Source organism: Cupressus sempervirens, chromosome 11, assembly GCF_028749045.1.
Source record: "Cupressus sempervirens isolate cs-2001-9-10 chromosome 11, ASM2874904v1, whole genome shotgun sequence".
Classification (NCBI taxonomy): domain Eukaryota; kingdom Viridiplantae; phylum Streptophyta; class Pinopsida; order Cupressales; family Cupressaceae; genus Cupressus; species Cupressus sempervirens.
The window spans coordinates 307988032-308132210 of NC_143128.1; positions in this window are offsets into that span (position 1 = coordinate 307988032).

Below are 144179 nucleotides of genomic sequence, written 5' to 3' on the forward strand. Positions count from 1 at the left end.
AAAAAAAAATTGGATGCCAACTGAGAATAAAAGTTGGAAAAGTATATAAATGGATTAATTTTACTATATGCAAAGTATTGATATGATATGAGAACCTTATGTAATATTCCATAACATTGCTATGATGTTGTATGAGATGGAAGATTTGATTAATGGTCAAAATTAGATGTGACCTATACAAATGACTAATCAGATATTGTGATATCAATACAATCATCTTGGTATTATATCTATTACATATTTTAATAACTTTAAGTCATTATTGAGTAGTGAGTTTTCAATGTAAAACAACCCCTAATAGAGTTGAGACCTCTAATAAGGTCTAGTCCTCTAACAAGAAGTGATGTATTAAATGTATGTAATGAATCCTAATAGGTGTACACCAAAAAGAGGGTAGACTTCTATAAACCATTATACTTTAAGTTACCATGGATGATTAAGATCATCCTAAGAGGTGGCTTATAGCTTCCTATCTTTGACATGCAAGAGCTATGAGATGGTGGCTCTCAAATGAATCTAGCTATGCAACCCTTGCAAGGTGCACCATAGAATGGAAGATTCAAAGAGTAGAGGAAATAATGCCAATATCCAAGAATTAATGGTGGATGCAATGCAAATGAAATTTATTCTAAATTTAATGCAATAGCTAACAAAGAGAGTTACAAGATCCTTGTAGTTAAACTATGTGATCTAAGCTAGAGCATAAACAAAATCTAAGCTAAAGAGTATGATATGATGCAAGAAATATGAAGACTAAGCTATGTATGCTCGAAGTGCTCCAAAATAAGCAAGAAAATATACAAAATAACATTGACATAAACTAGAATTATTATGAGAGAGTGAGGAGAGAGTCTCAATTTAAATAAAAAATGGATGGTAGAGATTAAGAGAAAAATCAAGGGTGGAAAATGAGCCTTGAGTGATCCTTGTGCAAAAGAATCTCACCTAAGCAAGATCAACAATGGTGTTTAGGAGAAAAATATGTGTGGAAGAGATTAAATAGTCCACCCACCTTGTAAAGTGTTCACCTCATGTGAGACAAAAATTCATTTTCTTTTATTTTAAAATAGGAATAATGTTTTTCATGTGAAAACCTAGGATAAGGTGGCATTTGAAGATTTTATTTAGTTAAAAGGGGATATGTTATCTCAATTAAATAAAAGACTTAGGATAAAGTGGTAAAACCATAGGTTATAATCAAATAAATAGAAATGCGATGATTTGATCAAGAATAAGCGATGAATAAATTAAGCAAATGCTAGAAAGGGGGGTCATAGACTAGATGACCATTTTTTAGTGATTATGGTTGCCTCTCTCTAAATATTGAGTGAATAATATGAGAACATATTAAGTTAAATAATGAAGAAGCCAAGCTAATAGAGAAATATGATTTCAAAGAATGAAGTATAGAGAGATAGTTGATCTGAAATGCATAATTGATAAGAAATAGAAAATGAATGTTAGGAGAGAGAGAACTAGAGAAAATAGAAAGGTCAAGAATATGACCTAAAGAGATAGACATATAAAGAGAAAATAGAAAGGTCAAACATATGCTCTTGAGAGAATAGATTGTCATAATATAATTAATATGCAACAAAGCAAAGAAATGATAGCATATTCCTGCTCCCTTGGGATCAAAAATTAAATGAGATAAAGGAGATGAAAAAATAAGATAGATGAATATTAAATTGAGATTAAGTAAGGTCCATAATGATAGATAAATGATTAAGACCAAAGAGTGGCAACCAAGCAATAAAGGTATTATGCCCTAATTTGATTAAATTTGACCAAAAGACAAAGCATTAGAATTAGGTCAAAACAAGAAGAAAGGTGAAATGAAATAAAATAAGATGAAAAAATAAGAGAGAAACAGAGTGGACATGATAAAGAAATGAAGAATTGATTATTTCGTCAAAAATATTAAAAAATTAAGCCCCAAAATGGTTAGTCGACTACATAAAAGAAGTCAAAATTTTAAAATATGATTTTGACTAGTAAGATGAACCCATATTTTTATTTTGAACCTAAAAATAGATCCAAGACATCAAAATAAAGTAAGCATGCAATGTTTGGGAAAATCTAAGGAATTCAAAAATGAGGTCAAAATAGGGTCAAAAAGTCATATAGGGAGGCCAATGGGTCATTTTAAAATCATTTTTCTTAATAAATTTTTTGAATCTATGGAGATGGAGAGAGAGAGAGAGAGAGAGAGAGAGAGAGAGAAAGAGAGAGAGAGAGAGAGCATGATGACCCAGAGGAGAGTTCTAGTTGAGAGGTAGTGATCTGAGCACAACTAGCCTCTTCAATATGGTTTTCATGAGTTTAAGGAAGTAAAACAAAAAATATTGTATGATACTTCTAAAATATCATACCACTATTCAAAAAAAATATCATACAATAATTCTGATAGTCTAAAAGTTATTGGAAACTACAATTGGGACAATTGTTGATTTATCATTGATGTCAAATCTATTGATAAGACATGTTGCTATCTGATCTAAATGTCATATCTATTTGATGAAGAGGATTTGAGAGATTTATCATAACAATAACACCTAATAGGAAAGGTTGAGTTATGAAAAGGAAGCTATAATGGACATTTGATTAGTTAGACTTTGATTAGACAAAGTGATTGCTTATATCATTAATGTAAAGCTCAACCAAGTAACAGAATATTATTGAGTGATGCTATTGTCAAATGAGCTATGGTAAGTATCAAGAAAATTTAGTTTTGAATAATATTACTATATTTGGGCCCAAATTGTGATGGTAGGCCATTGCAATTATGACAGCCACCCATTGCCCAAGCAATAGTACCATGAATTTTCTCCCACTGGATGGGTATCAAAATTTTGTTGTCACAAATTTTGACGGCAAGGGCATCCATCGTAATTGTGATGGATAAAGTTGTCATAACTTAGAAGAAGGAAAGAGAAATAGTTCATCTTCACACTGTCGCAATTGCAATAGTCAATCATCACAAATATGATGGCATAGGCTTTCAGTCTATCATCCCAATTATGATGGTTGTGTGATAATGATGTTGTAGGAATGATGGCTATCTATCTGAATTGTCCATCACAATTGTGATGAGCATGTGTAAAAATAGTGTAGGAGTGACAAATATCTATTAGAAAAAGTTGTCACAATTGTGACAACATGCTAAATTATTATAATAATAAAATTACTAGAAAATATTGAATAATTATTCCTAGATTTCCCACAAGGACACCACAAATAGGCTCAAAGTCAGCTATGATGCTCTTGGGAAGAAAGAGAAGGAGATGTTCTTGGATGCAACATGTTTCTTCATTGGAGAAAGAAGAAGTGTGACCATTTCAGTATGGATGGATTTCTTTGTTTCTATGATTGTTTATCTAATAGTAAGGTCCTCTCTATATGTCAAATCCCTAAAATATGAGATGAGTATCTGGTAAACTGCATATTTTACTGTCTCTAGCTCTACTCTTCCCCTCTAAATTATAAAGACTCTAAATATTTATAGATACAATAAAGACAACTATTTGTGAGAGTTTGCAAGATAGCTGAGCTTTTTTCCATTCTCTCAACAATATAAACATAATCTTTTATTTTTTTTCAAATTAATTTTTTCCCTCACTCAATGGATTGATGACCATTCACTACCAATGAGGAAATTTTTTTCATCCTATATAAAGGTGATTAGATTTTCATTAATTTAAAACCATAAATTTCATTTCCCCCAATACAAGGAAACTGATAGACCTATGGGACACTGAGTTTTATGGAACACTTGGTTGGGGAACTCTTTTCAATAGATGTCTTGTTGGGGAGGATAAATATGGTTAGATAAGAATGTATTATCACTTGAGGGACATGGGGAGGGACATTGTAAATGGAAAACCACTATAATGCCTTTGGTCTCCAAAGTAGGTTATCGAGGTGAAGTCAATACCTTCTTGTATGGATTTATTAGTCATGGAATGGTTTTGCCTTCAATCTTGATAAATTCCTCCTCAACAAGTGAAGTTAGTGCCTTCCTTATATGGCTTTAATAATCATGGATAGGGCACCTAGCTTCTCTAGTTATAATGAACTCTAAAATATTTCTTATGTTTACTTTTGATAATTTAGGAAGCAACGAAATAACAATTGATTCACACAATTAGTTATCATGCAATCATAGGTTAATATTGAGCTTCACTTGATTTTGAGAATAGTTTCATATTCTCTACTAATTAGGGCCAACTATGTGAAGGTGGAAGCTCATTTGTGCCCTCCCCCCCAACATCTAAATTCCTCATTAACATCTCAAATTCAAATTCATTCATTCATTAATATAATTTATCCATTCCATTAACAAATTTCCCATTCACATCATACCATTGATTTGATAAACTTGTGAATGAGACTCTAAATTGAGAATGCACATGTAGTTACATTCTATATGCATGGACAATAGGAAGAGCTGAAAAAACTCATCATGTTTACATTTATTTAATAGGTCTATGGAAACCTCTAACAAAGATACAAACTTGCTGAGTTTTTTTTGCTCCACCTAATGTTGTATGAATATAAATTGAGATTGCATATTGAACTATGGCATCCTTATACATTGCCTAAAATCAAGATATTCACATAGTTAGTTGTCATTCAATTGTAGGTTAATATTGAGATTCACTTGGTTTCAAAAATATTTTAATATTCTCTACTAATCAGGGCCAGCCATGTGAAGGTGAAAGCTCATTTGGCCCCACCTGCCCCCTAACATCTAAATTTCTTTTTAATATCTAAAATTCATTCATTCCATTAATAAATTCCCCGTTAGCATTATACCATTGATTTGATAAACTTTTGAATGTCACTTTGAATCGAGAATACATGTGCAACTATGTTCTATATGTATGGACAATAGGCATAACTAAAAAGACCCACCATGTTTTACATATATTTAATAGGTCTATGCAAACCTCTAACAAAAATTCAAACTTGTTGGGTTTTTTTAGAACCACCTGATGTGGTATGCATACGAATTGAGATTGCATATTGAACTATGGCATCCTTCTATATTTCCTAAAAATAAGAGATTCACATAGTTAGTTTTCATGCAATCGTAGTTTAATGTTGAGCTTCACTTGGTTTCAAGAATAGTTTAATATTCTCTACTAATCTGTGGTGTAGGGGCACCTTAGGGGAAAGGAAAACCCTAATAGTTATTTTTGGCTAGTAAATGGTTTATCCAACCATTGACCAAACAAGGACAAGGTATGTAGTCCTAAGATGTGTTGGAGTGTGAGCAATTTGGTTGAGAACTAGTTTGGGTCATGTTCTAAGTGTTAAAAGCTACTTATTGTCACAAGACCTTGATAGGGTCAACTTTGGTCAAAGTTTTTAAATCCCTCAAAAAAAATTAATTGTGGTTATAAAGTGGTTCATATGTGTTCTTGGACCAATTTTTGTGGTTATAAGTCCAATTAGATAGGTTTGAGGGGTTGCAAGGCCATTTTTGTATAAAATGCAAAAGTTACTCATGAAAAATTTTCCTAAACTTTAGGAATATGCACTAAAGTAGTTTAGGACTCAACCTAAAATGAGTTATATAAGGATGATTCAACCAAATTTCTAGAGGTTGGAAGTTGGATTGTACAAACTACTCATGTGAAGTGGGAAGACAAAACACAAAAAAACCATGTTTTTGGCTTGAAGATTTATTGTTTTGGATTGATTCTCCCACTATTTTCCATGGATTAGTTTCTTCATACCATGTGACTAATATTTGTGTTCTTGTTGGAGAATTTTTAATTCATTTTACTTGGTTTTGCAAATTATCTTATTTTGTGTTTCCTGCTAGTTTGTAAATAACAGTCTTGAATAAAATGGCTATAACTTGAATGCCCATCGTTAAAACCTAATGGCCTTTGGGATTAAATAATGGCCTCCATATATATTGTAAATATGGTTTTTGGAAATTGGGAGAGAAATTTTTCTAATTTTCCAAGTGATCCCTAGGCAAGCCAGAGTTGTTTGGCTAGGAAACAAGAATGCTTGCAAGAGGGAATTGATGTGATTGCTTGATTGGAATTGACAAAAATTGATTGGAGAAATGAAGTAGGAGGAATTAAGGGTTTATAGGCCATAGGATAAGGTCTAAGGTGTAAAACCAAATACATCAAGAATGTAATGTTGGCATTACCCTAGAAACACTCAAAAGTAGGGTTTTTAGAAGAAAAAAAATTGTACGAACGCATTGGGAGTCTGAAACCTAGAAATATTTGAGTCTAGATCATTGTGAAATAAAGTCTAATAGAAATATATATAGGGATTTTTAAGTGTTTTTTGAAGTTATTTGAGTCTCCTTGTTTGTAGGAGACGTAATTGGGGCTTACAAGGCTACAAGGCCTAAAAGAGCCATTAGATGATTTTGAAAAGTTGGGTTTTGAAAGATGGTGTAGAAAGGTTGGAGAAAAACTAAGAACATAATGAGGGTGATCAAAAGATTCATTTTCCATTCTAGAGGTCCTTGGTGAATTTTTCAGCCTCTTGAGCATAGAATTTCTTAATTAGGATTAGAGAGTGAGAAGAGTAATTTGAATTGATAGGTGAGTTCCTAGGTTGGGGAGGATTAGGAAAAAATCCTCTAGTGTAGGCTATCATGAAAGAACCCTAGAAAGGCCAAGAGAAAGCCTTGGATAGATAAATGAAGCTCTAAGTGTGAGAAAATTCCCATCAAAGTGGTATTAGAGCCATTGAAAGGCTTGGGAAGTGAATAGTGGATTTCAGTAGAAGGAGAATTCATAGGTGAGAACATCATGGTGACCAATGCAGAATTGGAAAGGGATCTAAATGAGTAGAAATAAAATAATATACTTCTTGAGGAATTTGTGGAAGAGATAAAGAAAAAGTTAGAGGAAGTTGCTAAGACTTTAGATAAAGTGAGGGAGTAGTTAGAGGGTAGGAAAGACAAGGGTAAATAAAAAGTAGAAGAAGATGAGGAAGTAGAACCTACACTAGATCCTCCATTAGTAAAGGAACCTTTCCTAAAGGCAGTAAAGGCATTGAGTGGTAAAGCATTAGAAGGCATACCTATTTTCACTAGAAAAATGAATGTTGAAATAGTGATGGAATGGATTGAAGGCATGGAAAATCACTTTGAATGTGTTGATATCTCAAAGACACAAAGGGTATAGATAGGTAAATCAAGGTTGAGAGGGAAAGCATTAACTTGGTGGAATTTCTTACAGGAAGAAAGAGAGAAAGAGAACAAGAATCTTATAAGTAATTGGAAGACCATGGTAGCCAAGATAAAAGAGAATTACCTACCAAAATACGATGATATTCAACTGCATAAGAAAAGACAAAACCTAAGAAAAAAAGACTTAGATCTATCTGTAGATATAGAGGAGTTTCAAAAGCCAAGTCTTAGATCTAGAATCCAAGAAGTTGAAAGTATCAAGGTGGCTAGGTATCTAAATGGTCTGAGATGGAACATACAAGAGCAGTTGAGTCTCTTTTCCCTCACTACCTTACATAGTTGTTATCAAATGACTCTTAAGGTGGAAGAAAAATTGAAAAAGAAGCAAAAATCTAGTAACAAGGGTAGAGGAAGAGGGAAAGATTCAAGAGGTGGACATATAGGTGACTCTAGTGGAAGAGGCCATAAAAATAGAGGCCAAGGGGACACTAGATTAGGTGAGAAGTCTTAGGACTTCAATAACAGGGGAAGTTATAGTAGAGGTAGAGGGTTTTCTAGTGGAGAAAGAGGGAGATCAAAAGGGTTTGGAAGAAGCTCTCATTTTTCTTCAATTAAGTGTTATATTTTTTACCAATAGGGGCACCTTGCCTATAGATCTCTTGACAAGCCATCATCTTCACAAGGAGAGAATAAAATTAGTTATGTGCAAGAGGAGGACTGCAAACTTACAAAGGTAAGTTTGAACTCAGAGAAAAGAGAGAAATTGATGCTTAGGAGAGTGTTGATGAAGGAACTTGTCAAGGATGAACACAAGAAAAGGAGGGCTATATTTAGAGTCAAATGCAAGATATTAGGAAAGTTATGTAGAGTCATTATTGACTCAGGGTCTATTGATAATGTTATTTTAAAAGAGGTTGTTCAGAAGTTAAAACTTAACAAGGTACCTCATGTGTGTCCTTACAAGGTCACTTGGTTGAACAAAGGGTAGAACATATTGGTTAATGAGCAAGTATGGGTTAAGTTCACCATAGGAAAGTATCAAGACAAGATACTCTATGATATCCTACCAATGGATGCATGTCACCTACTATTAGGAAGACCATGGTAGTATGATAGGGAGGCAATCCACCATGCTAAAGAGAATAAGTAATCATTCAAAAGTAATAAAGTCACTTTCAAAATATAGTCTTTGTTAGAAGAGGATAATGTTGAAAAATTTGAAGCCAATGCACTATTTATGATTGGGAAAGAATTCTTAAGAGATGTGAAACAAGGGGAAGAAATTGGTTGTGCCATTTCTATCTCTAAAAGTTGTACCTTGACTAAGAACTACAATTCTAGGATTTAGTCACTTCAAGTAACATGGAAACACTCCTAGGTAGTGGGAAGTACCAAGGTTAGGAGTGAATCTTAGGGTTATAAGCTGGTTCCTTATGATATTTCACCTATTTACTTCTTCAAATAGAAAATTAAACTTGAGAGGAAAAGGGATAGAAGGATAACTTTAAAGTAAATGTTGAAAGGTAAACTAAGGTGATACACCAAAAATTAAGATGAAAGTATCATTGGTTTAACAAGATGAAATGCTCCTGAATAGCTAATATGAGCACAATGTTGGCCTCAAAAAATTCATACATAAATGTTTCACAAGAAAGATATGTTTTAGACAAGATGTTAAAGGGAATAGAACATCATGAATTGCAACCTATATGAATATTCCAAACCTCATTATACATAAAGACTAAGACACAAAACTCAGGGATTAAGATCAATAGCAAGAGTTGTATTGGATTAGTACTTTCAAGAAAAAAATAAGAAAACAAGAAGGGCTTATGAGCTATTCCTTTATTTAGGCTTCAAAGGTAGTTCCACAACATTCATCCAGACTAACTTTATAGTAAAGTTTATCTATAGAGAAAGTATGAATGATTCAAAAGGATTCTCGACAACACTATTCTACATAAAAACTTCCAAATTCCAGCCTCCTCCCTTTTCACATCTTGGAAATCCTTATATAGGGAAGGATTGCAATAAGCCTCAGATGTGTGGGCACATGTCAAGAAATTATTGGAAGAATTAGAGATATTTTAGGAAGTTACATTCTACCTTTTCACTCTACCATCTCTGCTCTCAAGTAAAACCAAGAAGATGATCATGAAGTTTTCTAGGAAATACCTGCAAGGGGACCTTTTTACCAATTTTGTCTTTTGTTATCAATTCTTCAACTACCTCCACCAGCGTAGTTTTAACATCCACAACTTCCTTCAAAAAATAATATCTTTCTTGGTGGTTGTTCCATGAAACTAATTTTATCTAATTTCCACCATACCCTTACTCTAACTAAAAATTTGATGTCTATTAAAACTATGTTGTTCGAGCCACCAACTCATTCCTCCATTTGGTGTCAACCTATGTTCTACTCTATCTTTTCTTTTATATCAATATTTATTCCACCCTAGTGTCAAAAATTAGTTGAATTCCATGTGGGATCTATGTGTCATTATTTAACAGGTTGGACTCACCACCTTTCATGTCTTTAAAGGTATATTTCATGTTGACCACAGCTTCTTTGTGATGATATGGTGTTACAATTTCATGATACATTGGAGAAGAAGCCCTGCCACCTCTACTGACCCTTTGTCCTTCCTATAGATATATGCCACATGTTGGCTTTTAATTTGTTTCCCTCTTCTCTAGCTCCACTCTCTTAGTCAACTAGGACATGTGTCATATTGTTGTTATGTCACTATAGAAAAAAATCTTGCAACTTCCATAAGTGACATAATGACAGCCATCGACCAACCTTCAATCTGATGGTGGAAACCAATAACTACATCATAACTATTTTGGGTCTAGTAGGACATATGTCTTATTGTCACTCTCTTGCTATAGATTTAAAAAAATTCCATCTTTTTATAGTGACAAGATGATGGCCACACATCTATTTTGAGATCTATGGTCCTCCATGTTCTGCTAATTATTGTGCTAACTCTCAAACAAGATGGCCCACTCTTCCACATGTCCATCTATCACTTTATCACACTATAACTATTGATCATACAACTTCCATTAACGATATAACAACTATAGATCTCCTTCTAATTTGTTGAGTTACGATTGAGTGATCCTTGTTAGTTACTTCATGTATGCGATGATTAAAAACTTGACATCTAAAACTTCATACTAACAACAACCTACGACAACCCCCTGCAAAGGATGGTGTAACTCTATCCACATATTGCATTGTCATTATGTCACTATGGATAAAAAACTTGCAACTCTGTAAAGAGACAATGACATTTGTTGATTTTGGGGAGAGTGGATAGCCAAACAAAAAACACCTTTTCTTTTCTTGTGCTCATATCTGTAGCAAATAAGTAACTAATAGCTAGAACTTTATTTATGATAGAAGAATTTTGGAAACTCCCTCCATGGCTTGGTCCTACCACCTTCTACATGTCAAGTTGTCAATATGTCACCACGAAAAAATCTTGCAACTTCCAATAGAGACATAATGATGATCATAGATCTTAATTTGATCAAAGGATAAGAGAGAACCATAGTTTACCATCCTCATCAATACCTTTGACCAATCAAGTAGAGCCACAACATTATGTTTTCTTCGAATCTTTTTTACTACGTGACTTAAGCTTCAATCTAGCCCCACTTATCCACATATATGTCTATCACTTTGTCACTATAGATAATGACCTTACTTCTTCAGTTAGTAACATAGTGATGGCCCTTTATCTAACAAAAGATCAACGACCACTATGATTTCTGACTTTTTTACATAGAGCTTAAAGGTATTAACAAAATTTTGGATGTAATTATAAGACATATGAGTTCAAAGGTTAAAAAATCCTAGGTATATTAATAAATAAGACATGGTCAACATTTTATGTATCTCCTCCATGCATGCATGGTGTTTAATGAACCAATATAATAACTTGAGATATGGCTACCACCCTAAAGAAAAGACTGGTCAATATTTCTAACAATTTTTCATAGTGATAAAAAATGGTAACACTTTTGGTGACTTCTATGACATGACTTTGTACTAGACATCAAACTAGTAGCCTCAGACAATCTATTAGGCACAGAGTCTACTCAGGTATGATAATGGGTTTCAAAACCAATTTCCTATGCTTAGATATATGCATTTTGGTCATGTATGGTGATAAAAATGGTGGCAAAAGAGTGCCCCTACACTAGATTTCATGTGACAACTTTGCTTGCCTAGACTCTTGGAACTTAGGAACTTTATTGAAATTAGTAAAAATGAGACTAAACAAACCTACACTAGAACAACACTTAGGGAAAATAAAATTAGTAAAGATATATACAAGAAAGAACTAAGAAAGTCATATCTCAAAGCAAAGCTTGAGGTGTAACTCGTTCACAAGGATTGGGAAAACTCTCTGCTAAATATTTGATAGTTGGTAGGCATTATATTCTTTGCATCCTAAAATCATGAATGGCCTAATCCACATGTGATCAAACTTGTTATGGTGGCTCAGTTTGCTTTTTAAAACATCCCAATGTAGAACCAAATATCCTTCTTTAAAAACTTTGAGCTTGGATTTCTTGTCAAACACCCTTTTGGTCTAGGTCTGCTAGTATTCCATTATCTGTAATGATTTATTCCTCTCTTCTTTTACCTATAGTAACTTAGCATTCCTCAGCTTCAATGGATCATCTTCTTCAAAGAGAATCAAATTATCAACCAACTCTAATGAAGGGAACTCTACAGAAATAGGCAGGCTGTCTTATTTTCCATACACTAGAACATAAGGTGAATTTCCAAGAATCCATTTGGGAGTGATTCTATCAAGCCATAAGGTTGATATCCTCTTGGAATTCCAATCATGTTTGTTTTATGCTAAATTCATCTTCAAAATCCTTAGTAAGTTCTTATTTATACTATTAGCTAGATCATTTCATTGAGGATAATAGTTTGATGAAGTATTGAGTTATAGTCCATTCTAAAATGCCCATTTAGTTATTCTTGTCCCCAAAAATGCCAAGGCATTATTAGATATAATGGAGTCAAGAACTTTGAATCTACAAATCAAATCATCATACAAACTCAAAACAAAAGTTTCATTGGCCTCCTTCAAAGATATTACTTCTCTCCACTGCATGAAATAGTCTATAGTAGTTAGAATCCAATTTTGGATAGCACTAAAATTTAGATTTATAAGATCCAAAAAATCAATACCCCACTTTATGAATTGCTTTTCAATTAGAATAGGATGTAGGGGTAAGGAAGCCAATCTTTCTTTTCTAGAAAATAATGCATATTGATTGCATTTTCTTGCTTAGGCATGAGCATACTGAAATAGGTTGGGCCAATAATATCCAACCCTCATGATCTTTTAAGCTATCATCTTTGGAGAAAAGTGACCTCCTTCATCATGGAATTGCTTCAAGAACTTACTGGTATGGTTATTGTCAATGCACTTGAGGACTCCATTCATATCTTTTCTAAATAAAAAGGCCATCCACTAATATGTAAGGTATAGATTTTAATCTAAAATACCTTTTCTTAGCTCTGTCAAGTAATGGAGGACATTCTCTAGTTTGTAAGAAACAAATCATATCTTGTAGCCAAATTTTCAATTGATCTTGTTGGGGAATATCTTGATTACCTAGGATAGTTTTTGTTCTATCATCTCTATCCTAAGTCTTCTCATTAGCTAATTGCTCAGATAAGCCCTTTCCTCTAACAAGCTTGGTCACCTAAATATCCACATCATATTGCATAACTCAAGTTATCCAACTAACCATTTTCACATTGAGGTCCTTGCTTAAGAAGAATTCCTTCACATTAGGACAAGCTACTATAAGATGGACCTTGCTATTAGACACCAAGTGTCTAAACTTTTTTAGGATTTTTACCATAGAAAGCACATTTTTTTCAATGAAACTCTATCTTTTCTCATATCCTTCTAAACCCTTAATGAAGAAAGCAATGGGTTGTTCTAAACACTGATCATTTTGTTGAGCTAGTACTGTAGAAATTGTATCTATACTACCATATGCATAAAATTTGAATTCCTTTGAAAACTTAAGATTCACCAAAGTAGGAACAACTAATAATGCTTATTTTATTGCTTCAATACTATATTTGGCTTCCTTGGACCAACTAAAAACAATGTTTTTCTTAAATATTGAGGTCAATGGCTTCAACAAGTTAGCAATATATGAGATGAAATGCCTAACAATGTTGATTCTCCCAATTAAACCCTACAATCCATTTTTATGATGTGGCAAAGGAAACTCTAGAATGGTTGCAACCCTTTCAAGATCAATGTGATGCATTTTTTGGATACAACATATCCCAATAGTTTTCCTTCATGGACAATAAACACATATTTCTTCAGATTAAGAGATATGCCAAACTCTCTGCATCTCTCTAAGATTTGCCTCAAATGTTCAATGTGATCTACAACATTCTTGGAGAAAACTATGATATCATCCAAATAGTTCAACACAAATTTGTATATCAAATTATTGAAAGCCATTTCCATGGCTTTTGAAAAGTTTCCCCTGCATTAGATTAGCCAAAAGGCATCCTTTTATACACCATGATACCCTACTTTGTGGTGAATGTCATTTTGAATTGGTCTTCCTCCCTAACTAAAACTTGATTATAACCAAAATATTTATCAAGGAGTGAAAACCTCTTAGAACCTAAAACATATTGGAGCATTTGTTCCATAGATGGCAAGGGATGAGAGTCCTTCAATGACACTCTATTGAGGTCTCTAAAGTCAAGACATAATCACAACTCCCCATTCTTTTTTTTGATAGGAACCACATTTGACACCCAACTAGTGTATTTGATAGGAAATATTATCCTTCTCTTAATGATCTTGAAAACCTCCTTTTGCATTAAGGGTTCCAACTTTGGGTTGACTAGCCTTTGCTTCTACCTTATGGGTTTGGAATTTCATTCTAACTCAATAGTATGTTGGTCAAGGCATGGATAAAATCCCTTAAGATTTGCATATCCCCAAGAAAAAACATCATTGAACTCTTGAAAAAGTTGGATATAAAATTTCCTTCTTCAGTGGGAATTTCTTTTCCAAAATTTAAATTCGTCCTTTCTCCAATTCCAAGATCTTCATAGCAATGTTGTTGAACTACCAAGTTGGTTTTGTTCTTCTTGACATGATCATCGATGTTAAAGATAGACATCAGAGTATCCAACCCTTTGGGTAGTTTATTAGAACTTAGTTGTATAATCAAATTACCATATTGTCCCTTCACTTTATGTTGATTGAGAGCTAAATACATATCCTCTTCAAGCATAAAATTCAAACTTTCTTCATCACCGTCAAAAAATTTCCAATTAATATCATTTTTGGGTATAGAGGGTCTGACCAAAACTTTCATACAATTTTGTACATCTTATTTACTAATATCTTCAACTATATCAAATTGTGCTCCTACAACAGCTAATCGATCAACATGTTGACTTAATCTTCTGGGGATAACAACTATGTTAAAAGCATTAGTATATAATTAGATTGCACAATATTTATCTTTATGAGGTGAGATCAGCATTGCTCCCCCACCTAAACCATTCTTTTTCCTAGAGCCATCAAAGTTTAACTCCCAAACTTCATTTTGCTACTCATCAAGATTAGTTGTATCTTTGACTAGATTTGGCATAACTAATCTAACCTCTTGGAAGACATAATTTCCTAGACCAACCTCTGTAATATCTTCAATAGAAAAATCATTGGTCTCCTTTGTTGGGATATTTTTGGTCATGTGCCATCTCACCTGGTTGACAACCAAATCACTATCTCTAGATACTTTTATGCATTTGACACCTCTCATTTTGGCCTATACCAATCGTTGAATCAACCCCTCATATTCAACTATATTACTTGTGCATACCAAACTAAAACAAAAATTTGCACAATATTTATCTTTATAATGTGAGATCAGCATTGCTCCCCCACCTAAACCATTCTTTCTCCTAAATCCATCAAAATTTAACTCCCAAACTTCATTTTGCTACTCATCAAGATTAGTTGTATCTTTGACCAAATTTGGCATAACTAGTCCAACCTCTTGGAAGACATAATTTCCTAGACCAACTTCTATAATATCTACAATGGTAAAATCATTGGTCTCCTTTTTTGGGATATTTTCTATCGCTCACTCATTTAGCAAGACATTAGGGATACTATCAACTTGGTTATTTATCTCTTGGGAAACAAGATTTTCCTTTTGGCCAAGTGGAATACAATTGGCATTGATCACATTGGGTGTATAAGGTTTAATGTGGTATTTTACAAGTAATTTAGACCTTATTTTTACTTTGGTTCCATATCTGGTCCTAAATAGCATGTGTGACCAAGTTGCAAATAAATAGCCTCCTATCTTTGTTATAAGTTCTCTTGACAAGTAAAGGGAAAAATATGGAGGCAAATCTATCACAAAGATATCTTGGTGAATAGAAAAATTAGGAAATGTTTGGAGTGTTAAAATTTCATTCTTTATGAGCCCTAATGTATTAACAAATGAACCATCTAAGTAGACTACACCTTTCTCTAAGGGCTCATACATTAAACCTAGTTGGTCTACTATCTTCTTAGGCATAACATAACTCATGACCCCACTGTCAACCATGCAATTATGAACCAAATTATTTCCAATAATAAATGAAACATAAAATGGTAGAGGTTTTACATCCTTACCTTGAATTTTATTTCCTTTCTTACTACTATCTTGAGAAACAACTCCTTTATTTGTGAATATAGCCCTGCTAGGCTCATTGGCAACTTGATTTGAAATATCTATTTCCAAGGCTTCCTTCAACAAGTTAGCTTGTCTTGGAATAGCTAGAAATCCCAAATGGACATGGTGATGCTCATTCTTTTCATGTTTTCCAAAATATTAAATGGCATAGTAGCATGCATCTTTGCTTGGACTCTAGGGATAGTAGGATGTACTGGTTGTTGTGACTGCTCTTAAGTGGTAATAGGGGGAATTTTTTGTTTCTATTTTTTTCCCTAAAGTGAGAATGACGTCTCAGTTGACACTCCTTAATTATCCCTACATCATTATCTAGGGCTCTCTTTTTTTATCTAGTACAAACACTATTTTTGGTATTATCTCTATTCACACCACAATGTTCTTTTTCTTGCTAGTTCATGAATGTAGCATCTACAAGAGGAACCTTTGGTTGTCTCTCAACATCAACATCAGAAGTAGGTTGTGAACTAGAAGCACCTTGAACATTAATTCTTGATTCATCATTCCATTGGTGTTTGCAGCCTAGTTATGTTGTTGATTACAAGGGTAACACCATTCATATTTTGCTGCTAGGTTATTTTGAGCAAGGACCATATCTTTGGTAGTATTTGGAGGGGGAGTAGTATTCAAAGGAGTAGGGTTATAAGGCTTAAAAGGTCTTTGGTTATAATTCTACCTATTAGGTGGACATTGAATTTGAAACTTTTGTTGGGTAGGTTGATTTGGGAATTGATTTTGAGATTGGGATTGCTAACTAACTTGAAAACCTCCTTTCTTAATATTTACTAACTCATTCATAAGGTTTTGCATGAGGCTTTCCATCCTTTTTTGGCCATCTCTTAGCTCCTTCAATTATGATGAAGGGCCTGCAACTGCTACTTCTTGGCATGGAATAGCTGGTAATGGATTAAAAGATGGTACAACTTGGGATACATTAGGTTGGATATCTAGATATATGTGCATTGGAGGCCTAGGGGAAATCTTACCCACTTGAATAAGACTATTCTTAGCTCTTATAGCAATTTCATAACCTCATGGTAATGAGTAACTCCCTAGATTGTATCATGATAGAGATATCACTATTTAAGCTCCTCAAATAATATAGAAAAGCATGTTCTTCTGAAGGCCTTACCTAAATTGGTATTCTGCTCTAGGTTCTTTGGAATCTATAGTTGAAGTCCATCATCTTCTCATGAGGAGCATGCTTGATGGTTGTGAGTTGTTCAACAAAAGATAGAAATTCTGATTTGTCTTCAAATTTCTTGTCAAGACATCTCCCAATGCATCTGAAGAATTGATAGAACCCACAATGAGGCTTCAAAACCATTTTAGAGCCTTTACTTTGAATGAGACTACAAGCAACTTCATAGCAACATCCTCCTCAATGACATGATGTACATTGCATAATGTTGCAACATCTTTGATATGTTCAAATGTTATTATTTGGCCTTCTCTAGTGAATTTTGGTAAACTCTTCAAAGAAGCTAGAGGAATATCATGATGTTGAGCAAAACTTAGTGGGCTCCCTTGATTGAAAGGAATGAAAGAAAACTACCTTGCAATTGGTGCTTGAAAAATTCTTCTGCTTAGAACAGTGACTTGCTTTGCAACAATGACAACAATTGTTGGTGGAGGAGTAGATCTAACACTTCTCATATGAATGAGGGTATCCTAGATTATCTCAGCTATTCTACCTCTCCTTTTAGATAGAGACAACACTTTATATTCCAAACTTGCTGAACCACTTCTTGTCTGCACTTTTCTCATAAATCATATGCACTAATCTCTCTTTCCATAGTTAGAGTCGCTAGATGTGTATTTTTTTACCTCTAAATTTGTTAATTTACTATTGTACACACCAACAATAGCAAGAAGATATGAAGAAAAGACTAGAAACACTTTTCTCAGTCCTACTGGGTGTGCTAGAATTGTTATCTCTAAAAGTTGCACCTCAACTAAAAACTACAATTCTAGGATTCAATCACTTCGAGTAACATGGACACACTTCTAGGTACTAGAAAGTATCAAGGTTAGGAGTGAATCTCTTGGTTATAGGTTAGTTCCTTATGATATTTCACCTATTTACTTCTTTGGATATAAAATTAAACCTGAAAGGGAAAGGGATAAAAGGATAACTTTCAAGTAAATGCTAAAAGGTAAACTAAGGTGATACACTGAAAATTAAGATGAAAGTATTTCTGGTCTAACACAATGAAATTTTTTTGAAAAACTAAAAATGAGCACAATATTGATCTCAAAAAATTCATACATAAATGTTTCACAAGAAGGATATGTTTTAGACAAGATGCTAAAGGGAATGATAACATTCACAATTCCACAAAACTTGAGAGAAATAAAAACATAATGAATTGAAACCTATATGAATATTCTAAACCTCATTTTAGATAAAGACTGAGACATAGAACTCAAGGATTAAGATTAATCAAGAGATTTGTATCATATCAATGGTTTAAATAACAAGATGAGACAGGGAGAAGGGCTTCTGAACTGTTTCTTTATTTAGGCTTCAAAGGTAGTTCCACAACATTCATCAAGGTTGGTTGTAAAGTAAAGTTTATCTACAGAGAAAGCATGAAGGATTTAGAAGAAATCTTGACAAAATTATTCTACATAAAAACTTCCAAATTTTAGCCCCCTTCCTTTTCACATCTTGAAAATCATTATATTGAAAAGGATTGCAATAAGCCTTAGATGTGTTGGCACATGTCAAAAAAATAGTGGAAGAATTAGAGATATTTCAAGAAGTTACATTCTACCTATTCACTCTACCATCTCTTCTCTTGACTAAAACTATAAAGATGATCATGAAGTTTTCTAGGTGGTACTTGCTATAGGAGAACCCTTTTACTAATTTTATCTTTTGTTATTAATTCTTCAACTGCCCTTGTTGGTATAGTTTTAACATTTGTAACCACCTTCAAAGAATTTATATCTTTCTTTGTGGTTGTTACATGAAACTAATTTTATGTTATTTCCACTATACCCTTACTCTAACTAAAAATCCAATCTCCATTAAAATTGTGTTGCTCGAGCCACCAATTCATTCATTTGTTTGGTGTCAACCTGCATTCTTCTTTGTCTTTTCCCTTATATCAATATTGTTTCCACCCTAGGGTCATAACTCAGCTAATTGCCAAGTAGGATTTACGTGTCATTATTTGATAGGTGGGACTCACTACCTTTCATGTCTTCAAAGTTATATTTCATATTGACCATGACTGACCTGTGATGATAAGATGTTATGATTTCATGATAGATTGGAGAAGAAGCCTCACCATCTTTGCTTACTTTTTTCCTTCCTAGAGATTTGTCACATGTTAGATTTTGATTTGTTTCCCTCTGCTCTAGCTCCACTCTCTAAGTGAACTAGGATAGGTGTCATTTTGTCATTATGTTGCTATAGCAAAAAATATTTCAACTTCTATAAGCAAGATAATGAAAGCCATCAATCATCCTTCAATTTGATGGTAGAAACCAATAACTACATTATAATTGTGCTAGGCCCAATAGGACACATGTTCTATATTATCATTCTCACTATAGGTAAAAAAACCTCTATCTTTTTATCACAACAAGATGATGGTTGCACATCTACTCTAAGATCTATGGTCCTCCATATTTTTTTGATTGTTGTGCCCAACTATCAAACAAGCTAGCCCACTCATCCATGTGTATGACTATGACTTTGTCAATATAACTATTGATCATGTAGCTTTATTGATGATATAGTGACAATCATAGATATCCTTCTAATCTAATGGCTTGTGGTTGAGCAATCCTTGTCATTTGTTTCACGTATATAGCAAATAAAAACTTGACATCTAGAACTTCATACTGATAACAACCTATGACAACCCCTTGCAAATGCTAGTGTAACTCTATCCTTGTGTCACATTGTCATTATGTAACTATAGATAAAATTCTTGCAACTCCACAAAGTAACATAATGACATTCGTTGATCTTGGGGAGAATGGATGACCGAACAAAACACCTTATATTTTCTTGTGCTCATATCTGCAATAAATAAGAAACTAACATTTGGAACCTTATTTATGAGAAAAGAATTTTGGAAACTCCCTCCATGGGCTGGTCCTACCACCTGCTAAATGCCAAGCTATCATTATTTCGCTATGGAAAAAAATCTTGCAACTTCTTATAGTGACATAAAAATGATCATAGATCTTAATATGATTGAAGGCTAAGAGAGAACCATAGTTTACCATCCCTGTTAGTACCTTTTACCAATCAAGCATTACCACATCATTAGATTTTCTTTGACTCCTTTTTTACTGTGTGGCTTAAGATTCAATTTGGCCCCACTTCATCTGTCACTGTATCACTAAAGATAATGACCTTGCTTCTTTGGTTAGTGACATAATAACAAGCTTTGATTAGAAATCTAGGTATACAAAAGACAAGACATGGTCAATATTTTATGTATCCCCTCCATGCATGCATGGTATTTAATGAACCAATGAAATAATGTGAAATATGGCTACCACCCTAAAGAAAAGACTAGTCAACATTTCTACCCATTTTGCATAGTGATAAAAAATGGTAACAACCGTCATGGTGAAGCCAAAAGAGGAGTCACCAAATCAAACACCTATACCTACAAAAGTATAATAGTTGTTGGATCAGATTGAAGACATCATATGTGATGGAACACCACCTAAATTTCTACCAAAGAGAGAGAGAGAGAGAGAGAGAGAGAGAGAGAGAGAGAGAGAGAGAGAGAGAGAGAGAGAGAGATAAGTCATTAAATAGACTTCATATCAAGTGCCTCTTTACCAAAAAAAGTTGCATACAAGATGACACATGAACAAAACAAGGAGATTGCAAGGCAAGGCCAAGAGCTACTGAATTGGGATTGATCAGAAAGAGCATATGTCCTTGTGTTGTTCCTATTTTCTTGTCTCCTAAAAAGGGAGGTAAGTGGAGAATGTGTAAAGATTGTAGAGTAATAATTAGGATAAAAATAATGTATATATTCTCTATTCCTAGGATAGAGGGCCTAATGGATTAACTTTGTGGAGCTAGATATTCTAAAAAATTGATCTTAAGAGTGGATATTACCAAATTAGGATGAAAGAGTATGATGAGTGTAAATATTCTTCTAAAACCAATGAGGGACTCTATGAGTGGTTGGTAATACCATTTGGCCTTGTCAATGCACCAAGTACCTTTATAAGGGCAATGAATGAGCCCTAAAAGACTACATATGTGTGTTTGTAGTAGTGTACTTGGATGACATCCTAGTCTTCAACAAGATGAAAGAAGAGCATCTAAAACATTTGGAGATAGTGTTGAGGAGATTTCAAGAGGAGAAGTTGTTTGTCAATCTTGAGAAGAGTGATTTCATAAAGGAGGAACTTTTTTATTTGAGCTTTGTAGTTTCACAATGAAATTTGGAGATGGACAAGAGCAAGTTGGAAGAAATTCTAAGTTGGCCTACTCCTAGGGTTGCTACTGAAGTGAGGAGTTTCCATACAATTCTATAAGAAATTCGTAAGGAGGTTTAGTTGAATTTGTGCTCCTATGAATGATACCATAAAAGGTGGTATGAAGATAAAAAAATTTTGGACCAAGGAAATCAATGAGAGTTTTGGAATACTAAAGAAAGAGGTAGCCACACAACCCATATTTGTTTTTCCAAGCTTTGAAAAGTTGTTCAATGTGGAGTGTGATCCTAGAAACATTGTAGTTGAGGTAGTGTTAAGCCAAGAGGGAAGGCATGTGGAATTTTTTAGTCAAAGGTTCAATGAGGAAAACACAAGGTACTTTGCCTATGATTTCTAACTATATGCATTAATTCAAGCTCTCAAAAAATGGAGGCACTATCTTCTACCGAAGGAATTTGTGCTCTATACTGACAACCAAGAACTAAGTTTCATAAACGCTCATGAGAATCTTAGTCTTAGACACATCAAGTGGATTGAATTCTTGAAATCTTATACCTTTACCATAAAGTAAAAGAAGGTGCTCAATAAAAATGTGTTTGACTCCTTGAGTAAAATGTTGCTGAATTTTCAAGAGGTAAAGTTGCAAAGTATAGGGATTGAAGAGTTCAAGGATTTGTAAGGTGAAGACATTGACTTTGTAGAGGTATACAAAGTATGTAACAATTTTGAAAACCATTTCCATAGTCAATTTGCTGAGTTTACCTTGCAGAATGGTTTCTTGTTCAAAGGGAAATAGTTGTGTGTGCACCAAAAGGGTCTATGAGGGAAAACCTCATTTAGGAGAAACATAATGGGAGTATGAGTGGCCATTTTGGCCTTAATAAGGCCCTAGACCTAGTAGAAAAGTTCTATTACTTTCCTAAGATGTAGAGGGACGTGAGGAGGTATGTTGAACAATGTAGCACGTGTCAAAAGGCTAAGGGTACTTCATCCAATGCATGGCTCTATCAACTACTACCTATTCCTAATAGGCCTTGGAGTGCATTAGTATAGAATTCATAGTGGGCCTACCTAGAAAAAAACAATATTGGATAATGTATTTGTTGTTGATGATAGATTTAGCAAGATGAGTCACTTTATACCCTATAAGACTATGCATGATGCTAGCCATATAGCCCACCTATTCTTTAAGGAGCTAGTTAGAATACATGACTTAAAATTGAGAATTTTTATAGAAGGAGATGTTAAGTTCATGGGAAATTTTTGGAAAACCCTTCGGAAGATATTATACACCAACTTATCTGACAATTGTTCCTATCATCCCCAAATAGAATAGCAAACAGAGGTCATCAACAGGGTTCTAGGAATTCAACTGAGATGCTTGACTAAGGAATATGGTCAAGGCTGGGAGAAAGTTATACCTTAGGTAGAGTTTTCCTACAATGATCATAAAAATAAAACAATAGGGTTGAGTCCATTCCAAATGTTTTATGGTGCACATCCAAGAGGGATAATGGAGCTTAGAGAGATGCCATGATATGATAAGGTCAGTGGGCATGCTGATAATTTTTCTCAGCCAATAAAGGAGATTCATGACCAGGTAAAGCATACATTAAAGGAAGCCAATGAGAAACTAAAAGAAAATAAAGATGAATGAAGGAGAGAGTTGTAGCTTCAAATAGGAGACTTAGTCATGGTGTTTCTTAAAATGCCTAGATTGAAGAAGGGCATACCAAGTAAACCTTAAATGAAAAGGATTGGAACATGTAAGGTATTGGACAAGTATGGTGCTAATGCCTACAAAATTGATCTACCCAAGGACACATCAATTTTACCAATCTTTAATGTTCAATACTTAAAACTCTATAAGGGACAAGATATTGATGAAGTTCAGTATCAGATAGGGCTAAATAAGGATGTAGCAAAGCTCCAAGTACCTAAAAAGATGTATCCTCAAGCTAAAGGAATAGTAGACACTAGAGTTAAGAAGACAACAAGGAATATCATCTACAAGTAACACCTCATCAAGTGGAAGCATAGCCTATTACGATTTAACCATGGACAAAAATAACGATTACATGCAAATATAACCAATATCTAAAAATAATAGATCACCCATAAGAGAACACAAGACACCAAGATTAAACATGGTTTTCCCAATCCCTGGGCTATGTCCACCAAGAACAAGTCCAATATTATTATTATCCAGTGACTGGAACCTTATAATAATTTGCACTCCCTTACATCTCAATATTGCAACAAGAATCAATTTTCACATCACATCTAATGAAAAATGCCTAACCATAAGTATTTTTACATAAGATTTTTGTCAGTTACAAAATTAGGGCTAGCATAATAGAAAAATAGTATCCAACACCTTTTACAATAGAAGGTCATCTTTGGCTTTGGGGTGCTGCCCCTGAAAACCCCCATGGGGGTGTTGCCCCTTAACCCCACACTGTACTACAATATGAAGCACACCTGGGGCCCTTCTCTAGGACCCCATCTTGAGTGAATTTCCCCCAAACTCCCATATAAATCATCTAGAGGGAAATTGTGTAGAATAAACCTCTAAATCGAATTAGGCTCCACATCACAACAACCTACCACTTGGAGACTAATCAAGCTCCACAACAATAACCTCCCACTTAGAGACTAATCATAGCACTTCTAAACTTGTAGCTCCCACTAGAATATCAAACCACCTTGGACTCTGTTGTTCTTTTATTCTATTAAATCTAGAATACCAACTAAAGTTGAAGAGGAGTTCATCTTCTCCTTCTAATACCCCAAAATTGGCTCATTTTCATGATCACCGATTCTAGTCTATTTTGATCAATTCCTAAGTCCTATGTCACTAGGAAATTTTAGATCTGATATTCACTACTTGACTTAATTATCAAATGCAAAAAACCTCAAATCTACATTAATCATACTCTTTATTTAATTCCTATAGTATTAACTCATATTAGTCAAATTAAACCTATTTATTAAGATTTAATTTAATTTAAAATATTTATACTTTAATTAAATTAAAGTATCACCTAAGGCTAATGTACTAAGGGATTAAATTTATTTAATTTAATAATTATGCTTATTTTAATTAATTGAATATGATTATTCAATTAAATAGAAAATTCATTTATGAGATCATATCTTACTTTATTAAATTAAATAATATATTCAAAATCTTCTCTTTAGTTCTAAATGGAAACTTTGAGTGAACTACTTCACAAAATGGAATAAATCTAGTTAACTCACTCTCACACTTTTGACAAGTTTAGTTAACTACTCATCACACTTAGATTTGAAACATTTCACTTCACCTACACAAGGAAGTTTCCATCTTTGACTGATTCTTTACTTCAATCCTAACCGTTCATCAAGGTTGATCCCAACCATTGATGGACTCTAAGAATTCTATTTAAGGGACTCATAATTCTTCATTATAGATGTTGAAAATTATTGCTATTGAATTCTTGTTGGATTACATACCCACTTTCATAGCTTTTATATGTGCTTTTCCTTAAACATCTTAGTATTCATTTAGATTAAACAATGCATTACATATAGCTTAATTCCTTTTATTATTTAGATAAATGTTTACATACCATTTAGAATAATTGCATTCATATAGGATTAATCATTCCAAAACCCTTCATTCTAGCATGGTCTGATTGCTTGTACCTCAAATCTAAGAGCATAAGTAGGTAAAATCCACCTAGATAGAAGAAAATAGGTCATCTTGCGGGACTCTTCTTGGGTGAACAATCTCATGTTCATTCTATGATGAATCCACATATAAAGACCATGTTGAAGTGTGTGTGTTAAACAGAGGCCACATTCCATGCATACATTTTTTGCACCCATCGTAGGACAGAGGAAATCAATTTCTTAGGCCTCATCTACATTTTTTTCTATTATTTTAATATTTTTTCCATACTATTCTATATAGTCACTCGAATCTTCGTGCAAGACATTCCATTTTCATGGGAGGATTTGAAGGCTCTCACAGAAAGTTCTAAATCGTATCATGCGAAAAAGTACCCCATTGTGCAAGTCTTTGCACGACACATCATTTTCTCATGTGACTCAGTGAAAGATTTTGTACAACCCTAGACAATATTTCATGCAAAATTCTACAACAGCAAGCTTAATTTATCACTTTTTAACATTCTATTCATTTAATTTTTCTAATGTGTTTTTCTCTGAATCTTTATTGTTCTATTTCACTAGTTTTGTGCAGCTCAATTGTTGTCTACAAGACATTTGTCAAAGATTCCTGGAAAAACCCATTCAAACATGAATTGACCCTTTTTTTTTAGGATGATTGCCGAAGATATATTTGACAAAGACTACCCTTAAAACCCACAAAAACAATGTGTCTTCTTTCTTGCTTTTAAAACATAGATTAATTAGGGCTTGTGAACTTCCTAGGGTGCAAGATAGAAGAATAGGGGATTATGCTCTTCACCACTTGGAGGTCATGACCAAGGGTGAATCATAAACCTAGACACTTCTAAAAGATGGCATTCCAAAGAAGGCAAGCAGCTTAGTGGTTCTATAGTATGGGTCTTTTACTATGAAAGGATGATGGTTTCCTTTTAGGTAATTAGAATCTTGAGAAAAGACAAGTTTGGATTGATTAAGCTAAGTCGATAAATTAACTTGTTCTACATGTTTGGGTGAGGAAATAAGGTAGAGGATTATACTCTTTCCCCTTGGGGGAAATTAGAAACTTAGACCCTTAAATCCAGACCACTAGTCTGAGTCAATCCTTTAAAGGGCCTGCCAGAGTGATCCAACCTCTAGGAATGACCCAAGTGAGCACACTCCTTTCACCGAAGATTCCAACTCTCTATAATAAAGAAGCTTTGTAGAGTGAAAGACTCCAAAGCCGGATTAATTTCCTCTCCTTCACTCTTGATATCGCATGTCAAGGAGAGGCTCTATCTATTGCACTAGTCGGTACTAGCCCCAATCTTGCTAAGCAAGTGTGTACACTTTCAGATGTTGGTGTGGGCTACTAGTCTCAACTCTGCTTGCAAAGCCATTGGGGATTAATTTGAATAAAAGACAAGTAAAAACCTCTTAGTTAGAAGCTACCTAGTTCACCTTTGAAAGGAGGCATAATCTTTGTGCAAGGAGGGGGAAGAATATCTCCTGTAGAACTCACCATAGGCATGCTACTAGACATTTGAAGGTGGTATACACACTTGTCCCCTACCAAAAGGGCACTCATTTAGTATATACTATTGATTCCTTTGAATATACCAAAAATATGAGCACCCTTTAGGGGGTGACATGGTTGTGTAAGGTACATGCATGTGCATAAGAGGTGGGACAAAAGTTTTACTTTCTCTACCATTTTCTATTTCTAGGGATAAAGTGTATTTTTTATTGAGTCTTCAACATGTCCAAACTTGATAAAACAAAATAAAGAGTCAAAACTCCCCCATCCCTCTGAGTTGCTTTTCCCTCAGTTGGACTGTATTCGACTATTGATTGCTTCCCAATGTCTTCTTTAAAAACACTTTGCCTTGGTTGAAACTTAAACAATGTCCAAAAAAAATTTAGAGTTAACCTTGTTGTCTATCAAAAAAATCATTCCAACTAGTCTACCCAATCTATCCAAACAATCTAGAAATCTCTTCGAAATCCAACGCTGTTGTCAATTTGGTCCTAATTTTTGCACACAATCTTGCATTTCCTTGCACAAGAATTCACTTTTTCATGCAAGCCAGTTCAAATCTTCATGTGAGAACTTGCACATGCCCATGTGAGATCTTGCCAACTATCTTTTTTGGTCCTATTACTTCTTTGCACAAGAGACAAGTCTTCGAGCGAATTTAAATTGTTTTCCCGAGTCTTCGCACAACCTAGTAAACTTTCTTGTGTGGCCCATAGAGAATCTTCACATGAGATCTTGTTCTAAAACTATCAAATTAGCTTATTTGACCAATTTGTGACCTATATTTAATCTATTTCCTACACTAAGTTGTCCCTTCTCTGCCTATACATAGTCACGAACTGCATATTTAGCTTAGCTGAAGATTTGTGATTCGCACTTTGTCTAGTCTTGTCCTTTAATTCTTTGGATTCCCATTCTTTAGTGCTTGTCATACTTTGTGTTATGATACTCATAACCTTTGGCTATTCTGGGCTTCAAATTAGACTACTCATGCCTTAGTATACAACATTCCTATCTTGTCCTATTGAGACTAAGTTTTAGTACAGTCTTTGTCTAGGTTCTTGCTTTTTGTCCTTGTCTATGAATGTTGCAACAAAGAGAAGCAATGTGTTTTATCCTCTAAGACTTAGATGAGGTTGTGCTAGGGGTTTTAATTGTGGTAGAGGTTGCTTACCTTTTGTTACATAGTTTGTATCCAGTTCATCTAGTGAGGCATCTTCACAATCTCCCTCACCCATCAGGTCACCTTGAGTCCAGAGAACATTTTTCATAAACCTGCAACAAACTAGGAATCCTTTGTATGAAGAGGATCCTGGGATTGGTAGAGGTCCTATATCCCCAAACACAATTTCTAACTTCCTGTTTAAAGGACCTTTCAAAACACAACATACTAAAATCAAAAACATTCCCATAATGATCGATTATGAACCTGAACATGGTAGTCATAATAGACATCAATAACCACCTAGGAATGACAAAGAGAAAGAGAAAGACCATGACACTAATGAGGAATAGAAAGAGGTGGAAATACTCCTTGAACACATAGCAAAATTTCAAAGAGACAAAAACTTTCAAAAGGTCATGGGAATCCTACTCAATGAAGAGAAAGAAAAATACTTTCTCAAACTTGCCCAAGAGGGAGCTAAGGTGCCCTCTCATTTCAATATGGAAACCATCATCACACCTGAAGAAGAAATTTAGACTTCCAAACTCCAAAAACAACTAAAAATTATGCAAGACCAACTGGCTCAGATGATGTATGAGAAAGAGAAACCTGCAAAAATGTACACGTTAGATGCTCTTTGCCCATTTCTATTTGACAAAAGCATAAACATGCCTCCTTTCCCATGAGGTGTAGAGCTACCTAAGTATGACAAGTACTTTGGCACCATTGATCCCCAAGATCACTTGTGGGAATTTGGTACCTTGTCTATGGAGTTTATACACAACTAGACATACCTCATGCATTTATTCCCCAAGAGCCTAGGTGGTCAAGCTTTGGAGTGGTTCTCACACTTACCTCTCGATATCAGGACATTTGATGAAGTTGCCAACTTATTTTTCTAGGAGAATTCTCATAACATTCAACACCTTATCAAAATTTGAGATCTATGCAACCTTAAGTAGAAAGTTGGAGAACCTTTTCTCACATTCCTCCAATGCTGGAGACAACTATACACTAAATATTCACACAAGATTCTAGAAATGGAAAAGCTTGACATTTTCACTAATAATTTCTTACCCAATTTTGGGTATAGAGTCCAACTTCAAGGTCCATGTACCTTTGAAGACATGATCACATAGGCTATTTGCATTAAGGAATTCATGGTCAAGAAAGGTGAACTCACTCTTCAGAAGGACACAAAACAAGGTTCCACCTCTGACAAGGATAAAACCAAATATGTCAACAAAAATTGAGAAATTGTACATGAAGGATTTTTTAACAATGTCACTCCCAAACTTGCTAAGGTAGCATTTAATCTTACAAATGGTCTTAATGCAGCCAAAAATGTTGAGAAACCTCCTCCTAACAATAAGACATCCAAGAAAAAATTGAAAAACTCATGGGCCACATGCCCTAATTGAGAGTATACACCCTTGGGTGAACCTTTGGATGTGATTTACAAAACATTTCTACAACACAAGCTTATTTCACCACTAGACAACTCTCATCTCTATGATTCACAACCACATCCACCATGGTGGAATGAAACCTCATTTTGTGAGTATCACCAAAATAAGGGACACAAAACTAGCAACTGCATAAACTTGTGCCATAAAGTCCAAGACATGATTGATGCTAGTGAACTTGTGGTAGATGGACATAACAAAAACTCAAATCACAAGGCATTCAAAAAGCCTTTCCCAGCCCATGAAAAGGGAGAGACTTCAAAACCAAAACCTAACAACAAGGTCAACTATGCACATTCCAATGATGACAATGTGATTAACATGGTTGAACCTATGGATTTTGAATACTGTGATGTCATTACCATTAAGGGCAAACAAGATAACGACAAAGCCAAGACACCATTTGTCTTGAGGGGCCCTACTTCCAACATAATGGATAACACACCTTCACAACACTGTGCTAATGCCTTCTACTCCTGATCCTAAACAACATAAAGACAAAGCCCTTGCTGGTCCATCTAGCAAAGGTGCAAAACTCACAACAAAATCAATTGCAACCAGTTATATTATTCTCAATCAATTGAAATGAACTAATGCTCAAATATCCATCTTTGAGCTTCTTAAAATCTCACTTGCTCATAGGCAGATTCTAACAAAGCCCTCACTGAGGCAAATGTTCCTCAAGATCTTGATCTTGAGCAATTTCAATCTATGGTAGGTCACCTGACCTCACCTTATCTTATGACCTTCTCTGAGGAGGATGATAACTCATTAAATCACCCACACAATCAACCTCTACACATCGAGGTTATGATACATTAGACATGTATTCATTAGGTACTCATCGATAATGGCGCTGGCCTAAACATTGTCTCTACTGTTTTTCTTAGACAATTGAATTATTTTGAGGACTCTATTAATCCTTGATGCAAGATCACCATCAAAGCATATGATGAAGTGGAACGAAAGCCTCTAAGTCTTGTGGTCTCACCCATTCATGTCGATCTTGTAGAAAGGGATGTCAACTGTCAGGTGCTTGACATTCCCTTGGCTTACAATATTCTATTAGGATGGCCATGGATACATGATATGTGCATTGTGCCCTCCACATCTCACCAATGCATCAAATTCCCATTTCATGGCTCCAAAGTTACTATTCCCACCACCACTAGCTATACCTACAATATGCTCAAAGCTGTTGAAATGTTCATCCCTACAAAATGGAAATCCATTGATTATCATGACAATAAGTTAAAACAAATAAAGCATTCATTCAAACTAAAAGAAACTGGCATGAGAGAGTACGATATTGAACTAGTATTTTCATTAACATCCCTTCTAGAGTCTCCTTATTATTATGGGAGACCCTTAGAGGAAAAGAAGTCATTTGTGTTGACACCTTAGACCAAGTATAATGGCACTTTTGTTAAGGTTACAGTTCCCCTAGAGGATGAAAGTGAAACCAAAGCCATTGTTGCATGGCTTTACAGAGAAGAGATTTCAGTAGACTTAATAGAGCAAGCTTGAGAAATCACTCCTGAGAAATATGGGCCTAGACTTAGGCTCATGAAGCATTTTGGTTACAAGGGAACTGGCCCTATTGGGTGCAATAACAATGCCCTAATTGATCCTATCAAGATAATAGCTTGAAGCAACAGTGATACAACTGGCGTAGGATTTAAAAAGGTTCCTTTCCATTTGGGACCTAATAAATTCATACCAAAACCTTAGAGTTCATCTAGAAATGAGTCACAAACTGAGTTAAACACTCAAGAGGAACAATCTAACAATGAAGATCCCTATCCTTATCCTATTCCTCATGATCTCACTAAATTATTTGCTAAGCTATATGAATTTGTGCCATGTGTTAGCACTATGGATGACACTAGTGATTCTTCTGAGGACAATATCAAGAAACCCAAAGATCATTTAGAAAAGGGAGAGTCTAGTTAATCATTACATATTGAGTACTTTTGTAAGAACCCAGATGATGAAGGCAAGTATGTCCCTATCACTATTGGGGAATTCTATAGTCTCTCACCATGTAGCACTGATTCTAAGGAATATGAGTTTGACTCTCTTTCATAAGTAACTATTGATAAAGACATTGACCAAATTCATGTCTATGAAAACCAAATCAAAGTGGGTGAAATTTCTAGGATTAGGTCGGATGGGTCTGATCCAACTAGTGTCCTAGAGTCATCAATTGTTGATGTTAGTACTCAGGGGTATTTGAACACATCTATGGATGAAGTCACCGTAGGTCTCAAATTTTTGGTCCAAGAACTTAATGACTATACCATGAAAGCAATTGAACTAGCCACTACTCTTTCACTCACACATCTTGAGCTTATAGACTGGAACCCTAATGCATCTAGTGAAGTCCACACATTCCAGAACGATTATGCTCTTTCCTGCTACCCAAACATTGTCAAACTTGTAACGTCTTCCACCAATGAATAGAGCATCAACATGACTAAAATTGACATAAAATATCTTAGTCATACAATTAAAAAATAAAAAGTGCAAAAGGTTTGATGGTGAAAACCATATTGTGGCAGTGTTAGAACCCAAAAAAGTAAAAACAAAAGATGTATCCAAAGGTGAAAACCTCTCTAAGGCACTCATAGATGAGATATTTGATGCACTTCCAAGTCACTTCCAAGAGAGATCATCACTATCGATAGAGCCAACATAGCCAATTGACCTGGGTATAGAATAACATCCTCATATGATACATTTGGCATAGTTATTGTCACTTAAAGAAAAGGAAGAGTTCATTGCCTTTTTCAGAGAAAAGAAGATAAATTTTTCTTGGACATACTCTAACATGCTAGGACTAGATCCTAATCTTATCATGCATCACTTGTCCATAGCACTAGGCATCAAACTAGTTAAATAGAAACTTCATAAAATGCATCCTCACATTGCATTGCTCGTCAAAGTAGAACTGGAGAAGCTTCTAAAAGCTGGTTTCATCTATGCAATTGATTATACTGAATGGATATCCAATATTTTTCCATTCTCCAAGCATGATAAATCTATCAAGGTATTTACTAACTTCTGTGATCTCAACTTGGCATGTCTTAAGGATGATTTTCCACTTCCCAATATTGATATGATAGTGGACATGACGGCTGGCTATGAGATGTACTTGCTCATGGATGGGTTTTCTAGTTACAATTAGATAAAAATTGTGCTAGAAGACCAAGAGAAAACTTCTTTCACATGTGCATGAGGGACCTTTTTCTGGAATGTAATTCCATTTAGGTTGTAAAATGCTGGTGCAACCTATCAACAAGTAGTAACTACAATTTTCCATGACATGATGCATAAGACCATGGAGGACTACATGCATGATACCTTGGTCAAAATGGCCAAATGAAATACTCATCTATAAGATTTAGGACCCATCCTAGATCACACCAAAAAATTCAACTTGTGGCTCAATCCTACAAAATGTACATTTGGTGTCACATCAAGAAAGTTGCTAGGATACATCATCTCTACAAAAGGAATTGAGGTGGATCCAGAGAAAGTACAAGAAATAATGGATATGCCACCACCTCAAAACATTAGTCAGATGAGAGGTCTACAAGGTAGGCTCCAATCTATTCATAGGTTTATCTCACAATTGGCAAATAGATAACAACCCATCACAAAGACTTTACATAAGGGTGTCAAATTCAATTGGAGTCAAGATTGTGAGAAAATCTTAAAATAGATCAAATAATATTTTGTCAATCCACCAATCTTGATGCCCCCCGTCCATGGGAAGCCTTTTCTTTTGTACATTTCAGTAATTGAAACATCTCTGGGAATCCTATTGGCTTAGGAAGACAACAACAACAAATAGAGAGCTATTTACTACTTGAGTCACACACTGATCTCTTATGAGAGGAACTGTAGCATCATTGAGAAAGCTTGCTTGGTAGTTGTCTTTTCTTCCCAGATGTTGACACACTACATGCTTGCCCACACTACATGGCTCATGGCTAAAATAGTTCCACTAAAGTACTTTCTCAGTAAGGCAGCTCTCATAGGAAGATTGGCTCAGTGGGTTATGATACTTAGTTAGTTTGACATTCAATATGTTGAATCCAAAGCTATCAAGGGACAGGTGATTGCAGACCAACTAGATGATGCACCTATGTAGAGCCTCCTACCAATGAACATTATTTTCCCTAATGAGTCAATCTTGACACTCACACACCAAATGTGGGTCATGTTCTTTGATGGGTCCTTCACACAATAGGGATTTGGTGTTGGATTACTCTTCATAACACCATAGATATATTCATTGCCCAAAGAATACAAGATTTTGTTTCCTTGTACAAATAACATTGTTGAATATGAGGCTTTGATCAATGCCATGAAAATTTCAATTGAATGGAGAGTGGATCAGTTAGGCATCTTTGGTGACTCTTAGCTTGTCATCAATCAAGTTAATGATGTGTACCAAACAAAGGATGAGAAACTAATTCTATACAAGCATATGGTTGATGACTTGAAGAAGTATTTTATGCACATTACCTTTTAGCTAATTCCACGAGAAAATAATAAAGTGACTAATGCCATGGCTACTTTGGCCTCCCTACTATAGATGCTTGAAAATGATCTCTAACATGAGTTCTTGGTGGAAGCATTACACTACCTAGCCTATGACACCCTTGATTCTAGGATGATTTATTCTATTGTAGGACAAGAGTCATCCTACTACCATCACATCTATTCCTATATCTATAATCAAACCATTTTGAAAGGTCTAACTCAGAATGAGAAACATTATCTAATCCATAATGCTTCGTGGTATGTCATTATTGCTGATGATTTGTATAGGAGAGGTCTCGACGGAACACTCCTTAGGTGTTTAGACCCCAAAGAGTCCAAACATGCACTAATTAACATTCACAAGGGCATTTGATGATCCCACTCAAATGGCCTAACACTAGCTCACAAACTCCTTAGAGCTGGTTACTATTGGCCTAAAATGGAGCAAGAAGCTATCAAGTACACTAGATCCTACAAGCAGTGTCATCTTCATGGGAATTTGATCCATGCTCCAACCAGAGAGCTGACTCCCTCTACTACAACATGGCCATTTCAACAATGGGCCTTCAACTTGGTGGGTCATATTCACCCAACCTCTTCTAATGAACATAAGTTCATTATCACGGCTATAGATTACTTCACAAAGTGGGTAGAGACAATACCTCTCGTAGTCACCATTGGCAAAACTATAGCTCTTTTTATCACAAACTACATCATCTGCACAAACTACATCATCTGCAAATATGGTGTACTCTCCTCAATCATTACTAACAATGGAGAATAATTCAAAAACAAAGACCTTAAGGAACTATGAAAGAAATTCAAAATCACACAACATTGGTCTTCTATTTATTACCCCCAAGGTAATGGCCAGGCTGAGGCATCCAATAAGGCAAACCTCAAAATCCTTCATCACATAGTTAGCAAATCTAGGAGAGACTAGCATCTCCAAATTAATCCAACCTTGTGGGCATATAGGATAAGCATTAGGACTCCAATGAGTATAACTCCCTTTGCTTTGGTGTATGGAGAAAATATTGTGCTTCCAATAGAGGTCGAGATTCCTACCTTGAGAATCTCTATGAAGAGCCTTATTATTGATGATGATTACTAGATAGCTCAGCTTCAAGAGCTAGTGTTACTGGATGAATGTTGACAAGTGGTGTGTGATCATCTATGAGCCTATCAAAAATGAATGTTGAGAAGCTACAATCGAAAGGTTAAGCCACATGACTTCCAGTTGGGTGATCTTGTTCTGAGAGAGAACCCTAAGAATCAATAGTGATGAGTCCAAAAAGGGAAGTTTGAACCAAACTAGCTTAGTCCTTACATCATTACTGCAATATATGGATCTAGTACCTACCAACTTTCCACAACCAAAGGAGAAGTGCTTAAAGAACCTATCAACACTCTCCACCTAAAGTGGTTTTACAATTGATCTAATATTAGTAGCTCTTTGTACATATCTCTATATCCTAAAAAAATCATATAAATCAAAATAAGTCTTAAAAAAAATTGTTACCCTAGTGAAAACCTAGCAATAGGTGCCTTGGTAACACCAAAAAAATTGAAAAATTACAATTTAATACAAAAAAAAATAAAAAATACAAAAATACAAAAAAATTGAAAAACACAAAAAAAAGTGGCATTGGTGAAAACCTAGAAACAGACATCATGGTAGCAAAAAAATGAAAGCTCTGCCAAGAAGGTGAAAACTTGGCAAATAGGCACCTCTTGTTCCTAATGCTCCATCTCGCAATGCATTTTCTGGCTCTTTATATAGCTACTTTACTACTTTTCCTACTTTTTGCTCATTTATCCATGGATTGAGTCTTGTTACAGCTTGGGGGCATTCCCCTAGTGTCACACTTTATGAGATTCTTCTCATAAAATCTCTTTTGCGACAATCACCAATCATTATAGTTGTGTCTACCTACTATTGCTAGTGTACACTTTTCAAGATTCTCCTCATAGGATTTCTTTCATAATAGTCACCAGTTGTTTTAGCTGTGTCTACCTACTATTGCTTGGGTCACATCTCTAGATTCTTTTATGGAAGTTCTCTCTTGCATCAGTCACCAGTCATTCTGACTATATCTGCCAACTATTGTCACCCTACTGAAGAGATTTCTTTCATCCATGTTATAAACATTGATACTTGACATCAATCCTATGACATAAAAATAAACTCAAAATGACATATTTGTTTGGATACACTAAGTATTTTCTTGGTTTGCTTTGTTTTCACTTTATCATTTCTCCTTGAGCAACTTGATGATTTCATTTCTAACTAGAGAAGTAATGACTGGGGGCATGATCTTTTCTTTTCTTTCTATCTGCAATTTAGTTCCAATTAGTTGACAAATTCCTCTAAGTGGGGTGTCCACTATAAGATCCCCCATCTTGTATTAGATGGCCAGGTGTACCTTGACTCCTTTTATACAAACATGTCAATAATGTTGGTTGTTCTCCTTATTTTTTAGAGTGAACTCTTCATGCTACAGTACATACTGATACTCATCCTACTAAGTGAACATACAGGTCACTGCAAGCACACCTAGCACATTTCTATCTTGGGTTACAAATGTAAGGGTCATTGCAGATAGAATACTTATTGAATACTTACCATAAGATGGATCTCTTGTGTGTTTGGAGTGTCTACCATGCAAGAAACATTCTAGTCACCCTAGCATTCATGCTTTGATGCTTATGGTAACTTGCAACATTAAAACGGATGAATGTTCTACTCATTCTGGCTTCTTGTGCCTCGAATGCTTACATTTAATCCTAAAAAAGTTACAATATATGTCCTATTCATATTCGCATGATTTCAATGTTAGTGGGAATTTTCTGACATATGGGATTTTTTCCTATGCTCGGTGATGATAAATGGTCGAGGCTTGGTAATCAAACCTAGGGTTGCACTTAACATAATCTTGCATTGCATACTTCATTTCCATAAGCACATGATTCAATTGTAACTCTATTTCATCCTTCGTGATGAGGGACTGTGGATCTCTATGAATGTATCAGGATTCTCCATGGTTGTACAAGTGTTTGGTTCTTTGGTTCATATTTGCACACTCCTCGAGGGGGTACCTATTACTATCAAGCAAAAACATGCAACACTACATGAGATGTCAGTTCATTTCCATATGCATTGCATCCATATAATAATATCATCTACACTACATAATCACATCATATCAAATCAAACATACATTCATGACATAACACATGAATCTTGTAATCACTACATAAACATCTTAAGTACATCAAAGTAAAGCATAGACATTAACAATGACATGTACATAGGGATACTCAGCTCAATATCTCATATATATGTATATCAAAAATGCGTGTCAATACAACAAAATGAGTGCTACTTGAGCACTATCAGTCAAAAATGATACAAAATAGTGTTGGCACACCAATGGATACATAGCTCGAATCAAAATCAAGAGTACAAGCATTTAGTAGCTAACTATGACCTACACCATCACCCCCAATAGTTGGAGGAGGGGGAGGAGGTGGCATATATGGTCTGGCAGGTGGACACGCACCCTCAAAATCTTGGGCATACTAGGAAAATTGTGGCACCTACTAAGCTTCATCAGGCACAACTGAAGAGTATGCTAAGAAATAATAAGCCACTCAGGCCATCTGCAATCTGACCTCACCCTACAACATCTCCACCCTCCACTCTACTTTGTACTTGCTCCCATATTCTCAAGATCTCTTGATCTCATTTTTCTAGTCGTGTATCCCTCACCACTACTATAATCTATAACTCTCTAATCTGTCGGGAAGCCTCTCAGATCCACTTCCTTTGTCATCAAAACACATCCTAGGATCCTATGGTTGGCTACTCCTACATCTCCTCATCGAGCATCTCAGGTTCCTGCTCCTCTACCCTCAACCTCTATCACCATCTCTACCCTCCACTGCTACTCCCAGCCCCTAGATCTAATCCCATCTACCATGTAGGGATCTCTACCTATCTAACTCTCTATCACACTTCTGGTAGTGTGCCCTGTAGTGCTTGTTACTAGGGAGCCTGTTGCATGGGAGCCTACTATTTATATGTTGATGCCTACTATGGGGTTGGTGCTGCTTCCCCCAAGGGATTTATGAACTATGGGAAGGAGTGACTAATAAGATATGCCTAATATGCTGGCATCACCCCTACATCTACTACCTCTGGATGGTAGTCCCACTGTGTCGCAACTAGGTTATGCACATAAATCATAGACCACCCTACATCTAGCCTCACTGGCCATCCCTATGTAAGATCCTTCACAACTCACACATAGGCAAAAAACTCCTAGGAGATGTCCTACTACATCCCATACTGCCTCCATACTCTACTAATGGCAAACCACTTAATAATCTGCATCATCCTCCCCACCAGTGGCCATGAATAAAACATCCATCCTAACTCTCTGGGAGCATCATTCCACTCCTCTATCTCTTCCTAGGGTTTCCATATGATGGAAACCAGGTCATCAAAATGGATCTACTAGTGCTCTATCTTACCTAGGCCTACCTGTGTAATCTTCCCTCTATATCTACAAATATATGGCTCTACAAGCTCTCGAGCATCTTGAAAAATAGGCCATGTGACAAGAAATTGCTCCCATGCCTAGATCTAAACAACATAAACTTTGGCAACCATGCTCTTTCGCTCATGATACACAATCTTGTGCATCTCATAGAACATATGTGCTAGCATGCACTGGCCCCATCTGAACTACTTGGGAGAATCAAGCATCCGCTATAGCATGACCCCCCATCTACACTCTAACATGTGTTGTCCTCTATCTAGTACCAAGAAGCACCTGATCAATATGGCCAAAACTGTGGCCAATCTATGTCATTTCCCATATGTTTGGATGACATCATCCTAGGCAATGGCTCATCCAATACCTAGCTCCCTCTAAAAAATGGCACACAAGGCCTCTGTACTAGCCTAGGGCACTATGTCATATGATACTCTCAGCCCGTGAAATGGTATACACAGGATCCTATATATATCCTAGGGTGTCACCATCATCTCTCCCTGAGGAAAGTGGAAGGTGTTCATTTTTTAATGGAAATGCTCCATCAAGGCAATCAGCACGTCATGATTCACCAGTAATTTTGGGAACTGGCAAAGAGAAGTGAGCCCTAGTCTATCAATATGTGCCATGTCTGCTACATCCAAGCTCCGCAACAAAGTCCCATACAGTGGATAATGAGATCTGAATGAGACATCACCAAATACCTCCTACACACATGAACAACAATACTAATAAGAAAATAGTCAGTGCTTAATCAAAAAATTAGAACGATGAAGAAACAAATGCGAAAATCACGTTAAAAATGTAAAAAGATGCAAATTTTCACTACATCGTTGTCACTAATTTTTATGTGAGGATGTATTTCTTCACACAAAAATTCATTTCTTTGTGTGAGATTTTGCATCTTCACATGAGAAAACAAGACTTCACACAAAGAAATGTGTGTCCACGTGAGTGACCAAAATCTCGCGCGAAGAAAGTCTCTCTTGCACAAAGAAACAAGTTTTCGCATGAAGAGAGATAGTCTCATGCAAAAGGTAACAACCAACTATGAAAAATTCTCACATTCTTCATGCTAGAAGTGGGTATCTCCCATGCGAGAATCCCCACCGACGCATGCAAAGATATGTCAGGCTGGAAAATCTTCGCACAAGAAGAGACCACCTTCGTGCGAGAAAGAGAAATCTTGCGCGAAGACCGATTATGACTTCCTAAAAACATGCTAAAAATGCAAGAAATGACTTCAAAATGTGTGAAAATGAAATTACAAAGGAGGGTTATCGATCACTCACCGATGGTCCATAGTCCACCGACCGATTGTGTCCTTGGGAGTGCTCAAAATGGTGATATCTCACGTTCACTGCCATCTTTCTCTCAGAGCTCCTCTTCACTAAAGAAAAAATGTGCAAATGAATTGAAAATGATCCCTTGGACCCTTATATAGGGCTTGCCTAATTTTTCAAAGTGCTCCAATTTGCACAAAAAACATCCCCTGGCTAATTTGACCATTTTGAATCCATTTTCGAGATCGAATTCAAAATCTAACACACCTAAGCAGCCAAAAAATACATTTTAAATTTTTTTGATACTTTGCAATTCTTGGAATCCTTTCAACTCAAAATTCTTCATGTTTTGACAATTAATTTTGGAAAAAGTCAACTATGGTCAAATTTGGTCAACTTTTGGTCAAACTTGGTCTTTTGGACCTCAAAATCATGTCGAATTGACTCTAAATTTTCTTCTAATCATTCTAATCTCTTCTACATTCTATTGAATCTTGGATTTCTTTTGTATCTCTCAACATATTGCTTTACATCATATTTTTGGTGTGTTATCTTTTCATTTCACTCCCGAGGGGGCAGGATGATTACATCATTGAATCCTTATTACTCCAGGCATTTTGTTCCCATCTTATGTCCTTATCACTCGGGGTATCTCATCACTAGGGGCATCTTATTCCCCTCTTTTATGGCATCTTTTTCATCTATCAGATTTTATAAAGAGTTCTATGGATAGGTATCGGGACAATCTAAACCTCGACAATATTTTCTGGGGATGATTCTATGACTTATAATTCAATCTTTCTATCTCTTGTCAATTTCAAGTATCTAGATGTTCTATCTAGCAATTCTAGTCTATTTTGATCAATTCCTAAGTCTTATGTCACTAGGCAATTTTAGCTCTGATATTCGCTACTTGACTTAATTGTCAAATGCAGAAAACCCCAAATCTGCATTAATCATACTCTTTATTTAATTCCCATAGTATTGACTCATATTAGTCACATTAAACCTATTTATTAAGATTTAATTTAATTTAATGTATTTATAATTTAATTTAATTAAAATATCACCTAAGGCTAATGTACTAAGGGATTAAATTTATTTAATTTAATAATTATGCTTATTTTAATTAATTGGATATGATTATTCAATTAAATAGAAAATGCATTTATGAGGTCATATCTTACTTTATTAAATTAAACAATATCTTCAAAATCTTCTCTTCAGTTCTAAATGGAAACTTTGAGTGAACTACTTCTCGAAATGGAATCAATCTAGTTAACTCACTCTCACACTTTTGACAAGTTCAGTTAACTACTCATCACACTCAGATTTGAAACATTTCACTTCACCTACATAAAGAAGTTTCCATCTTTGACTGAATCTTTGCTTCAATCCTAATCATTCATCAAGGTTGATCCCAACCGTTGATGGATTCCAAGAATTCTATTTAAGGGACTCATAATTCTTCATTACAGAGGTTAAAAATTATTGCTATTGAATTGTTGCCAGATTACATACCCACTTTCATAGCTTTTATATGTGCTTTTGCTTAAACATCTTAGTATTCATTTAGATTAAACAATGCATTACATATAGCTTAATTCCTTTTATTATTTAGATAAATGTTTGCATAACATTTAGAATAATTGCATTCATATAGGATTAATCATTCCAAAACCCTTCCTTCTAGCATGGTCTGATTGCTTGTACCTCAAATCTGAGAGCATAAGTAGGTAAAATCCACGTAGATAGAAGGCAACAGGTGTTCTTGTGGAACTCTTCTTGGGTGAACAATCTCATGTTCATTCTAGGATGAATCCACATATAAACACTGTGTTGAAGTGTGTGTGTTAAACAAAAGCCACATTCCATGAATACACTTCCTTGTTATTACCTTTGTAAACATATATGTTGGATTTTCATATGTATGTATCTTGTCTAGATTTAACTATCCATCATCCAAAACTGACCAAATGAAATAGTACTGCAACTGTATGTATTTTATCTTTGAATGCAGAGCTAAATTCTTTGTAAGATGAATGGCACCTTGGCTATCTGTGAGAAAATAATTATCTCTTTGTGGATGTCCTAACTCTTCCATGAATAACTAAAGCCATATCATCTCCTTGGCTACTTTTGTAGTAGCAACATACTCTACCTCTATAGTGGTTAAAGCATTAACCTTTTGTAATTGAGAAACCTAACTCACTACTACCCCACCAATATTAAACACATAACCTGTAGTACTCCACCTAGTATCAATATCTCCTGCCAAATTTGAGTCAACATATACCTATAAATCAATAGTAGAGCCCCTTCTCACCTATTATAACATAGAAATATTATAACACCTTCTCATTATAATTAGCCTAAGATAAAGTCAATTTCTTGTTCCTCCTATCTCTACAAATATTTATACCAAGGATTTATTTTGCTACCTCCAAAAATTTCATAGAAAATGCATGTGCTAAATGGCATTTTAGCCCCTTAATGTGATCCATGTTAGACCTAGCTACAAGCATATCATCAATATATAGACATAAAATAATGTAGTTTTCATCATCCAACCTTTTTTTAAAAACACAATAATTTGAATGACACCTATTGTATCCATGCTCATGCATAAACCTTTCAAATTTTAGATACCATTGTTGAGGTGCTTGCTTCAAGCCATACAAACTTCTCTACAATTTGCACACTAAGTTCTCCTTACCTTTGACCTCAAATCCCTATGGCTGAGCCATATATATTTGTTCATCCAAATCACCATGAAAGAAGGTTGTTTTAACATTAAGCTGCTCCAAGTGCAAATCTTCAATAGCCATAATACTTAAAATAGTGTGAATAGAAGTCATCTTAACAACATGAGAGAATATCTCACCAAAATCAATGCCCTTTTTTTGTGCAAATCCTTTTACCACTAACCTCACTTTAAATTGTTTATTACCTCTATCCTCTTCTTTTAACCTATAAAACCATTTATTCTATAAAGCCCTTTTACCTGCAAGCAAATTGCATAAATCTCATGTCTTATTTTTCAACAAAGATTCCATTTTATCTCTCATTGTAGACTCCCACAGAATCTTAGTATCCACCTGTACAACTTCATCATAACATTTAGGTTTACAAGTATCAGTAAGTAAAATGGAATACAAGGAAGGAGAAAATCTTCTTGGAGGTCTACTTAGCCTTGTTGACCGTCTAACATTCACTGGGGTGTGTGGTATTTATTATTGTTTTTTTTGTAGATCATGAGAAATTGTTGGAACATCAACTTTTAGAGTATCACCCAGTACTACATAATCATCTTCTTTCTTCTCATGTTGCTGCAATACATCTTTGTACAATAGTTTCTCATTGAATATGACATCCTTGCTTCTTACAGTTTTATTATTTTCAAAATCTCATAGCCTATAACTAAATCAATTAATGCCATATCCAAAAAATACACATTTCTTTGACTTAGCTTCCAGCTTGATTCTATATTCAGAATCTATATGAGAAAATGCTTCACAGCTAAAGGTTTTGAGAAAAGAATAACTCACCTTCTTACTAGTCCATGCTTCCTCTTGAATACCATAGCCCAAAGGGGTGGAGGGACCTCCATTAATCAAATATATAGTAGTATTAATAGCCTCTACCCACATGTTTAAGGACAACCCTGAATGCAACCTCATGCTTCTTGCACACTCCATTATAGTCCTATTCATGTGTTTAGCCACTCCATTTTCCTATGGAGTCCTTTGAACAATTTTATATTTATGAATACCATTAGTGGAGAAATAATCTTCAAATTCATGACTAAAATACTCACCACCATTATCAAATTTGAGACATTTTAATTTCTTTCCAATTTCATTTTCAACCAAGCATTTCCATTTCTTAAAAATTTGAAATACATCAGATTTCTAAGGAAATAAATCCATACTTTTCTAGTTGCATCATAAATAAATGTAACATAGTAATGAGATCCACCAAGGGAAGATACCTAAGTTAGTCCCCATATATCTATATGTACAAGCTCTAATGTCACTTGTGTTTTCCTTCCCAGTCTTCACAAAACTCACTTTCTTTTATTTTCGATACACACAACTGTCATAGAAATCCATATTAACACATTTTAGACCTTTTCAAATTTCCTTTGGATGAATTACTTTCATACCTTTCTCACTCATGTGCCAAAGTCTATTGTGCAACAATGTTGTATCAGAATCTATAGTAGCTATTTGTTCTCCTTGCTCAACTATAGCAATTATTCTTAAACATTTATTTTTCTTTGAAAAAATCAAAATGGAAGGAACAATATGACTTGTACAAAGATATAATGTGCTTGTACTACAAGGGAATATTTTGAAACCTTCTATTTTTTATCATTAAAAGTAATTACATAACCCTCATCACTGAGTTGCCTTGGTGAAATTAAATTCCTATTCAACCTTGGAACATGTCTTACCTCGTGTAGTAGCCAATGATTCCCATTTTACAACTTAATCTTAACATTTCCCTTTCCAAAAATCTAACAGGGTTCATTATCCCCCAAATAAACAAGTCCAGAATGCCCTTGGACATAATCAATAAAATAACCTCTATGAGGTGTAGCATGAAATGAAGCACCAGAATCTAAAACCCATGAATCATCAATACTTTCTAAAAATAGAAGAAAAGAATCCTCTTCAAATTTGTTACTTACCATATTTGCCTCCTTGTTCACTTCTAGTTTATCTCCTTCATTGCTATTTCAAGTCCAGCAATCTTTCTTCTTATGCCCTGTTTTACCACAATGCCAACAATCTCTTGATCCTCTAGATTGAGACCTCTTACCCTTTGAATTTCCTCTTGATTTCTCAATATTTTTGAAATTATTTCACCTATTATTCATTCTACCTCTACTTTATGCATTCAAAGCACTTCCTAATGTAGATCCACCTAAGGTTTTCCTACGAATTTCTTCACTCAAAATAACACTAATCACATCATCATATTTTAGGGTATTAGATTCAAAAATAGAATTACTCACAACCATTACCAAGTCATTCTAATTTTCTAGAAAAGAACACAAAATCAAGAGAACCCTAATTTGTTCATCAAAATTAATACCTACATAAGATAATTGACTAGTAATAATATTAAACTCAATTAAATGATCCACAATAGATCCACCTTCTAGCATTTTCATATTGAATAAATGCTTCATGAGAAATACCTTGTTTGAAGTGGAGGGCTTTTCATTCAATTTTGGTAGGGTTTCTATCAAATCTTCTATCATCTTTGCTTTTGTAATGTTAAATGTTACTAATGGTGCCAAGCATAATTGAATGCTTCCAAGTGTCTTTCTGTCTAAAATCTCCCATTCTTGATTTGTCATAGTTCCCTGGTTTTTAGTTTTTCCTTCCAACGGCTTCCATAAATCCTTCTAATAGAGATAGTCCTCCATTTACATCTTCCATAACTGAAAGTTGCGCACATTAAACTTCTCAACCCTTAGCTTACCCTCATTTACAATCACTCCCACTCAACTGTGAGACTCCCACTCAACTATTAGACCTTTGTGTAGAGGATCACTATATATATATACATATATATATATATATACATATATATATATATATATGTATATGTATATATATATATATATATGTATATATGTATATATATATGTATATATGTATCTATGTATGTATATATGTATGTATATATGTATATATGTATATATGTATATATATGTATATATATATACATACATACATATATACATATATACATATATATATACATATATACATATATATATGTATATATATACATATATATATATATATATGTATGTATATATGCATATATACATATATACATATATATATACATATATATATGTATATATGTATATATGTATATATATATATATATGACGATAGTCTGGCTAAAAAAATTGATGACCATCTGGCTATGATAGTACTTGTTAGCATTTGACCATAGAAAAAAATAATAGTTACATGCAAATATAACCAATATCATGAAATAACTTAAAGTTCCGCCCATTATATATATGTATATATATATATATATATATATATGACAATAGTCTAGCTAAAAAAATTGATGACCATCTGGCTCTGATAGTACTTGTTAGCATTTGACCATAGAAAAAAATAATAGTTACATGCAAATATAACCAATATCATGAAATAACTGAAAGTTCCGCCCATTAAACTTCTCAACCCTTAGCTTACCCTCATTTACAATCACTCCCACTCAACTGTGAGACTCCCACTCAACTATTAGACCTTTGTGTAGAGGATCACTATATATATATATATATATATATATATATACATATACATATACATATACATATACATATATATATATACATGTATATATATGTATATGTATATATATATATATACATATACATATATATATACATGTGTATATACATGTGTATATGTATATATGTATATATATATGTATATGTATATATATATGTATATACATATATATATATATATATACATATACATATATATGTATATGTATATATATATGTATATACATATATATATATATATATATGTATATATATATATATGTATATACATATAGATATATATGTATATACATATATATATACATATACATATATATATGTATATACATATATATATATGTATATACATATATATCTATATGTATATACATATATATCTATATGTATATACATATATATATGTATATGTATATATATATGTATATACATATATATCTATATGTATATACATATATATATATGTATATGTATATATATATGTATATACATATATATCTATATGTATATACATATATATATATATATATATATATATATATATATATATAACGATAGTCTGGCTAAAAAAATTGATGACCATCTGGCTCTGATAGTACTTGTTAGCATTTGACCATAGAAAAAAATAATAGTTACATGCAAATATAACCAATATCATGAAATAATAGATCACAACGTCCACCAACAAGAAGTCCAATATTATTATTATCTAATGACTACAACTTGATTGCAATCTATAAAACTTTATAGCTAAATATGACCACAAGAACCAATTTTTGCATCACACCTTATGAAAAATCCCTAACCCCAAGAATTTTATACCCCACAAGGGTGTTGTCACTTGAGCCCATCTTAAACCCCCATAGAAATAATCTAGAGGAAAATTGCATTGAATAAAGTTCTAAGTCTAATTAGGCTCCACATCAAAACATAGCCTTCAATCTAAAGCAACATAGATTATAGAGATTTACTTCAAGGAGCATGGGATTAGCATAGAGTTCCTCTCACCATAGGTACCTTAGTCTTTTCTTTTCAGGGGAGTATGGTGTAGGAGCACCTGAGGGGAAAGAAAAACCCTAAAATTTATTTTTTCCTTGTAAATGGTTTAACCAATTTTTTACCACATAAGGAAAAGGTATGTAGTCCTAAGGTGTGTTGGAGTGTGAGAAATTTGGTTGAGAACTAGTTTGGGTCATCTTTTAAGTATTAAGACCTAGTTATTATTACAAGGACCTGATGGGATCAACCCTAGTCAAAGTTTAAATATCCATAAAGATTGGGAAATTATGGTTGGAAAGTGGTTAATAGGTGTTCTTGGATCAATTTGGATGGTTATGAGTCCAACTAGATAGGTTTGAGGGGTTACAAGGTCATTTTTGCAAAAATTTGTAAAAGTTGCTCATGACAACTTTTCCTTAAATTTAGAAATATGAATTAAAGTGGTTTGAGGCTTGACATGAGGTTCTAGAGAGTTAGGAATAAGGTACATAAGGATGATTCAACCAATTTTGAGAGGTTGAAAGTTGGATTGTACGGACTGCTCTTGTGAAGTGGGAAGACAATACACAAAAAACATGTTTTTGGCTTGAAAACTTATTATTTTGGATTGATTCTCCTATTTTTTTCCATGGATTAGTTACTTCATACCATGTGACTAATCTTTGTGTTTTTTTTGGAGAAGTTTGAATTCATTTTACTTGGTTTTGCAAATTATCTTGTTTTATGTTTCCTATTGGTTTGTAAATAGCAGTCTGGAATAAAGTGGCTATAACTTGAACACCCATGGTTAAAACATATTGGAATTTGGGATTCAAAAAATATCATTTTTATAGATTGTAAATATGGGGTTTGGGAGTTGGGAGAGAAATTTTTCTAATTTTGCAAGTGAACCCTAGGCAAGCCAGAGTTGTTTGGCTAGGAAACAAGAATGCTTGCAAGAGGGAATTTATGTGATTTCTTTATAAGAATGAACAAAAATTGATTGGGGAAATGAAGTAGGAGAAATTAAGGGTTCATAGGCTAGAGGATAAGGTATGAGTTTTAAAACCAAACAATTCAAGAAGGTAATGTTGTCATTTCCCTAGAAACCTTCAAAAGTAGGGTTCTCAGAAAAGTACTGTACAGATGCCATGGGAGTCTGAAACCTAGAAAATATTTGAGTCTAGATCATATTGAAACAAATTCTAGTAGAAATCTACACTTTTTGTTAATATTTTTTTGAAGTTATTTGAGTTTCCTTGTTTGTAGGAGGCCTAATTGGAGCTCACAAGGCTACAAGGCCTAAAAGAGCCATTTAAGGATTTTGAAGAGTTCAGTTTCGAAAGATAGAGTAGAAAGGTTGAAGAAAGACCAATAATATCATGAGGGTGATCACAAGGTGAATTTTCCATGTTTGAGGTCCTTGGTGAGTTTGTCAACCTATTGAGCATAGAATAGCTTAGTTAGGATTGGAGAGTGAGAAGAGTAATATGAATTGTTAGGTGATTTTTTAGGTTAGGGAGGATTTGGAAAAGATAATCTAGTGTATGGTATCAAGAACAAACCCTAGAAAGGATAAGATAAATCCATGGATAGAGAAAAGAAGCTCTAAGCATAAAAAAACTCACCATCAGTCAAGGCCAACCATGTGAAGGTGGAAGCTCATTTTCCTCCTCCCCCCCCCCCCCCCACACACCCCCAAATTTAATTCCTCATTAACATCTAAAATATTTAAGAAATGATCAATCTTTAAAGTACCTAGAATGTCCTTATCACCTCCTACTACTCTCATGGAAAGTCCATCATTATTTCTCATGAGAAATTCATCACAATTCTTTAGTGATTCCCACACATCTAACATAGATGCATCCAAGAATGCCCTCATTGCATCCTACATAAAATGAATCCAATATTATGAAATGCCCCATAAGAAATAATAGTTCAAGTGAAATAAACACATTAAAAATGAGAGAGAAAAAGAGGAATCTACTTACCAATAGGCATTGCCATTGCATCTATGGCCATGCTACATGTTGAGTGAGTTTTATTAGTTTTCTATTGTGCCAAGATCTCTCTATTTATGCACATACATTATACATATATACATACATAGACACTCATATGTGTGTAAGTATGTATATACACACACACATATACATATGTATATACATACATACAAACATATACGAAGATCACAAGGGCATGAAATGAGATACAAAAATCACAAGGGCATGGCAATAAAATGCAGCGATCACAAGGGAACATACATATATATAAACATACATATATGCATATAGAGATATATGTATATATATACATATATACATGCATAGATACAAATATACATACATAAATACAAATATACATACATATATATACACATGCATACATATATACATTCATACATGTATTTATGTGTATAGAGAGATCTTTTTTAAGGTGCTAAGTGACTTACTTTAAAATCCTACACACAAAATAATGTAGACCAGGAAAAATGGGTAGGGTTTGCAAGAGATCTTACAAAAACATATCATAGCAGATATTTTTAGAAAAAAACAAGCCATAACCTAGTTAAATGGATCTAGTCACTAATTAGTTGGGTTGATTACAAATTCCTGTAGAACTGTCATCATATTAGATAAAATAGAATGAACAATTAGTTGTTTCCAACTAGCAGGAGCAAATATAGTTGATCTAGTTGCATACATATTCTATAATCTACTTGCCAATAGGCATTTCCATCGCATTTGTGGCCATGCTACATGTTGAGTTTTTTTGTTTTTCTATTGTACCAAGATCTCTCTGTTTATATACATACATACATAGACACGCACATATGTGTGTGCATGTATATATGTATACATATACATATACATATATATATATACATATGCATATACATATATATATATATATATATGTATATATATATATGTATATATGTATATGTATATATATACATATGTGTATATATATAATCATATGTATATATACATACATATATAGAAATCACAAGAGCACGACAATGAAATGTGGTGATCACAAGGGCACAATAATAAAATCCTAGATATTCGCTAATCCCCACAATCCACAAGATGTCTCTATATATATACATGCATACACAAATACATAGAAACACACATGTGTGTATGTATGTATATACAAATGTATGCATATACATATGTATATGCATACATATACATACATATACGTATACATAAATATACATGTGTGTATGTATGTATATATACAAAGAAATTTTTTTTAAGGTGCTTATTACATCTTAGCTCAATAGAAAAATTGATCCAATTCTATACATATTCTAGAATCCAAATAATAAAACAATAAAACTCACTCAACCTATACTAAGTGACTTACCTTAAAATCATACAAACAAATAATACAAAGTTAATGGGTAATATATATATGTGTATATATACATTATCTGTATAATGTATGTATGTAGGAGAAATATAATTCCCATTAACAATGACATTAACTCTATCCATTTTTCTTGGTTTGTACATATATGTACATGCATACATATGCACGTACATATATACATATACATCTAAATCCTTTTCATGGTTTAGAGGTAATGTCATTGTGGAAAAGGCTTCTGCAAAGGAATAAGCCTCATGATTATGGCATTTACACAGAATAAGCACTTGCTTCATCAAGTCCTTATAGTCAACTCTTCACTAAATTTATTCTTCTAGTAGTGAGAATAGTTGCTATGAATTCCTGGGAGCCAAGGGACGTTGAACCTATGCTACATTTTCTAGAGACATGAGAGAAGTTACCATCAGCTTCAATACTTCATAATATTCTAGATCATATATTGATGCCCAAATTAACAATAGCAATAGATGCTTACTACTACAACCAATTGTATCATTAGAAATATTAGCTCTCCTCTTGATATTGCAACTACCAGGATCAAATGAATCATACTTGTTGCAAGCCTTCATCTTATTAAAAAAATTCTTTCTTCTTCCTCTACTCTTAATCACAATATTCGATTATTGTCTTTCAATAGTGGGAACCTCAACCACAAGTTTTTCTATCTTCAAACCAAAAGTCTTAAAAACACTTAACACTACAACATTTGGGGTCAAATTGTGATGACAGGGTAATTTATGGATTTTCATTTTTTTTTGCAATTATCCTTGACATCATCACAATAACGACATTTGCATCGCAATTGTGACACCTATGTGAGTATAAACAATAAATACATAAAATATGACATAAATCATTCCCTATTTTTTTGATCAATTATGGACAGCAATGTGTGAAAGAGGGTGGAGAGCTCCAAACAAGGGTGTAGAGCTCTAAATGTTGCTAGAGAGCTCTAACCTCTAAAATTTGGTGGATATTTCATTATTGTGCCCTTGTGATCACTAAATTTTGTTTATGTTCCCTTATGATCTTTGCATTTCATTGTCATTCCCTTGGTGGAGCTCAATAGAGATCTAGGATTTCATTGTCATGCCCTTATGATCTCTACATTTCATTATCATGCCCTTGTGATCTTCATGCACTTTCTTTATGATTTCATTGTTGTGTCATGCTATTGTGATCTCTATGATTCTCTTCAAGGGGAGAAGAGGTACCTATGTAAATGTTCTTTTTTTTTCCTTCTAAACATGTATCTCTATATATTTCCCCTAGCAAGTGATTAGAGAAGCTTCTCTTTATGTATATTTATGTGTATTATACATACATACACACACATGTGCATGTCTCTATACATACATACATAGAAATACACATATGTATATGTATGCATGTATATACACATATATATATATACATATATACATACATATATAGAGATCACAAGGAAACAACAATGAGATGTAGAGATCACAAGGGAATGAAAATAAATGTGGCAATCACAAGGGCATGACAACAAAATCGTAGATCTCCACTAATCTCCACAATCCACAAGATCTCTCTATATATACATATACATACATACATAGACACACACATATGTGTGTGTGTGTATACATATACATATGTATATATAAGTATATACATACATACATATATACATACATGCATGCATATATATATATATATATATATATATATATATATATATATATACATACATATACACATACACACACACACACACACACACACACACACACACACACACACACACACACACACACACACACACACACACATAAATCTACATATGCAATTTTATCACCTTGCAAAACTATATTTGATCCTGCTAGCTGGGAACAACTAATTGTTCATTTTATTGTACCTAATTTGATGACAATTCTACAAGAATTTTTAATCAACCTAGCTAATCAGCAACTAGACCCATTTAATTAGATTATGACTTGTTTCTTTCTAAAAATATTTTCTATGATATGTTTTTGTAAAATTTCTTGCAAACTCTTCCCATTTTTCCTGGTCTAAATTATTTGTGTATAGGTGTTTGAGGTAAGTCACCTAGCATGGGTTGAGTGAGTTTTATTATTTTATGATTTGGTTGATGAGTTTTACTATTTTATATGTGCTTGTATGTATGTATATATACACAAAGAGAACCTTCTCTATTCACATATTGAGGGAACTATAAAGAGATGTTGAAGGTGATTAGATTTCTTATAGATTTGACTATGAATGTCTTTTCTATTCTCAGAACAGAATTATCAATAATCTCTACTCTTTATATTTTAAATTACTAAACACCAAAGGGAAAGATATTTATTGATTTTGATACCTCTCTTGGTTTTTCAATTGGGTATAAGTATTGTTTCAAATGACACAAAGCCAAAAAGCATATCACAAGAGGACATGTCTCATGTCCACTTGATGTAGAGTGCATAACTAGAAAGGTGTAAATGGGCTTTCCCACTAACACCAAATCAACAAGTTATCAAATTCCTAACCTTTCAGTTCAAATCCTTCAAATTCTAAATAAATCAAGACTGCCAACTTATTCAACCACTCATGGTCTAAGGACCAAATTCATCCAAATTATGGCTTCAAGACCTAATCCCCACAACTATGCCAACATGAGGAAAACATAAAAATGGTTTTCTACAATGGTTCCACGGCATTAAATGGACTTAGGGAATCCACATAACACAAAATAAATCATCAATTTGATCCCCACACTTCCACAATGTATCAAACCCAAACTCACCTAGTAGCCCAATTAGGCCTCCTTAAGAGGTTTTTGGTGTCTAACTTCCAAAATTCCCAAACAAGCCTTAAAAAAATTTGGGTTCTAGATACCATTTTCAGATTTATATCCAATCCCAAAGTACCAAGACTCAATTTTAGACCAGCACGCCCTTTCCTTCACTAATAAACTTAGTCCTAATTGGCCAAATTAGGATTGGTTTAGAAAGGAACTATGGGAAAGTGGGGTCATGGAAACACACCCAGAAATTAGAAATTTCTATTAACCTTTCTCCAAATTTCTTCTAGACACTCAACCCTCCAACAGGTCTCCTTCTCCTATTATACTCTTAAAAACATGCTCACAAGGTCAAATCCTCATAGGCACTTGAGCTAGGGCTAATTAGGAAAAATAGAAAAACACATTTCCCAGTCTTGAAACCCTGGAATCACTAAGAGGACACATATAATTGTCACTCCCCAAGAGGACATAAAAAATCAACCATGGGAGTCACAGCTATGGGCCCATCTTTGAAGCTTGCACAAAATTGTTGTCCTACAAACCCTCCTATACAAAAATTGGAATAACTTGAAAAAAACTCCACACAAAATGATGAAACAAAAAGTAATGGAAAGGTAAGACAAAATTATTCTTCAAACAACCATCTAATCATGCCTTCCAATCCATATAGTATGGAAAAAAGTACAAGAAACCAATAAAATTGCTTCAAAACTAAAAAAATCTCTAATTGCAACTTCTCCTAATCCATACAATCTGCCCTTTGTAACCTCAAAAATGAGGTATATATCCTTCCAACATATATCCAAACCAAAATCAACTATTGTTTGAATAGTTACAACTCCTTGTTAACTAAGTTTCATTTTTCAGCAACTTTTACAATTTTGCAAATTAACAATTTTGCACAAAAAAATGTAACTTTTGCGATTTTCACAAATTTTGAATTTTAAGACTTGAAAAGGTTCCAACTTATTAAAAAATTCCTAATACTAGGATATCTTTACCAAAAACTCAAAAAGTCCCAATTTTTCCCAACTAGAAAATTTGGCTTATAACTTGCCCAAAGTGACTTGATTTTTCATCCAAGATTTATTTATCCTAGCCTAATTAGGTGAGAAATAAAAAAAATTAAACCAAAATCTACAATAGTGCCTTGGTGCTCTGCACCATCACTCAAGACATGGTAGTTGATGTAAATAATTATTAACCTTATACTAATCAATTTAGTTAATGCTTAACCAAATATGATCTATATTAAGTTTTTGATCTATATAAACATAAATGAATCATCTACTTGATCTTATTATGACTTAATGTGAATTCATCTGATCATTACCTTGACAATATTATGCATGAGATCTTTACTCAATCACTAAGAGATAATATAATTTGTAAGTACATATTTCTACATACTTAGTTTGGTATTTTTAATTGAATGCAAGGATAATTACTTGTGTGAATTCAATACATGAATGATTAATTTAATTTATCACAAGTACTATTCAAGTGTGTATGTATGAATTTAAAGTAGTTCACATAGTGAATTGGTATAAATACATACATGCACATATGCATACAATCATCATAATTATTTATCCTTGAATCTGACCAAAGCTATTATATATCAACAAGAGATGCATGTTTAGAAGGAAAAAAAAAATTTACATAGGTACCTCTTCTCCCCTTGAAGAAAATTACAAAGAAAGGGCACTGAGATCACAAGGGCATGACATGACAACAAAATGTAGCGGTCACAAGGGAACAACAACAAAATCCTACATCTCCACTGATCTCCACCAAAATGCAAAGCTCTCCACCCTCGTTCAAAGCTCTTCACTCTCTTTCCCATGCAACTCTCTATAATCAATCAAAACAAATGGGGAATGATTAGTGTCATTTTTTCTTTTCTTTTTTATTGTTTATAATCTATAATTCACAACCCACAAGATCTCTCTGTATATATACATATATCCATACATAGACACACATTTATGTGTGTATGTATATATACACATATATACATATATGTATATATATACATACTTAATACATACATATATACAAACATACATATACACATGTACATATATACATGCATACATCTATACACAGACATACATATATACATGAAAACAACAATGAACTTTCTAAGAGTTTATAACTATTCAACAAAATGTTTTACAAGAAAATGCACTTGAAGAACTATTAGCTTAGAAGCAAGAACATGGTGTTGAAACAATATAGAAAGTACTTGACATGAGAGGTATGCAAGTGAGGGTGCTGACCAATCTTGAAAACTTGAATGTTGAAATGAAAGCTGTTGATGATCAAACACCTATGACAGAATTACAACATAATGTGAAGTTGATTTTAGATATGCTAGATGTAGATAGTTAGAAGTTTGATAATCAAAATTGAAGGCATGAGAGAGAAGGAGAAGGAGTCGATTCAAAAAGAGAAGGTGAAAGAGCAGCTTTAGAAAGAGACTGTATGACACAAACAACAACTAGACAACATAAAGGATATTATAGGAGCAACTGGATAGAATCCTAGAAAGTGTTGTGGTAGGTACTATAACATTGGAATCACTTGCAAATGTCTTTGAGAATTTACAGTCCAAATATTGGAAGGACTCATCAGGACTAGTAGTTGTGCAATTTATTATGTATTGCATCTACATTTGCTTATAAGAGTGTTACAAGTATTGGGATAGTCTCCTTGTGATGATCCCAAGTATCAAGTTCTTATAATAGTGTTTCAAAGTTGGGAACAACTTCAACATCCTTTTCATGGTTTAAAGGTAATATCATTATGGTAGAGGCTTCTACAAGGAAATGAGCCTCATGATTATGGCATTTACATAGAAGAAAAACTTTCTTCTTCAACTCCTTACACACAACTCTTCACTGAAGTTATTCTTCTAGTAGTGAGAATAGCTACTACAAATTCTTGGAAGCCAAAGGACCCTAAACCTATGCTATGTTTTCTAGAGACATGGGATAAGTTACTACCAGCTTTAGTACTTCATAATATTCTAGATTATATAGTGATGCCCAAATTGATAATGGCATTAGATACTTGGGATCCTCATAGGAGAGTGTGCCAATACATGCATAGTTACATACTTAGATTCCATTATTGGGCTAGCATATGGAGCCTTTATATCCTACCATTTATTATAAATTGGGGAATATGCTCCATGCCTGGCATGCAAGTGATGCATCTACATATGTAATTTTATCACCTTGAAAAATTGTATTTGATTCTACTAGCTGGGAACAACTGATTGTTCATTTTATTGTACCTCATCTGATGATAGTTCTACAAGAATTTTTAATCAACCCAACTAATCAACAACTAGACCCATTTGACTGGGTTATGGATAGTTTCTTTTTAAATATATCTTCTATGATATGCTTTTGTAAAATTCCTTGCTAACTCTACCCATTTTTCTTGGTTTGCATTATTTTTGTGCAAGATCTTGAGGTAAGTCACTTAGCACTACTTGAATGAGTTTTATTGTTTTATTATTTGGATTCTAGAATATGTATGTAGCTAGATCAATTTTTCTATTGTGCTATAATGTAATAAGCACCTTAAAAAAGATCTTTAAGATATACATATTTAGAAGGAAATATAAAGAGATGTCTATTTAGAAGGAAAAGAAAAGAACATGTGTGTAGCCCTTAAACAAAATCATAGAGAAAAGGCACAGGATGAAAAAAAAATTTAGAGAAAGATCACAAAACAACAATGAAATCACACAGAAAGGGCACAAACATCACAAGGGAATGACATGACAATGAAATCATAGAGCAAGGGCATGAAAATAAAATCATAGAGCAAGCGTATGGCAATGAAATGTAGAGATCACAAGGGCGTGAAAATGAAATTGTAGAGTAAGGGCATGACAATGAAATGTAGAGATCACGAGGACATGACAATGTTCAAAGCTCTCCACCCTCATTTGAAGCTCACACCCTCTTTTACAGACAACTCTCCACAACCAAAAAAATGGGGAATGATTTATGTCACTTTTTATTTATTTATTTTATACTTGCATGGGTGTCACAATTACAATGCTAACATTGGTATTACAATGATGTCAGGGATAGTTATAAAAACCATGAAAATCACCATAAAATTACAACACCATCACAAATTATTGTTGCAATTTGACCCCAAATATTGTAGTGTGAGCATCGATATTGAACAAGCAAGCTAGTTGATGCCGAGCGAAGAAGATATACAGTGGTCAAGTGATTAAGTGATGACTGAGTGTAAGAACTTAGTTAGTTCTAAGTAATAGTATTTTGAATACATTGAAGAATTGTGATTTCTAGTTGACTTAGTTGATTTCTTTGGATATGTCATGCCCAAAAATCAAGGGAAAAAATACAACAATTTTTTTTTAAGGTAATAAAAACTATGCTAACACATTGATGTAGGAGCATCCTAGGATGCTTTGTTATCCTACATGTTTTCTTTCTTTTTTGTTTTACATTACTATTATCCTTAGTTGTTACCATGCTCATAGTGATTGTCAAGCTTCCTAGTTTATGTCAAGTTCACATTTGTTGTCAAGTTTGCAATTGCTATCGAGTTCCTTTGGTCACTAAGTTTGTAGTGTTGCCAATCTTCCTGGTTAATGTCAAATTTACTTTGGTTGCCAAGTTCATTGTTGTAGTTGAGCTTGTAGTTTTTGCCAAGATCTTCATTGTTGTTGAGTTCCTTTGGTTACCAAGTTTTTTGGGTGCCCAGTGACAAAATTTTGGTTTGGGTCCTTCATTGACCAAGTTGTCAGTGTCTAGTTCTAGTTTGGGCCAACCTTACAAGTTAATTTGTATTTCATATTTAATATCTATTGTAAGCTGACTTGTGGCTTATCCTAGCATTTAATAAAAGGGTTTTTTATTTGTATTTTTAATAGGCTAACTTATTGCCATGGATGTATTTAATAAGGTTGTGGGTAGAGTCTTAGTGGATGGGATTTAGGAGTAAGAAGCTAGGAAGAGTAGAAGCAAGCTAACTTGCAAAGTTTGATCTTTTTGGATTGAATCTAAATTATAATGTGGTCATAACCTCAAAGTCCTTATAGTTGGGCATATATTTGATGATTTAACATGTATATGAAAGCATTTGTTCCTCTATCTCTCATATTTTTGTTATTTGTGTTTGGTTTCCACTATGTTTACTCTCGTAGGCAGTTCAGATAGTTGGGTGTGCCTTTGGCCCTAGTTATCTCATCTCCCCCTACATCACACATACTAGGATAGAATACATTGCAAAAATATGATTAAAAGATAAGTTAGTTTCAAATCACAATATCTAGGAAACAATTGAATTTTGTTTTCATTTCATGAGGATGCAGAGTCAGTATTCCAACATATTACAGTTGTTCAAAAACATAAGTTCTAGTGCTACAAGAACACTTCATTTGGGTTGATTAATGTTAGTTGATCAAATCATGTTTGAGAAGAATTAAGGATTTTTTAAGTTTCTAGGTTCAATTTGAGTTAGATAGGTTTAGTATAGGTGAGGCCTAACTCACAAGTTTTCATTTATGATATGAAGATGGGAGAACACCACACATTGGTCTATTCATGTTTTAATCGCAATTATGGTTAAGTAATGCTACTTGGTTAAGTTCCTTTCACAATATTTCATATGATAAAAACATAGGACCATTAGGTTAAATAAGATACCTAATATTCATTTCAAAATGCCAGTTCAATCTCCTAGGTGAACTAGTCTTGCATCTTGATCTATCACATTAATACTTGATCTTAATTATAATCATAAACTATTTAAAAGTAATTGAACCATTAAATATTCATCATTAAATTCTAATTATGACATAAAATCAATCTCCTAACATAATCTTATACAAATTTCAAGACATCTATTCCTACAATAATGTTTTGATTAAGTAAAAATAGGTTTTGAAAGGACCCAAAACCTTTTGCAAAGAGAGAAGTAAAGTATCAATAAAAGTCCAAGACAAACTATCAATCAACACGAAATAGATAAAATAGCTAGAATATAATGCCCTAAAATATTAGGGAAATAATAAAGACAACAAAAAAATAGTAATAGTATATCTATAAATTCTTCAACAGGTCAGTAGCCTGATCAGCCAAAATTTTCATGTTCATAGAAGAATCCCTCAACTCATTGATCTCTTTATCATCCATTACCTCTATCTTCTTTGAGTTTTCCCTTGTGCACTTACTAGAGCCATCATCATCCTTCATTTCCTTTGTACCCTAGTTCTTTCTTCCCTAGTCTAGCTTATCCAATAAATTTTTATTTTTTTTTACCAATATCTTTCAAAATGGAACAACTCTAGTCAACAATATTTTTCAATACATTCTCAGTGCCCTCAACTCTTTCTCCAAAATATCAATCTTCTTCTACATATTCTTTACCATTTGAAGAGGTGGTACCCTCTTCATCATGTTAGTGACCTCTTCAACATTCCTAATCACATCTGAGAGGTTATCCAAATAATGGCATAAACTATTTTGACTCCTATTGGTTTTTCTTAGATGATCAAACTCCCTTATGAGATCATGCATTTTCTCCTTTATGGCATTAATGTCCCTCTTGATCACAATTAGTTTCCAAAGACACCCTTCATATACCCATGTTCATCTAGGACAAAGCTTTAATTCATGTTATCCACATCCAGGTCCAATTTATCTTTCTCTACATCACCATAGTTATTATTTTTGTCCTTGGAATCCCCTTGAGGTGTAATCTTCTTGGCTCTCATATCCTTCTCCTTCTTTTGAGTCAAAGGATCCTCATTTGAGGGTATGTCCATGAATCTCTTAGTTTTATGCATTTTAATTATTGTTTTAATGTAGAAGTTGAGAAAACCAACTTCACAGATCCTTAAGAACACCTGCATGCAAATATCCTACAATGAAGAGAAACTAGAAAATGGAAAAAGAAGAGCTTAGAAATTCTAAACAATATGAGAGAAAAAATGTATTCCAAGTTATTGAAAACAAAAAAACAAAGGTTCAACCTTTAAAGGTCAATAAAACCCTAAAGAAAAGAAAACTAGGTTTGTGGATTATAATTAATATAAAATATTAATTATATGCACCTAAAAGCAAGCTTAAGTAACTAGAGTAATAAACCACTTAATTAATTAAATAAAGATGGTATAATTAATAAGAGAAATAAAATAATCACTCTAACACCCCCCCTTAAGTGAGGCTTAGGAGGAAGCTAACCTAGCAAAGCTATGAAAGTAGGAAAATGGGTCCCGGCAATAAGGCCTAATCAGGTACCCAATACAAGGGAATCTTTGTAAACTAGAGACAAAAGAGAAAACCTAGTGGGAAAAAACCCTCTCCAAAAAGAGATGAAAAAAAAACAAAAATAAAATGGCTCAAGAGACTCTCTCAAAACCATAAACAACCTCCCCATGAGAGAGAGATGAGACATCAAAGCCTGTCTAGAATGATGAAGCTCCTATAGAAATGAACAAACTAGTGGAACTCCAATGCGGAAGAAACAAGGGCACAAAATAAGGAAACCACTGAATGATAGGAAGTCATGACTGATGCTCAAAGGAGTAGACATGAGGATCCTAAAAAGGAATCCCCAATCCAAATGTACTGACACTATCATGAAAAAGGAGATGAACATCCTCTATAGAATCTACAACAAGTACTCCTAAAGGCTCGATGAGTGGAGCTAGAGGCTTTGGTAGAGTTGAAGAAGAAAAGAATTCAACGGGAAGTGGTGTGGTGATCTTAGGAACAATATAAAGGTTCATGTGTCCTAACTATACCACATAATGCTTGCATGAAAGAGAAGTATGCTCCAATGATGGAGATGGTGGACCAAAGTGCAAGAAGGTGTAGAGACGGGTGGTATGATCAACTATCCCTATAGCAATAAGGCCTCCTAATGCACTATCCTAAATGTAGACTGAATCTATAGTGAACTCAAATATCTTCCCTAATCCACTATGTGTACTCTGATACATCGAGAGAAGGTTTGTAGAGAGAGATGGAACATACAATACATCATTGAATGTACCATCCGAAATATGAACTAAACCTTTCCCACAAATTGTTAGAGAATTTTTATTCCCCATGAGAATATGAGGAACCAAAGAAGCCTCAATAGAGGAGAAGACCCCTTGAGAAGATTCCATATGGTGAGAAGCACATGAATCCAGTATCCAAGGGACCTAGGAAGGGGATGCAATGGAAGCCCGTAATGCATGACCTTGTCCAAAATCTAGTGAAGATGTTGAAGAGGATGGGGATGAAAAAGAGCTCTATTGAAGAAGAGCTTGCAAATCTGCAATTTGTTTCTCATAGCCATCAAATTTCTTCTAAAAATAATGTGCCTCATAATGAGTGCCTTTCTAATGATAGGAGTAGGAAGGAGTCTCAGTCTTCTTTTTCTCCTTCTTCTTAGAAGAAGAGGATGGACCAATAGAGTGCTAACAAGAGGAATTAGATATCTTCTTTAGCTTCTACTCCTGTGAATCCTTGGCAAGTAATGCCTATGATGGTGAACCTGTAAGTGAATCCATCTGAGTGAGCTTGGATTGCTCACGAGTTAACCTGTCACAAAATATCTCAAAAGAGGGCATATGATTTTTATTACCCAAGGCATCCATAGTGGAGTGGAAAGTGGAAGAAAAGATCTGATACTATCCTCGCAACTTTGAGAGTATCAAAAAAAACACTCATCATCTATTTTGTTTCTACCACATCCCTGCAAGATTGTGCACAAAGATTTGAACTTCATCGAGACATCCTCAATGTTGGGGAAATTGATAGGTGTCAAAGAAGTCAACTCTACATCAAGTTGTAGTGCCTAGAACTCATTCACTGTGCCAAACAACATGTGGAATTTGGTCCAAATAGCCAATGGAGTGGTCAAACCATCTGAGTGAAATAGTAGACTATCTAAGATGTTTAATGTAATCAATCCCATAGCTTCATCCATTTTGTTTATATGTTGAAGAACCTCAAAAGGGCACTAAAAAATAGGTTGGTTCGCATCTAGGCATGACCATAAGCCTCTTGACATGAGAAGCCTAGTCATTTATGTCTTCCAAGTGTGATAGTTGTGTGACATGAGCCAAATCATAGAAGGATTTGACATTGAGAGAAAGAAGAAGATAGAAGTAGAAGGGTCTAATTCTAAAGAAAATTATAGAATAGAAAATTCTCCCCCCCACAATGAATAAATATATCCCCTAAAACCAAAGCAACAACTATGAAAAAACACAAAAACTAAGAAAAGAACTAAGAATTCAAATGCAGAGAAGAGGAAAATAGAAGCCTCTACATCAATGCCAAATTTGGGAGCTTGAACGAACTCAGAATTAAACAAAACTAGCACTATCATCTTTGTTTCTAAGTCAGCTTTTTGGTGCTTCTTTCAGATCGCAAAAATATGTCTCTATGCTCAAGTTATGAGCAAAAAACTAACTGCATGTCCAAAAAATGAGCTCACTAGAAAATTACAAATAGGGGCTTAAATTTGATGCCCATACGGGCATCACAAGATCGTCACCAAGGAAAATTTGGTAGTTGGAATGATGACATCAGCAATTGGAATGTGACATCACCTAGTTAGAAAGTGACATTAGCTGCAGTAGCCAGGAAGTGATGTCAGCTGATAGAATGATGACATCAGCTGACAGATTATTAACATCAACTGATGGAATGTTGATGTCAGCTGTCAGCTTGAACAGTGGCGGTGCCCTTTGCAGAGATGGCACCCAAGAGGACCACCCAGTGGTGCTTTTTGACGAAGGTTGAGTGTAGGCAGAGCTTGGGTGTTAGCCAGGAGGAGTTGAGCACCGGTGGAGGAACTGGCCATGGTGGCCACTTGGCAAGGTTGCGGTGGCTGCAAGGCAGAGGCCCCTTCTAGGTCATTCTAAAGGGTTAAAATGATACTCTCTAAAGATTATCAAAGATAGAAAGGGAAATTAATGCTAACATTGTGCCTAAAGTGATGAACCAACATGAAATGGTGGCCATAGATCTTGGTAAAGTGGTCATCCAGTATTATATATTCAATCAAAACAAATAGAATAAACCTCCAAGGTCTAGAAATAGAATTTGGGAAAAAGTAGGAATTGCTAATTTTAACCAACCTATTTCTCTCTTTGGCTGACTCCACAAATTTTTCCATAACTCTATCAGACATATTCCTATCCTGGTAGAAGTTAATCCCTTCCATGTCCATGCTAGTGTCTTCGACAATGATTTCTTTTGTGACCTCTATTCTTTGATTTGCAACCAAAATGCTACCATTTTTCCAAGTTTTGATAAACTGCCTAGTTATGGACAAGTTACTTCCCTTTAGTTTCTCCAAATGACCTGTGGACTTGCCCTTATACAATATGTCCCATATCTCTACTTTTTTCTTCTATTCCTAACAATTCTTTGGCTCACACCTCTTTATCTTACCTCCCATGTTCCTAGTTTTGCAAAAAAATATGATTGTTCAAGAGATCATGAGTAGGTTCAAGTTCTCGGCATCGAAGTCATAGCGGGATTTTCTTCTTTGTAAAAACACCCACAATCCATGTGGTAATAAGTGAGTAGACATGTCATACTTAATCATCATCTACAAACCCCCTCTCCATCACATCTCATAATTTCTCCTCAATGTCATTACTTTCATTATTAAAACAAATTTGTTTGCTTCCAATCCTATCATACTCCATTAGAGATTTCCTGTCAATTGGGATGTCATTACCATTATTCCATATGATCTTCATGTGACTTTTATAAGCCACATTTTTTGCCCAGCCAATTGCTTTTTAATGTTATAACTCTAAAGCATTGCCAAAATAATCACCAATAGAAAAATATATGATTCAAAATCTATCCTACCACTAAATTCCTTAAAAGCACAAATTGCCAATATGTATCCTCCTAACATTATTCTTAAAACTATGCTCTAATAGCCACCATCTAATCCATAGTTATCCACTAAACTAATTAATATAAAAACTCATAATGCATTTAGTTTTTTACTACTAATCATTTCATATCTATTTAAAAAAAGCAATTAACATATGTTATTCCTAACTATCCCTAATTCTACTAGCTAAAAACCATTACCTAGGAAATTCACCCATTATCGACTTATAACTTGAGCTTCAACAAATAGAATCATTTAATACTAATCCTAATACTTCAACACTAAAAACTAATTACATCTTAGACATCTTTAACACTTACTAAGAAATATGTTTCTGACCCTATTAAATAATCACCCCTTAAAAGTGCTCAAAATATAAGAGAAGTAACTAAGATGGGAGGGGTGAATCAGTTACCACTACAATAAATCTCAGATCCCTTAGATGTCAATACAAATCAAGATTGTGAATAAATTATATCATGTTGTAATTTAGCAAATAGATATGCATTCGACTTACACTAGCAAATATTGTAACTCAGCAATAACTGAATATATTAAATAACTTGGCAACTACTTAGTGTGAAAATCTTAAGATATTATCTATGATTTATCCTTATTTAACTTAGTTGCAAACAAAAAAATAGCATGAATACAAGTGACACCAATATTTAACATGGAAGCCCAATTTGGGAAAAACTAACAATTACAACTAGTTACTTATTTTCACTCTTCTGAAGTGAGCCCTATTAGGAGCCAACCTGGTTAAAGGTTATAAAACACACTATTTGGTGTGACCCTGTTATAGTATTTAATTACCCTGTTAGGAGTGGCCTCATTAGAGGTTTTTGGACACTTCAAATAGAAATTCCACCTTATTAGAGGATTTACAAATAGTTGTTAAGCCAACTCAATTAAGAGATTTATATCACTGCTACAATGGTTAGAAAGTAATAATGAGATGACCCGATTTCTGATGTGAATGATTTTTTTATTACAGATCTCAATTTTGGCTTGTATATTTTATCCTTCCTGATCAAATATATCTTTGCAACTCAATAAGGATATTCTACTTATCCTTCAAATTTTCTTCCTCTGAGCATCATCAAATCTTCTATTATGTTGCACACATTCAATTCTCAACTTGACCTTATATTTATAACTTACATATTTTCAAGATAGCTTAAATAAAAATTAGAATACTTAATATTCATCTCCTCAATTGGTTAGAACCAAAAAGTAAATCACTTGAACTTAATGTGCAAAACAAGAAAATTCTTCATTAGTTGACCATGCTCGGTAGACACTAACTTAGAAATGATTTTCTTATGTTAACCAAGTGAACTCAATTAACACTACATATTCAGAAAGGTCCTTTGGTAACCAAGTGAACTCAATTAAAAATGGTTCCATCCAACATTTTCCTTATTAACTAAGTGATCTCAATTAACACTAAACTTCTAAATACTTTTCTTTGATAACTGAGTGAACTCGTTAGACATTGTCTTCTAAACGAGGCAAAATTTGGAATGCTTGGTAGACATTGGAAACTATCTTCAATTCCCAAGTGAACTCAGCATACACTAACTAGAAATGATATGAATTTTTGTGTTACATCAAAGATAATACACAATTAATTAATTTTTTCCAGCAATCTCCCTCTTTGGCATTGATGGAAACACAGCGTGTCATAATATAATGACATTTTTAGAGCAAGGATAAAGTAAGGAACATATCCTTAGTTTCATTCTAATTCTCATCCATGAGAAATCCCTTATCAATATGAACTCCCTCTGCCTTCAATTTCTCCCTCTTCCAGCAAAAATTTGTCTTCAACATCTTCATTTGATAGCAAATTGTCCCTCTTTGATATCAGACCAAACTCTTCTTCTTTGACATATATGAAATAATAAAATTTCTATGAGATATAACAAAAATTCTCCCTCTTTGACATCTCATGCCAAAGACAATATTTAGTAAATATCAATGTACCTCATATACTAATTCATTTGCAATATGCCTTGACAATACTACATGAACTAGCTAATCTTCAACATGCTTCGGCTGATGCATCACTAAAATTTATTAAATGAGCTTCAGATAGAAGAATGACCCCTAACTTATTTCTTAGATACAAAAATGCATCCTTAGGTAATGTCTTAGTGAATATGTCTACAATTTTTTCTTTAGTGTTCACACATTCCAATGTTACCTCTTTATCTTGTACCAATTCTCTCAAAAAATGATATTTTATAGCAATATGCTTGGTTTTAGTATCTATCACAAGATTCTTTGATATATTAACTACATTGGTGTTATCACAAAATATTACCACTAGATCCTTGATTTCTATCTTCATATTTACCAATAATTTCTTAAACCAAACAACATCTAAATAATTCACTGTTGTTACTACATATTCTACCTCTATTGTGCATTGAGAAATACAATTCTACTTCTTGCTTGTCCAAGACACTAGTCTTTTGCTAAGAAAGAATGCTCTACCACTAGTGCTCTTTCTATCATCAACACTTCTTGCCCAATCAGCATCTATGAATGCTTTCAAATCCAAATTGCCTTATTTTTGTACCATAATCCATAGTCTTTAGTACCTTTTAGATATCTCATGATTCTCTTGATTTCCATCATGTGATTTTCTTTAGGATTTTCTAAGAATCTTGCCACCATACCAACTACTAATACAATATCAGGCCTTGTTCAGGGACTACATACTGCAATGTTACAATCATTGATCTGTATGTGGTTTGATCTACCTCTTTGGAATCATCATTTTTGGAAAGCTTATGTCTAGTAGAAAAAGGTGTTCCAAGAGGTTTTGAATCTTCCATTCCAAAATTCTTTAGTATCTCCTTAATATATTTGGATTAACTAATGTAGATACCATCTTTCTTCTATTGGATCTGCAATCCAAAAAAGAATTTTATCTTTTCAAGCATGGACATCTCAAATTCTTTACTCATCTCTTCTGAAAATGCTTTGCATAAGTCATCATTTCCTATAAATAAAATGTCATCCACAAATATTGCAGCCAATACAATCTCATTGTCTTGTACTTTGATATATTGACTATTGTTATCATTTATTCTTTGAAAATCAATATTTATCAAGTAGTTATGAAGTCTTTCATACCAAACTCTAGCAGCTTACTTGAGATCATACAATGTTTTGTGTAATATGTAGACCATATCTATTTTGGTAAGATCTGTTGGAAACTGATTGAAAAGATCATTGATGAATTAGTGAAATTGTTGAAGAAGTATGTTTCAATCATTGCTTTTTCACTGATGTCAAACGTGTTATTTTTTGGTAAGACAATTGCTTGTAAAATCCAAGTACTATCACTTAGTCGATTGATGAAGAGGATTTAATCAATAAGATGTAACAACAATAGCTAGAGGAAAGGTTGAGTTATGCTTTTGTAATGAAGTACAAGGATCAGTTAAGACAATGGTGAAATAATGTATTGATAATATACTTGAAGATACAAAGGTTGGCTACACTTAGAAACTTTAAAGATTGTCTGCAAAGCCTGAACAAAGTCTATAGTGGGTGTCAAGCAAGTTAGTTCATGTCGAGCAGATTATCAGTTAGTGTCAAGTAAATAGAAAATTTAGTGTGTTTTGAGTAACTTAGTTGGTACGGGGAAAAATGTAACAAGTGTCAAGCATCAGAAAAATATAGTTGATGCCGAGTAAAAATATAATAGGTGACAAGTAACATAGTATGTGTCGAGCATCAAAAAGTCAATAGTGTTGAGCTGCTACATTATTTGAAAAGTCAAAGATTCGCCAAATCTAAGCTGATAGGTTTATTACCTTGAATTTTGTGAACCAAATGGAAGATAAGAATGTTGAGTTGGTGGTACATAATTCTGGGCTAACCCTTTTCAAGTGAATACAAGTGGATTCTACATGAAGTTTCTAGAAGAAACAAGATAAGGGATAGATAGATTGTATCCTACTTAATCTATTCAAACCCTAATATGAACAAGGGAAATTAGAGCGAGAAAAAAATTGAAAATTCCTCTTTAAGGAATGCAAGGTCATAAGATGAAGTAGAAGGTGATCAAGTAGATTGGAGAGTGGTGCTAAGGAGAAGGCATTGAGAAGGTTAGGAGAAAACTTAGGAGAATAGAGTACGGATCCTCTACTTCATCAAAGGACCACCAGAGTGATTGCATTGGTACAAAAAGCAAGGAAGCTTAAGGAGACAAAAGCTTGAAGAGGGAACAAGTTGTCAGAACTGCAAAGACTAAAAGCCAAGCAGATTTGAGAACTGAATTGAGATCTGATATCAACAAGATAAGTTGTAAGTCTGTCAGGCCAAAAGCCCTTATTGTTACTCACTAGCAATTGTATTTGTTAGGGAAAAATCCTTTGGACTAAGGTTGGTTTAATAGCCATTTGAAAATCCTTTAATAGGGTGGCATTTCAAGTGAATGTTCTAAAGTCCTTTAACTAGGCTCACTCCGAACAGGGTGGTTGAAATCCCTTAACCATGTCACATTTAACAGTGTGTGTTATAGCCTTTAATAGGGCAGGCCTTTCATAGGGCATCACTTCAGAAGAGTGAGAAATAAGGTAGCATGTTACTGGTGGTTTTCTCCAAATTGGGTTTCCACATAAATCACTATGTTATGTGTTGATCTTTCATGTTTTATCATTGCATGTTGATTTATTAGTAAACTACATGTTTAGAATGATACGCTTGGATGTATGAATGTTTAATGGGCTCACTAGGATAAGAGAAAAGTTTTATTGGACCTTGAGTAACTGATTCACCCCCCCCCCCCCCCCCCCCAACTCTCTCAATTACTATAAAGAATTCTAACAATTGGTATTAAAGTCATCTACTTATTTTATTTAAAGGTACTAGAAACACAAAGATCAAGATGTCTAAGAGAGAAATTCCCAAGCTTAACAAAGACAACTTTTCTACATGGAAAAGTTTAATAAAGAAACACCTTGGATCAATAGGTGATCATGCACAAACCTCAATTATATTGGAACACGTTGATCCAACTGGTGTCCCTACTATTGAAGATATGAAAAAGAAGTAGCACAATCAAGCAATGTTGGAGATTTCCTCCACCCTCAGCTATGTTGAATTTGATGACATCAAGGGATGTAATACTGCATTCAATATGTGGGATTCCATAACAACTATTTATGGAGGAGATAAAAATGTCCAAAGAGCAAAATCAAAAAGCCTCAGAGGAAAGTTTGATAACATTAGAATGGAGGCAGGTGAGAACATTGCTCAATATGCCTCCAGAATAAATGAAGTGGTAAGTGCAATAAGAAGTTATACTGGTCATTTAGATGATGAAATTGTTCTTAGCAAAGTTTTAAGAACCTTGGTACCTATCTATTCTATTAGAGTATTAGCTATCCAAGAGTTGAGATACATATGAGGAAACAAACTATCTCTTGAAGGTCTAGTGGGAAGACTCACTACATTTGAGTTATCTATCATGCCCTAATTTTACAAGGCAAAACACAACCCATTTTCTTTTTGAAGGGTGAACTAATGATATGATGCATAGAACTATACTTGTTACGAATGTTCTGTCGAACTACAGAGTGCCTAGACAACAAGTTCATGTTTCCTTGAGGATGTTAGAAGATACTAAGTTGATCATCAGGATTGGAGATGATAAAGTTAGTTGGTGGGAAAAGGAACTTGTTTTTCATTAGATATCATGCACTACAAGTCTCTATGGGATGCCAATTTATTTCCTAATATAATTTGACCATAAAAGCCAAGTGATGTTATTATATCAGATTCACATCCTATTCTCAAGGTGTAACATTACATATGAGATTATGAAACACAATTTATGCCTTGATATAGTTATTTAAAGGTTCCATAATTGTGGTTATGCAGATGTCTAATAATTATCCTACGTAAATATCTTTAACTCACTACATTTCATGTCCCAAAACAATTCTTGGTGTTCTGATATGGAGGAACCATTGAGTGTACTTTCTTACATTTTTAACATTTATTAACCTTGGTCATATTCATGGCTTACTAGTTAAGTTCTATTAACTAGACTGTCAGGTTAATCACCAACTATGTTTTATTAGTATTATTAATACTCTATTATGTAGTTATACCAAATTTAGTGGAGTTCTTGGTATTTGTTATTACACTAAGTTTCTAGCTGCTCCAAGGCCATTACTATTGACAACGTATTTACAAAAGTACTACTTTATTATTATTATTACCTAATATTATCTAAGATCTTGTTATTAGTTATCATTGACTGATGTTGATTGACACCCATAATGAATTATACGAAGATCAGTGCATTATATCAATTAATACATTAAATAATTGAGGAAATGTAAGAGATTCAATTAAGAGGTTCCTAATTTAGTTTTTTCATATGACCATACCACTTCCTTATTGATTAAGTGACCGTTAAAGGTTAAATAGAGAACTTACATAATAATTTAAATCCTATGTTTATACAATTTTCTATATTCCCAACTAACACTATCATTACTCGAGGTCTACATACCCCCCTAATGTGTCTCTTATAATTAGCATCCTCTTATATATATTAGATTCAAGTACAAAATTAGGACTTATATAGATCAAAATAATTGTTATACATGCCACATTTTTATTTGTTTACTTATATTTAATTAACAATTAAAAACTATCATTAGTTCCTAAGGCTTGCCACCTCAATCCTTCTATGCATTTATCAACTAATTAATTCTCAAAACATTACTAATATTCCCATAAAGAAAATAACATATATCTACTAACAACTAACTTATCCTACTCTACTTACTAACAATCTTCAACATGCCCAAAGAAAAGCTAATTAAAGTGAATCAATTATATGGTAACCAATCTATGATAAATATTCCTCATTAAACACCTATAATAAATTTCAACATGTTCTATACACCTATAATAAATTTCAACATGTTCTATATACCTTGAAAATCATTCTATATACCTTGAAAATCATTAACTAGAATTTAAGAAAGGAAGTAATTACATAAGTAAGAAATATTACATGTATATAAAGTAATATATATAATATGGCTACTCTATATAACATAAATAACATATATTAATCTTAATCACTTTATTACACCAACTCGTAAACCTACCCCAATCTGGAATACAATTTTGAACCTTACTAAATGAACTTTTTTTTAATTCTAAATTTAATAGCCTACTTCTAAAAACTTCCTAACTACCCTATGCCCATTCTCTCGCTTCCTCACATTATCTCCCTACGTGCTAACTAAACATAAAAGTTTATCATCCTACACTCCCTTTTTACCATCCCCGACTCCATGCACTTTTCTAAATCTCGCACCTAGGGATGAGGTGTCCTTGACATAACATGGCAAGGAGAAACTAGTTTTTATATGTACCATCCTTCAAGCGTGGTTGAGATTTTTTTCTTTTCCTTGCTAGACTCAATAGCACCTAGGTAAGAGCAAAGGTTAAGGAAGAGGATATGTGACATGATAAAGAAATCATACTCGTATGTAATCAAAAAGGTTTCCCAACTTCTCAACCCCCAAGTTTGTATTAATGATTTCTTTTATTATTATAAATTTTTTTATATATGATTGTTTTTAGAATTCTTTTTAGGTCTAAGGGTAATTACCTAGGCCTTCCATCATTTTGACTTGACATAGATTTTTTATTTTTATTTTCTTGTAGAATTGTGATGCAAAGGGTCATGAGACTTGCATTGGGCTTTTCTTACCAATGCTTATGGTCTAGTAATTTTTCCTTGTTTGGGTCTTATCTCCTTTAATTTATTTTATTTATATTGTCATCAAAGGATTTCAAGAATATTCTCCTTGAATATTTTATAGGACTATAATAGCCATTCACATATTTTGGTCTTCCTCATACATTTTCTAGAGAGGAAATGTGGACCTACAGCAAGTCTATCAAAGATTTTGTCTAAGTGTTTACTTTTCTCAAACTAATTCTTTTTCTTGTGTTTTTATTTTTATTTTTTCCTACCACTAAATCTATGTGAATATATTTGTTGATAGGATGGTATTGTCTTCTTAGAAAATTTGTTTGAAATTTGAAAACCAATGAATAAACTACTATGCATGTACAATGAATTATCAAACATGGTGATTTACTTCCAAGTGATGCATAACATATAAATTTGCAATGAAACCTGTATATTCTGAATTGGCCAACTCTACCCAAAATATTCTTCCACATATCATTTATGAAATATATCTAACAACTAATTTACAATTTTCATGAGAATAAAGTTCTAATACCCGATTTCTTCATAATACATCAAATCTCTCAATGACTATTTCCTTGCAAGTAAAATTATATAAAACTTCTCAATAAAATCCTAACTACTTTCATCAATATACAATAATCTAAAAATTTCATTTTACATCATATTGAGATAACAATGGAGACTTAGAATCACAACACATTTAAAATGACATAAAACATTGGTCTCTCTTTGCACAATTGATTGTTCCAACTTGTTAAGGGTGAAACCCTAACACCTTCAAGAAAATTCCATCATCTCAAAACCTGTACATGCACACAAACTTGGAACCATGGAGGCTCACCTCCCATCCTAGGCTTCTATGAAGCCACCTATTGAGTGGGGGAAACAAGATCCAAACTAGATTTCATTCCAATCTTACAAATGCATGAACATCACATTTACAACACTTAACAATCCCATCCCAAGGTATCTCACAAAGGTTCACCCATGGAACCTTGAACATAGGGTGAAAGTGTGCTTTTCATAAGGAGGTTTTCCATATCATATCATATATGCAATAATCAACTTTCATGCTCTTTTGGGGCTTCACAAAACCAAAAAATATCATGCCCTTTTGGGGGCTTCACAAAACCAACAAAATATCATACCCTTTCAGGAATTCCACAAACATCCTCCAAAACACACTACCAACAACTATAACTTCCTTGAAATCCAAACTTCATTAACATCCTTTCTTCACCATTCTTCCCTTACAACCCCCAAAGCAAGATATGAATGAAAATGGCATACAACGAAGCCCATACTCCAAGGTCTTCAACTATGTTTCAAGCCCAACTATGCCCTTCACCATGGACTTCTCTTCCCTTCCCAAAAGGGTAAGTGAAGTCCTCACACCCATGATCACATTCACATTCCAATAAAAAAAAGAAAATAAAATCAAGAAAGAAAACTAAGAAATCTTCAAGAATACAATACACATTTACATGGCCACAACACAATACCAAATTCCACAATGCAAAGACTCACAATGCAACGCATACTCCATTGACAAGTTCTCCCTACTTGCAGATTTATCTTGCAATAGTCAAGAAAGAAAATGAAGCATAGTTTTGCAACACCAACCTTGGTCCAAGCTAGGGTAATGATAGTTGTAGTAGAGCTCCCTTAATCTCTCTCTAAAATCTAATTGTCTCTAAACTTAGAGAGTGGTTGAACAACCCACTAATTTGGTCAAGACCCTCTAATAAGGCCTTCTCACTACTATTTTTGAAAGGTACATCAAGTCTTCTCTTCTTATATTGTTGCCCCTCCAAAATAAGAAAGTTGACCAAGTGGGATGGTGAGGGTACACTCATGGGGGAACTCCAAATTTCGAATTAGTTCAAGAGGGCATTGTTTAAGGGATCCCCTAAGTTAGCTAATCACTAAAATAGTTGAATTTAGGCCCCTAACATGTTATACTACCATTAGGGTGGTTTATTTCCAATAAAATGACACTTTACGATCCCATTTAGGCCCCTTAAAATCCCTAACAAGTTTGAATTCTAAAATCAACATGATGTTAACCCATCCTATCACTCTCTCCCAATTGGGTGTACTTAAACATTAATTGGAAGAAAAGAAAAGGACAAAGATTAAGTGACCTTGTGACCAACACTCTAGGTGACATGTCATCAACATATAGACAAATACAAGTGTCAAGTGACACATTAAAATACATTACACTTCACCATGACATGTCCTTAATGCATCTAAATTATGACTAGACAATTCCTCATGCAAACAAATTTACATTATGAAACAAAATACTTTCACAACAAGGCTTTTGAATCTTCCAAAGATTTGCCTTGGTTAAACTGTGTTCACATAGGTTTGGAACTTGTTTCCCCCAAAGAATTTCCATGGTTCCACTTCCTGCACATTAAACTCGAGCATTAATAGTCCAAGGAGATCATATAAAATATATATCATAAATGCATAAAATTTCAAATTTTACAAAATCCATACCAACGTATTTCAATTAAATTCCCTTTCTTAATATTTTCAATAATATATTCAAAATATTAAAATACAAAAATTTGCATATCATATATCATCCTAATCAAATTAGAATTTAACTACATATCATAAATCATCATAATCATTTATCTACATATCATAAATCATCACAATCATTTGTCTGCATACCATAAATCATCATAATCAAATTAACATTTGCAACATATTATAATCTAGTGCTATTATGTCATACAACTGCAACTATATATGTTTTATCATTACATACACACAATCAAGTCCTTAGTACATTTTATAATCACAAACAGTACTGAAATATCAAAATTAATGGATAAACAAGCCACTATCTATCTAAGTCTTGAATAACTGTCAAAATGTCAAAGTATCAAATATCAAAATGCAAGTAGAATATTTATACTATGACTGGTTAGGGTGAGGCCTCACATTATTCAACTTTGACAATTACAAGCCAGAGAGTCTTGAATGTGCTTTCAAGGCTAAGTTACTCCTCAAAGATTCCGATGAAAAGAAGCAAAGGAAAAAGATAAGGATAAAGCATGTGTCTAGTGACAGTGACACTGAAGAAGACAATATTGAACAATTGGAAGCATTGCTAGCAAGGAGATTTCATAAAGGAAAAGGCAAATTTAAAGTAAGTTGTCCATTATTTCTTTCAATTGTGATGAAGTAAGACATATTTCTGCTAGGTATCTAGAGAAGAGGAACTTCAAAGGAAATGTCAAATACAAAGGAAGAAGAAGTGAAGATAGTAGAGAATACAAAGACAAAGGAAAAAAGTGTTACATTACAGAAGAAGGTCATTCAAATGAAAATGATGATGAGCTAGTCTATGTTTCCATGAAGGATGAGTTAGATGAAGATGAAGCAACTACACTTGTAACCTATGTAAACAAGAATGACAAATGGATCATTGTTAGTGGTTGCTCACACCACATGACAGGAGACAAAGGTAGTTTTACTACATTAACTCATTATGATGGAAACAATGTTAGATTTGGTAATGATGCTCTATGTCTAATAAAAGGAAAAGGTTCTGTTGAACTCATAGAAAAGATCTCATGTGATGATGCATATTATCTTGAAGGGTTGAATTACAATCTATTGAGTGTGTCACAACTTAGCAATATAGGTTGCAAATTTGAATTTGGCAATAAAAATTCCAAGACCTTTGACACAAATAGAAATATGATAGGAAAAGGAGACCAAACTAGGAGCAATCTGTTTTACCTGTATATTGATGATGCCACTTATATTATTGCTAAATTTGATAATGTGTGGCTATGGCATAAAAGGCTATATCATGTCAACTTTGATAACTTCATTAGCATTAGCAATATGAAGAAAGTAAGAGGTTTTGCTTTTGAAACTTGATAGAAGAAGGTTTTCCTAATATGAAAGCAAGATGACCAAGTCAAGTTTCAAAAGAAAAACTTTAACTTCAAAATATATCTTAGAGATTGTTCATACTAACTTGTGTGGACCTATAGAAGTACAAAGTTACAAAGGAGATAGATACATAATACTATTTGTAGATGATTACTCTAGGATGATGACTGCCATGTTTTTAAAGAGAAAGTCTAACACTTTTCAAATGTTTAAGTGGTATTTGGCAAAGGTTGAAAAATAAATAGGTAAGAATCTGAAATGCTTGAGATCAGACAAAGGAGGAGAGTTCACATCAAAAGAGTTTGAGATGTTCTATAATGACAAAGGAATCAAGAGACAGACATCAGCACCAAGGAGTCCCTCATAGAATGGAATTGCAGAACAGAGGAATAGATTAGTAATGGACTATGCCATAACATTGATGATGGAGAAAAATGTTTCTCTAAAGTACTAGAGAGAAGCTATAAGCACTGCAGTCTACACCCTGAACCGAGTACAAATCAAAAAAGGTACAAATGCAACACTTTTTGAATTATGGTATGGTCACTCACCCAATGTGAAACATTTCAAAGTGTTTGGTAGTAAATACTACATTCTTAAAGACTCTAGAAATGGCAATTTTGATACAAAGAGTGATGAAGGTATATTGCTTGGCTACTCCACTAGAAGTAAAGCATATAAATGTTTAAATACTAACACTAACAAAATTGTGGAGAGTGCAAATGTAAATTTTGATGAATACACAGAAGTTCATGATGATGAATCCATTAAAAGATCAAAAGAATACAGATCTTTTGTATACTTCTACAAAGGAATGCCTGCTGATGAAGAACTTGCCAATCCAATAGTCAACTAGCAACAAATTTCAGTAACTATCGAGTCACAACTAGTGAATGTTGAGTTGCATTCAAATACCGAGCTACAAAATGAAGAAAATATAAATTATAATTATGAAGTTAGTATACATGGAAGAGATGTTGAATTACCTAAAAGAGATGTGCACAGTGACTCTGAAGCTGAAAGACCAAACATGGAAACAAGGACAGAACCAAAGCTATCCAAGTATGTGAGAAAACATCATCCTGCTAAAAAAATAATTGGTAACAAGGATGTCAGACCAATGACAAGGAACAAACTAAGAAATGAATCATGTTTGTTGAGCAAGATAGAATCCAAAATAGTAAGAGATGCACTAGAAGATGATGGTTGGTGCAAAGCTATGGAATAAGAGCTTGAACAGATAGAAAAGAACAAAACTTAGAACTTAGTTCCAAGACTAACTGAAAAGAACATGATTGGTACCAAGTGGGTATTTAGGAACAAGCTAGATGAGAATGGTGAAATCACAAGAAACAAAGCTAGACTAGTTTGTAAAGGTTATGCTCAAGAAGAAGGACTAGACAATGGGGAAACACTTGCCCTTGTTGCAAGGATGGCAGGAGTAAGAACTTTAGTTTCATATGCTACTTACAAAGGTTTTAAAGTGTACCAGATGGATGTTAAGTCTACTTTTCTGAATGATATGCTAGAAGAGGAAGTCTACATAGAACAACTAGAGGGATTTGTTGATGACAACAATAAAGACATGGTATGAAAATTGCACAAGGCACTCAATGATTTGAAACAAGAACCTAGAGGATGGTATGAGAGACTTCACAAATACCTTGTAAAGATTGGATTTGAGAGAATAGATGACAACAACAATTTGTATATCATGACTAAAAAAGGTAAGGACATTTCGATATCTAAAATGTTTGTTGATGATATAATATTTGGAGGAAAGAATGCCCTATACAAAGATTTTTTTTATCAAATGAAACATGAGTTTGAGATTTCAATGTTTGGGGAAATTGAATTCTTTGTTGGATTGCAAGTCTATCAACTAAAGTATGGTATATTTGTGACCCAATCAAAATACATCAAGGAGATACTCAAAACATTTGGACTAGAAGATTCAAAACTAGTCAGTAAACCAATGATAAAAGGACATAAGTTATCAAAGAATGATGAGTCAGAAAAAGTAAATTTGACATTGTATAGATCAATGATTGGAAAGCTACAATATGTTGTACATAGTAGACCTGACATTGCATTGTCTGTTGGAATAGTTGCAAGATTTTTTGCAAACCCAAGAGAAAATCATCTTATGGAAGTGAAAAAAATAATGAGGTACTTAAAAGGAATATATGACTTTGGCCTATACTACAAGAAGAATGAAAATTTTGAGTTGAAAGCCTACGCTGGTGTAGATTGGGAAGGTAATATAGATGATAGAAAAAGCAGAAGTGGAGGAACACTCTTTCTAGGTAGAAGACTAGTTACTTCAACCAGTAAAAAGAAAAGTTGTACCTCACAATCCATAGCTAAAGCCAAATATGTTGTTGTTGCCATCAATTGCACCAATATTATATGGATTAAGCATCTATTGAAAGGTGTGAAGGAGGAGATAACTGAACCTATGATACTTTATTGTGATAATACTAGTGATATCAACAAATCAAAGAATCATGTGATGCACACCAAAACAAAGCACATTGCAATTAAGTATCATTATGTGAGAGAATTAGTTGAAGACAAACAGGTGAAGATGGAGTATGTGAATTCAAAGGAATAAATAGCTGACATCTTCACAAAGACATTACCTAAGGATTCATATAAATATATTAGAGGTAAGCTAGGGGTAATACCCCTATGAAAAGTTATTTGAGTAAATAGCAGAGCTACCCTAAATCAAATAGGTTGATTGTTGAATGACATGAATTGATGCAAAGGATCTTACTTTAGGTTTTTCCTAAAGTACTCAAATTGTTGAAGTCCTAAATCAATCACAAACATGGTGATAGAGGGAGAAACTAGAACTACAAAGTCTACATCTACATAATTGAAGATGCTAAAATATCGTGTCTTTGGCATTGTTTTCAAAGAGGGAGAAATAGAAAAACTAATCAAAACTAATAAAGAACTAATAAGGGAGAAATTAATCAAGTTTGATGAAGTTGAAGAAAAGAGGGAGAAATGAAAGATGGACAACAAAAGACAAAAAGGGAGATACATCAACCAAGAGGAAGAAGTAGAGAGGAGTAGATCAAAGGATGTAGTGTATCAAAAAAGAGAGAGTAATAAGAAGTTAAAAGTTGATGAAAAGAAAAATGTCAACAAATTTCTATTTTAACCTAGTTAGTTTTATTTAGGTAACTTGGTTGATCAGTTTGGTTTGCCATCAATGCCAAATAGGGAGATTTTTGGAATCTAATTGAAAATATCATTGATGAATTAGTGAGATTGTTGAAGAAGTATGTTTCAATCATTATTTTTTCACTGATGTCAAACCTGCTATTCGTTGGTAAGACAATTACTTATAAGGTCCAAGTACTATCACTTAGTTGATTGATGAAGAGGATTTATCAATAAGATGTAACAACAACACCTAAAGGAAAGGTTGAGTTATGATTTTGTAATGAAGTACAAGGATCAGTTAAGACAATGGTGAAATAATGTATTGACAATATACTTGAAGATACAAAGGTTGGCTACACTTACAAGCTTTAGAAGAACAAGTTATAACAAAGATTGTCTGCAAAGCCTAAACAAAGTCTATAGTGGGTGTCGAGCAAGTTAGTTCATGTCGAGCAGATTATCAGTTAGTGTTGAGTAAATAAAAAATCTAGTGTGTGTCGATTAACTTGGTGCTGATCAAAATGCAACAAGTGTTGAGCATCAGAAAAATATAGTTGATGTCAAGTAAAAATGTAATAGGTGTCGAGTAACATAGTATGTGTCAAGCATCAGAAAGCCAATAGTGTCGAGCTACTACATTATTTGAAAAGTCAAAGATTTGCTAGATCTGAGCTAATAAGTTTGTTACCTTGAATTTTGTGAACCAGATAGAAGATAAGAATGTTGAGCTGGTGGTATAAAATTTTAGGCTAACCATTTTCAGGCAAATACAAGTTGATTCTACATGAAGTTTCTAGAAGAAACAAGATAAGGTACATATATATTGTATCCTACCTAATCTATTCAAACCCTAACATGAAGAGGTAAATTAGAGTGAGAAAAGAATTGAAAGTTCCTATTTAAGGAATGCAAGGTCATAAGACAAAGTAGAAGGTGATCAAGTAGATTGGAGAGTGGTGCCAAGGAGAAAGCATTGAGAATGTTAAGAGAAAACCTAGAAGAATAGAGTAAAGATGCTTTCCTTTGTCAAAGGACCACTGCAGTGATTGCATTGGTACAACAAGAAAGGAAGCCTACGGAGACAAAAGCTTGATGAGGAAACAAGTTGTCAGAACTACAAAGATTGAAAGCCAAGCAGATTTGAAAATTGAATTAACATCTGATATCAGCAAGATAAGTTGTAAGTCTATTAGGTCAAAAGCCCCTATTGTTACTCTCTAGAAATTGTATCAGTTAGGGAAAAATCCTTTGGACTAAGGTTGGTTTAATAGCCATTTGAAAATCCATTAACAGGGTGGCATTCCAAGTGAATGTTCTAAAGTCCTTTAACCAGGCTCACTCCTAACAAGGTTGTCAAAATCCCTTAACCAGGTCATGTTTAATAGTGTGTGTTGTAGCCTTTAATAGGGTAGGCCTTTCACAGGGCATCACTTCAAAAGAGAGAGAAACAAGGTAGCATGTTACTGGTGGTTTTTCCCAAATTGGGTTTCCACATAAATCACTGTGTTATGTGTTGATCTTTCATGTTTTATTGTTGTATGTTGATTTATCAGTAACCTACAAGTTTAGAATGATATGCTTGGATGTATGAATGTTTAATGGGCTCACTAGGGTAAGAGGAAAAACTTATTGGACCTTGAGTAACTGATTCACCCCCCCCCCCCCCCCCCCCCCCAAGTTTCTCTAAAGAATTCTAATAAGATCTACAAAACTTTTAGGTTGTTCTATGTAGGCTTCCTCATCAAGAATTATATTCAAGAATGTAGGTTTTACATCCTTTTGATACACTTTAAATTCTATGTGTGTTGCATATGCTAGTAAATTTTTAACACCTAATCTTGCAATAGGAGAAAAATTTCTACCATAATCAATACCTTCTGCTTTAGAATTAACCTTTACAAACTGACCTTGCTTTATTTCTTGAAGCTTTTTCATCTTCATTTAACTTATTTTTGAATTACCACTTTGTGCCAATTACATTTTTATCCTTGATTCTAGGAACCAAATTCCAAGCCTTATTCTTCTATATCTATTCAATTTCTTCATTCATAGCTTCAATCCAACTTTTATTATCCCAAGCATCTTTAGCTGATCTAGGTTCAAATTCAGCAAGCAAATGTGTACCATTCAATTTGTTTCTTTTAATTGTTTGATCTAATTCGTATCCATTGATCTAATCAAGTGCATGGTTCCTTTTGACATATCTTGCTAAGATAGTTACTTTGAATTTAGAATTTGTTCTACTAACCTCTTCATGATCAGCTATATCAAGCTTGGGTCTCACTATCTGTGACTTGGGTTCATCAGAGTTAGTTTTCTCTGGCACTAGCTCAGTATCTGTTGACTGTGACTCTAAAGGATAGTTTTCTTTGGCACTAGCTCAATATCTATTGACTATGACTTGGCTCCTTTAGACTATGACTTGGGTTGTGTTGGTTGAAACTCAGTAGCTTTTGGAGATTTTGGGGACTCAAGAGGTGAGGCCTCCTAACTTCTAAATAGATTTGGCAATGTATTTGGTTCATAGTAGACAAATCTTCTATAGTCCTCAAGTTCACTGCTACTTTCTTCTTCACTCTTTTCTACAAATTCATCAATTCTCACATGTGCACTTTCTATGATCTTATGAGTAGTTAGATTCAGAAACTTGTATTCTTTTCTTTTGTAGGAATATCCCTTCATCACCTTTGACATCAAATTTACCTTTCCTAGATTCATTTTTGACATAAAATTTTCTACCAAATACTTTCAAGTAACTTACATTAGGTTTGTATACATGTCATATTTCATAAGGAGTTTGATTTGATTCTTTCTTCAACTATACTCTATTCAAGGTATACACTACAGTATTGATTGCTTCCTTCCAGTATTTGATTGCAACACTCTTTTCTATCATTAAGGTTCTTGCACAATCCATGATGGATTTGTTCCTTCTTTTAGCTATACCATTTTGCTGAGGTGTACCATGGGTTGATACTTGTCCCTTAATTCAATGCAGAATTCATTGAACTCATTGGAAATGAATTCACCACCTCTATTTGATCTTAAGTATTTTCATTTCTTTATGGTTTCTTTCTCTACTCTTTCCATATACCATTTAAACTTTTGAAAAGCTACAAATTTTTCTTTTAGATTCATTATAGTCATCATTCTAGAATAATCATCAATAAATAGAATAAAATACTTATCTCCATTGTAACTCTCTATTCCAATAGGTCCACAAAGGTCTATATGAACCAACTCCAAGACTTCTTCTGAATGGTAGTTCTTTCTTTTGCAACTAGTCTTTCCCATCTTACCAATTTCATAATTTTTGCATAGACCCATATCAAGTTTCCTAAGACAAGGTCTATTTCTTCTTATCTTGATTAGATTATCAAAGTTTTCATGACATAACCTTTTATGCCACAACCAGCTTTCTTCTACTTGAGTAATAAAATGTGAACTTTCACTAAGATCTTTTGTTTGTTTTCCATACCCAACCAGATTACCTTTTCCATCCAATAGCTTGGCCCTCCCATTCATGAATTCTACCTTGAATCCAATGTTATTCAACTATGCCACACTTAGTAGATTAAGACTTAGTCCTTCAACCCAATAATCATTATCACATCTAAGTTCATCGGTTAGTGAGATACAACATTTTTCCTTTATGCAACAAGGTTTATTGTTTCCAAATCTCACACTACTACCATCATAATTTTCCATCTGTTCAAACTTTGATTTATCACTAGTTATATGATATAAGCAGCCACTACCAATAATTCATGTATCATTTTTGCTAACATGAGAGATAAGCGTCATTTTATCTCCTTCATCTTCAGATTCATCTTTTACAGCAATATAAACCATTTCATCATCTTCACTACTATCTAAATCTTTAACCATAAAAAAATATTTCTTACCTTTATCCTTGTACTCTTTATAGTTTTTGAAATCCTTCTTTCCTTTGTACTTGTTGTGCTTCTTTTCATCTTTTCCTTCTCTATTTGGGCACCTTGTAGTAATATGTCCAACTCTTTCCCAAGAGAAACATATTAAAAGAATTGTACCTTTATACTTTCCTTTGCCTTTGGGATACCTTCTTGTAAGTAATGCTTCAATGACTTCAAGATCACTATCAAAACTATCTTCCTCTTCACTTTTAGATTTTTTTCTTTTAGACCTTTTAGCTTTCTTCTTGAGATAATGCCTTGGCTTCAAATATAGACTCAAGATTGCTATAACTAGGAGTATAATTATCATAGTATCTAGTTCAAATGCAATCAATCTTCCAACTAGAACATCCAAAGTTTTCTTGTTATTTGTATCACATCTCATTTCTTCAATATCAGACACTTTGATTGCATAGATCAGAAGAAGGGTTCTAAGTACCTTGCTTACCACTATTACATATTTAGTTTTTCCTCCAAAGGCTCTGATAGCATTGAAACTAAATTTGATTTTGTCATCATATTTTGCATTGTTTTTACCCTCTCTCATTTTCATTTGATCAAATTAACCTCTCAAGCTTTCTACCTTGGCTATTTTTACATTATCATCACCTCCATAGATATCCTTTAGTTTAGTTCACATTTCATGAGCAGTAGAATAATCTTTGACTTCATCAAATTCAACAGAGTTAAAAGTTGATGCTATGTCAATCATCATGATATCATATTTTTTTTAGCAATTTCTTCTACAGACATTGTACCAATAGGAGTTTTATAAGTAGTGTTTAATTATTTCAAACCTGAATCACTGATGGTTTCCAGATGCAACTTCATAAGTTCCTATCATGTTGCAAAGTTGTCTCTATTTGACTTGGGAATGTCATTTCTATAAGACATCCTAATTTTTATCTTAGGTCCTTGAAAACTTCTCTATAAGCACCAAGAATCTCTAATACCGATTTTTGGAAATATAAGAGGAATAATTGAGAGGGGAGGGGTGAATCAGTTACCACTAAAATAAATCCAAGATTCCTTAGAGGTCAATACAAACCAAGATTCTAAATAAACTATATTATGTTGTAACTTGCAAAACACACATGCATTCGATTTACACTAGCAAATACTATAACTGAGTATTCTAAAATAACTTGGCAACTACTTAGCATGGAAATCTTAAGATATTATATCTGATTTATCCTTATTTAACTTAGTTGCAAACACATAAAATAAATAGCATGAATACAAGTGACATCAAGATTTAATATGCAAATCCAATTTGGAAAAAACCACCAATTACAAATAGTCATTGATTTTCACTCGTCTGAAGTGAGCCCTATTAGAAGCCAACCCTAATAAAGGTTACAAAACACACTATTGGGTGTGACCCTATTAGAGGATTTAATCACCCTGTTATGAGTGGCCTTGTTAGAGGTCATTGGACACTTTAAATAGAAATGTCACTTTGTTAGAGGATTTACAAATAGTTTTTAAGCCAACTCAGTTAAGAGATTTAGATAACTACTACAATGGTTAAAAAGTAACAATGAGATTGTTGGAAATGATTGAAAATATCATGAGGAAATTTTTTAGAATGATCATATGGAACTGGTAAAGAATGTTCTCAATCATTATTTTGTCATTGATGTCAAACTTGCTACTTGTAGGAATGACAATTGCTTTAGTGATCCAAATACTATCAGTTAGTTGATTAACAAGAAGGAGGCAATCAATAAGATGTAACTAGTACACCAAGAGAAAGGTTGAAGTTATGATGTTGCAATGAAGTACAAGGATCAGCTAAGTCATTGATGAAAAAGTGTGTTGATGACATACTATAAGACACAGAGAATGGGCAAATTGAAACATATCAAAGATGTAAGGTTTTTAACTAAGACATCTGTAAAGCCTAACTAAAGTTCATTAGAGAGAGGGAGTCGAGCAAGCTAGTAGGTGTCGAACAAATTTTTAGTTGAAGCCAAGTGATACAGAATTTATCAAGTGCTGAGTAAACTTCAAATGCCAAGTGATACAGAATTTATCAAGTTCCAAGTAAACTTCAGATGCTGAGTGATACAGAATTTATCAAGTGCTGAGTGAACTTTAGGTGCCGAGTGATACAATTTTATTTAGGTGTTGAGCTATCCAAGAAACAGATGTTGAGCACCAGTAAATCAATAATGCCGAGTTGCTGCATTATTTTGAAAATAGAAGATTTTCCATATCTAAGCCGACAAGGTTGTTATCTAGAAGTTTGTAAATTAAATGGAAGATAAGAATAATGAGCTGGTGACATAGAACGCCATGTAGAACATTTTTAAAAGATACAACTGATGAATTTTTTAATAAGAACAAGATATGGGATAGATACATTGTATCCTACCTAATCCATTTGAAACCCTAAAATTGGAGAGGGAGAATTGAGCAGAAAAAGGAAAATCAGATTTCTATTTAAGGAGACATAAGTTCATGAAAAAGAAAATAGAGAAGGCAGTCAAGCATGAAAGCATAAAATGCTGAAGGAGGTGCTAAGGAGGAAAGAGAGCATAGTTACTTTGTTTCAATAAGAAGACCCCATATATGGATGCATTGGTATGATGAGTAGGAAGACTCAAGGAGACGAAGCTTGAGAAGAAGACAAGCAGTTAAAGCTAAAGTGATTAAAGCCAAGCAAAAGGATAGAACTGAAGTGTGATCTAAAATCTGCAAAGTATGTTGTAAGTTGTATCAGATCAAAAAGCTATTATTGTTACTCTCTAGCAATTGTAACAAAAAGTTTAAAATCCTATGGACTTAGGTTGGTTTAATAGCCATGAGGTAAATCTTTTAATAGGGTGACATTCCAAGTGAATGTTCAAAATTCCTTTAACTAGGCCCATTCCTAATAGTTTGGTGAAATCCTCTAACAAGGTCACATTTAATAGTGTGTTGTAAGCCTTTAACAGGGTAGGCTTTTAACAGGGCATCACTTTAGAAGAGTGAAAATCAAGTAGCATGTTACTAGTGGTTTTTCCCAAATTAGTATTCCACGTAAATCATTGTGTCATGTGTTGATCTTTCATGTTTTATCTCTACATGTTGATTTACTGTAACTTGCTAATATGGTTGATTTAAGTTTGGATGGATGAAAAGTGTATGGATTCATTAAAAGTAGAGAAAAAGCATTATTAGGGCATTTGGACCTTGAATAAATGATTCACCCAGCCCCCCCCCCTCTCAATTATTCTAAAGAATTCTAACAATTGGTATCAGAGAAAAACTGTTGATTCAGTTTAAAGGGACTATAAGTAGAAAAGATCAAAATGCCTAAGAGAGAAGTTCCCAAGCTCAACAAAGACAACTTTGTTACATGGAAAAGTTTGATGAAGCTACATCTTGGATCCATAGAAGATTATGCCCAAAATTCAATTGTCACTGAACATGTAGATCCAACTAGTACTCTTACTGTAGAAGACACGAAAAAAAAGCAGAAACACAATCAAATAATGCTAGAGATTGCCTCTGCACTCAACTATGCTGAATTTGATGATATCAAAGGATGTGACACTGCATTCAAAATGTGGAAAGCCCTATCAGACATCTATGGAGGAGATCAGAATGTACAAAGAGCAAAAAGAGAAAGTCTTAGAGGAAAGTTTGATGATATGAAAATGGAGGAAAATGAGAATGTTGTTCAGTATGGCGCAAGAATAAAGGAAGTGATAAGTGCAATAAGATGCTTGAGTGGTCAATTGGATGAAGATACTATTAATAGTAAGTTCTTAAGAACCTTGCTCCATATCTATGCTATTAGAGTATTAGCAATACAAGAACTAAGATGTGTACCAGGAAACAATCTAAGTTTTGAAGGTATAATAGGTAGACTCATTGCATTTGAGTTATCTAACTTTGACAACTACAGACCTGAGAATGTTGAATCTGCATTTAAGACCAAGCTATCATTGAAAGATGCTAAATAGGTGAAATCAAAGAAAAGAAGAAAAATAAAATATGTATCCAGTGATAGTAGTGCTGATGAGGAAGATGTGGAACAATTGGAAGCATTACTTGCTAGAAGATTTCACAAAGGAAAAGGAAAATTCAAAGGTAAGATGCCTATCATTTGTTTCAATTGTAATGAAGTAGGTCACATTGCTGCCAGATGTACATAGAAAAAGGATTACAAGGTAGGCAACAAAAAAAAATTCAAAAGAGATGATGACATGAGAGATTACAAAGACAAAGGTAAGAAGTGTTATATTGTTGAAGAAAATTCTGATGATAATGATGATGAAGTTGTTTATGTAGCCATGAAGGACTAATTTGATGAAGAAGAGCCCACAGCACTAGTAACATGTATGAACAAGAATGACAGGTGGATCATAGACAGTGGATGCTCACATCACATGACAGAAGACAAAAGTAAGTTTGTTAACTTTACTCAGTATGATGGAAATAGTGTTAGATTTGGTAATGATGCTCCATGTCAAATCAAAGGAAAAGGTTCCATTAAGCTCATAGAGAAAATTTCATGTGATAATGCATACTATGTTGAAGGATTAAACTACAGTTTGCTGAGTGTCTCACAGTTAGGCAATATAGGATGCAAAGTAGAATTTGGAAACAAAATTGAAAAAATCTATGATATTGATGGTAAACTGATAGGAAAAGGAGATCAAACAAGGAGTAATCTATTTTACCTTGATATGGATGATGTTTCTTGTTTTATTGCAAAATTTGATGATGAATGGTTATGGCATAGAAGGCTATGTCATGTCAACTTTGAAAATTTGGTCAAGATCAGTAAAATAAAGAAAGTCAGAGGTTTACCAAAATTGAAGAAGCCTAATATATCATGTGCAAACAATGTCAGCTAGGAAAGATGATAAATTCAAGTTTCAAAAGCAAAAACTATACATCCAAAGAAGTACTTGAACTAGTTCATACTGACTTATGTGGTCCAATGGAAGTACAAAGCTATAAAGGAGATAAGTACATAATTTTGTTTGTTGATGACTATTTCAGGATGATGACTATTATGTAAAAATCTGATGCTTTTCAAATGTTTAAGTGGTATGTGGCTAGAGTTGAAAAGGAAACAAGAAAGAGCTTGAAATGCCTAAGATCAGACAGAGGTGGTGAATTCACATCAAATGAATTCATGATATTTTGTAATGATAAAGAAATCAAAAGACAAACGTCAGCTCCTAGAACTCCCCCACAGAATGGAATTGCTGAAAGAAGAAATAGATCTATGATTGACTGTGCCAAAACATTAATGATGGAAAAGACTATTGCTCTAAAATACTAGAGAGAAGCTGTAAGTGTAGCTGTTCATACACTGAACCGAGTACAAGTCAAGAAAGGTACAAATACAACACCTTTTAAACTATGGTATGGTCACTCACCCAATGTAAAACATTTCAAAGTATTTGGTTGCAAATGCTTTATCCTTAAAGATGCTAGAAATAGAAAATTTGATGCAAAAAGCGATGAAGGCATATTCCTTGGTTATTCCACTAGAAGTAAGGCATACAAGTGTTTGAATACTAACACTAATAAAATTGTGGAAAGTGCAAATGTAAACTTTGATGAACATATAGAAGTCCAAGCTAAAGAACCAAAAAGAATGGATGAATACAGAACCTTTGTGTATTCCTATGAAGGAATGACTAATGAGGATGATGTCAATCAAATTGAAACTCAACAACAAGTTTTAGTTTCAGCTAACTCACAACTAGTGAATGCCGAGTTGCATTCAGAAGCCAAGTTGTAGAATGAAGGAAATGCACAATCTGATTTTGAAGTCAGTACATATGAAAGAGATGAAGAACAACCTAAAAACTTAGTACATAGTGACCCTGAATCAGAAATATCAAACATTGAAACAAGGACAGAACCAAGATTATCCAAATATGTAAAAAGACATCACCCTGTTGAACAGATAATTGGTGACAAAGATGCAAGACCAATGACAAGGAACAGACTAAGACATGAATCCTGTCTGATTAGCAAATCTGAACCTAAGACAGTATATGGTGCATTACAAGATGATGACTGGTATAAAGCTATGGAAGAAGAAATTGATCAAATAAGGAAGAACAAAACCTGGAGTTCGGTTCCTAGACTAGTTGACAAGAATGTGATTGGCACCAAATGGGTATTCAGAAACAAGCTAGATGAGAATGGTGAGATTACCAGAAACAAAGCTAGACTAGTATGCAAGGGTTATGCTCAAGAAGAAGGACTAGAATATGGGGAAACATTCACCCCTATTGCTAGAATGGAAGGAGTAAGAACTTTGCTTGCATATGCTGCATATAAAGATCTTAAAGTCTATCAGATGGATGTAAAGTCTAGTTTTTTTAATGGTATACTAGAAGAAGAAGTCTACATTGAACAACTGGAAGGATTTTTTGATGAGAACAATAGGGATATGGTTTGTAAGCTACATAAAGCACTCTATGGTTTGAAACAAGCACCTAGAGCATGGTATGAGAGACTTCATAAGTATCTAGTGCAAATAGGATTTGAAAGAACTGATGATAACAGCAACATGTACATCAAAGTAGAAGAAGGTAAGGATATTATTGTATCTAAAATCTTTGTGGATGACATAGTCTTTGGTGGAAAGGAAGTGCTTTGCAAAGGCTTTGCTAAAAAAATGAAACATGAATTTGAAATGTCTATGTTTGGAGAAATCAAATTTTTTGTTGGATTGCAAGTACATCAACTAAAACATGGTATATTTGTGACACAATCAAAGTACATCAAAGAGATTCTTAAAACATTTGGATTGGAGGAGTCCAAACTAGTTAGCACACCAATGGCAACAGGGAATAAGCTATCCAAAAATGATGAATTAGCTGAAGTCAATCAAACAATGTACAGATCCATGATTGGAAAACTACAATATGTTGTACATAGTAGACTAGACATAGCATTAGTAGTTGGAATAGTGGTTAGATTCTCTGCTAATCCCAAAGAAAATCATCTCATAGCAGTAAAAAGAATAATGAGATATCTTAAAGGAACTGATAACTTTGGTCTATACTATAAGAAGAATGGAAAATTTGAGCTCAATGCATATACAGATGCAAATTGGGGAGGTAGCATTGATGATAGAAAAAGCACAAGTGGAGGTGCATTATTTCTAGGCAAAAGGCTAGTTACCTGGACTAGCAAGAAACAAACATGCACATCCTAGTCCACTGCAAAATCAAACAGCAGTAGTCAATTGCACAAACATTGTGTGGCTCACACATCTATTGAAAGGAATGAAAGAAGAGGTAACAAAACCTGTGATATTGTATTGTGATAACACAAGTGCTATAAACATATCCAAAAATCCAGTAATGCATGCAAAAACCAAGCACATCGCAATCAAGTATCATCATGTCAGAGAACTGGTAGAAGACAAACAAGTAAAGTTGGAATACATTCACACAAAGGAACAAATTGTAGATATCTTCACCAAACCATTGTCAAAAGATGCTTATGAATATCTTAGAGGCAAGTTGGGGGTAATACCCCTAACTCAAGCAGTTTAAAGCAACAAGAAAGCTTCCCTGCATCACCAGCAATAAATCATTGAAATATCAGAAGAATGATGCAGAGGATGATAGCAGGAGTAGAAACTCCAAATCAGTCACAAGCATGGTGATAGAGGGAGAAAAACAACAAGAAGCCAAAGTTTATATTTTGCATGATAAAGATGCTACATCTTTGGCATTTATGTCAAAGAGGGAGAAATATGCAGAAACTTGATCAATAAAAAAGCAAGAGGGAGATATATGAGATCAGTAGTAAAGATGCAGCAGTGATGCAGCAGCCAAGAAAAGTAGTAGACAATGTATACAATCTTGGTGGTAACTAAGTTGAACAATTGATCAGTTTGGTTTTGCCATCAATGCCAAAGAGGGAGATTGTTGGAAATGATTGGAAAGATCATGAGGAAACTTGTTAGAATGATCATATGGAACTGGTAAAGAATGTTCTCAATCATTGTTTTGTCATTGATGTCAAACTTGCTACTTCCAGGAATGATAATTTCTTTAGTGATCCAAATACTATCAGTTAGTTGATTGACAAGAAGGAGGCAATCAATAAGATGTAACTAGTACACCAAGAGAAAGGTTGAAGTTATGATGTTGCAATGAAGTACAAGGATCAGCTAAGCCATTGATGAAAAAGTGTGTTGATGAAATACTATAAGACACAGAGAATGGGCACACTGAAACATATCAAAGATGTAAGGTTTTTAGCTAAGACATCTATAAAGCCTAAATAAAGTTCATTAGAGAGAGGGAGCTGAGCAAGCTAGTAGGTGCCAAATAGATTTCTAGTTGAAGTTGAGTGATACAAAATTTATCAAGTGCTGAGTAAACTTCAGATGCCGAGTGATACAAAATTTATCAAGTGTCGAGTAAACTTCAGATGCTGAGTGATACAGAATTTATCAAGTGCCGAGTGATACAATTTTATTTAGGTGCCAAGCTATCTAGGAAATAGATGCCAAGCACCAGTAAATCAATAATGTCGAGTTGCTGCATTATTTTGAAAATTGAAGATTTGTTAGATCTAAGCTGACAAGGTTGTTATCTAGAAGTTTGTAAATTAAATGGAAGATAAGAATGATGAGTTGGTGGCATAGAACACCATGTAGAACGTTTTTAAAAGATACAACTGACAAATTTTTTAATAAGAACAAGATATGGGATAGATACATTGTATCCTACCTAATCCATTTGAAACCCTAAAATTGGAGAGGGAGAATTGAGTGGAAAAGGAAAATCAGATTTCTATTTAAGGAGACATAAGTTCATGAAAAAAAATAGAGAAGGCGGTCAAGCATGAAAGCATAAAATGCTGAAAGAGTTGCTAAGGAGGAAAGAGAGCATAGTTACTCTATTTCAATAAGAAGACCCTAGATATGGATGCATTGGTATGATGAGTAGGAAGACTCAAGGAGATGAAGCTTGAGAAGAAGACAGGCAGTTAGAGCTAAAGTGATTAAAGCCAAGCAAAAGGATAGAACTAAAGTGTGATCTGAAATCTACAAAGTATGTTGTAAGTTGTATAAGATCAAAAAGCCATTATTGTTACTCTCTAGCAATTGTAATAGAAATTTTAAAATCCTATGGACTTAGGTTGGTTTAATAGCCATGAGGTAAATCCTTTAACAGGATGACATTCCAAGTGAATGTTCAAAAGTCCTTTAACTAGGCCCATTCCTAATAGTTTGGTGAAATCCTCTAACAAGGTCACATTTAATAGTGTGTTGTAAGCCTTTAACAGGGCAGGTAGGAAGAGTGAAAATCAAGGAGCATGTTGCTGGTGGTTTTTCCCAAATTGGGTTTCCACATAAATCATTGTGTCATGTGTTAATCTTTCATGTTTTATCTCTACATGTTGATTTACTATAACTTGCTAATATGGTTAATTTAAGTTTGGATGAATGAAAAGTGTATGGATTCATTAAAAGTAGAGAAAAAGTATTATTAGGGCATTTGGACCTTAAATAACTGATTCACCCCCCCCCCCCCCCCTCTCAGTTATTCTAAAGAATTCTAATAGACATGACCTAATTTCTAATGCAACTAAATTTTTGATTACAGATCTCAGTTCTAGCTTATATACTTGATCCTTCCTGATCAAATGTATCTTTTTAGCTCAACAAGAATATTTTTCTTATCTTTCAAATTCACTTCCTCTAAGCATCATCAAATCTTCTATTATTTTCCACACATGCAATCCTCAACTTGACCTGATACTTACATCTTACACATTTTCAAGTCATCTTGAATACAAATTAGAATACTTAATATTCATCTCCTCATTCAGCTAGAACAAACAACTAAATCACTTGAACTTAATATGCCAAAACAAGAAAATCCTTCGTTAGCCAACCATGCTTGGTATATAGTAACTCAAAAATGATTTTATTGTGTTAACCAAGTGAACTTAGTTAACACTGCATATTCACAAAGTTCCTTTGGTAACCAAGTGATATTGGTTAACATTGGTTCCATCCAACATTTTCTTTATTAACTGAGTGAACTCGGTTAACACTCAATTTCTAAAAACAAAAATTTCATGACCAAGTGAACTCAATAGACACTACCTTCTAAACTAGGCAAACTTTAGAATGCTTGATAGACATAGGAATTGCCTTCAATACCTGAGTGAGATCAGCATACACTGACTCACAATGATGTGACATTTTGTGTAACATCAAAGATAATACACAATTAATCAATTGTTTCCAACAAAAAGAAACTCCTAACATTAATCTAAATACCATCTAACCTTTACTAACTATCCTAAGTACCCCCAATACCTACTAATCTCAACACATACCTAACCCAAAACCTACCAACACTCCACTAGCTCACATGATCCAAGGGGGAGACACCAATTTCCTTGGCACGTGGCCCAAGTTCTACCTACTTTGTGAGGGAGGAGGGTATGAACAAGTGGAAGAGTTTCCCTAAATAGAAGTATATATTAGCTTTTAATAAGTGTTGACTTCCCCATCAACAATATGCCATCAATACCAAGGCCAACATCCATGCTTGGGTAGAGGAGCACATGAGGAGGGTAGTGATGTCATCACTACACAATTATGTTGGCCACTTGGTAAGAGTATTTTCTTGCCAAGTCCAAGGGTAGGTGGGAGTTCCAATCAAGGAGTGTTCTCTTGAATGCATAGGGGGTATGTCACAAGTTGATGTCTCCTTTCCTTTGAAAAGATAGCTCTCACCATCCAAATGCCCACTTAGGAGAGTAAAATGGTGAGGGTTAAGGTGGGGGTGGGGACCATGGGGTATCCCAATCCCCTTTCACTTTGTATTTCATTATTGTTTTAATGTAATTTGTATGTTCTAAAACATGTTTCCCCCTCTCTTAACTCTTACGATGTGCACTTAATAAAATATATTAAGATGCGTCAAGTGCTCTAATGACTCTCTTAGTGCGGGGAATATTTAAAGAATATTCTCTATTGCTTTGAGTGAAAAGTCATATTTTTCATTTGGTCATACATTTTCTAGAGGTTCTCATTTTGGTCTTTTTGTTAACATGTATATATTTTTTCCTTATATTGTGTTTTCTCAAAGGTTTTCTCAAAGGTTTATTTTCATGGGTATTTCTATTTTCTCTTAACTTGGGGAGAATGTATTAATGTGGGTTTTCCATATGTCTATTTTAGGGCTATAGACTCTAGTTTAACCTATTAAATTTGCTAGGTAAAGTAAAGTGTGTTTTGTTAAAAGTATACATTTGAGTATTAAATCTATAACAACTACTTATAGGAAAGAGACACAACTAGATTTAAATTTCTCAAGAAATGTTATGATGCTATTAATGTGATTCCTCATCACTTTTATCATTGGAATTCAAGACTTAAATTGATAATTAATGGATTATTAACCTTTCCTAACTATTCTTTCTAATGCATTTAAAGATAGGAATTAAATTTAAATCAAAAGCATATTGTCATATAGTATACATCTTTGTATATGACTTCATTTCCAATATCAAATAATGAGATTTACATCATATGATCTATTTTATTGATCTTCATCAAGATGCAATTCCATCTTCAACATGAATACAAAATACAATAGAGGATGTCATAATGGAGAAGTCTCCAAACACAAAAAATCAAAAACACCTCCAATGCTCCAATTCCAATATTGCTCCATCATAAGGACATATCCAAGAAATTTTCAAAAACACAAAGAACAACCATGAATAGTTCACCTCCCATCCTAGGCCTCGAAAGGCCACCCATCAAGCTAGGAGAAACTATAATTGACAAGGTAACATTCAAAATCCAAAAACCAAGACATAACTCAACATACAACTCCCATCCAAGGTATGCACAATAGGTTTCATCTTGAACCTATGATAAGGGTGAAGGTTCATAACTAGGTAAGAGAAGTCGATGCCAAAAACATGCAGAAACATGTCTCTTCCAAGGCTAGAACCTCACATGGATTCCCATATTTTCATACTCCTTTTCTCTCCAAAGATATCAATAGACAGAGTCATGCAAGGGCCCATACACCTTGCATTTCATCCCTCTCCTCTCCATGAGAAGAGACTCTACACATCCCTAGTATCCAACTTAAGTCCATCTCCCATACTTAACCACTTCTTCCTTATCCAAGAGTGAGTAATTCCAACACTCCCTTCACAGTTTTCCCAAAAAAACAAGGAAAAAAATGTGAAAATAAAAGCATTTAAAATCCAAGCACACAATACCCATCTCTCACATGATACAAAACAAAAACATGTTGCAATATGAAATAAATGTACACATACAAGAAATGAAAAAATAAACATAACCATGGCAATGGAGAACATGCCTTCACAAAGGTTATGACAAGAATGTGTTTTGAGATGAGCTAAATCCTCTCCTTCTTGTAATTCAAAACTTGACTTCTTTAAATGTAGAGAATGGGTGAACAACCCTCAACTCTTTAAAATGGTCGCTAAATAGCTCCTAACCTTATCTATCCAAAAATAGCAATAACTCCAATCTTGAATTTAAGCCTCCTATCATCTTTCCACTAGCCCCTTCCATCAAGACAACCCTTTTGCAAGAGTTTAATCTTAGGTAACCTCATAGAGATTATCCATTTTAACACAAAAGGGAAATTGAGATATTTTAGGTGTAATAAATGTTGCTAGAAAGTTCTAGAATGATGTAAATGGTTCCCAACCAATACACATACCACTTGGGCACTTGAATTACATTAAATTTGGCTCCTAGGATCAATTTATGACCTACACAAGTGGCTTGAAGTATTTGATCTCCAAATATTCTAAGGATGTAACCTTTCTACTAAACTCTAATTAAGTGAAATTAATTTAGGTTACTAACTAAATCAGTCTTAGGGTAACAGGTTACATTGTCAACCCTAATTGACATGCCAATACACATGCATATAATGAGTGTCAAGTGACACCATAATATTTACTTTTACATAGATTTACTATGTCACAAAATATATAATGATACATATACATCTAGGTAACGATACATACTAAACACTTGACAATGAGGTTTGAATCACTTTATTGGATTCAACCTTGGTCTTACAGTTTGTACATAAGGTTGGTTACTATTTCTCTAATTAATTCTATGGTTAAATTTCCTATACACTCAATCCGAATATCAGTAGTTTAATAAAATCACATTTATATATATAAACCAAATTCACATAGTCAAATTGCCAATAGTAGCATATTGTGATGGTTAAGTTGTTGAGTTGTTATCCTTGCCATTAAGGTTCAAATATAATGGGGATGAGGTCCTCTATTTGTGGCCTCACTGGTTCATAGCTCCAGGTCAAAAGTGTTTACCCCTCTTTAAAAAAAAAATCACATTGTCAAATTGATCAAAACATTATAAATTTTACTTAAATAAACTTTTCTAGTTTTGCACCTAATAACACATAATTGATTGCATAATTGAAATATTGTATCATATTTGACAATTCAAATTGAAATACTAAAATAATTATCATAATGCACTCATATACCTAAACATCACAAACATCATCAATAGAGAATAATGAACTATTTGAATGCATATAGCCTAATCATCAAGGTGCCATAAATAACATCACCATGATCATCTAATTCTATAACTTTCTATCACTAGTTATGCAAATGTATCCTTAGAAAACACACACAATGTTTATGATTTAAGCCATAATTTTGAGCAAGCAAATAACTCATTCCAAAATAGAATTGTACACAATACCCTAAGAACCTTAACACATTTTAATGTACTTATAATATTTAAAATTAAACTATTTAAGGGAACTTCTAGTGAGTTGATTAACTTTGTCTTCAAATTTATAATGATTTAGAAGAGGGTATGTATTATGTTATATTATTGCAACAATCTTCAAATCATTATATGTAAGAGATCCATAGTCCTCATAACGTCCTTTACATGGTTCCTAGAAAGAACAACAATATTACCCCATACCATTGTCTTGTCGTGCTCATATATCCATTCAAATCTCCTAAAAAGGATTCAATAGAGAAATTTATATTTAAATGAGTATATACAAGGAGGGTCCTTACAAAATATGGAAACTATGTTGAAGATAATATTGATGTGTTGGATCATTAAATTTAACGAGAGGATTATATAATGAACCTAATAAACCATATTAAAAACTCCAAGATCTACAGTGATCATTGAAAATAGAGAAGAAAGAATTACTTATTTAAGGAGGTATAGAGCCAAATTTTAAAGGTATGCACAAAGAGAAAGATGGAAGAGAGGTGCACAAGGGTAAAATCAAGTGTGTAAGTGTGAGAGAGAAGCAAATGGAATGCTTGTACAAATGTCTGTTGAAGTTGATATGTGTATCTAAGCAAAAGGCTTAAGTTTGATGTGAGAAGAGGGATGACTTCTTGAAGGGTTTCCAAGTGAGTTAAGAGACAAAGTTGACAAGAAGGACTTATTAGAAAATTAGCACATTAGCCAAACAATGATCTAAACCTACGAAATTGAGTTGTAAACACACAAATCAAACCCCTACTATTTTCTTTCTAATTATTGTAAATAGTTTGTATTGAAATCCTTTAATAGAGGTTGACCTCAGAATCATTTGAAGGACTTAAGAGTCTATGTAAATCCTTTAGCAAGGTGACATTCTTAATGGAATAATCAAAGTCCTCTAACAAGGATACTCCTAATAGGGTGATTAAATCCTCTAACTAGGTCACATTTAATAGTGTGTATTGTAACATTCAACAAAATTGGCTCCTAACAAAGCTCACTTTGAAAGAGTGAAAAAGTGGTGACATTTTATAATAGGAGAGTGAATTACTAGCAATTTTGTCTATCAATATTTAGTAGAGATTGAGTTACAACAGGATAAGAAGAACAATGAATGTTTATGTTTAATTGTTCAAATGGTACTTAAGGACCTTGAGTAATTGATTCAACACCCCCCCCCCCCCCTCCCCCGCGAAGTTATTCTAAACATTTCTAAAAATTGGTATCAAAGCTTGGTTCTTATAGAGAAAATGTTGAAGGAACTTAAAGCTAACGATCATGACTCACAAAAGAGAGCTATCAAATCTGAACAAGGAGGACTTTCTTGCATGGAAAGCCTTAATGATGTTGTATATATCTAGTATAGGTAATGCTGCTATAAAATTTATGGACAATAAGTATGTGGAGATAATGACTACTCCTCTAATAGTTCATAAACTAAAACAAAATAGGAACACAATCAAGCAATGTTGGATATTTCCTTGGCCCTAAGCTATGCCAAGTTTGATGACATAAAGGAATGTGACAATGCAAAGATATGGGACAAATTGAAGACCATATATAGAGGATATGACAATGTCTTGATAGCCAAATTAGAAAGCCTGAGAGGTAAATTTGATGAAATGAGAATGATGGAAAGTGAGAATATAGTAAAGTACTAAGAATCAAGGAAGTTGTTAGTTCTATTCGAGGTGCAAATGGAATTATTGAATATGAAATATTGATAAGCAAGGTATTGAGGACTCTACTCCCTATATATGCCATTAGAGTTTCTATAATGCAAGAGTTGAGTTGCACTCTAGGTAATACTTTGACCTTAGAAGGTGTAATTGGTAGACTAGTTTCATTTGAGATGTCTAATTTTGATAACTACACATCTGCTACTATTCAATCTTATTTTAAGTCTTAATTGGTTCTTAGAAAAAGAAAAGGAAAAAATGTGAAGAGTGAAAATGATAGTTCTAATGATGATCTTGATGAACTTGAAGCCCTTATTGCAAAAAGGTTTGGAAAAGGAAGAGGTAAATTATAATTAATTCATTATACTAGTTCAATCCCCTAGGTGTACTAATATGCACTTGTAGGTTAACCTATCAATACCTTAATACTTGATCTCGATTATCAACATAACCCATTGGAACAAATTAGAACATCAAATATTCACCTTAAAACTAATCACGACACACAATTTATCTTCTAACATAATGTGACTCATCTTATCAAGTTATCTAGCCAACTTTGATCTACACCACTTTCAAGCATTATAATCTTCCATTAATCACATTACTTATTAACCCTTGTCTATTTTATTATTATTATTTTTTGTTAAACATCATCCTAAAATCATTAAAATATCTTAATCAATTCATCAAATAATAATTCAACACTAGACAAACTTCAAACCACAAATTCATTTGTATTTCCTTATACTATTCCACTCTAACTCGTGACCCTTTTCCCATAACTAAATCACATTAAAAATTATCCACTAACTATAATAGATTTAATTCAAATACAATGTAAAAGAAAATTCCTAATATAAAACTAGATTATATTTACTATATTCTATGCACAACTATTAACTACAAAACACTATTAGCAAAAGCTAACACTAAACTAACGAACACCTAATCCTACTTACCTATTGAATACTAACTAAAGAAATACTATAAATATAAAACAATATTCCCTTGCTAAATAAATATCCATCTAAAAAAATCACCTTTATGATAATCCTCTTATTAATTCCTAAACATGTTTACTAACTACTAGTATCTATCTAACATCTTAATCCTATCCTAGACCCCTACCATTTTTTTCTTAATCCCTACGCCTCCCTACATACATACCTCCCCCTTTCCCAATTCCCCAACATTTTTGGCATGTTTCAAAAGGTGGAGGTATTGCCCAATTGACTGACATGTCCCTATACATGGTAGTGTACCACCATTCTCTACCATGTATGCATCATGCAAGCATGGAGGAAAACAAGGAGCTAGGAAGGAAAATGAAGTAACTAGAGGGTTTTAAAAAAATTGCATTTAAGATTTTATGTTGACTTTCCCCCATTTCAAATTCAAGCCTATGTAAGGGTTTTTGGGAGGAAATTAAGGCAAGTGAGAGGTAGTCCCACGTGACCTACCTCTCACATGACATTTTTTTAAAATATTTAATTTATTCTTGAAACATGCTCCCTCCCATATGATCTAAGGTATGCAGTTTACAATATATATTAAGATGGTCAAAATTTATATTATGTCTCTCCTTTTTAGGAGAATATTTAAGGAATATTCTTTGTTTTATTTGTGGAAAGTTTTGTTTTCATTTGGCCATACATTTACCTACATCCTGTAAGTGCTCATTTTGATTTTTTTTCGTAAACACACTTTTTCCCTTCCTCTTTTTTTTTTTTTCTTTGCTCATGGAGTTCATTTACATGGTAATCAATATTTTCCTATAGGTTGAGGGGGTGATTAAATTAGTTTACCATATGTTCCAATTAGGAATTCACTCTATTGTTTAACCATTGGATTTACTAGGTATGTTAAAGTGCAACATAGGATGATTGTATGAATTTGAACATTAAATCTTAACATGAACTTTTAGGAAAAACTATTCAAAACTTTAGTTTAGACTTCCTCATGCAATACCATGATAATATTATTGTCAATTCCTTGTTCTTTCATTATTGGAATTCAAGATTTCAAGAGATAATTTATGGAACAATTAACTTTTCCTAACTATGTTAATTTAATGCATGTAGATAGAAGAATTGAATTGAAATCAAATATAACATTGTCACATAATATACATCTTCTCATGCAATAAAATTGTATTCCTATTATCAATTATGACATTTACAACATATGATCTATTTCATAGATCTTCATCAAGTTACAACTCTATCTTTAATACACAAATGCAAAATATAACACAAGTTATTACAATGGAGAAGTCTCCAACACAAATGGCTCAAGAACACCAGCAATGCTTCAAATCCAAGTTTTTTCCATCAAGATCCTATCAAAATTGAATCACCTTCCAATCTAAGTCTCAAGGAGATCACCCACCAAGCTTGGAGAAACCATAGCCAACTAGGTGACAATAAAGTTTAATCCAAAATCAAAAAAACATAATAATGACACTCATCCAAGATATACACAATGGGATTCACCTTGAACCAATGACAAAGGGTTGAAGGTGGAATACCATGTAAGAGATGTCAAATGTAAAACATACAAGAAACATGTCTTTTCCAAGGTTAGAATTGTTGAGACATGATTGAAAAGATCATTGTTGAAAGAGATTATTAAAAGAGGGAGATTGTTGAACCAAAAAATGTGTTTCAATCATTATTTTGTCACTGATGTCAAACCTGCTATTTTTCTAGTAAGACAATTGCTTATAAGATTCAAGTATTATCACTTAGTTTATTGATGAAGAGGATTTGATCAATAAGATGTAACAATAGCACCTAGAGGAAAAGTTGCATTATGATTATGTAATGAAGTACAAGGATCAATTAAGACAATGATTACATGATCTATCGATAATCTACTTAAAGTTACAAAGGTTGGTTACACTTAGAAACTTTAGAAGAACAAGTTACACAAAGATTGTCTTCCAAGCTTGATTAAGTTGATAGTAGGTGCCGAGCAAAGTTAGTGCAAGTCGATCAGAAAATTAGTTGGAGCCAAGTAAAAGTAAATTTTAGTGTATGTCAAGTAAAATAGTTGAAGCTGAGTGAATTCATAGTTGATGTCGAGCAACACAGTATGTGTTGAGCATCAAAAGATTGATAATGTTAAGTTGTTACATTATTTAAAATATCAAAGATTCGCAAAATCTAAGCAGACAAGTTTGTTTTCTTGAAATTTGTGAACCAGGTGGAAGATTAGGTTGATGAGCAAGCAGCATAGAATTTGAAGTAAACCATTTTTAGGCAAATTCAAATGGATTCTAGGAGAATTTTCTAGAAGAAATATGGAATATGAGGTAGATACATTGTATCCTAACTAAACTATCCAAACCCTAAAATGGACAATTGAAAATGGCAAAGTATCTTAATTTCCTATTTATTGGAATGTTTGGTAATGGAGCAGAAGAGAGGAGAAGGTCAGAGAAGACAAGGAAAAGAACAAAGAAAAGAAGGAAGATAGGAAGTCAAGGACTCTGCTTCATTAAGTAACCTAAAAGGTGAGTGCATTAGCATGCTAAGAAATAAGGCTCAAGGAGATATATATGCTTGAAGGGTGAACAAGCTATCAAAACTGCAAAGTATGAAAGCCAAGCAAAATTGAGGATTGAATAGTGATTTGTAATCTACAAGAGAAGTTGTAAGTTATATTGGATCAAAGCTCTATTGTAACTCTCTAACTATTGTATCATTTTAGGGTAAACCCTTTGGACTAAGTTTGACCTAACAATACTTTGAAAATCCTTTAACCGAGTGGCATTCCAAGTGACTGGCCTAAAATTCTCTAACAAGGCTCATTTCTAACAAGGTGATTAAAATCCTTCAACATTTAATAGTGTGTGTTATAACCTTTAAAATGGTTGGCCTTTCATAGGGCATCACTTCAGAAGAGTGAAAAGGAGTAGCATGTTATTGGTGATTTTTCTCAAATTGGGTTTCCACATTAAATCATTATGTCAATTGTGTTGATGAATATTTTATGTTTCATGTTTATATTTCTGCAAGTTGATTTAACAATAACCTAAAAGTTTTAGTGATTTCTTGGATGCATGTATAGATATGAATATTTTATGGGTCCACTAAGCTAAGAGAAAAGTTTTATTTATACATCTAGACCTTGAATAATAGATTCACCCCTCCAGTTATTCTAAGGAATTCTAAAAATTTGTATCAAATCCATCTACTAAAGAAGACTAGTTTGAAGGTACTAGAAGCACAAAGATCAAGATGTCAAAATGAGAAGTTCCCAAGCTTTAAAAAAGACAACTTTCCTGCATGGAAAAAGTTTGATGAAGCTGCATCTTGGAGGAATAGTAGATCATGCACAATCAACCATCTTAGTGGAACATGTTGATCCTATTGGAGTTCCAACTACTAGAGATATGAAGAAGAAGAAAAAATACAATCAAACAATGTTGGAGATTGCCTCTGCCCTAAGATACGTAAGATTTGATGCTATCAGAGGGTGCAAAACTGCAAAGAAAATGTGGGATGCCTTGCACACCATCTATGGAGGAGACAAAAATATTCAAACAACCAAATTTGAGAGCCTCAGAGATAAATTTGATGACATGAGAATGGTAGAAGGTGAGAATATTTTTCAATATGTTGCTAGAATAAAAGAAGTTGTTAGTGCAATAAGAGGAGCTACTAGTCATATATATGATGATATTGTTTTAAAAAAAGTCTTAAGAACACTACTACCCATTTATGCTATTAGATTTTCTGCAATCCAAGAATTGAGATGTATTCCAAGAAATAATCTTCTACAATCCAAGAATTGAGATGTATTCGAAGAAATAATCTAACTCTAGAAGGTCTGGTAGGTAGACTCACTTCTTTTGAGCTATCTAACTTTGACAATTACAAATCAGAGAGTCTTGAATCCACTTTCAAGGCTAAGTTGTTATTGAAAGATTCTAATGGGAAGAAGAAGAAAAGAAAGATAAAACCTATCTCTAGTGATAGTGATACTGATGAAGAATATGTTGAACAACTGGAATCACTACTGGCAAGAAGATTCCATAGAGGAAAAGGCAAGTTCAAAGGTAAGTTACCTATCATTTTTTTTAATTGCAATGAGATTGGTCATATTGCTACTAGGTTTCCAAAGAAGAAAAACTGTAGAGGAAGTGATAAATACAAAAGTAGAAGAAATGAAGACAACAAGGATTACAAGGACAAATGCAAGAAGTGCTACATTGCTAAAGAGGATGATTCTAATGAACATGATAATGAAGTAGTCTATGTTTTAATGAAGGATGAATGTGATGAAGATGAGGCAACTGCACTTGTGACTTGTGTGAACAAAAATGATAGATGGATCATTGATAGTGGATGTTCACATCACATGATAGGAGATAAAAGTAAGTTCGTTACCTTAAACTATTATGATGGAAATAGTGTAAGATTTGGTAATGATTTTCCATGTTTGATAAAAGAAAAAGGTTCCATCTAACTCATAGATAAGATCTCATGTGACAATGCTTACTATATTGAAGGGTTAAATTATAATCTATCGAGTATGTCACAACTTAAAATTTTGGGATGTAAAGTTGAATTTGGAAACAAGACTACTAAGATTTATGACACAAATGGAAAATTGAATGGAAAAGGTGATCAAACTAGAAGTAAACTATTTTATCTTGATATAGAGGATGCTACTTGTATTGTTGTGAAATTTGATGATGTATGGCTATGACACAAAAGGTTATGTCATGTTAACTTTGATGACTTGATCAGTATCACTAACATGAAGAAAGTTAGAGGTTTGCCCAAGATGAAAAAGCCTAATAATGTGATATGCAAATAATGTCAGCTAGGAAAAATGACAAAGTCAAGTTTCAAGAGAAAAACTTATACCTCTAAAGAGATACTAGAGATTGTTCATACTAACTTGTGTGGACCAATTGAAGTACAAAACTACAAGGGAGACAAGTACATAATGTTATTTGTGGATTATTATTCTAGAATGATGACAGCCATGTTTTTAAAACAAAAATCTAATTTGGGAAAGAAACAGGTAAAAGTCTAAAATGTTTTAGATCAGACAAAGGGGGAGAATTCACATCAAAAGAGTTTGAAATGTTCTATAATGATAGAGGAATCAAAAGATAGACATCTGCACCTAGAACCCATCCACAAAATGGAATTTTTGAAACAAGAAATAGGTCAATAATGGACTATGCTAGGACACTTATGATGGAAAAGAATGTTTTTCTGAAATATTGGAGAGAAGTTGTAAGCACAACTATCTATACCCTGAACCGTGTGCAAATCAAGAAAGGTACTCATTCAACACCTTTTGAACTATGGTATGGATACTCACCCAATGTAAAATACTTTAAGGTATTTGGGAGCAAATGTTACATCTTTAAATACGTTAGAAATGGTTAGCTTGATGCAAAAAGTGAAGAAGGTATATTCCTTGGCTACTCCACAAGAAGTAAAGTGTGTAAGTGTTTGAAAACTAACACTAACAAAATTGTGGAAAGTGAAAATGTGAATTTTGATAAATATAAAGAAGTACATGATGTTGAACCTATGAAAAAGCTAGAAGAATACAAATCATTTGTATACTTTTATGAAGGAATGCCTGTTGAAGAAGAAGTTGCAAATCAAGTTGAAAACCAACAGAAAGGTTTAGTAACTACCGAGTTGCATCTTTTGAATGTCAAATTGAATCTAGGAATTGAGATGCACTCAAGTGCTGAGTTATAGAATGAAGCAATTGTACATTTTGATTTTGAGGTTAGTGTACATGAAAGAGATACTGAGATACTTGATAGAGATATACATAGTGACTTTGAAGCTGAAAGAAAAAATGAAGAAATAAGATATGAGCAAAGATTGTCCAAATATGTCAGAAGACATCATCCTACTGATCAAATCATTAGAAACAAAGATGCTAGACCAATGAAAAGAAATAGATTAAGAAGTGAATCATGTTTTTTGAGCATGAAAATACCCAAGATAGTAAAAGATGCATTAAAATATGTTGACTAGTGAAAAGCCATGGAAGAAGAGATTGAAAAATAGAGAAAAATAAAATTTGGTTCTAGTTCCTAGACCAGAAGACAAAAATGTGATTGAAACCAAGTCAGTATTTAGAAATAAGCTAGATGAAAATGGTGAAATCACAAGGAACAAAGCAAGACTATTTTGCAAAAGATATGCACAAGAGGAAGGAATTGACTATGGAGAGACATTTTCCCTTGTTGTGAGATTGGAAGGAGTAAGAACTCTAGTTGCTTATGCTACATACAAAGGTCAAAGTCTATCAGATGGATGTTAGATCTATATTTCTGAATGGCATACTAGAAGAAGAAGTTTATGTAGAATAGCCAAAAGGATTTGTGGATGATAACAATAAGAATATGGTATGTAGCCTACACAAAGATCTTTATGGTTTGAAAAAAGCACCAAGAGCATGGTATGAAAGAATTCATAAGTATCTTGTGAAAATTGGATTTGAAAGAACTGATGATAACAACAATATGTACATAAAGATAGAAAAAGGTGAAGGTATTCTATTATCTAAAAAAAATTTTGATGATATAATATTTGGAGGACAAGATGCTTTATGTAACGATTTTGCAAATCAGATGAAACATGAATTTGAAATGTCAATGTTTGGAGAGATAAAATTATTTATAGCATTGCAAGTATATCAGCTACAATATGATATATTTATCACTTAGTCAAAGTACGTCAAGGAAATATTTTTAAAATTTGGATTGGAAGATTCAAAACTAGTAAGTACACCTGTGGTGACAGGACACAAATTGTCAAAAAATGATGATTATGCTGAAGTGAATCAAATATTGTACAGATCTACGATTGGCAAGTTGTAATATATTGTACATAGAAGACTTGATATTGCATTATCTATAGGGATAGTTACAAGATTCTCTATAAATCCCAAGGAGAATCACTTAACGGCTATAAAAAGAATAATGAGATACTTGAAAGGAACAGAAGAGTTTGGTCAATACTACAAGAAGAATGAGAAGTTTGATTTGAGAGCCTAAACTAATGTTGACTGGGATGGCAACATAGATGACAGAAAGAGAACTAGTGGAGGAGCACTTTTCTTAGTCAAAAGACTAGTTACATGGACTAGTAAGAAACAAATGTGTACCTCACACTCTACCGTTGAAGCTAAATATGTTGGTGCTGCTATAAACTGCACAAATATGATATGGATCAAGTAGCTACTCAAAGGAATGAAGAAAGAAATAATAGAACTAGTGATACTTTATTGTGATAACACAAGTGCTATCAACATATCAAAGAATCCAATGATGCACACTAAGACAAAGTACATTGCAATCAAGTATCATTACTTGAGAGAGCTAGTTCAAGATAAAGAGGTGAAGATGGAGTATGTTAACACAAAGGAAAAAATTATTAATATCTTCATAAAACCATTACCTGAGGATGCACATGAATATCTAAAAGGTAAATTAGGGGTGATAGCCTTATCAAAGGCTATCTAAGTAACATGAGGACTACCCTACATCAAACAAGCTAATTGCCAAAATGTCACAAATTGATGCAAAGAATCTTACTTTAGGTGTTTCCTGAAGTAATCAAAATTTTGAAAACTCTAAAATAGTCACAAGCAAGGTGAAAAAGGGAATAACTAGAGATACTGCAAGATTCTATATCTATATGTTAAGATGGAAGATGATATGTCTTTGGCATCATAGTCAAAGAGGGAGAATTATTAAAAATTGATCATCACTAGAGGGAATTACAAGAGATATTCCACTGATTAGAAGGGAGAAAGTATATCAGAGGAAGATACCAATAGATTACTATCTTAGAGGGAGTTATAAGAAGAAACTCAGAGGGAGTCATAGGAAAGAATTTTGTAACCTAATCAGAAGATGGAAATTGTTGATAGAGGAAGAAATTTTGATAAATGTTTTTTTTTTCTTTTTGGTATTGTCTTACTATTTTAACTTATTTAGTTTGGTTGAACAAAGTGTTTTACCAGTCAGGTGACTTGGTTAACCAGTTTGGTTTATCATCAATGCCAAAGAGGGAGATTATTGAAGTAGAAAATGTGTTTCAATCATTGTTTTGTCACTGATGTCAAACCTGCTATGTTGTTGGTAAGACAATTGCTTATAAGATTCAAGTACTATCACTTAGTTGATTGATGAAGAGAATTTCATCAATAAGATGTAACAATAGCACCTAGAGAAAAGGTTGAGTTATGATTATATAATGAATTATAAGGATCAATTAAGACAATAATGACATGATGTATTGATAATCTACTTAAAGTTACAAAGGTTGGTTATCCTTAGAAAATTTAGAAGAAAAAGTTATACAAAGACTTTCTACCAAGCTTGATCGAGTTGATAATAGGTGTCGAGAAAAGTTAGTACAAGCCAATCAAAAAATTAGTTGGAGCGGAGTAAAAGTAAATTCTAGTGTATGCCAAGTAAAATAGTTGAAGCCAAGAAAATTCATAATTGATGTTGAGAAACACATTATGTGCCAAGCATCAGTAAACTTTAGTTGATGCCGAGTGAATTCATAGTTGATGTTGAGCAATGCAGTGTGTGTCAAGCATTAGAGGATTGATAATGTTGAGTTACTGCATTATTTAAAAGATCAAAGATTTGCCAAATCTGAGCTAAAATTTTTATTTTCTTTAAGTCTATGAACAAGGTGGAAGATAAGATTGATGAGCTAGTAGCATAGAATTTGAGGTAAACCATTTCTAGGTGAATTCAAATGGATTCTAGAAGAAGTTTCTAGAAGAAAGATGGAATATGAGGTAGATGAATTGTATCCTACCCAATCCATCCAAACCCTAAAATAGATGATGAAAAATGGAAAATTATCTTAATTTCCTATTTATAGGAGTGTCTGGTCATGACGTAGAAGAGAGGAGAAGGTTAGAGAAGACAAGGAAAAGAATACAGAAAAGAAGGCAGACAGGATGTCAAGGACTTTGCCTCATCAAGTGACCTAAAAGGTGACTACAGTATCATGCTAATCAATAAGGCTCAAGGAGATATGTATGCTTGGAGGGTGAACAAGCTATCAAAACTACAAAGTATGAAAGCCAAGCAAAATTGAAGACTGAATAGTAATCTATAATCTACAAGAGAAGTTGTAAGTTGTATCGAATCAAAGCTCTATTGTTACTCTCTAACAATTGTATCATTTTAGGGTAAATCCTTTGGACTAATATTGACCTAATAGTCATTTAGAATTCCTTTAACTAGGTTTTATTCCAAGTGAATGGCCTGAAGTCCTCTAAAAAGGCTCACTTTTAACAAGGTGATTAAAATCCCTTAACTGGGTCACATTTAACAGTGTGTGTTGTAACCTTTAACAGGGTTGGCCTTTCACAGGGCATCACTTCAAAAGAGTGAAAAGGAGTAGCATGTTACTGGTGGTTTTTCCAAAATTGGATTTTCATATTAAATCATTTTCTCAAGTGTGTTGATGAATCTTTTATGTTTCATTTTTAAATTTTTTGCAAGTTGATTTAATAGTAACCTACAAGTTTTAGTGATTGCTTGGATGCATGCACAGATATGAATGCTTTATGGGTTCACTAACCTAAGAGAAAAAATTTATTTATACATCTAGATCTTGAATAACTGATTCACCCCTCCTCTTAGTTACTCTAAATAATTCTAACAAGAATTCACATAATTTTTTCATACTTTCTTCTCCTTATCTCTACCAAAATAAGATCAATAACATTGGCATGCAAGGGCACATACACCTTCCATTTCTTCTTCATTCTCCCCATGATAAGAGACCCTTCTCTTCCATGTAATCCAAGTAACCTATTCCTCTATCCTTGGCCACTTTTTCCCTATCCAAGTGTGAGTAATGTCATTACACCCTTCACAAATCCCTCATAAACAAATTCAAAGATGAACAAAATAAGAATGAAATCAAAGCCAAAATCACATCCCTTACATTATAATATCACAAAATATATGAAACACATATGCAAGAGAATAAAATCACATACTAATCTATTTGCAAATAAGAACAATATTTTCATGGCAATGGAGGTGACCAACCTTCCCAACTGTTATGGTAAAATGAAGGTTGGGAAGATCTCAATCCCTTTTGCTTGCTCCAAATCCAAAACTCTAATGTTCATAAAAGTAGAGTGTGAGTGAACACCATCTAACTCATCCAAGGGCCTCTAAAAATGCCTTTAAATTCTACCCACCTATTAGTATTAAATTCAAAATTGGCCCTTAGTCCTTTGACTTTCACTTGTCCCCTATCATAAATGCAAGATTTGAAAGGAGTGTGGGTTTGTGAAAAGGTCAAGATTCCACTCAATTGTTGCAATATGTAAAAAATGGGATATTAAAAGGGTCACCAAGGCCACTATGGGGCTCTAATAGTAATAAAAATGTCCCTAACATTTAGGCACTTAAATTACACTAGAATTGGCCCCTAGGACCACTTTTTGGCCTCTAGAAGTGACAATAAAATTTTGAATATGAATAACTTAAGTGGGACTTTACAAGAATCTCTAATCAAAATGGGGTTTAATTAGGTTCCTAATAAGATAGTTAGGTTTAGGATTACATTGTCAACCTTAGTAGACATGTGGTTACACATACACATGACAAGTGTCAAGTGACACTATAAAATTACATTACACAACATCTAGCATGTCACTAATTACATATAAAAATACCTAATAGATACATACATACAAATTATGATCATGAATTAAATTACTTAGCAAAAAGGTTCAAATCTCTTCATTATATTCAACCTTGGTTTCACAGTTTACACATAGGGTCGGTTACTATTTCTTCGATAATTTTCATTGTACTTTCATGTACACTCAATTTTGAATATCAGTAGTTTAATAAAATCAAATGCATATATATAAACCAAATTGCATAATCAATTGACTATTTTTTCTACATTCTTATTTTAATAAACTATTCCATTTTTGCACCTAATAAAACATAATGGATTGCATGATCAAAATACCATAACATATTCATCAATTCAAATTAAGGCACTATAATAATCACCATAATTCATTCATATACCTAAAACAACCTAAACATCATTGATAAAGAATAATAAACTATCTAAATGCATATAACATAATCATAAAGGTACCATTAATAATTTCATCATAAGGTAAAATACCACATAACATCATTAGTACAAATCAATGTTTAAAAGTCAAACAATGTAGCAAGTCTTGAATCACAGGGTACCAAAACATGAACATATCAATTGATATCAATTTCCATTAGAACAGTTAAACCATGAAGCTTCAATTCATATCCATCATCATAATCATCTAAGTTCATAACTTCTATTGCCTTGTTATGTGAATGTATCCTAGAGAACACATGCAATGTTTATGATTTAAACCATAATTTTGAGCAATTAAATAACTCATCCCATATAGAAATATAACTTATTGAACATAATACCCTTACAACCTTAACACATCATAATGGAATTATCATATTTGAAATTAAGCTACTTAATGGCACTTCTAGTGAGTTGATAATCTTTGTCTTCAAATTTCTAATGATTCAAAAGAGGGTAAGTATTAAGTTATGTTATTGCAAAAATCATCAAATTATTATATGTAAGATAGCCATAATTATCATAATGTCATCTACATGGTTTCTAGCAAGAACAACAAAATTTCCCCATACCATTGCCTTGTCATGCTCATATATTCATTCAAATATCCTATAAAAGATTCAGAAAAGAAATTCATTTTTAAAAGGTATATATGAGGAGGGATCTTACATATCTTGAAGGTGAATAGTCTAAGGAAACATTAATCAAACAATAATTGAGATTGAGGAATCTAAATAACAAAAGAAGAAATTGAAGGGAAGATGGTATGCATGCAAAAAAAATGGACACATGAAGAAGACTACAATTTACAAGATATTATTTTGATTATTAGATTTATTGACATAAATAGCATGAATGAAAAATATTTAATCAATAAAATATGTGGAAGAATAAATGAAAGATCAAATATGAATACAATAAGACCTTTGAAATTCAATAATGTTATATCGAATGGTGTCATATGATGCAAGTAGAATAATTTTAGACACATTGCCATAGATTGTAGATTGCATGTAAATCAAAATAGACCAAGGTATGGAAACTCTGATGTTACATGTAACAAATGCAATAATTTAGCTCATATAACTAGATATTATAGTTTCAATGGATTTTTGAACAATATGAGAACTCATAATGTTAGAAGAATAACTAATAATAGAAGGAAAAATAATATTGTTAATCCAACTAGTTATGATAACATCAATGAAGTGTTTGTGAAAGAAAGAAATAATATAATGGTAAGATATGGAAAGAAAGGAGAAGAATATTGTAGATAATAAAGGAGAAACAATGTTAAGCATTGAACACTCCTCATCAATCTAATTGTTTATCTTAGCCCTTAAAAGGAGAACTTTGTTAGAAAACTACTAGACCCTGAATTTGAGGTAAAAAGGTGTGTGAGCTTAACATGAGGTACAATAGACCTTTTTGATCATATGTTTATGTTTGCATGTGGTTATATGTTTATTAGGGTGGTCGTTGTGCATTTGTGTATGTTATGTTAAATTTATCAACATTTTGTACTTGGCAACCTAAAATATTTATGACATAAGAGATTATAAAGGAATTAATGGGTAATTTTAGTTTAATCCTCACCATTGAGAAACCAGAGTCTATAGAGTGTGAAGAAGGATAAGCAGTTTGAGCAAAGATTTTAAGGTGATTGGTGCAAAATCTATATCATTGTCAAAAAGGTATTTACACAAACTATGAGCTTTAATTTGAGGTAATTACCAACTAATTTTGAATGTAGAAAGAATGGAGAAACCACAAACTTGTGAGGTGAAAGAGAGACCTAGGTATCAATTCAAGAAACACCCATTTAACTAAATGGAAGATTATCTTAAGGGTGCATTCTCACAAATCCCTGATGAGGTATTACATGTAGAAAACATTATGGAATGCATTCGTTGTAAGTTTAAATAAATTTGAAATGGTAATATTTGGGAAGATCTAAGAAAGACATATAATTATGACAAAACCCTTAATAATGAATTCAAACACCTACAAAACCTAAACATCTTACAATACATGGATTATAAAGATGTTAATGATCCATAGTGGATAAGGATAGTTCTTGCAAGATTCATGACAAAATCTTTTGGATTAGAGGTGAGCCTATAATGATTACAAAATAACTAATTAATTTAGTAAAAGGTTTGGACAATGATGGAAATATACCAAATGTGACCAAACTATCCAAGAAGGAAGTTGAGAAAAATACTAGAACAAAGTATGAAAAATAAGAAATAAACATAAGGAAAACTTATGTAAGGATTATTGCAAATATATTAGGGTATAAGATACAATATAGAAGTAGGTATAATTTAGTTTCAATAGGAATTATAAAGATAACATACAATATGTTGGTTGAAAGGGAACACTTTGATGTTTGTGAGTTCCTTAGACAATAGCTATTATCAAATTTGAGAAGGATAAAACATGACAAGACACATACATTTAGATTTGGATAACTAATACTTCACATGCTCTTTGATATACTTCATAAATATCCCAACATGAACCATCATGCATGGATAGATGATGCACTGAAAACTACATTGATCAAAAAAATTTACCACATGCAATATAGAGGTAACATAACTAGTAACTTAATTGTCTTATTCGAGGGATTTCAAAATGCTATGAAAAAAGAGTTAGGATACCCAAAAATATAGTTGAAAAGTATGTAGAAACAATATGCTTCATGGTTGAGATGGACTTTATAGGCATGGAAGTAGTCAAACCCAGAGACATTTGGATAGACCCACTAGGTTATGAGGCTAGTCATGAAATGCTTAAAAAATATGTTGAAGTTATGTTAGCTTCACCAAAAGACACTAGTGCATAAATATGGAGCAAAAATATATATAAATTTAACCAAGTGAGAGAAGAACTTTACAAAGTTTTTAGGAAAAGAAAGGTAGAAAATTTTGTAGAAAAGATAGAAGAAGAGGAATGAATTACAAAATAGTAGTGGACAAAACTAAAGAAAGCCAGTGAAGTTACTTTCAAGACAAAAATTGGTAGTACAAGTGCAAAATCTATGAAGGAAAGTATTTTAGAGGGTATGGAAGCTCATGAGGTGTACACTACACCTATTGTTGAGATCATTGAGACAAAGCTTACACCACAACCTTGCCAACCTACAAGGAAGTGCACAATAATAACCCTTCTAGTAAATATTAAGAAACCATTATAATGGACACCTACAAGGAAAACTACATAGAATACAAAAGCACAAGAACCTAGTCCTAGGAAATGCATGCTCTCCAAGTCAAAGATGGTAGATAAGACCAAGGAAATATGGAAAATATAGGATAAAACACAAGTTAAAGAGAAGGAAAAATCTAACGTTGTAGGGAAAGTCAAGATTATGAGAGAAATAAATGGAAACAAAATATGAAAAAGATGATAAACAGGATAGAGGAAGAAGGTAAAATAGATCAACTTGAAAATATTATGCAAGGTATGAGGACAATGACCAAGTCTTTCTTGAGAAGTCTATTGTTAGATATATTTTGAACTTCAATAGTAATTTGTTAGAAATCAAGAATAGCATACCATATGTAATATATGATAAGCTAGATGTTAGAAGATAGTTAACTTTAGAAGATGACTAGAGGGTAAAACAAAAGAACTCTTTGTTACTTATGCACTCTAGTTAATGTAGATGAAATGTAAGATATATTGGGTAAGTCAAGACCCAAAATGAGGAATAAAATGGTAATTATCAAGATAATGATATGAGGAAATTACAAAATAAACAAATAAATCCATAGAAAAAGTTTTGAAAGAAATTTATTAGAAAGAAATATCTATATGTAGATCAATGGAAGTGATAATAATAGAGAAAAATAATGAATCACATGATGCATATAAATTCTTTCATATAGTTAAACAACTATTTTTCTTTGCATCTAGTGTACCTATAACTTTTGATGCCTCTTAGGATGAGATGGAACAAGAAAATAAAATCTTAAAGGGTGATTTTTATCTAATTATGAGATTCAAGATATCATGTTGGAAGCGAAAACTAAGGTGGAAGAGATTATCAATAAAGAAGAGAAAGAAAAGGAAAAGGAAAGGACATACAAAGAAAGTGTAACAATAGAAGAAGAGGAAAAGAAGATGATTAGTGAAGGTAAACCTTCATTGATCATTATTGATACAATTGATCAAGATGATATTCCATCTGTCAAGCTATCAAACTAGACAGTAATTAACATATCAAGGATAGCATTGCAACTAGTAAAGAAGTGGAAGAAAAGAATATGACAAGCTTACTTAAGACCCCAACTTCATATGAAGACATTATTGGAAAGAGAATTAAGAAAATTCAGTGATAATATAGATAAGGATAATATTTGGAGTCATATATTGAAGATTATTTAATGAAGATCTCATTGATGGGTTATTTTAAATTCAATGAGTGATTAGAGAAAGACTCGTAAAAAATATACAAGGATTCTAGGAAAAGCATTGGATAGAAAACACAAGTCATTGTTGAGAAAATATTGATACAAGTATAAAAATGTGTTTCAATCTTTATTTGTCACTAATGTCAAAAATTCTACTTGTTGGTAAGACAACTACCTAGTCGATTTGAGTACTATCATTTTTTTGATTGATGGAGAGGATTTGATCAAATAAGATAACAAGAGTACCTAAAGGAAAGGTTGAGTTATGGTATGAAAAAGAAATAAAAAGATTAGTTAAGACACTGATGATGTAGTGTATTGATTATCTACTTAAGGTTGCAAAGGTTGGATACACTAACTAAGTCTAGAAGAACAAGAAGAATTTTGTCTATCAAGCTTGACCAAGTGGATAGCAGGTGCCAAGCAAAGTTAGTACAAACCTAGCAGAAAATTAGTTGGAGCTAAGTAAAGTGAAGATTGAATGTATGCTGAGTGAACTTAGTGTAAGAAGAGAAAAGTTTAGTTGATGCAGAGCACCAATAAACTTTAGTGTTTTTTGGGTTATCTAGTTGAAGCCAAGTGGAAGAACTGTATGGAAGCCAAGTGACAGCATATTGATGTTGAGTACCAATATTCATATTAAATCATAGATTTGAAAAATTTGAACCAGCTATTTTATTTTCTTGAATTGGGTGAAGCATGTGGAAGATAACTATGATGAGTTGGTAGCACAAAATTCAAGGTAAACCATTTTGAGATGAATTCAAAGAGGATTGAGGGAGAAGTTTCTATAGGAACCAAATAGAAAATTGGGTAGATTCATTGTATCCTACATAATCCTACCTAACCCTACAATGGACGATTGAGGAGAAATGGCAAAATTACTTGAATCTCTATTTATAGAAAGAGTTGGTCAAAAGAAAAGGTTTTCATGTGTGAGAACCTAAGGAAGAGAAGGAGTCTAGGGTATTTCTTCATTCAATGGTCAAACAGAAGAGACTGCTATTGGCAAGAAAAGAAAGAAGGCTTAAGAGTATGAATGCTTGAAGGGTGAACAAGCTATTAGAGCTTGAGTATGTGAAAGCCAAGAAGAATGGAGGATTGAAAGAGAGGTATGTAATCTACAAGTGAGTTGCAATTTTTTATCATATCAATCCTTACTGTTACTTTCTAATCATTATAACAGTCAAGGGTAAATCTTTTGGATTAAGGTTGATCTAACGATCATTTGTAAATCTTGTAATTGGGTGACATTCCAAGTGAATAGTCTAAAGGCCTCTAATAAAGTTTTTTCCTAACAAGGTGATTGAAATCCTCTAACTAGGTCACATTTAATAGTGTATATTGTAACCTTTAATAGGGTTGACCTTTCATAGGGCATTACTCCAAAAGAGTGAGAATTAATAGCATGTTACTAGTGGTTTTTCCCAAATTGGATTTCCACATGAAATCCATGTGTCAAATGTGTTATTGAATATTTTATGTTTCATATTTTCATTACTAAAAAGTTGTTTTGACCTAGGATAATAACCTACAAAGTTTAAGCATTGTATTATCTAATGGATGCATGTGTAATAAAGTTCTATGAATATGGGTTCACTAAGCTGTGAAAAGTTTCATTTTTACATCTAGACCTTGGATAACTAATTCATGCCTCCCCCCTCTCTCAATTATTATAAAAAATTCCAACAATCATTAATTATGCAGAAAATATTCCAAGGTAATGATATTGTAGAAAAATTGGACATAGGACTTAATTATTTTGATGCTTACTTCATTTTGCTAGAAGAATCTACTCAAAAAAGAGTAGATCAAGATTACATAGTAGAGAAATTCCTCAAGATATGTGTCAATATAGAAAATCACAAGAAGGTAATTGATGAGTGTATCCAAGATGTTAAGGAATGTGTAGAAAAAGGAAAGAAATTGTATGTCATTTTTGTTAATTCAATTAAGTTTGTATTAGATTTAGATCAGGAAATATGGGAAGAAGAAGCTAAGCTTGAGAAGACTACAAAGAACTTTGAGAACTCAAATTAGAATGTTATAGAACTTGATAGAATTGTAAGCAAGTCTTTTGATGTAATTGGTGTACTAAAAAGGGAAAGAGTTAAGATAATACATAGGAGAAATTGGAGTTATTAGAAGCATACAAGAAATTATATGAGACATTTAGATCCACACACCTTCAAGAAAAAAAAATAGAAGCCTATGCCATTTGTGAACAAATACAAGTAGAATAAAATTTGAAGAAGGTATGGGACACAAAATTTACATCCCTTAGGGGTAATCTTGTAGAGATTTAAGATTTGTATAATTTTTTAGGAGATTCAAGTTTCTGCTAGTGTATGGTGGGCGGGGAGAAGTGATTCACCCTATACACAATGAAAGGGGAAGACCAAGATCTACCCCTTTAAATAGCATCGATTGACACAAAAGAGAATGTTAATGAATAACCTAATGCAAAAGGAGGGAATAACTTGGATCTATTTCCCTCTTACCTCCATCTTAAGAGGGTTTAAGAAAGAAGATATGCAATATAAATTTCAATATAGAGATATGATGAGGCGATAAAGTGTATTGAAATGGAAAAGAGGAAGATGATTTACTTTGTGAAATAAAAACCTTAATATGGACTATCAAATGAAGTCCAAAATTATTGATCCTTTCATTCTAGACTCCAAAATATGAGGTAGACAAAGCCCAAAATTCATTTGATTATCTGGTAGAGTCAATTTCCACACAATTGTAACCTCTATGACTTTGATCCATACAATGGTGACCTTTGCAGCCCTGGTCAACTATACCCAACCCTAATTCTAATTTCATAGTTCCACATAATGATAAAAAGGGTATCCGAATCTACAATCTATTCACCAATCTGAGATCTAAAACTTAAAATAAAAAAAAGGGTTTTTATTTGTTTTTTGGAGGGGAGTTTGCCTCAGTCAAACCCCAATTTAGGAATTAACCTTCAATTAAAATAGAAATGGAATGCTAGCAAGTACTGCTAATAGATCTAATGTGAAGAAATATAAATCTATAAATAGGCTCTTGAATTTATAATGTAATCAAGTATGTAAATGCAGTAGCCTTGACTCAACTTCAAAAACCCTAGGAAAGAATATCAAAGTGAAAACAAAGCCTTTATGAATAAATGTTCTTGAAATCCATCTTAAGGATGAAAGTAGATGAAGGTAGAAGATGCAATGAAGCATATATAATGTATGATGGGAGATCTTGAATTTTGAAAATGATATGAAGGATCTTGCATAAACTCCTTCAATGACATGAATACATGAATCCTTAATTTTAATGGAGAGATTTCTTGAATGCCTTAAATGCTTGAAGTGTTCATGATAACTTGAGAGATTGAGCATGTAATGGATTCTTATGGATGATGGATGACAAATGGTTCAAATGGATGGGTATATAAAAGGCACAGAATTAACTTTTTGTCGTAGACTGGCCCACCTAAAAGTTAACACCCCAAAATAATTTGGGCATAGGACTCAAGAAGCAAACCAAAAATAGGACCCAAGTAGGGATGAATTGTGTTCCTTATACACCAAGTGGAGGCACATTATGTCCTTAATTGGTTTGGGGGATGCTACATCCCTACCAACCAAGGCCTAAAACATATAGGATCACTTTGGGGTCCCAAAATAGGTCCCAGATCCCAAAAATTAAGTGTAGAACTTGGGATATAATAGTTATAGTGTAAGAAATGGCTTTTTATTTATTGAATGAAGGAAAGGGGAGACCTAGGTGGTTATATTTTTCCTTAATCTTTATGCCATGAAAATAGGATCTTTAAAGAGGATCTATTAGGTCTTACCCTAATTCCACCTTTGGAGAAAAGAGAAGAAAGGGGAGGAATCAAAATGAATGATGAGATAACATTAGCTGGGTAATAAACTATCATTTAATTGAGGTGCTTATAATTTAAGATGGTACATTTAGTCTCCACTTTAGCAAGAGTGTGGATCAATTCTCACTCATGTAAAGTAATGAGAAGAAGAAGTGAAGAATCCAGTAAAACCCAACAAGATAGAGCATTACTTCATCAAAGGAAATATGCCCCCAAGACAAGTGTCCTAACTCCACCTCCATGCACAAGAATGAAAAAGAAAAGAAAAAAGAACAAAATACAAAAAGATAGAAATGTTAGAAAGTAAAGTCCTACAACACAATTGAAAGGTGGGGGGAATGAATAAGTTGTGTTCTTAAACAACTTTTATAAACTTTTTCAAAACCAAAACATGTAACCAGTAGATTCCAAATGAATACAATTAGTATATATGGTCCCTATTAGGATAGTTTGAATCCCTATAAGGAGATTCCAACCCTGTTAGGAGTTGATAGGAAGTCAATTGAACCCTCTATCTAAATTGGTTTTGAATTGTCTTCACTAAAAAATTATTAGGATAACGTATCGAAGGGTGAACTCACTAATACAAAAATTTAACTTGCTAATAAAATTCCTATGAAGTCCACAACACATCATCAACATCAATAAATTATGTGATCTCATCAAATTCCCATCCAAAGAATGCATGTACAGTTATAATTACATATTGAGATATCATGTCATAGTTATAGCCAAGGAAATCATCTTTCCTTTATACTAAGTCCTCAAAAAATTAATTGAGTTGGCCTTGATGATTTCCTAATGTATAATGAATAATATAGGACCACAATAATACATTATAGTATGCATTAAATTTCCCAAAAGAATAAAATAAAATTCATTTTCTAGGGAATAATCCACACCTTATCCTTTACAAGTATTCACAGAATGATCATCAAGTTCATCCATCTCAAACATAGTAGAAAGAATATGTCCCAAATCAAAATCCAAGCCTACTAGAAAAACTTTAACCTCCTTGAAAATATAAACTCAAATACCAAGCCTTTGTTTCTTTCAACTTTCTCTCAAAATGGTATTCAACAAATCTTCAATAACTTTCAAAAATATTCATCAAACTTTCCATATGCTTAGACGTAGAATTAAAATATCTTCCTAAATTATATGATAATCTCATAGAACATAAGTCTCTAACCTCTAACCTCTAACCTCGCTGACCAAAACTTCCACTTCATCTCTAATAGACATAATAGGAAAGAATATATGTTGATATCAATGAAAAAATAAGTAGTAAATGCAAAAGCATCAATATCTCTCTAACAATCCTTACAATATCTCCATAAGAATACATCATTCTCTCTAAGGCATTCATGCTAACAATCTCCCCCTTTGACATTGATGGAAACATAGACTAATAAACCATCAATTCCAAATCTTCCCCTTATGGGTTGATGGTTTGATATAGTTCTAAAATACTCCCTATTGACATGAATCTAATGAATATAATAGTTATTCCTCATTTTACTTTTCTCTCTCATACATTAATATGCAACAATGATATTATCCCCCATTCATGCTACTCTCCCCATAACTGGATTTTTTTTTCATGTATTACTCTCCCCCATTGAAATCAATTACAAAGGTTCCATTATGAAAAATATCGAAGATCAATCATCTCCAAAAAAAATTTGAAAAGATCATTGAGTGTCAAAAGACACTGTTAAACAATATTTAAGAGTTCTTAATAAGTCTTCCCAAAAAGTGACTACTCCCCTAAAGGAAGTATCACCAAGCACTTAGTCTAGATATAGGAATAAGATTTAACTTAATAGACTAATGAAATCCTTGAATTAATTACTCTAAATAAGGTTGAGGCATAACCCCAAGCATGTCTCTCAAGTACTTAAATATGTCCTTAGCCAAAGGTTTAGTAAATATGTCTACTATTTGTTTGTTTGTACTAAAATAGTCCAATCTAGTTTCTTTTTCTACCATATTTTCTCTCAAAAAGTGATATTTTATAGAAATGTGCTTAGTGTTTGAATGTAACTACACAATGGTGAAATGTGAAGCACTTGGAATTGGTCTCAACTACTTCATACTTCAAGGGTGGTTGATTAACCTTGTTTCTCAAGGGGAAGTTAAGGAGATTGATCCTCTCAATCCCAACTCTAAGGTAACTAGATCTAGGAATATTAGTACCAATCAAGTGATAAATGGACACTAATGCAAACAAAGATCTAATGGATATACTTATTAGAGAAAGAATACAATAGTCCTTAAACCCCTTATGTAACAAGAACTGTGAAGAACAACTAAGTATATGTGAAATGTAAGAATTAAGTACAAGGAAATGGAAATTCATATTGAAATAGAGAGGGAAAGAAAACTAACCTTGCTAAATACAAACCCATAAATAAGCTATTAAACAATCTCTAAAAGGGATGATTCTTGCAATCTTGACCAAAAAATAAGAGATGAACAAAACCCATAAATAGTTTAACGATCTAATAGGGATAACTTCCCTAATTAGGGTTGAATGGAAGGATCAACCTAGAGAATCATGGTCAATCTAGATGGTCATGGTCGATCTAAATAGGGTCAAACTAGCTGGGCTAAACTATCATTGCCAAACTAAATGATCAAGGTTGAACTACATGATCAAGGTCAAACTGTATCATCAAGGGTGACCTGATCGACCTTGCAAGAATGACTATGATGTTTTTTATTTTAGAGTCTCATAGAAAGCCAAAAAGAGTATCTATATCCGCAACCTTGTCACTGATCCAAGCTCCATAACTTGTACTAAAAAAGGGTTTTTTTATGGGGGGTTACCTTGATCAAACCCTAGTATAGGAATTTAACCTTGAATTGAAATAAATGAATTACATAAATGTAAAGTAAATATACAAATTCACCTTATAATAGTAGGACCTCTTGAATTGAATGTCATGTGCTTACTTCGCCAATGGATTTGGATCAAGAATAAGAAGATGAATGGATGTAGAAAGTGCAAAAAGGGATCTTGATTACATTTCTTACTTCATCCATTAAAGATCAACAATTTAACATGCATGCCTAGATACTTTACCTGTGTATGGGACTTAGCAAGCTTTTTTACATTACTTGCATATGATATTTAGCATATGTGCAAAGGAGGGAGGGAGGGAGGGAGAGAGAGAGAGAGAGAGAGAGAGAGAGAGAGAGAGAGAGAGAGAGAGAGAGAGAGAGAGAGAGAGAGAGAGAGAGAGAGCTAATGTAAATGATCGTCTCTTTCCACAAAGAATCCATGTTTTAGGATTATGCCTAATCCATAAAGGGAAAATATGTGCAAAAAGAAGGTATGAAGTAGTAACCTAGGAAGCATTGAGAGCTCAAAAGGCTAAAGTACCCTAAGCCATATTGAATATATGTATGTACTACTCCATAAAAATGATTTAAGAATGTGCAAGGATAGGTCAAATGGTCTAGCAAGTGTGTAACATGTTGGTTAACCAAATAAAATACATATAAACATAAGGGGACCATGTATTCCCCCCACCAACCCACCTTAAAATGGTAAAATAATTCCTTATTTTTGAATCTTAAGGAAGTGATGAAGAATGATAAAATGATAAGACACCATGCAAGAAGTGAAATAGTATATCCTTAAAAAGGATATCATGCTATTATCAGTTTCTAAGGTAAGTGGTCTATCTACCATGAAAACTCACTAATATATAAGATTGGATGTGACATGATAAAAAACTAATACACAATGGAAGGAAATAGTGGAATCTTGAAAGAATGAGAAAGATGGTTATGGTTCTCTTGCCCCCCCAAGTGTATGAACAAAGAGAAAAGAGAACCTATTATGATATTCACAAAGAAAACCATGTATGACAATGAGCCCCCAAGAGATGCCAACAATGTTACATGGAATGAAGCAACATAATAGGGACCTAGATGATATTTTAAGAAATAAGGATTAACATAGATGTAATCATAAGGACATACATGAATAATATTATTATAAGTAAGTTGTTGAATCTTGTAATTTAAAGCTTGAAAATAATTATTAAGAGTGATCATGATAACGATGATACATGCAAAATGGAAAAATTTATGAGTTTTTGACTATTACTAATTCTATGTTTAGGTCTAGTAATCACCTTAGTACAAAGAAGCATAGGCAAAACAAGTTCTCGATAAGTAGAAGATTATAAAGAAGAGGATGTAGAAAAAGAACTTTGTTTTTGTTGGTAAATAGATTTGTCCCTTCTTGTTTCTTAAGAATATGACTCTTTTAGTGCCCAAATCATGAAAAATATCTAGTTACAACAGTTGAAAAGTTGTTCTCTGATTATTGGCTTTTCTCTGAATTGGTAGGTATAGCTCCCTTGTGGAATAATATGTAATAAATTATATTTTGATCCTAAAACTAACATAGGGTATGCTCTTAACCCAAGAGTAGAAGAGGCAAACCGAATTAAGCCTAAGCATAACTTAATCCAGGCAGGGTAAATTTTCTAGTCTATGAACCAAATGATAGAACTCACACATCCTAAGAATTCATACACTCAGCGTTCAACTAATCTACAGCAAATATTAACAGAGATGTAAATGGAATAATAATAAAAGGTCTAATGAGTCCTTCTCTGAATATTTCATAGCACATCCTACTGGGTTTATTCACAACCTCAAAACAAAGGAATGAAACAATACTTTCCTTCCTACTGTAACTTAGTTTAAGAGAAAGAATCAACTAATTAACAACTATCAACTTAGTGGAATAGGAAATAATTGACATAAAATACTCTTCAATTGACTCTGCAACATCAAGTATTCTACACCAAAATTTGCCAACCTTTTATTAATCATTCAACTTCATACATATAGAGTTTGAGAGATGACTATTACAATAGGAATTTTAATCAGTTCATCTTCTAAGGATGACAAATGGCAAGATGCCAATTTTTCATATTACAAAATTTACAAAATTTGCAAAGACTTCAACAAAAAATGAAAAGGGGGTGTCAACTGAATCACTTGAGCTTCTTTCTTTTTTTAGTTTTCACTCTATATGCTTTAGCAGCAACTATAATTGGAATCATTTCTTCTTGGTTAGGCACATGTACATTAGTGAATCTTAGGAGCCACTTTGAATGCTCTCAGACTAGCTCCTTTACTGCATTTAGCTGACTTGTCAATTCTCCAGCAGCCACGTGTATGTATCCACCAAGCATCTGCAACTCTACCACTCTATTTTGACTACTTGAAGTCATTCTAGATATATTACTCAAGTGTGTGGAGAAGTTATTTTTCATTACTTCAACCTCAATAAGAGCTTTCCCTTGCCCATTGGTTTGTGGGTCAGTGTGTAATCCTTGCATGAGTTTGAATGCTCTGTCTTGGGTCTTCCTCACTTTTTCCCCTATTTCTTTAAGTCCCTCTTCAGCCTCTTGAATCATCTCCAGCTTAAATTGCATGCTTTGAAGCCATTCAAATAGAGGCTCAGTCCCTTTCTTCAAAATTTTCACTTGAACCACCTCCTTTGCCTTCATTTGGGTGATCATTTTTAGGAGGGAAATGCCCTCATCACATTTTGCCTTCTCCGCAGCCAAAGTATTGTGATTAGATATGATATTATCCTTCTCAGCTTCCAATTGAAGGATAACATTTCCAATTTGATCGATCAGAGAAATTCCATATACATTGAGTTTCTCAATCCATTCTCTTTTGATCTGACCAAAATGCCTATCTCTCTGAAGCTATGAGATGAAATCTTGCACTTCTTCTATTGTGGGGTCCTCAGTAGCAAGCACACTAGTAATGGTTGCAAATGAAACAACTAACTACCTGATAAATCTTTTCAATTCTTCAATCTCGGCCTTCATCTTGATTTTTGGCAATTTGAGGCTCTCCAATTGTTCTTCTATCAGCTCATTACTTGATCTCCATAGGCCCACCTTTGTATCATGTCTAGCCTCTCCAAGATCAATTGAATGTAGAGTGAAATCATCGGGTGTCATGTCCTCAATTTTCCCTGCTTCTTTTGACTTTGCTACCTCCATTGTTAAGGGTCATGTTTCTAGATCTTGCCTAAGTATTGATAAAGTCTTTTGCATCTTAGTTTTCACTATAGTAGACCTAGAGCAAATTGCTTGAGACATAGTATCTTTTGCAATGATGCTCTCCTCTTTCTTCTTTCTCTTCCTTTCTAAGCTGTCTTCTAGCCAGGACTCTATACTAATCACTTTAGAAGTAGCCCCAACTGACTTTATACTGAACATTTTCTTCTTCACCAGAGTCACTACCACTATAGTTCTAGAAAAAGGATTATTTGGATCTTGAAATAGAAGCCTAGATGAACTTGAGGCTTTCTTGTCCTCTTGATTTTTCCTTGCAGCTTCGTCAGATTTAGTGGACTCACTACTACTGCTCTGTTCATCCCCAATCTCTGCTATCTAAATGGGGGGAACCAATTGGCTTCAAAAGGGGAGCACTTGTAGATAGACTAGGGCTATGATGAGGAGATGGAGTTGGAGTAACATGAGGAGATGAGACTAGAAGAGTAACACCATCTTTCGGCTCTTCAGTCCTCTTTTCTTTGGTGCTAGCTTGGGCTCCAATAACTAGTAGAGGACTACCTTAGCAAGTTGGAGCTATAGAAATCTTTTTCCTTGGGGGTTGGTGACCTCCTCCTGCAGATTGAGCAGGCCCTTGAGTGGTTGTAGTTGTAACACTTGGCGTGGCACTCTAAGAAGAAGTGGGAGTAGCAACGCCTGGAGAAGCTTGAGTAGTCTTGCCCTTACTCTAGCCCTTTTTTTCTGTCCACTTGACCCATTTTTTAATTCTCTTGATGATCTGAGCCATCATGACATCAAGGTCCTCTTCCATATAAAAATATGGCTCAAAACTGATTGGAGTATTTCTCAATTTGGTCAAATATTTATTACTATACATATTTTTCCCATCATCTTCTAGCCCTTCCACATCTAAGTTAATGCCATATGTCTTTATTTGATCCACTGTCAATCTAGCAAAATCCTAATCTCAAATTTCCAACTCATCTTTACAATCTACCCAATAATCCTCCATAGTAGTAACATGCTTGATTATGCTTCCAATTTGAAGCACGTCTCTGGCAATACCCATTTGGGTCAAACATAGACCTCACCACTTCATACTCTTCTAACTTGTACTTGTTCTCAAATGTCTTAAGCATGTTTTTAGCATTTGATCGAGTCTCACAATTGTAGGCCCCAACTTTCATATGTAATTCATACCCCTTCTTCCTCAAAATGGTGCTCAACATGTTCACCTAAATTGCTTGCCTCATGATTTCAATGAGTACAATCATGTCGTTCAAGTATTTAGGTAGCTTCAGAGGAAATCCATCAAATGCTACAACATGCAAATAAGAAAAGGATGAGAATTGAATGAAATAATTTCCAAATTGACTGATGACTACCATTACCTCTAGGTTGAATCTCTGCTCTCGACATCCTTGGAGCTCCCTGCATATTCTCATTGTAAACACATCATTTACTTGGATATACTCTGCATAACTATTCTATAGTTGCAGGCATGGATAAAATTCATAGCTTTTCACATCATTGGAGAAATTCTCTAATCTAGGGAGTCCTGGCCACAATTTTAGGGAAGCCAACATATATATCAAGAAAGAAGACATATAAAATGAATTGTAGAACTTAGCTGCACTAAGAGCCCTAGACAGATGTTCACTTACCTCATATGCCTAGTCAACATATTGTGTATCCAAGAAAATAATTTGCTCCAAAAATAAGTATTGTTCTACAAAATTAAGGGCTTCTACCTCACCTTTAAGTTGATGCAAGAGGACCAAAATATCCACAATCTAGGGCTTCAGATCAGTGCCAAAAAGGGTTTCAGGGACCTTACTCTGAGCTCCCCTTGGCTTTTGGAACCAAGAATTCATGATCTCTTTTCACCACACCATCTTCTTCAAAGAGAATTCAGAAAAGGCTCCTCCAATCGTTAACTCAGAGAACTCCTCTTGTTCTAGAATCCACAGGTAATACACTACCACTTGCCTATCCATTAAGATTAGCATTGTTTGATCTAGTAGTAAGATTTTTTTTGTAGCTAGATTGTAATAATTGATGCATTAAATCATCAACTTTGGAGCTTGTACTGCTACTAGAAATCTAACTGCCTCTACTAATCCACTTCCTCGAAGTCTCTCCATTATGGGGTGAATTGGCTCCATCCTTAGTCTTCTTTGAAAGTATTGCATGTCAAAGAAACAGAGTGAAGTATCTATGATATTCTACCATGTTGACTTAACTCCACCCAATCCATCAAAACCAACAAATCTTGTGGCCATCTTATCTGATATTTTGAGGCAAACTAAAACTCAACAATTGCAAATAGTGCCAAGAGTAAATCCTATAACTCTAAAAGAAATTGAGAGCACTATTCAATACAACGACATAACAGTTTAATAAAGAAAATAGTAATTCAAAAATCTATTATGTTTGTCTTTATATAAGAACCCTTAATCTATCTGTTGATTTTCATGATCCATGTCACATGAGAGAATTTAAGAATAAATTTGTTGAATTAGTAAATGTGAGGGTTCTAACAGAATTTTCCCTATCTTTTCACTATTCCTGTTGGCCCAATGGTAACTTTCTTTAATAACAGACTTACTTTCCCATTTTTACCCTATTTTGGGGAAATAGAAAAGGAATACTCCATGGGAAGAAATCTTCCTGACTGGATTCTATTTAAAATACCTTCACAAACTCAACTGATCTACTTTAAACATTTTTCCCAAAAAATCCCATGATCGATTTACACAATTACTATACTTGCAGGAACAATTTTCTATTACTTGCAAAAAATTATTGTCGAGGGTAGAAATCCTATAGAGGAGAAGGCGATTTCCACTTTTCTGCTTGCACTCTCATTTTACCTTCTCTGCCCTAATCACTTTACATTAAGCCTCCAAAAAATATAAAACTAGATTCGCAATTTAAAGATGGGACCTACTAACTCACTTTACCTTTTCACAAATGTCTTTTCAAAAAACTGACTTCTTGGTTCAAAACCCGCCGAGGAGAAGTTGTTTCTTAGTTTTTTGCCAATGATTTTTTAATCATCTTAGTGAGTTTTGAATGATTATTGCAGTGAAAACATGGCAATACTTGAATAATCTATCCATAACATAATTCATCTCTCTTCATTTAAACTTGCAAACCACATTTGTGAATCTCGATGGAATTTCACCTTCGGGGTGCGAAAACCCACCAAAGAGAAGAGGAAACTAGATTTTCTGCCATTTCAACTTTTTTCATGTCTGAAACAAAATCAGCTTCAAGTAGTTCATCTAAAGTAACATAATTCAAGGATCTCCATCGAGCAAGGTCCTAAACTACCCAAAAGACTCGTGATGATAAAGAAAACCCACCTGGCCATACAATGTAGGAGAAGGGAAAAGATGAAAACCCAATGGAGATACTTATCGCTTGAGGAAGAAAGGACCGACTCAACGTGACTAAATACAATACAAGTTAATCTCCACTTTGCAAAATTGGTACATGGTGAAAAGTGAGGCAGTAGTTTCACATATATGAATGTATGAGTGACAATGGTGTTGAAAGAATTCTTATGCCCCCCATCATCTAAGGAAATACAATATTCATCATTAGGTTTAATAGATTCATCATGACTTGAAGTAGAAACAAAGTTAGTAAAGAGAGGAGTTACTTGATTTCTAATGAATGAAAGGCCATTAACTCTATACTCTCCAATAAAAGTAGGATTAAAATCTAATGTAGCCCAATCAAAATTGGAAGAAGAATCTTCTTTAGGTTGAGGTTTCTTCACTTCCTACATAGGAGGAGAACCCTTAATATATTTTTTGTTTAAATAAGGATTTTGTGCATTATCAGCATGGAGGGTATATATAGAATTGTTATAAATAAACCTAACCTTGTGATGAAGAGTAGAAGGAACAATATGTAAAGAATGAAACCAAGGTCTTCCTAAGAGAAAATTACAATTAAGGGGTCTAGACATTAGCATGTATAGAAGTATCCAATATCATGGGACCAACTTTTGTAGGTATCATTATAATACATAGTGTTGTTATCAATGTTATCAAATCCTTGAATAGGAATTTTATCTAGTTAAATAGTAGAAAGATCAAAATTCATAGCCTTTAACATAGCCATACTCCAAATATCTAGACAAGATTCATTATCAATCAAAGTGCATTGTATAGTAGTTTTATGAATAGACAGTGTAACCATAAGAGTGTCCTAACGATTTTGAATCTCTTTTGAAGAAAAAACTTCATGAGTAAAGACAATCACAAGTGGTACAAGAGTAGCATGCATGCATTGTGAAAAGTCATTGATGTTATATTTATTAGAAGGTGGAATAGAGAGATTGGATAAAGTTTTTTCAAGGCTTCGTGATATGTAGGAGATGTTTGAAGAAGTTCCCAAAGAGAATCTCAATAGTGGTATTACATAATTGTGATACTAAATCATAATTGAATCCAATATTTTGAGGAAGATGGGGTTGAGGAAGAATAGGTTAAAAAGGTGGGAGAGAAGTATTAGATTAGGATATTGCTTGATATTTGTGAGACACCACATCATAATCCAAAGGATCACTATATTTGTATAATAGTTATTTGAGGAAAACATTTAATAGTCAAGAGAGGCTTAGTAAGATGTAGAGGAATATTGACCATGTTAACTTGATGAATCTTATGTTTTTTGAAAGAAGTGTCACTATAAGAAAGAGCATAAGGATTGTGATCTTCCACTAATGCTTCATATGTACTAGGAGTAAAGATATTGCTAAAAGGAAAAGAAGAGCCATGATGAAAAGAAAAGGTATTAACCATGTCATCTTTTTCATGAGGAAAGATATTATCAACATTGTCTTCTTGAGGTTAATTCAAAATAGAAAAATCATCAAGGGTGGAATAGAACACAAAATTAAAGAGGAAGAAAGATCTCTATCAAAGGTCCCACCCCAAATAATAGTATTATCATGACTCAATAGAGGTGGATAATAATTATCCTAACAAGATGAACCTCAATTAAAGAACACACTTGAGCATCATCAAATTTATGGAATGGAAAATCTTGAAGGTCATGAAGAAAATTTGAAAATAAAGATTGAAACACCATTGAAAGGAAATGCAATGACTAAAATCATAGGTTGCAAATTATTTTTGTATTTTTGAAATGCAGATATATATATATATATATGAAATGAAATCCATATGTTAAGGCAAGGAGATATAAATACCACAAATACACACAAAATATAACTAGTATACCAATAAATATAACTTTAAAATTGAACAAATAAGGTAATCTAATCATCAAAATCAAAAGTGAAAGTTTCGCATCTCGAGTTCCCCACAATGTACAAAGTGAATACACCATAGAACATGAGGAATCTAACACCACAAAAGAAAGATTTTATGTAGTTTGGTTCACCAAAATGTACAAGGTGAACATGAAAAAGAATCAAACAAAAATCTAACACCAAGATCAAAAGTGGAAATATCAATAGTTAGGTTCACCAATAAGTACAAGGGTGAAATGTGAAGCACTTGGAATAGGTCTCAACTACTTCACACTTCAAGGGTGGTTGATTAATCTTGCACCTCAAAGGGAAGCTAAGGAGATTGATCCTTTCAATCCCAACTCTAAGGTAACTAAATCTAGGAATATTAGTTCCAACCAAGTAATAAAGGGGAGCCAATGCAAAAAAAGATCTAATGGAAATAAGGTTGGAGATAGAACACAAAAGTCCTTAAAACTCTAATGTAACAAGAGCTATGAAGAGAAATTAAGTAGATGCGTATGTAAGAATGAAGTGCAAGGAAATGGAAATGTGTAATGGAAAAAAGAGGGAAACGAAACTCACCTTGTGAAATATAGATTCATAAAAATGCTAAAAATCAATCTCTAAAAGAGCAAACTCTCACTACCATGACTGAAAACTATGAGATGAATAAAACCCAGAAATCATTTGGCGATTTGATAGGGTTGTCCTCCCTAATCAAGGAAAAAGTGGTTGGCTTAACCTAGAGAATAAGGGTTGATATGGATGATCAGGATCAATATGAACATGGTCAAACTAGTAGGGCTGAACTATCAGGGCTAACTTAGATGATCAGGGCCAAATTAGATGATCAAGGCCAAACAGGATCATCAAGGGTGACCTAGTTGGCAATTTAAGAATGATTGTGTTGTTTTTAATTTTGCAACTGCATAAAATCAAAAATTGTATCCAAATCTCCAACCTATTTTCCAATTTGAGATCCATAACCTACACTAAAAAGGGTTTATTTGGTTAATGGGGCGGGTTCCTTGGTCAAACCCCAATTTAGGAATTAAGCTTGAATTGAAATAATTAAATTACAGATATCTAATGTAAAATGTATGAATTCATCTTACAATAGTAGGATCTCTCTAATTAAATGTAGTATGTTTACTTCATGAATTGATTTGGATCAAGAAGATGAAGATGAATGGAGTAGAAGATATAATAAAGGATCTTCATTGGGTATATTTCTAGATTAACTCCTTTAATGGCTTGATGCTTGAATCCTTGATCTTCAATGGAGGAATTTCTTGAATGATGCTTGAAGTCTTGAATGTTAGGTGCAAGTACTTGATCTTATGAGTGCATGATGTGAAAATGAAACAAGAGGGCTCCCTTTTATACAGATCTCAAAGTGGTTAATGCTTCAAACTATAAAATGAGGTGAGATCCATCTTAAAGTGGTACAATAAATGATTGGTCATAGTAATATTTCTTGGGGGAGTGAATGCAAGATTATTAAATTGAATTAATAAAGATCTACCACAATCTAGGAAATAAGAAGAGACACATAATATTAATTTTTAGGAGAGATAAAGCATTATCAAAGATAGGACCAATTTTTAAAATAAATTAATAAATGAGAACACAATATTTAAGATAAATAGAGGTCAACATCCAATGACATAAAATGAATAATTTAAATAGAGGATAAATGCAAATAAATGATGGAATTGTATTAAATAAGTGTTAAACCTTCACTAAATTGGAGTGCTTCCAATTTAAGATGGTACAGTAATGCTAAATCATTTGATATATTGAATTTAATTGTGTAGTCACAATGTATAATGATAGGCTCTAAAAATTCAACACCTATGTCTTGCAACATCTATGATCTACCTCACAATAGGTGTATCATAGTCATGCTCTAGGCCATGCTTAGGAATAATATATTCAAACTAAGAACTATTTTTCACAATCTGAGGTGTATTTAATCTTGTCAACCTAGGGACATATACTTGAAATGGTTGCACAGTATGTGCACTAGGTCTCTTAATGAGTCTCTAATCTTATGTTGTAGGAAAGTAAAAATGCAAGGAAAAGAACTTACACTATTGTTTCAAGAAACTAACACACTTAACTCTATGAATACTTGAAATACAATGAAAGGATAAAAAATATTCCAACTTAGTTCATCCACTATAACTATTCTCACATATGCTACAGGAACATTCAAAAAGTGGGATGCTACAAGAAGGAACTTACAACTTCTAATTAAAAAAATAAGAATTCTTGGAAATAAATCTATTCTATCCTAATATAATCCACCTTCTAAGTGAGCCCCCTTGGTTGGCTTCACTAAACTACTAACACAAGATAGAATCCAAAAACTATTTCATTAGATTTTAGAAATTCATTACATAACATAGAACTGTAAAAACACAATTGTAAAAGATAATAGTTTATTCTCTTAAACTATTTCTTCTAACTGGTTGAAAACTTAACACACTAGGGCCGATCCCTATATAGATAGGAAATCAACACTTATTCCATAACAAAAAAGTAAATGACCTAGCTTTAAATCTGTAAGAGAGAAAATAGGAGGATAAGAAGTGAAGGCAAGAAGAGGGAACAATGGCTTAAGGTAGGAATAATAAAGTCTGAACATCTGCTCACCAAAGAATAAATATAGAGAAGGTGATAAGTCTTCATAGCTCCTCCTTACTCATTGTCGTGTCTTATGGAACTGTTGCAACTTTCATCTATCATGGTTGCTCCTTAGCATTATCTTCTCCTTGAATGTTGTTGGCACTCAACTTTTGAATTCCTCCAATTATCTGTTAGTCTTCATTAATAGGTTAGTTCCAATTCAAAGACATGTTTTCAAATAAACATTTATCAAATTAAATTCAAATATAAGAACACAAATTTTGATAACTATATGAAATACTGCATACTATATATATTATCAACAAAAAATGGCATAGTTTCTACCCATGGGTTTATCATAGGTTTGGTAAACATAGGTCCACAAATGTTTTGACAAAGATAAAATAGAGTATCAACAAAGTATCTTAAAACCATCATAAAATAAAGGCAAATTTTGGTCTCATCATCTGTCTCCCTGCTAAACTAATGCTTATCCTCAAGAATTGCACTTCCTTGTGAATGAATTGAACTCTCCAATCTCCGTCCTTTCTTATCTATTACTCTTGAAAGTGTAGAAAAATCCTCTGGTCCTCTCCCACACTTCTCTTTATTGATCTTTCTGAAGCTTGTCAAGTCTATCAGCATTGATGTCATACAAAGGCCACAGGAACATTGGAGGCTCCATGGTTAGGGGACACCACAACTCTAGTCTAGCCTACTTCCCTAACTCTAACTCTTTTGGAACCCTGTTAAGTGTTGCTTCAAAGTTAATAGGACTCTATGGTTTTGAGTTAATAGGACTCTATTGTTTTGACTTTTTAAGAGATTCAGGCAGTTTAGCCCATCTACTCCTAGCACCAATCATAGCTCTCTGAAAAGAAAAGTAGGGAAGATTTTCATAATCAGCATAAACTTTAACTCTAGTAGCAAAGATCTTATCTCTTACTTCTAGATTCTTCTTTCCATCAGTTAATGTGAACCAATCCCTGAGCACTTCATCTGGCTTGCTACTCTCTGCTCTTAAATGAAAAGGTTATGTCCTTTCCTTATCCTTGTAATTATTCAGCTGCCTATCATAATTTGCTTCATTGAACATCCAAGACATGAGGGTTCTTAAGTGTATATCCCCTATGTAAACCAAAGGATTCCATTGAGTCTCTAAAGGGATAACAAAATTATGAACATATAATTCACAAAGTAAATTTTTCTACCAAGGTGGCAGAGTTTGATATAGTCCATAAAATTCTTGTGTTGATTTGAACTCTGCATTAATATTCTTAAGAGTTAACATTAATTGAAATAAAAGAAATTTTTGTTTCAAATAGAGAGCATAAACTCTTGGTGGTGGTCTACAAGCAAGGGCCTAGTCAACTAACTTGAGGGCATGGTCCATTCATTGTTGTTGGCTTGCTAACTATTCCTTTAAATCTATAATTTTATCACCTTGAGATACTATAATCTTATTCATCTTTTTCTTCTCTTCTTTCCACAATGCCTCAACAAATAGATGTTTTCCATACAACTAAAAAAGGAGTCTTTGCAATGTGATAGAACCACTATCTTATTCATGATCTATTTTCCTTTTTCTCTATTCCTACCATAAATGTTCTACAAAACTAGTAATCATTTTTTATCTATGGATAATAAGGGTAGTTTTTGGATCAACATATTTAGGAACTATTTCATCCCTACAGCTGGAAGTACCTGGTAGGTCATCTGGGGTATCATCTAGATTTTCTTTAATTTCATCCCTACATTCCTTGGTAGGATTCTCGAGAACACTTGCAATCTCAGGATGGGGAGGAGAGTGATCAAAAATAATTTTCATAGGGGATTCCCTAGTGGATGTTTTAGACAACATAGAATCTTTAGAAACTTTCCCTCCTCCTAGGGCTTCTCCTTACAGGGGTTTCCTCTTATATCACAGCCTTTTGCATACTTTTCCCTTTCAGAGTCTCTATTGTAGGAGTGGTTGCTACAGGACTTTTATTTGTTCTCTTTTTTCTTACAATTGTAGGGTTTGCATCTTCCTTTTCCTAAACAAAAATTTCCTCCTGTAGTTTTTGTTTCCTCTTAACTCTGCTAGTGGTAGGTTTTGGAGTCTCTTGCACAATTGAAGGAAAATTTTCTTGAATAGGGATAGTTTCTTGCACATTTTCTTGAGTCTTCTTGACTTCAACCTCTTGGGTATTTTGTTTAGCAAGCTCACTAGTGGGAGCGACATTTTTCTCACCAGGTTGTTCACAAAGGGTAGGTTGGGGTTGCAGAGTTTTGACTTGCACAAATTCCTCCCAAGTCATGGGAGATACATCCCTAAGAGACCTCTCTATCAATAACTTGATTAAGGCATGATGAGTAATAGAATTATCTTTTCCTTTCTGAGTCTCTTCTGTACTAATACAAATCATATTATGCAAGATTATGCCTTACACAACAAAGCAATTTGAAATGGTGTGCATGCAAGTATGAGAATCTACCTTCGCATGTAAAATACCTAATTATGTGCATGGATAATTCATTGTATGGTGGTAGTAGTGACATTCTCTTGCAACCTTTCTTTGTAATGTCCATTTGTGGATCAGGCAGTCTGGTAAATTAAGCTCTTGCGGACCTCGCATCATGTGTGCTGGAGTAATGTTCTCCAACTATAGGCAACCTAGTCACTTCAGCAATGTGTTCCTCTAGTGCAATCACCTTTAAACCCCAAACAAAAGCTTCACCCCCATCAAATTTCCTTGTAAATTCTACGACTGCTTCCTCATCAAGTGTGGTCAAACTCAGAAAATACCTTAGCCATCTGCATGCATTAAACCTTCTCACAGCTTCTACATCTGAGAGTAACATAGTGTGTTCCACTGGTTCTCTCCTCTACAATTGTCCACCCATTCTCTTAACACTTCCTCTGTTTACTCTATTTTCCCCCTTTTGAATTCAAGCTTCAAACTACTTTGTTATTTTACAGACTCAACTCACTTCTTTTGATTTAACATGCAATTAATTTCATAACAAATTGTTATGCACAATAATAAGGCTTTTAATGAAGGAAAATCATGAATATGTGTGAGAATCATCCAAAAACAAGGTTCGAATCACATAAATTTTAAACATAAGTCACATCATAGCTTGACACAGAAAATTATTCAAAAAATAGGAAGTACAACACCTCACTTGTGTACTTATGGCAATTAATTTTCATTAATGAAGGGAATACAAAGATTTGGAAAAATATTTACAGATAAATAGAAATGCCAGTGGATATTAGTGACCTTCCCTACCCCCTACTAAATTTGGACAAGTGTCCTCACTTGTCAGACCTAGTACAAGTAAGGGACTAGCATAACGCCACCATCATATAAATTATGCAGTATTAAATATAATTAATGAAATCTGTGGACTATAAGTGAATAATAATTTGAAAATGTTATACCTATTGATCTTATTATCGCACATACCAAAAAGGTGGTAAAAGTGATATCATCATCGGCAGCGTACATTAGCATTTTTTGGAGTTTATTGAAAGCATTAAAAATTAATGATGTGGAAAGTGGATGGATGGAAGATAAAGAAATAAGATGAGGTGATTGGGTGGAAGGTAGAGAGATGAGATGGAAAGAAAAAGTGAATAGAAAAGTGAACTTTATGTGAACATAAAGTCTTTATTATGAGGATAAACAAAGAAACTAATGTTGAAGAGCGATAGTCAGAAGGTTGACACCTTTGGTTGTAGGAAGAGATTCTTGATTTGTATTTGAATTTAGATGTTGAAACTACTATAGGAAGTTCGCTTTTGTTTTGGGTTTCTTGTATAATTTCAATCTATGACCGTTGACTAACAATTTGACAAGTACCAGATCAATGGTAGTAAGTTGAATAGCTCCATTATCAAAGACATGAATAATTTCATATGGTCCCATCCATCTTGCCTGCAGATTTCTTGGCATATCTTTGAATCTAGAATCATATAGTAGTGCCCAGTCACCAACTTGAAATTTTTTACTGATAATATGAGAATCATGCCATTTTTTCCTTTATTTCTATATCAATTCAATATTTTCTAAATTAGCTTTGTGCATCTCATCCAAAGAGTTAAGATGTAGGAGACATTCCCTTTGTGCTATAGGAAGTTCAATATCCAACGCTAATGTTGTCCTTAGAGTTTTATGTTCAAATTTAATTGGAAGCATTGCTACCTTATCATATAATAGTTCAAATGGTGTGAATCCTATAGTACTTTTCCAAGTTGTTTTGTAAGCCCAAAAAGCTTCTTGTAATGTGTTGGTCTAATCCCTATGGTGCAAATGGACTATTTTTGTTAAGATGTTCTCTAGCTCATAGTTTGTGACCTTTGCTTCTCCACTAGCTTGAGGGTGATAAGGATTGTATTTTTGGTGCCTAATATTATACTATTTCACCAACTCTGAGATCATATTAGAGATGAATTGTGCACCTTGGTCAGTGACTAGCTCCTTGGGTACACCATAGCAAGTAAAGATCTCTTTATACAGAAATTCAGCAACTTTTTCATCATGAGCATGCTTGATAGCCTTAACTTCAACCCATTTTATTAGGTAATCAGTGCACACAAGAATATAGGATTTTCCATTAGATGGAGGATCAATTGGTCCAATAAAGTCCATGCTCCATTTTTCAAATGCTGCTAATGCCATCTGATGATTAAGAGGCATTTCATTTGTTCTTGTTGGTTGGTCCATCCTTTGACACTTGTCACATTTCCTTGTATAGTTGATTGCATCCTTGTGTAGGCTAATAATAACTAGTTGTCAAGATTTTTGAAAGTTGTTCTTTTTGTTGCAAAGTGTCCTCTACATGGTTCATTATGACATGCATGTAAAATTTCATATGTCTCATCTTCTCTCACACATCTTCTCATAACTTGATTAGGTCCAATGTAAAACAAGAGATTATCTATCCAAAAGAAACAAAAAACTTTTCTCTACAAGTAGCTTCTTTTCCTTGTAAGAAAAATGTGCTTTATTGGTTGCAATGTAGTTAGCAATGTCTGCATACCATGGAGTTTGAACAGCAATATGAAACAAATGCTCATCTGAAAATGCATAATCTACCAAAGTAGTGTCAAAATCATCATGATGGATTTTTGATAAATAATTAGCTACAACATTGGCTCTTCCAGGATTATCAACAATAGTTATATCAAATTCTTGCAACAATAGGAACCATCTTGCTAAACTACCTGTTATAGTAGGTTTTTTCATAAGATATTTAATTACTACATGATCAGTGTGAACAAATATGGAATAGCCAATTATGTAATGTCAAATTTTGTTGAGGGCATAAACTACTGCTAGCAATTCTTTTTCATTCACAGTGTAGTTCAACTTTGGTCCATGAAGGCTCTTACTGATATAATAGATTGCATTTTCAAGATTTTGGGATTGTTGTGCTAGGACTGCACCTATGGCATAATCAGAGGCATCTGTATGTATATATATATGAAAAGGTAAATTCCAATTAGGGCCTTGTAAGACTGGGGCTATAGTCAGAAGTTTCTTAAGCTATCAAAAGGCTTCATCACATTTAGATGCCCAACTAAATTCAGCTTCTTTTGTGAGTAAGTTATACAAGGGAGTAGCTATTTTGCTGAAATATTAAATGAAATGTTATTAATATCTAGCATGACCTAGAAAAGATCATACATCTTTTGACTTCGTAGGTATGGGCAATGTTTGAATTACCTCTATCTTAGCTGGATCCACTTGTATTCCTGCAGCGGATATGAAATGACCAAGTACTACACCTTCCTGCATAAGCATGAAACACTTTTCACTGTTAAGTGCCAAATTATGTTCTTGAAATTTGACCAAAACCTTTTCAAGATTCATTATTGCTTCCTCAAAAGTGACTCCAAATGTTCTAAAGTCATCCATGTAGATTTTCATACAATTATGTGATATATCAGCAAAGATGCTAAAAACAACTCTTTGGAATGATGTAGGAGCATTACATAGACGAAATGGTAAAACAACGTATGCAAAAGTACCCCATGGACATGTAAATATGGTTTTCTCTTGATCTTTAGGAGAAATACTAATTTGATTATAACCACTATACCCATCTAGAAAAGAGAAATACTTCTTTCCAACTAGTGTGTCCAAAACTTGATCTATGAATGGTAAAGGAAAGTGATCCTTTTTTGTAACTTTGTACAACTCTCTATAATCTACAAAAATTCTCCATTTTCCTCCCTTTTTAGGCACTATAACTAGGGGTGACACCCATCTACTATTGGATATAGGATAAATAAAATTGGCATCAAGCAATTTTTTCAATTCAATTTTAACTATCTCTCTAAGGCTTGGATTTATTCTTCTCTCGAGTTGATGGAGTGGTAGACAGCCTTCATTGATTTATATCCTATGAGTGCACAGTGTAGGACTCAACCCTTTTATATCAATATAGTCCCATGCAAAAGTTTTTTCATGGCGTTGAAGCAATTCTTTTAACTGTTCCATCTGTGTGGGTGTTAATTTAGGATTAACATGGAGATTATGACCTTTAGTCAGTTCAATATTAATGGTGGACTCTATCATAGAAACTTTAGAGATTGGACTTTATTCTAGTTCACAAGGTAAAAGTGGATAAATAATTTTAGGTTCTTTGAGAAAAGTACAATTCTTATCACATTCCTTATATGTTATTAATTCCAACACAGAACTTTCAGATATATCTTTTTCTACCACACAACTGTTAGTGAAGATACTCTAAAGTACTGAATCTTCCTCTTGTAATTTTAGAAAAGACTATCTATGCAACATCATGAGTTGTACTATAGAGTTTAAGTCTTCTTTGTCATCCCCTAAATCTGGCCAAACAGATGTACTTAAATCTAGTTATGGTTGAGCTGGAGGATATAAATCAAATTTCTTTGTTGTTTGGCCATTTGATATGGCCATATTCCCTGATCTGCAACTTATGTTTGCATCAGTTGTGGCTAACCATGGTCTACCTAAGATGAAAAGGTAACCAGATAGATTAACTTTGGGGGAAAAAATCATAAATTCTCCAGGGTATTCTAGAGAATCTAAGGTTACAACTATGTTTTCTATCATCCCATCAAGGGTAATAGTAGAATTATCTACAAGTTGCAAAATTGTTGGTGTAGCCCTTAGTCCTTCTATTTTCAACTTCTTCATGGTATCCTTGGTCATAACATTTATAGTAGCTCCAAGATCTATTAAAGCATTTTTAACAAACTGACCATTTATACTGACATTCACTACTAGACTTCCTGGATTAGAATATTTTGGTGTAATCAATTTCCATAGCATGATGTCAGCCAATTATCCCACAACATAGACTATGGTGGGGTCCTTTTTCTTCCTTCCAAGTTTCTTCAAGCAGGCTTCCCTAATAGCTTTTCCATAAATTGGAACATCTTTAATGGCTTGAAATAGAGGTATTTGGATGTTCATGTTTTTCAACTGATCAATAATATTAAAAGGTTATTCCTCTATTTGTTCATGTTTCTTTTGTATCAGCTTTTCTGGAAAAGGAGGTCCTACTACTGGTTGAGCTAGGGTTGACATAATAACACTAGTTGAGTCAACAGTTTTAGCAATTGAGGGTTCTGGTGCTACAAGAGAGTCTGGTATTTCAATTATAAGAGGCAGTTTAGGCATTGGTAAAATTGTACTAGATCTTAGATGTATATCAGCAATATTTAGGGTGTAAGTAGGATACTACTTAGCATCAACACTATACATGGCCTGCTATGGTTGTTGGCTATTTGGATTTGGCTAAGGTTGTGGAGGTAACTGTGTTTTCTTTTGAAGTCTAGGATTTGCAAGTGGTGGCATTAGAGTAGGTTGCTAAACTGGAGGTGGTAATTGTGGAGCACCAATATTTTGGTTAGGCCATTATTGAGATCCTCTCCATTGGTTTATAGACTACCAATTCTCTTGGGGTGGTTGCCATTGATTCTACTGGTTTTGCCAATAGTTTTTTTGGTTGTGCCATTGGTTACTCTATTGGTTAGGCCGAGGTGGTTGGGAATTCTGAGGGCATTGGGATTGTTGTGGGTTTTTTTGCCCAACATTGTCCCAATTGGGTTGATTTTGTGGAGGACCTTGGGGATTACAGTTTTTCCATTAATTACCATATGAATTTGACTTTTGCAATAGGTCTTGAGGCATACCTTGATGTTGGTCCCATGGTAAGTGTTGAGCAAAAAAAAATACTTGCTCATCATCTCCATCTATCTTGATGTACTCAGTTGGAAGATGTTGGTTCTCCATGCTTGCAACTAGTTTACATTGGCAATCCTTCTTCTACTTCTAGCAATGAGGGTAGTATTTAGCTAGTTGTAACTCAGCTTTGTCTTACTTCTCCTTTGCAGTCATTGTGTCTAGATGTGTAGTGAAATTGTTGATGATGTCTTGTTTGAAATCTGACAATAGGTTAGATATCTCAAGCTTTGAAATGCCTTGACTGATTCCTTTAGTGACTATGGAACAAGGTCCTTGGCCTTTCTTCATGGTTGACCTTGAATAGTTCTAATAGATCTTCTTGACATCATCTTAGGAAGCTTGATATACGTCACCACCAACCATCAGGTCCAATGCTTCTAGACAGTCATTATTCACACCTCTCAAAAAAACTAGCTTTTGTGAATCTTCGGACATGTGTTGAGGGTTCTTCTATAGTGTTTATGAGAAAATTGAAACATAATCTTTGAATGTTTCTTCCTCTTTCTATGATATCCTGAAGATATAATCCCCTCTTGAACTTGATGCTTTGCAATATTCTTTATACTTATCTGAAAACAAAGCCTGCATCTCATCCCAACTATTGGCTTGATTTTTCACCACCCTTATTTTGTTGTATTGAGTAGTGAAAAACCCTAAATGTGCACTCCAATTAATTTGAAATTTGGTCAAAAAACCCTAGGAAAAACTTCACCAAATAACCTTGTGCCTGGCCTTGTTTGGCCCTAGCCTTTGAGAACTTTAGAAAGTATTGTTTCAAATAAATTTTGGTGGGACATTTTTATCCTAAAGATTTATCTGTGCAAAGATGCCTTTATTAATCTTTTGATAAACTTTATAAAGTTTGCCTAAATTGCATTATTTTATTTGAAAAAAGGTCCAAGTTGCGATATCTTTCAAGCATCGTAGATCCTTCTAAGATCGAGGGTGGAGGCTTGCCTGCAATATGAAGCTACGAGGTCTTTAAATATTGTAGGAAAGTTCCTTTTTGACACATAGCCCCTGCTAACATTTCAACCTAAGTGCACCGAAAAGGGTTCATGGTTGTCAGAGCTAGTCAAAACTTTTGTAGGTTCGTCAATACTTTTTGTGCACATTTTGGATTTCCCATGATATCATTGGTTGAGTTACTAATAGAGATATGCCTTTATCACCAAGAAGCATCAACCATTGATTTAATTTAAATCAAGGGCTAGCGCTTTCCTGCAAGAAGGAGATGCTCGTGAATTAGATAATGTAGGGAAGCAAAAATGGGACAAGTGGCATAGTCTGACAAGATGGGCCTGCCATTCTCAAAGATAATGATGAGATGTCTTTCATGGAAAATGTCAAATGAATCAGAATGGATGGAGATATTTTATTTATCACTGCAACCAACATGGTATTTGAAATGCTTGATTCTATAATCGTTGATCTATCAAATATTAAAGGCCAGCACATGCTAGTATTTTTAAGTTGCAAGAAAGATAAATAATGCAGGCAAGCGGTTCTTGGACATGTGGTAAGGTGGAGTCAAGAAATTTTAACTGTATGTTGTGGTGTGACACACTGTAAAGTGATCACTGACATGTACTACCAGATGTGCCGCTGAAGAAGTTTGTCTGCCAGATGGAAGTGAAGCCTCATCTACCGTAGATCTTTCAAAGATTGAGGGTTAGTGCAATCCCACATTATGAAGTTGCTAATCAAATAAGGAATGCAGGTATGCACCTTTGTGATGCATATCATAGTGGGGCCAAATTATGAAAGAATGTTGAGTTATGCCATGTGGTCTACCACTTGTGCTTAGTTGGAAGTACTTATGCTATGGGTGTGAAAAGCTCAAAAATTAATGCAGTAGTCAGGTGGATCAGAGCACAGGGGTTTAGCAGGGTCATTTCATTGGTCCAAGTGGGTGATTGACCATAAAGTGTAGAAATTTTTCACACTGTTGATCCTATCTTGATCAATGAAGGATGCTTTCCTCCATGAAGAACTTGAGGGAAGTTTAAACAAAGTGGGAATGCACCATGTAGACACATGTCCATGGTAAGTTCACTTTTCTCATCTTGTAAGGTTTATAGATTTCTAGCATTACCACCGTTGATCTTTCAAAGATCGACAACTGGCACAAGCTCGCAATTTAAAGATGCTCGTCAGATAAGAAAATTGGGAATGCGCCAGCTTGACACGTGGAAAGAGTGACATCAAGCACCTACTAGCTCAGAAGAAGATATGGGACCCACTAGCATGGAAGTTGTCAGAAGGTACTAACTCATATAATAGTTTCCTATTGGTCAGCATAGCTGACTAGATTTTGTTCAAATGTCAATTGATCTGATCATTGATCTTGTCTTGATCAACGAGTGACACTTCCCCACAATTCTAAGGTGCAAGAAATTTAAGAAATGTAGGCAAGTGGTATTGCAACACATAGCCTTATTTTTAAATCCATGAAGCTTGTTTCCTTTTAAATCAAAGCCATCTAATCTGGTGAAAATCTACAAATAGGATTCAAATTTGGTTGCAATTTGGAGGTAACGATTACTGAGAGTAAATATGATTCAGATTTCATTCATGTGATTTCAATGTATGAAAATAACTCATGATCTCAACATTAATGAATCACCAAAGCACAGAAAGGACATCAAGGCATACAAAATTCTCAGAGCCAGGGTACAGAAATTATTTCCTAGAAATCTAGTAAAATTGCACAAGAAATCACACAGTGTAGAAGTGTGAATTCTAGAGGGTAAGTACTCTGTGACTCTTTAAGAAATTCAAGTATATGTTATTATAAAATTTATAGGGTTTTATTCAAAATGCCTCCCTAAAAATAATTCACCAAAAAAATGGATTATTTGAAACATTCTATGCATGATGATTTTCTTGAACAATTCCCCTTATCGATACATGAAATAACTAAGGGGAGGGAACTCGTTCCAAAATACTCAAGAGTAGCCATAGAAGAAGGTTTTTATGATAGAGCAAATTAGGTAAGAGATGCCCAGGTTTCCATGGGGGGTATGGAGTTGTTAAAGAAATGGTATTCAGAGCGAAATACTAGACACTCCTATGAGCATTGTATGGGAGTTTGACATTGGTAAATTAATAGTCCCCACAATTTTCTTTGATAGTGATTTATTGATGGATTGGGCAAAGAAATATGATCTGATTACAAGGTGGGTAAAGAACCATGTTAGAGTGAATCTCTTTAGGGTTTTCCCTGAATTAATTAGTGAGGTTTTCAACCTCAATCCTAACCACTATGTGCATGAAACTATTCATATGGATGACCTTCAAGCAAGGTA